This window comes from Phyllobates terribilis, unplaced genomic scaffold (assembly GCF_046119375.1).
Source record: "Phyllobates terribilis strain yellow unplaced genomic scaffold, ASM4611937v1 Scaffold_3__8_contigs__length_932513732, whole genome shotgun sequence".
In the NCBI taxonomy this organism is placed as follows: Eukaryota; Metazoa; Chordata; class Amphibia; order Anura; family Dendrobatidae; genus Phyllobates; species Phyllobates terribilis.
This window is the reverse complement of record NW_027362763.1, coordinates 643416125-643560303: the sequence shown is the minus strand read 5'-3', so window position 1 is coordinate 643560303 and position 144179 is coordinate 643416125.

Sequence of the window (144179 nt, the reverse complement as noted above, 5' to 3'; positions counted from 1 at the left end):
AGTTCCGTAGAGAAGTGAGGCAGCCCTACACAGACAGAGACACGACCTGCTGGAAGTGCGGAGGCACAGGACATTACGCCAGGGGCTGTGCTAGCCGAGGGCGGCCCTGTCGCGGCAGCCGTTAAACTAGCAGGCTCCGTGTTTGGGGGACACAGCCCGGAGCCTAAGGAAGAGGAAAGAAAAAGAGGAACTCCCAAGGACCTAGTTTCCACCAGCCCGACTGTCTGGGCCGAAATAAGCGGTCGGGCTGTTCACTGCCTGATTGACATAGGATCCCAGGTGACTACGATGACAGAAGCCTACTTTCAACAGCGATTTCCAGAGATAGCGCGGCCTGAATGGGGACCAGTAATTAAACTCACGGCAACTAATCAATTACCCATCCCGGTCGCAGGGGTAGTATGGATGAAGATCTGAGTGTGTGGAAAACATGTGAGAAAAAAAGGGGTCTCCTTGGTCGCAGGGGGAACCGGAAGTGGACCCTCGGAATGAATGTGCTGAAAGAGATCGGGCAAATCCTGATAAGTGAGCCGAAGGAGATTCCTCTAGACCGGTGGGACCCACGAGCCCCCCAAAGGAGGGTTTTTGAACAATTAATCCAAGCTGCCCAGGCTCAGGAGACGTCGAGTGAAGGGAAGGTCCTGGGGAAAATAATAGTACCAGCAGCTACGGTGCTCATCTTACCACCAGGACAAACCGTACTCACGTTACCCGCACGGTCCTGCACTTCTCTTGAGGGGGTCGAAGTTCAGATAGAACCAACATCGATGGACAAAGTACCCCCCGGACTCCTGGTGGCTCGGACACTGGCCACCGTCCAGGGTGGCAATGTTATAGTGCGGTGCGTTAACCTGGGCGAAGGTGATCTCACACTCCCTCCCAGAGCGGAAATAGCCCATATTCTGGGAATGCCAGAGAAGTTGGTGCGACCTGATGTGGTACAGCTGTTCGCTGTACGAGGAGACCCCTGGTTTACCTGGGACCCGATGAAGCTCCGGAAGGGAGCAAAACGGCCGTCGTCCTCTCTCTCACCCCCCCGCACACCCTCAGGAACCTCCATCCGAGGCCGCTAGTGAATATGTACTGTGAGTGTAGCACCCTGAGGATTCGGCTGCTACAGGGGTATTGCACCTCAACCCAGAGGTGTGATATTCCACTCCCGGGTAAGGATGGAGAGTGGAACTGAGCTCGGTAGGCTGCATGCACTACACACATCCCATTTCCGAGGAGCAGACCAACGGTACTCCCACTTAGAAATGTGCAGGTACGACCGAGTCTGTTCCTGGCTGGAGTGGGAGGGGGGTGGTACATCCCAAGTAGTGTAGGGGCAGATAGGGGGAGCAGCCTGGGTAAAGATAGGAGCTCATTGGGTGCTGGTCACCTGAGCTCACACATAGAGGGAGTATTTAAGGTGGGCACCATCTAAGATCAGGGTCAGTCAGCCACAGTCAGTCAGTCTGTGAGGAGCCAGAAGCAGAGGAGCAGAGCAGCCCTAGAGAGAGAGGAGAAAGAAGGGAAGACCCAGAGAGGGGACAAAGAAAAGGACTCTGAGAACCCAAAGTCCATCACTGGGTGAAGAGTTGGCAACTGGGTACCGGATCCCAAGCTGGCAGAGGCTACAGCACACCTTAGCCAGGAACCGGAGGTCGTGGGCAGGATTGATCTGCCACGATCACCCACCACATCTACCCTGAAGGCATACCACGTGGAGGGTCAGGGAACCCAAGGCCAAGGGTCTCCCAACAGAAGGCCCGAGGGAGCTGGACCTAGGTAGATCCCTGGTGGGGACGGCCAGAAGACAGGACAGAAGGAGAGCTCAGGGTCACGCTCCGGACTTGCTTGGGGGTTGGCTGAATCCAGGACCTGGTGGACGCAGCACGGCTCGGGTGGTCACTTGAAGCTGGAGTGACCGGAACATCAGCAGTGAGTAAATACCCTAAACTGCACAACCCGACTCTGTCTTCATTTAACATCTATGCTGCACCACCACAACCCCCATCCTCTGCACCTGACCCCCTGAGGCTATACCCCACCCGTTGGGGGTTATACTACCAAAAGCTGCACCAACACCATCAGCCTCAGCGGACCCTGCTGCAGCGGCGGCCATAGTGACCGCAATACAACGGGTGGCGTAGTCGACATTAAGAACTTTATAACATCTGTAGGACTGCCACATACTCTGAGCTTGACACCCTGGGCACGGACCGGGTCACAGCCACTCGGAAGACTACAACCCCCATCTGATCCGGCTCCGGGTATTCCCCTAAAGAATATGGCCCAGGGGGCGCGTCAACTTTGGCGTAGCCGGCAGGATTACGTGCCCGCAACACCCGGGTACTGCGTGCCTGAAGAAAAGTGCAAGTTTACCTCAGAAAGAAGTCTCCCGCCGGTTCCGGAGGGTCCACGCCATCGGACTCCATCACCAGTCGTTTCCCGCCGATTGTCCGCCATTTCCAACTTGTTCCCGCCATCTGCAGAGTTTCCCGCCACTGGGCGACGCTTCCCGCCAAAACCGCAGATTTCCCGCCTTGGAAGAGCAGCGGACGCCATTATGGGCGTGCCAGAGGGTGGCGAGAGGCCACCTCCCATCGTGGGCCAGGACAGAAAATGGCGCCAAAAGTGGAAACCGCCCCCACCAACAGAGACTGTGATGCTGGAGGTGTCTGTCAGCGTGAAAGAACTACCCCTGGAGCTGACAGTCACCGAGTTGCCCCGGGACCGCCCTCGAAGTGGGAGGAGACGAAAGAAAAAAACAAAGATGGGTGCCGCCTGGAGCAGTCTGGAGCGAGCGCACCCGGAGGCAAGAAGTCTAACGAGGAGTAGCGGAGAAGCTTACCCGGATATGGAGAGAAAGCAGAACAGCACCGGCCCGCTGGCCAGGAGTCTGCTAAAGACCGAGGAAGGAGAGCAGAGCAGCACCGGCCCGCTGGCCAGGAGCCTGCTGGAAGAAGAGCAGAGCAGCACCGACCCGTTGGTCAGGAGCCTCCTAGACACCACGACCCCACTAGGCCTAGTGGAGGTCCTTGCACAGCTCCCCCGAGACTGGGAGTGTGCACAGACTGCCCTGGAGGGCCTCGCACGGAGGATGGCCCGGGTACAGCGCGAGATATTGGCGGAGTGGAGCCGGGAGATGGCCCAGCAAGCTGAAACCAAGACGCAAGCTGAAACCAAGACCCGGAGCACGCCAGCCGAGATGAGGAAGGAGACCGCCTCTGAGGATGGCGCGGGAGGACCCAAGGCCGGAGACGGCGCCGAGAAGGGAGCCGAACGCATGGAGGCAGGTAAAGGGGACGCCTATACCCCAAGCCGTGACACCGCTTACCTGCCCCAGCTCCCCGTCGCAGAGCCCGAAAGTCCCCCTGCTGTGCCCGTAGCCGCCATGTCACCGCTATGGACTAGGCCCCGACCGGAAGCCGCCGCAGCGACCCCTGTGACGTCACGCGCCTCGACCCGGAGCGTGACAAAGCAGGAAATACCACCAGCCTGGTCGCAAGGCCTAGTACCCCCGGGCGCCGCATCACCAACAGCGCCCCCTACCTCCGCGGAGCCTCCGGCCTGGCCGCAAGGCCAGGTAGCCCAGGGCGCCGCCGTCCTAACGGTGCCCTTCACCTTCCAGGTGCCCCAGGCCTGGCCGCAAGGCCTGGGCAACCCGGGCGCCACCACCACCGCGCCCGCACCCGTAAAACCAAGGGTGCCGCGTCTGGGAGAGGACTTGTTTGCCCAGCACACGTGGCCGAACGGGCAGCCTTTCGTCTGGCCCCAGAAGTATTACGAACTGGAGCACCAGAGGAGGGTTGGGGCCATGTGTGCACCCCTGATTCCGGCTCCGAAGCCCGTAATACGGATCTCGCCCCCGCTAGCGGAAGCACAGTTTGAGTGGGACCCCACCGGAGAAGATCTAATGGGGTTCACTCAGGAAACTAGGGCAGCTGCAGCAGAGCGTGCGGAGTGCTGCCGCCAACAGCTCGAGGAGTTTGCGAGGGAGCGGAGAGAGAGGCGGGTCCGGGAACAACAGGCCCAAATAAGGAGCGCCGAGCAAAAGAGCCGGACCAGGAGGGACCCCCGTGCAGCGCACAGTCCCCGCACCACCGGGACTGTAATCAAGTTTAACCAGCAGCACGGGTGGGGCTTCATCAGAGACAACAACACCCTCGGCGACGTCTTTGTCACGCGCAGAGACGTGGAGTCCCATCTGCCGGAGGGGCACAGAGGTCGTGACCTCTACATCGGAGATGAGGTCACCTTTACCCGGCACAAGTGTGCCAAGGGACCTTATGCCCTCCACGTACACCGCCTGACGGAGGAGGAGTTGCGGTGCGAGGAGGAGGAGCAAGAGGACCCGGACGGGTCTGAAGTAACAACCAGCTATAAGCAAAGAGCAGGAGGAAGACGCCGTTGAGTGCGGCAGAGCAAGTGATGTAAATAGTTACCCGACCGGGTACCAAAGAAACTGTTGATATATATATATATAGTCCCCGTTGGGACCAGCAAGTGTGAACTGTTTACCCGTTAACCCCTTAATCCCACAGGCTGAGGACTGTGAGCAGCCATTCCCTTCCCTCTACCTGGCCGAGGACTGAGAGCGGCCATATCCCTGTATATAGTTGCGCGTCCTAAAGCGCCCCCTACCGGTTTTACAGGAAAACCAGTTTTTCCAGAAAGACTGTCGCACTTTACCCGGTCACACGTTGCACAGTGACCGGAGGAGGAGCCAGAGGCGACGAGAATGTTTTATATATATATAATGTTTTATATGTTTTATATGTTTATGCAAAAATTTGTATGTTTTGGTGTTTTGTCTTACAGCCCGAGGACGTGCTGTGATTTACCAGGGGGGAATGTAGCACCCTGAGGATTCGGCTGCTACAGGGGTATTGCACCTCAACCCAGAGGTGTGATATTCCACTCCCGGGTAAGGATGGAGAGTGGAACTGAGCTCGGTAGGCTGCATGCACTACACACATCCCATTTCCGAGGAGCAGACCAACGGTACTCCCACTTAGAAATGTGCAGGTACGACCGAGTCTGTTCCTGGCTGGAGTGGGAGGGGGGTGGTACATCCCAAGTAGTGTAGGGGCAGATAGGGGGAGCAGCCTGGGTAAAGATAGGAGCTCATTGGGTGCTGGTCACCTGAGCTCACACATAGAGGGAGTATTTAAGGTGGGCACCATCTAAGATCAGGGTCAGTCAGCCACAGTCAGTCAGTCTGTGAGGAGCCAGAAGCAGAGGAGCAGAGCAGCCCTAGAGAGAGAGGAGAAAGAAGGGAAGACCCAGAGAGGGGACAAAGAAAAGGACTCTGAGAACCCAAAGTCCATCACTGGGTGAAGAGTTGGCAACTGGGTACCGGATCCCAAGCTGGCAGAGGCTACAGCACACCTTAGCCAGGAACCGGAGGTCGTGGGCAGGATTGATCTGCCACGATCACCCACCACATCTACCCTGAAGGCATACCACGTGGAGGGTCAGGGAACCCAAGGCCAAGGGTCTCCCAACAGAAGGCCCGAGGGAGCTGGACCTAGGTAGATCCCTGGTGGGGACGGCCAGAAGACAGGACAGAAGGAGAGCTCAGGGTCACGCTCCGGACTTGCTTGGGGGTTGGCTGAATCCAGGACCTGGTGGACGCAGCACGGCTCGGGTGGTCACTTGAAGCTGGAGTGACCGGAACATCAGCAGTGAGTAAATACCCTAAACTGCACAACCCGACTCTGTCTTCATTTAACATCTATGCTGCACCACCACAACCCCCATCCTCTGCACCTGACCCCCTGAGGCTATACCCCACCCGTTGGGGGTTATACTACCAAAAGCTGCACCAACACCATCAGCCTCAGCGGACCCTGCTGCAGCGGCGGCCATAGTGACCGCAATACAACGGGTGGCGTAGTCGACATTAAGAACTTTATAACATCTGTAGGACTGCCACATACTCTGAGCTTGACACCCTGGGCACGGACCGGGTCACAGCCACTCGGAAGACTACAACCCCCATCTGATCCGGCTCCGGGTATTCCCCTAAAGAATATGGCCCAGGGGGCGCGTCATGAGTACAAATAAAGGACATCTTTGGAACCATTGGTGAGTGCTACCTTTACTTTGGCTTTTGCACTATTTGAAGAAGGATTACCTGCTTCTAGAGAGGGTCCTGTCACAGTTGCCCCAAGCCACGATGTGGATGAAGAAGAATTGTTGATTCTACCTCCGAGCCCCAGCACTCGATTACCTGCAGTTCTCAGTGCAGGTGGCGAGGGAACACCATCAGTTGAAGCCACTGGGCAGGCGGAGATTGGGAATCCGAGTGACCCTGCACCCCCCATCGGTCAAACTGAGTTACGCCGGTCAGAATGGACAACAGCAGGAGTGCCTCCTCACTGTTATGAACAATTTATATGGCAACGTATCATCCAGGAAGTCCAAGAATGTGAACGTTTGGTGAAAGAACTCTAGCCCGTGGAATGGCGAGTTAAAGGAGAGTGGGAGTGTAAGGGGGAAGATCGGGGTGTAAGTACTTTCAGAACAATGGATCCGGCCGTGCCTCTGGTTGCAGGGGGAAGACAGACTGCAAGCACAGGAGTCAGGTGACCGGGAAGCTGGGGGCGTGTCCAGAGCGAGAGCTCAGGAGTCAGGTGACCGGGGAGCTGGGGGCGTGTCTAGGAAGAGGAAGAAAAAGGAGGTTTGCGCGGGAAAGCAGGCAGCTGACAGTGGGAATCAAGCCCGACTAGAGGGAGAAGAGACGCAGGGCCCGTGGAGCCGAGCAAGTGGGGTGCAGTGTTATGGACTAGGGGCTCAGACCGCTCGCTGCCGCCAGAAGACGGAGCATTGTATAGGCGGGGAAGCCAGAAGAAAACAACACCGGCATCAGCCGGCAACTGCCTTGTGGGGACCAAGAGTCAGCTAAGTGTAAAACTGCCGATTACAACTGTTTCGACTCTGCTACATCTAGCCAAACTGTGGATTGTCGATTATAGCCTGTTACCTGCTGCTTCCCTTGTTGTCCCCATATTTCCCCTGTTACTCCCTGCGTGGAGATTGACCCTGTTACAATAAATCCCCCCTGTTTATTAACCCTGTACTGGCTGCTCTGTGTTTCTGTGTCACTGCATCTAAAGTACCTGTGTCGCACCACTACCCTCAATGTGGCCTCTAGCTCCGCCCGGTCCATCCCGGCTCCCACCAACGGTCCGCGCTCCACCCTCCTTAAAATCCACTTGGATTGTGGGCCATAGATGTTAATGAGCCGAAGCTCTTGTCCCCTCTTGAAGACGTCTAAGATCAAGCACCTGCTCATTTCTACCTCAATCACCCGTCAGCATTCTACCAAAGCGGCCTTAAAAGGGACCGCTACTCCGCTATACGGCTCGGTCGCAAGAGACCAATATGAGGGTCCACACCTCCACTCCCTCTTTGTTTTGTAAATGGACCCCATGTCTGTTAGTCTGGTCTCCTGCAAAAATAAAATATCAGCCTCAAGTCGGGTGAAAAAAATCAAAGGCCGTAAATCTGGCTGCATCTGACTTTATGCTGGCGACATTAATCGACGCCAGAGTCAACGGGGTAGGTTCCGCCATCATGGGTGATTAAGTTAGACGGACTTTTCTTTAACTGCACCCCCAGATTTCCTTTCTCCCTCTGAGGAAGAGCCAGACTCACCCCTCCTCTTTAGAGATACTGAGGTATCCATACCCTCATTCCCAGCACTGGGTTCCTTGCCTCTGGACCCCGAGGTAGTCCCCCCCCCAGAGGAAAGTACATCTCCCGGAGGACGGACCTCGCCACCCCTGAAGGCACCCCAGATGTTACCCCCGGCCCCTCACCCCCGACACAGCAGAGTCATCGAGGGCTTGGATCCGGTTGGAGAGGGGGATCAGAGGGGAGTCGGTGAGCCCTTCCGTTGGTACCTTAGTGGCCAGGAAGGGGGCTTTAGATTTTTTAGCCCTGTTCTTCCTCCTCCTCCAACTCTTACCAGTAATATTGCCACCCGTTTTTTAGGCTGCTCCACAGCCTCCTCATCCAGCCTTTCTTGAGAACAATAAAATTACATCTTATGCTTAGTGATAGTTAATTAATCCAGGGATTTAATCTGACTGCCAGATTGGTGTCGGGAAGTGAATTTTTCCTCAATGATGTAAATTGGCCTATACCGCCTTATAAACTATGTAACTATGTAACTATGTAACTTTCATACTGGGAGGAATCATCGGAAGCAGCCAACTCCTCCCTCTCCATCCTCCTGATCTCCTCACACACCGCCTTCTCCCCCAGGGCCTCAGAGGCACTGGCTGCCACCTCCGGGAAGGGGACAGTCATCACCCCAGTCTCCTGAGGCTTAACCTGCCCCCTGTCCCTACGGTGCCTCACCTGTTGCCACTGGTGGGCAGATGTACCAGCCTCGCCATTCCTCATTGACCCCTCAGCTCCCCTCCCGCCCCCACCTCCCCCACCTCCAGCTTTAGCAGAGGTTGCACCACTGGGGACCCCCCCATGGCTCTCACCTGCCTGATCAGAGATGGTGTTGGAAAAGGAACAGGGGTAGCGGCTGTACGGGTGACCTAGATCACCACACAGGTGACACCTAATGTGACCACAGGCCGCGGCAAGATGACCTACCCCAGTACACAAGGCACATTTCTGCACCTTACAGCCCACGCTGAAGTGGCGGGCATCGCTGCCCTTGTGGCAGACCTTCGGCTGCCCCTGGTAGAAGATCAGGATTCTGACCCTCCCCAGGAATGCTGAGGAGGGAATGTGGGTGGCCGTACCACCTGAACACTTCAACTTGATCATGAAGGTCCAGCCCCCTGACCAGATACCAAACTCGTCCCTGTTCTTCTTCGGGACCTCAGTGACTTCCCCATAGCGGGAAAGCCACATCATAATGTCGATGCCAGAGAGTGACTCATTACTTGTCAGCATGGTCACCCTCTTTATGCCATTTTGGTGAGACACTGCCTGCACGACAAAATAACTCCAGCTGGGCTCCCCCTTCACCAGTTCAAAATTCGACCAGAAGAGCTCTAAGTCCTCCGGCCGAACAAAACTGATGTCGAAGATGGAGCTACTAAAAGGATGGATAAGGGCAAAGATGTCCATCGCCCTGAAGTCCATCTTCAGCAGAAGCTCCACGACCCTAGCTCTTGGTGGGCATGCTTCACTGCCCCTCCACCGAAGACCGACTACATTCCTCCTGGCCACCCCCTGCCTGGATGTCGGGAGGGTCCATACCGTTTCCCCCTCCCTTTTATCTTGGAAGGTGGCCAGGCCATGTCTGTTCAGCCAAAAGGCCAGATCCACCTCTCTTCCCTCTACCTCGATCGTCCGCTCTCCCTTTTTGAGGGCCTCCAGGAAAAGGCGCCGCAAGACACTGTCCCTGAGGTCCAGAGACTCAGAAAGAGAATAGGAGGGATCCAATGGCTGGATCTCCTTAAGGACAAAAATGTCCAGGAAGGATGGGAAATTTTTAAAAATGAAATTCTCAAAGCACAATCGTTAACAATCCCGAAAAGTAGGAAGAATGGGAAGCATTTAAGGAAACCAGGATGGATGAACACAGAACTTAAACACATGCTAAAAAGAAAGAAAGAAATGTTTATTAAATGGAAAGAGGGAGGCATATCTAAAGAAGATTATAATGCAGTCTGCAGATCCTGTAGGGCACGTATCAGGTTAGCTAAAGCTGACAATGAATTAAGGCTTGCAAGAGATGTCAAAAGCAATAAAAAAGGATTTTGGGGGTATGTCAAAAGTAAAAGAAAAGTCAAAGATGCTATAGGATTTTTACAGGATGAAAATGGAGAAATGGTAAGAGAGGATGTTGAGAAGGCCGAACTTTTTAATTCCTATTTTGCATCTGTTTTCTCTCAGAAAGAAAATGTAACATCAACTGATCTTCACTGTCCTTTTAAAGGAATAGAGGAATCCAAGTTATCTGTAAACAGAAAGATTGTGAGGGAATATTTAGCTAACATAAATGAGTTCAAGTCTCCAGGTCCAGATGAATTACACCCCAGAGTACTGAAGGAGATCGTAGAAGAAATTTTAGAACCACTCTCCATAATCTTTGAAAATTCTTGGAGAACAGGAGAAGTCCCAGAAGACTGGAGAAGAGCAAATGTTGTTCCTATCTTCAAAAAGGGGAAGAAGGTGGACCCAGGGAACTATAGGCCGGTGAGTCTGACTTCTATACCAGGAAAGATCTTTGAACAAATTATTAAACAACATGTATGTAAGTACATGGATAAGAATGAAGTGATTAACCAGAGTCAGCATGGGTTTGTAACTAACAAGTCATGTCAGACTAACTTAATTTCCTTCTATGACAGAATCACTGACTGGGTGGATCAGGGAAATGCTGTAGATATAGTATATCTTGACTTCAGCAAAGCATTTGACAAAGTATCTCACACCATCCTTATTGAAAAAATGACCAAGTATGCAATGGACCAGGCAACTGTTAGGTGGATTCATAACTGGCTTAGTGATCGGACTCAAAGGGTGGTTGTAAATGGCTTCACATCCAGCTGGATGATTGTCTCAAGTGGGGTACCACAGGGCTCCGTCCTGGGACCTGTATTGTTCAACATCTTTATCAATGATTTAGATGAAGGAATTGAGGGTAAACTGATTAAATTTGCTGATGACACAAAGCTAGGAGGGATAGCTAATACTAGAGAAGAGAGAGAGAGGATTCAAAAAGACCTAAATAAACTGGAGCAGTGGGCAGCAACCAACAGAATGGTTTTTAACAGGGAAAAATGCAAAGTACTACATCTGGGCAATAAAAATGAAAAAAGCATATACAGAATGGGAGGAATAGAGCTAAGCAACAGTACATGTGAAAAAGACTTAGGTATACTAATAGATCATAGACTGAACATGAGTCAACAGTGTGATGCAGCAGCAAAAAAGGCAAATACAATTCTGGGATGTATTAACAGAAGCATACAGTCTAGATCACGTGAAGTCATTATCGGTCTTTACTCCTCTTTGGTCAGACCTCATCTGGAATACTGTGTACAGTTTTGGGCACCACATTTTAAAAAAGACATAGACAAACTGGAGCAAGTTCAGAGAAGAGCGACCAGAATGGTGACTGGTCTGCAAACCATGTCCTATGAGAAACGGTTGCAGGATTTGGGAATGTTTAGCTTGCAAAAAAGAAGACTGAGAGGAGACTTAATAGCTGTCTACAAATATGTCAAGGGCTGTCACATTGTAGAAGGATCATCTTTATTCTCATTTGCACAAGGAAAGACTAGAAGCAATGGGATGAAACTAAATGGGAGGAGACACAGATTAGATATTAGAAAAAACTTTTTGACAGTTAGGGTGATTAATGAGTGGAACAGGCTGCACCGAGAGGTGGTGAGTTCCCCTTCAATGGACGTCTTCAAACAGAGGCTGGACAGACATCTGTCTGAGATGATCTAGTGAATCCTGCTTTGAGCAGGGGGTTGGACCAGATGACCCAGGAGGTCCCTTCCAACTCTACCATTCTATGATTCTATGATTCTATGAAGCCCCCTGAGTAGACCCCGAGACCCCAGCCACTACCCCCGAAAAACTCCGGGGACTCGTGGCCAGGGGGGGCAGATGGACCAGCCCCCTCCCCACACCCCCCGCCCCCACTACCACCAGACGCTCCACCCCCTGCATTTTTCGCCACAGACACACCGCCACTCACATCCTCAACCACAAACACATCCATACCCACGCCATCCCCATCCATGTCATCATTCACCCCACTCACCCCGCTCCCACTCTCACGCATGCTGGGGTCAGTATTATTTTGTTTCTGGGCACATTTCTTGCCACCCTCTTTATTATTACCAGCTTTATTATCCACAGCTTTATTACCAACTTTATTATTCTTATTATTATTGTTACTGCCACCTTCTGGTGGCATCTTCCCTGCTGGGGGAATTGGTGCATTGAGTGCCCCGGCCCCTTTAATAACCGTGCTTCAGGGCTTAAGCAGCGTGGTGTCGTTCATTAGGGGCACAGCACTCACACTGCTTGTAGAGGCAGGGACAGAGCCAGGAGTAGCCACTCCCCCAGCTCCGTCCTGCCTCACTGCTCCTGAGTCCAGAGAAGCCTGCACCACCAGGGCCCGTGCTGCAGGTAAGCTCACATTCACAGGGGACCCCAGCCGGCTGGCTCCCCCACTGCTCTTTGCCGCAGCCGTGGCCACAGCTCCTTCACCTGCCGCAGCTGCGACCGCCACTCCATTAAATACATCTGTGATCGCTGCCACTGTTGCAAGGCTCCACCCCACGGCTGACGCCTCGCCCATGTAGCATGTTGGCATGTGTTCCTAGTAATGAGTTCATATTACTGACAGCATAAATTTCCGGCCATTAGGGGTCAGCAAGAGACAAGTAAAGAAAAGCCCGGGGATCTGTGAAAAAGCCCAGGAATCTGAGATACAGGAAGTCCTCTGAGGGGACGAGAAGTATCTGATGTCCAGAGACGCTTGGAGCTGGCAGAGACTTGAGCTGGACGGTGTGTCCAAGAAGAAGCTGTGCCTTGTGAGTAACTGAGATATGTGAACGGTCACCAACTGTGTAGTTAGCTAGGGAAAGCTAGTTAGTAATTCCAGTAGTACTGAGAACTGCCTGGTGTATATGTGGCGCCCCTGAGGGTTCGACCGCCACAGGGATGCTGCACTTCTTTAATGGAGTGTAGTGTTCCTCCTCTGAGGTAAGAACAGTGTGATGGTCAGGACCCTTCCTTCACATCCAACACCACACTTCTCCACCAGAGGGGGCTAGTATGCACTAGGTGCTGCCCTCTTGGTTACAGGGAGACTGGGGAACCAAGAGTTAGGGGAACCATTTAGTGGGTGAGGGTGGAGGACTCACATTTTAGTGACACTTTAAATTTCATATTTAATAAAAAGCCATTTTTGGTTGCAGGTCTTTGATCAGTCTTTAAACTGTGAGTTACTGTGATCTCCCACCCTGAGCGTGGATCCTGTGTGGACCTGCAGTGGATGGAGGCACAGCCCTCGTACCCCGGCCTTGGGACGAGGGGCAGGTTGCAGACAAGGAATGTCTCAACCCGGTCAAGGACCATGACCAAGAAGGCCCAGAGCTTAAGAGTGTAGCTCCACCGCAAATGGGTCCCAGGGAGGATGCAGACGGAGCGGTGTACGCCACCTGTCCTCGCCCACCTGATGTATTCAGAGGGAGCCGGCTGCAAGAGGGGTACCGGCCCCCGACACCGGACCTTGCTACTCCACGTCCTGGTCAGGAAAGCCCGGTAGGCCCTGAGGATCCCACCAGGTATCGGAAGGAGAGGAGCTGCCTCCCGTGCCCTTTTTCTGAGAGGAGTTCAGAGGGAGACCCGGCCTATCTACACACACGGACAGGAAAGGACTCGGTCTGTAGTTTAGGAACACTCTGGTGCAGGGTCCTGATTTAACGCTGGACTTACTCGGAGGTTGTCGGACCCTTGTCTCTGGTGGCCGCAGAACTCCGCGAGGAGCAGGGAGTCGCCTTCCTTCTGCCATCTCTGATGTGAGTAAAGCCTTGGAAGTTCACCCCTATGGCCTCCGGACTCTTTATTCGGCGCTACACCGCACGACACAGGCTTTCTAGACTACTACACCCCCCTCCTTCCTGTCTCTCTGCCCTGAGGCCTTGCTCCGCCTGTGGGGAGTAGTAATAACGATGGCCGCCATACCACCATGCCTCAGCGGACTGCAGCGGCGCTGGTGGCCTTCACCAGGTGCCACAGGTGGCGTAGTCGAAATCAGCCACTCAACCCGGATAAGCCAGTACCATCCTTTTAATTGTGACGGCCCTGAGCACGGAGCGGGTCCGGGCCACGGCTGCACCCCATCTCTCCATCTTAGGACCCGATTCCGAGTCCCCCATCTCCCAGGGTAAAGAAAAGGGCTTCCGAGTAGAGGCGTCACATATATCACTGCTGATGGACTGATCAGGCTTGATCCAGAGATTGTGAAAGATCTCGTATAACAAGACTCTGTGTACGTGGATACTACAAAGGAGCCCTGTTGTGAACTATACATTGAGACTGAGATCGATTCTGATTCCTGCCTGCACCGAGAGGTGCTAGAGAACTTGGTGAGAAGGAGAAGCTGATTAAACCCTATGGCTGGAGATCAGGATCTAAGAAAAGGTTTAGTTTGTTAATTGCTTGTGTATATTAAGTTAGAGAGATTTCTCTTTGCTCTTGTAGGAAGAGAAACTGTACACTGTACCGACAACGCGTTGGCAAAACATACGAGTATTTATTAAGGGGAAAAACAAGGGTACCCAGATCCCATTGTATTAGTGTGGGAGGGGGGTGTAAAGTTATATTCCTGGGAGGACCATGTGCCACATCCACGGTAACATCCTGGGTAGGCCCTGTACTGAATAAGGGTGGGAGCGGCATAGCCCAGGGGTAGTTTGGCTCATTCCCATGAGATTGGCACTTGGACTCTCTCGGGCTGTTAGCTCAAGAACAAGATGGGCGTGAGAGAGTCATCGCGTATGCTAGCCGGTCTCTACGGGACAATTACAGCTCGTTTACATTGGAGATGTTGGCCCTAGTGTGGGCCATGACCGAGAAGTTTGCAGAGTACCTGGCTAGTTCGGAGATTCTCGTGATGACGGACAATAATCTGCTTGCAAACTTGGAAAACGCTAAGCTGGGAGCCCTGGAGCAGAGATGGGATGGCGCGGATGTTCAAGTTTAATTACCGGATCCGCTTCCGTTCGGGTAAAGAAAACTCCAATGCCGACACATTATCACGAGTGACCCGAGGCACACCCGACCAGGTGGTGGATGAAGACCTCAAGGATACTGAGATCCCCGATTTGAGGCGATTGCCTGTGTTCGTGGACGTGGCACGTTCAAGTGGGGTGGCGACACGGTGCTGGGCAAGACTTGTCAAGAGTGGGCCAAGTTACAGGATGCAGACTCCGAACTGTCACGAGTAAAGAAATGGCTGAGTCAAAAGTCCTGGCCCGACGGGAGAGCAAGAGCCTGGCTGGGTTCAGAAGGACAAAAGCTGCTAAGGCAGTGGGATCGATTGGCCATTGAGGAGGGGATACTGTATCACTGGATCTACATAGCGGCAGAACTGGGATATGTGAGCTGAATAAGTCCCTGGAACAGAGGGCTCCTGTTCAGACACTTGTGACGTCTGCCCCTTTGGAAGTGCTAATGGTGGATTATTTGTCAATCGGGTACGCCAGAAGTGGTCATCATTCATGCCTGTTCATGAGTGTAGTAATGAGTTCAGTTCATATTACTGACAGCATAAATTTCTCCTGCAATGACTTAGTCCGGCCATTAGGGGTCAGCAAGAGACAAGTAAAAAAAAAGCCCGGGGATCTGTGTAAAAGCCCGGGAATATGAGATCCAGGAAGACCTCTGAGGGGACAAGATGTGTCTGATGTCCAGAGACGCTTGAAGCTGGCAGAGACTTGAGCTGGACAGTGTGTCCAAGAAGAAGCTGTGCCTTGTGAGTAACTGAGATATGTGACCGGTCACCAACTGTGTAGTTAGCTAGGGAAAGCTAGTCAGTAATCCCAGTAGTACTGAGAACTGCCCAGTGTATATCATTGCTGATGGACTGATCAGGCTTGATCCAGAGACCGGGAGGTGCTAGAGAACTTGGTGAGAAGGAGAAGCTGATTAAACCCTGTGGCTGGAGATCAGGGCCTAATAAAAGGTTTAGTTTGTTAATTGCTTGTGTATATTAAGTTAGAGAGATTTCTCTTTGCTCTTGTAGGAAGAAAAACTATACACTGTACAGACAACGCATTGGCTAAACATATGAGTGTTTATTAAGGGGAAAAACAAGGGTACCCGGATCTCATTGTATTAGTGTGGCAGGGGGGGTGTAAGGCTATATTCCTGGGAGGACCACGTGCCACGTCCACAGTAACATCCTGGGTAGGCTCTGTACTGAATAAGGGTGGGAGCGGCATAGCCCAGGGGTAGTTTGGCTCATTCCCGCGAAATTGGCACTTGGGCTCTCTCGGGCTGCATAACTTGTATTTTGTATTCGTGGCTGTTGTGGCCCATACTTTGTAGAAAAGTTCAACCCTGTTATTTGTTTGACAAGTATAAAGAAAGTTGATTTACCACTACACTGAGATCGGAGTCATTCATAGCACTGCCGCATCCCTCATACACATTCGACCAGCGTTCCGGTCGTTACACACACGTGGGCAGGGGGTTTGAGAGGCCGCGCCCCCTGAAACCGGCTGCGCCGGGACCCCTGAAGCCGACCTGGAGCCGGGTCTACTCCTCAGGGCCCCCGGTCCAGCGGTACTGGCTCCCAGGGGCACAGCACCCCCCACCACCACACTCTTACCCAAAAACAAACCAGCAGCAGCAACTCCGGCGGCTGGCCCCAGGCAAGGCCAATCCCCCTCATCGTCCACCGGCAGCGGGGCCCCCAGCGCCAACCCATTGCTGGATCCTTGCGCAGGTTCCCCCGACCTCGCCGCGGGCCCCACCATTTTCTTTTTGGGGGCCTGCTCTGCCGGAGCCGAAGGCTCCGCCCCTTCATTTTACCGCCGGAGATGCGGCCCCGGCTGTCAGTACGCCACCGGCAGTGCAGGAGGCAGCGGCAGTTACGTTCGCCATCCCCTGCAAGCCAGCGGGCACACCAGGTTCCAGGCCTGCCCCCCCCCTCACACAGGGGACCCAGCCTGAGCACCACCACAGTTCTTGCCCGCCTCCGGACCCCCCTCTGAGTCATGCTCCATATCTGACACCTCAGCCGCACTATCCCCTCCGTTACCACAAACAGAGGCAGCGCTCTGCATGTCATGAACTATAGTCTCCCCGCTCCCTTGCTGCAGATCCACAACAGAGCCCGAGGCGGGGTGGGTAGCGGGTGCCACACAGCGGGACCGAGGAGCCCCAGAGAGGGGGACATACACAAACTTGTGCGCAACAGATGATTTTTTTTTTCCCTTTGTTTTCTTCTTAGCTTTCCTCTTCGTCCCCCTTCCGGTCGCCTCGTCCTCGCAGATCTCATTCCCAAAATTCAGTTGGTTAAAACGTGCCAGGGACTCGATCTGCCGGATCTGTTGCATGAAGAGGCAGCCCCCCTCACTGCTGCGGCTGCCACCATCCTCATCCTCCCCTTCGCTCCCGCTACCCTCTGAAGGGCCAGAATCTGACGGGAGAGCCACCTGCTCAGGGGCTATCCTGCTGTGCGATGCCTGGAGATCTCTTACCAGGCCACCAGGAGGTGGGTAGGGTGCGACCTCCTCCTCGCATTCCTCCTCCTCTTCATCCTCCTCCACCACCTGGCCTGAGCTCCGTAACCCCTCCAGAGCCCCACCGGTCATGGCTCTGAACCGGTCGTCGTTCTCTAGCTTCTCACGGAAGGGCCCGCTGCCAGCCAGGATCTCACACCTCCGGCTTTCCAGATCTTGTATGGACTTTTTAATCCGCCTGACCGCGGCGGATAGCTCAGCTTTCTTATTGCTGGAGGCTCTGTCTGACCTCTCCTTCGCTACCCTCAACTCCCCCCAGAGGGTTTTTAGTTGTTTTGAGGTTTCCTCATACTCACAGAGGTGGGCATTGATGCGGGAGCCATAGCTGACCGTGGACTCCTTTGCCACCTTGGTGTCCCAGTCAAGGGGCACCACTGCAGCACCCCTGCTCATACTCTGCATACCTCTGGGGGGAGGAGCCACCGTAGCCTTGGCCCCGGGGTCCTACGGGTTCTCACGCTGGATCTTTGACCCGATCTTGTAGCGACCCTTGCCGGTTTAGAAGTCCTCCCACCCCCCGCCTGTCCAGACCAGGGGGTGGAAGCCTGAGGCCCAGCCCCGGAAGCCAGTCCCAAGATGAGCCTTCTTTCATGGGAAGGGGGCAGACAAAAGTCCTTGATGAAAAAATTTACCTCCCTTCCCAGGAGCTCCTCCACACGCAGCACACACTTGGCACAGCACCAGACTCCTCCCCTTCCTGTTCCTGTCTGGAGCTGCAGCAGACAGAACTGAAATGGACCCTCTTGCTATGTGCACTGCAGTCTGCTATATATCCTGCTTAGACATCATATTATTTGGTCTACAATCTGATAAATATAGTCAGAAACCAAAATAGATTCAGCAAATATACAATCTTTATTAGTAAAATACATACACATAATTAAGAAAAAGATAAAAAGTACCTCCAAACTGTGAGGGATCATTGACCGCGTATATGTGCCTAATTGGAAATATACATGGTGTACATATACTATTATATATCAATGAAAGTGCTATAGTGCAAACTGTGAGTAACTACTACCCTAACAGTGCAAAATGCCAAATATGATATAAAGAATAAATAGACATACCACAGAGCAGTTATATTGTAGGCACCAGACAGCAACGGTCTCCCTCTTTCCCCTACGCACGTTTCATCATAATGACTTCCTCAGGGGGCGTGGAAATATAGGAGAGATGACAGTCTTTTTAAGTGTGGTAGAAACCAATGGGGACGAAGGGAAGTGTACTGGGGATAGAGGGTTATCCAGTAGGGTGCCAGCTTTATGAGGGGGAGGTGTCATGACGCTGGAGGGCCAATGAGATCTGCTGATCGCCAACCATATGTGGCGCGTGCTAGAACCTCCTGCAGCGCTTCCTGTGTAATATGACTTCCGGGTTCCGGTCCGTGGAGCGCACGCCACCCCAGTCACCATGGTGACTTACAAGGTTAACCGCGCATGCGCTCCCACTATGACCGGATACTCGGAAGTCTGAAGCGCTGAACATGAAGGCGCAAGCGCACTGATGGATAACAGCAGCTAAAAAGGGAAAGAACAGAGTGGTACAAGGAGTGACCAAATCAGGTGTTAAGTAATCTCATTGAAATACAGTGCAATATAAGGAAGTGATAAATAAGTGTTGTGAGAGAAATAAGGAGATATAATGATGTAATATTGAAAAAATAAAAATAAATATAAAAATAATAATATGGAGTGCAGAAAAAACTTATATTGTGCATTGAAGGTGACAGTGTACTCAAAGGGTGGCGATGAGTAGAAATCATAAAAGAAAAAGGGTGACATGCTTGATTGTGAGTATTGAGACCCCAAATTAATGAGGACTAGTGACATGCCTGCATACATAATTTGTAGGAAGGCTAAAATATGTATCATTAATATATATAAGAACCATAGTATTAATTGCAATATAGTATGAAGTGTAAATTCTATAGAATATGAATAAAGTGCTGAAGTGCATTAAAAAACATAATTATTTGAAGCCATATACATTTAAATTGCACATATATATGACAATAGGTATAGAGACATATATATAGATATCTCGTATAGTCCTCCTTCAAAACAACATACGATATTAATAATGACGTTGTTTCCCAGAATCCCAAACGGGCCCGGACCACCCGACACCGACATAGTCCAACGTCTCAGGCCAAACCCCCCCGGAGACAGCATCCACATCCACGACGGCTCCAGGTAAGTGTAATTGTTATAGAGTTGGTATAGGGCATATATCAAAGTTCACATCCCACAAATCATCACCGCACATAAGACTGTAATCTATAAAAGTGAAAGAAGTAAAGAGAATATAAAATCAATAAAAGCACATAAAAAAAACCTATTCCCACCCATGGAGACCACACCTAAAGCCATATACGAAAATGAAAAATACATGACAAGGAAATTTGTTGCTGTTAAAGAAAGGCATTAAACCCAAAATTTTCATTGAGACCATGAGGTGATATAGTCTTGAGCCTATATATCCATTTGCTTTCAGTTTGAGCAAGCAATTTGCCAAGATTTCCACCTCTGGACCCCATGGTTACCTGGTCTATTGCCTTAACTTTGAGCAGTTTCGCATTGCTCTGATGATGGAGATGAAAATGCTTAGGTAGTGTCTTCAGTGTGGTTACATCTTCTGTTGTTAGACTTTTTTCGATGTCCCGTACATGCTCACGTATACGAATTCTCAGTTCTCTGGTGGTCAGTCCTATATAAATTTTTTTACAAGGACATTCGGCAAAATATATAACACCTTTAGAAGAGCACGTAAGATGATGTCTAATTGTATATGTTCTTGTCCCGGTTGAATTTCTGAAATCTTTCGCCTTAAGCATATTGGCACATGCTTTGCAGTGATTGCATGGATAGAAACCAATGGAGTCCAGCCAGGTATTAGCACTTTGACGTCTACCTTCATAATGACTCTGAACTAGAATATCTTTAAGGTTTTTTGACCTACGTGCTACAATAGACGGATGTTCCGGTAGGTGCTTTTTAAGGACAGGGTCAACTCGCAGTACATTCCAATGTTTATAAATGATTTTTTTAAAATCATTCCATTGATCATTATAAGTTGTAATCAATCGAATACACCCGTTGTCAGAGGGTTCATTGAGTTTAGATTTATATAGGATATCATTTCGTAGAGTGTGTTTAGCCCTAAAATATCCTTTCTGTATCTGATGGTGGTTGTATCCTCTTTCCTTAAAACGTTGCTTCAAATCTACTGACTGTCTTTCAAAGGAATGATTGTCAGAGCAAATTCGTCTCAGTCTCAAAAATTGACCTACTGGAATAGCTCTGATAGTAGACGCTGGATGAGAGGAACTAGCATGGAGGAGTGTATTGGTGGAAGTCGGCTTTCTATACACATCTGTATGTAGGCTACCACATGGCTACCTTAAAGATATTCTAGTTCAGAGTCATTATGAAGGTAGACGTCAAAGTGCTAATACCTGGCTGGACTCCATTGGTTTCTATCCATGCAATCAGTGCAAAGCATGTGCCAATATGCTTAAGGCGAAAGATTTCAGAAATTCAACCGGGACAAGAACATATACAATTAGACATCATCTTACGTGCTCTTCTAAAGGTGTTATATATTTTGCCGAATGTCCTTGTAAAAAAATCTATATAGGACTGACCACCAGAGAACTGAGAATTCGTATACGTGAGCACGTACGGGACATCGAAAAAAGTCTAACAACAGAAGATGTAACCACACTGAAGACACTACCTAAGCATTTTCATCTCCATCATCAGAGCAATGCGAAACTGCTCAAAGTTAAGGCAATAGACCAGGTAACCATGGGGTCCAGAGGTGGAAATCTTGGCAAATTGCTTGCTCAAACTGAAAGCAAATGGATATATAGGCTCAAGACTATATCACCTCATGGTCTCAATGAAAATTTTGGGTTTAATGCCTTTCTTTAACAGCAACAAATTTCCTTGTCATGTATTTTTCATTTTCGTATATGGCTTTAGGTGTGGTCTCCATGGGTGGGAATAGGTTTTTTTATGTGCTTTTATTGATTTTATATTCTCTTTACTTCTTTCACTTTTATAGATTACAGTCTTATGTGCGGTGATGATTTGTGGGATGTGAACTTTGATATATGCCCTATACCAACTCTATAACAATTACACTTACCTGGAGCCGTCGTGGATGTGGATGCTGTCTCCGGGGGGGTTTGGCCTGAGACGTTGGACTATGTCGGTGTCGGGTGGTCCGGGCCCGTTTGGGATTCTGGGAAACAACGTCATTATTAATATCGTATGTTGTTTTGAAGGAGGACTATACGAGATATCTATATATATGTCTCTATACCTATTGTCATATATATGTGCAATTTAAATGTATATGGCTTCAAATAATTATGTTTTTTAATGCACTTCAGCACTTTATTCATATTCTATAGAATTTACACTTCATACTATATTGCAATTAATACTATGGTTCTTATATATATTAATGATACATATTTTAGCCTTCCTACAAATTATGTATGCAGGCATGTCACTAGTCCTCATTAATTTGGGGTCTCAATACTCACAATCAAGCATGTCACCCTTTTTCTTTTATGATTTCTACTCATCGCCACCCTTTGAGTACACTGTCACCTTCAATGCACAATATAAGTTTTTTCTGCACTCCATATTATTATTTTTATATTTATTTTTATTTTTTCAATATTACATCATTATATCTCCTTATTTCTCTCACAACACTTATTTATCACTTCCTTATATTGCACTGTATTTCAATGAGATTACTTAACACCTGATTTGGTCACTCCTTGTACCGCTCTGTTCTTTCCCTTTTTAGCTGCTGTTATCCATCAGTGCGCTTGCGCCTTCATGTTCAGCGCTTCAGACTTCCGAGTATCCGGTCATAGTGGGAGCGCATGCGCGGTTAACCTTGTAAGTCACCATGGTGACTGGGGTGGCGTGCGCTCCACGGACCGGAACCCGGAAGTCATATTACACAGGAAGCGCTGCAGGAGGTTCTAGCACGCGCCACATATGGTTGGCGATCAGCAGATCTCATTGGCCCTCCAGCGTCATGACACCTCCCCCTCATAAAGCTGGCACCCTACTGGATAACCCTCTATCCCCAGTACACTTCCCTTCGTCCCCATTGGTTTCTACCACACTTAAAAAGACTGTCATCTCTCCTATATTTCCACGCCCCCTGAGGAAGTCATTATGATGAAACGTGCGTAGGGGAAAGAGGGAGACCGTTGCTGTCTGGTGCCTACAATATAACTGCTCTGTGGTATGTCTATTTATTCTTTATATCATATTTGGCATTTTGCACTGTTAGGGTAGTAGTTACTCACAGTTTGCACTATAGCACTTTCATTGATATATAATAGTATATGTACACCATGTATATTTCCAATTAGGCACATATACGCGGTCAATGATCCCTCACAGTTTGGAGGTACTTTTTATCTTTTTCTTAATTATGTGTATGTATTTTACTAATAAAGATTGTATATTTGCTGAATCTATTTTGGTTTCTGACTATATTTATCAGATTGTAGACCAAATAATATGATATCTAGGTTTAGGTTGGTTCAGCAACTACATATGTTATTATAGGACAATTTTTTTGCCTTTGATTATAACTATACTCCTTCTCTGTTTAATACAGATAGTCCTAAGTACAGTGCCTTATGGATTTAAAAGCCAGAGAACTCTCATGGCTCACTAAGGCCTCTGACCTTTTCAAGACAAGTACCTCTACTGTTTTTAATGAGACCACAACTAGTCATAAGGATCTTATACGTAAATATAGAAATGCATTACAAAAAAAGACCAAGATATGGTGGACAAGAGCTACTTTGGAGAACTATATTAAATGTAATATTGTCCCCAGAGGTCTTAGGATTCAACTGTTCCCTACATTTGACCTTGACAATGAGGAATTACTCAAAAAATGGATGGAGGCGGCTACTCGCTGTTCCATCACATTCATGGAAATTATCATTGAAAAAAACACCTTGTCTTTAAAATCTATTGATAATGAGATTGAACAATTTCAAAAAACTATGAAGCAAGAACTATCTGTAGAGGCACTTGACAAACATTCTAAAGAGTTTGAAAAAGACCTTGAGAGATGGGAGCAGGAGATCAGTTCTGGTAAAATGAAAAAGTTCACCAGGGATGTTACTGACTATGATAACCATATGATATTTCGATGGCAATATCGAGACTCCATCAATAAACGTAAAAAATCAATATCCCGTAGCAGCTCTTTGCTGTCTCTACCATCTGTTTCCGACATGTCCAATGAGGAACCCACGAACTCAACTAAAGAGGGCCCCCGTACTAGATATGCTACTAAACGTGGGCCCCATACCTCCCCGATAGGATCTCATAGGAGCAAGGAACAGAGGAGAGAACGGAATAAGGTAATCAATTTATCTACACATACTCTTAGCTCCGTACAACTACAAGTGTTAGAAAAAGGTCTTTCATTTTCACCGTCTCGATCTCTTGACCCTTTCATAGCTATAAAAGATGTCCATCTCTTTGCTCGAAAAATGATTTTGAAAAAGTTACATTCTGCTCCATCTCATGAGGATCACTTCACTACCAGAGAAGAAATGGAAGCGTTAGCTACTCTAGAATCCTTATCTGAGGATAACTCTGCCTCTACTACGGTGAGTAATTTTCCTCATCACCTATATGGTAAATCAAAAAGATTTCCACCAATTAGTATATGTCCAGCTGTGGATGTTTTTACAAAATTGGTATCCACTGACATAGAGAATTTGGTCTCTACCCCTGGTAAAGCATACACAAATCTAAACAAAATTGAGCAATTAGCATTGAATGAGTTACAACAGTGGCAGGATGTTATCTATAAGCCAGCCGATAAAGGTGGCAACACTGTTATCTGGCCAAAGGAAGCCTATGAAAAACAGGCCTATAGACTACTTAATGATAAACTTTGCTACCGTAAACTATCAAATAACCCTACAGCCCACTTTCAACTTGAACTGATCCAAATATTGGAAAAAAGTTTTGAGCAAGGCATTATTCCTAAGAAAATGTTGGATGCCATTAGAGATCTCCATCCTCGTATTTCCACCTTTTATACTATCCCTAAGATACACAAAAATCCGATTGACCCACCTGGAAGACCCATTGTCGCGAGTATTGGCAGTCTATGTGAACTAATATGTGTGACTATTGATTTCTACTTGAAACCGATAGTCACTACACTGCCATCTCACATTAGAGACACTACCGCGGCACTACACCGTATTGATGGTATACAGCTGACCTCTAATATGACTATGGTAGTGGCAGACATTGAATCCCTCTACACCTCAATCAAGCATGAGGATGGTCTTAAGGCGGTCTCTTTCTTTCTGAAATCTAGTGACATGGAACCTGAACTGGTGGAATTATTGCTGATTCTATTAGAATTTGCCCTTACCCACAATTATTTTATCTTCAACAAACAGATTTATTTACAAACCCAAGGCACAGCTATGGGTGCGGCTTGTGCACCCAGCTATGCCAATCTGTTTCTTGGAGCTTGGGAAAGGGAAATCTTTATGATAGATTTAATACCAGGCATTGAAAATGTTCAACAGTGGATGAGATACATAGACGATGTATGGTTTATTTGGGAGGGCACTAATACGGAATTGGAGTCATTTATGTCCAAACTAAACTGTAATGATCTGAACATCAAACTATCATATAAAGCAGGAAGAAACGTTGAATTTTTGGACATCAGTATCTCGGCCCTGCCATGTGGTAGCCTACATACAGATGTGTATAGAAAGCCGACCTCCACCAATACACTCCTCCATGCTAGTTCCTCTCATCCAGCGTCTACTATCAGAGCTATTCCAGTAGGTCAATTTTTGAGACTGAGACGAATTTGCTCTGACAATCATTCCTTTGAAAGACAGTCAGTAGATTTGAAGCAACGTTTTAAGGAAAGAGGATACAACCACCATCAGATACAGAAAGGATATTTTAGGGCTAAACACACTCTACGAAATGATATCCTATATAAATCTAAACTCAATGAACCCTCTGACAACGGGTGTATTCGATTGATTACAACTTATAATGATCAATGGAATGATTTTAAAAAAATCATTTATAAACATTGGAATGTACTGCGAGTTGACCCTGTCCTTAAAAAGCACCTACCGGAACATCCGTCTATTGTAGCACGTAGGTCAAAAAACCTTAAAGATATTCTAGTTCAGAGTCATTATGAAGGTAGACGTCAAAGTGCTAATACCTGGCTGGACTCCATTGGTTTCTATCCATGCAATCACTGCAAAGCATGTGCCAATATGCTTAAGGCGAAAGATTTCAGAAATTCAACCGGGACAAGAACATATACAATTAGACATCATCTTACGTGCTCTTCTAAAGGTGTTATATATTTTGCCGAATGTCCTTGTAAAAAAATCTATATAGGACTGACCACCAGAGAACTGAGAATTCGTATACGTGAGCATGTACGGGACATCGAAAAAAGTCTAACAACAGAAGATGTAACCACACTGAAGACACTACCTAAGCATTTTCATCTCCATCATCAGAGCAATGCGAAACTGCTCAAAGTTAAGGCAATAGACCAGGTAACCATGGGGTCCAGAGGTGGAAATCTTGGCAAATTGCTTGCTCAAACTGAAAGCAAATGGATATATAGGCTCAAGACTATATCACCTCATGGTCTCAATGAAAATTTTGGGTTTAATGCCTTTCTTTAACAGCAACAAATTTCCTTGTCATGTATTTTTCATTTTCGTATATGGCTTTAGGTGTGGTCTCCATGGGTGGGAATAGGTTTTTTTTATGTGCTTTTATTGATTTTATATTCTCTTTACTTCTTTCACTTTTATAGATTACAGTCTTATGTGCGGTGATGATTTGTGGGATGTGAACTTTGATATATGCCCTATACCAACTCTATAACAATTACACTTACCTGGAGCCGTCGTGGATGTGGATGCTGTCTCCGGGGGGGTTTGGCCTGAGACGTTGGACTATGTCGGTGTCGGGTGGTCCGGGCCCGTTTGGGATTCTGGGAAACAACGTCATTATTAATATCGTATGTTGTTTTGAAGGAGGACTATACGAGATATCTATATATATGTCTCTATACCTATTGTCATATATATGTGCAATTTAAATGTATATGGCTTCAAATAATTATGTTTTTTAATGCACTTCAGCACTTTATTCATATTCTATAGAATTTACACTTCATACTATATTGCAATTAATACTATGGTTCTTATATATATTAATGATACATATTTTAGCCTTCCTACAAATTATGTATGCAGGCATGTCACTAGTCCTCATTAATTTGGGGTCTCAATACTCACAATCAAGCATGTCACCCTTTTTCTTTTATGATTTCTACTCATCGCCACCCTTTGAGTACACTGTCACCTTCAATGCACAATATAAGTTTTTTCTGCACTCCATATTATTATTTTTATATTTATTTTTATTTTTTCAATATTACATCATTATATCTCCTTATTTCTCTCACAACACTTATTTATCACTTCCTTATATTGCACTGTATTTCAATGAGATTACTTAACACCTGATTTGGTCACTCCTTGTACCGCTCTGTTCTTTCCCTTTTTAGCTGCTGTTATCCATCAGTGCGCTTGCGCCTTCATGTTCAGCGCTTCAGACTTCCGAGTATCCGGTCATAGTGGGAGCGCATGCGCGGTTAACCTTGTAAGTCACCATGGTGACTGGGGTGGCGTGCGCTCCACGGACCGGAACCCGGAAGTCATATTACACAGGAAGCGCTGCAGGAGGTTCTAGCACGCGCCACATATGGTTGGCGATCAGCAGATCTCATTGGCCCTCCAGCGTCATGACACCTCCCCCTCATAAAGCTGGCACCCTACTGGATAACCCTCTATCCCCAGTACACTTCCCTTCGTCCCCATTGGTTTCTACCACACTTAAAAAGACTGTCATCTCTCCTATATTTCCACGCCCCCTGAGGAAGTCATTATGATGAAACGTGCGTAGGGGAAAGAGGGAGACCGTTGCTGTCTGGTGCCTACAATATAACTGCTCTGTGGTATGTCTATTTATTCTTTATATCATATTTGGCATTTTGCACTGTTAGGGTAGTAGTTACTCACAGTTTGCACTATAGCACTTTCATTGATATATAATAGTATATGTACACCATGTATATTTCCAATTAGGCACATATACGCGGTCAATGATCCCTCACAGTTTGGAGGTACTTTTTATCTTTTTCTTAATTATGTGTATGTATTTTACTAATAAAGATTGTATATTTGCTGAATCTATTTTGGTTTCTGACTATATTTATCAGATTGTAGACCAAATAATATGATATCTAGGTTTAGGTTGGTTCAGCAACTACATATGTTATTATAGGACAATTTTTTTGCCTTTGATTATAATTATATATATATCCTGCTTGCCTGCCTATATACTGTGCCTAGCACTGATATCTCTGCAGCTGGATTAGACCTCAGGAGGACTGTTAGTTGCGATGGATATGTAGAGAATCTTGTAGAATACCTACACTAATAAACAACCAAATCTCTCCCTAGCTCAGCAGCACCTCTCCCTACACTGCCTGATTGCGGAGTAGAGCAGGGCGGCGCCAGGTCTAATATATAGGCCTGATGACGCTGTGCAGCCAGCCAATCACTGTAATGCCACAACCAACATGTCTGCGGCGTTACAGTGTGTGGCAGACAATCCCTGCATGTTGATTGGAGCTCTAAAGAGTGCCAAACATGCAGGGAGGGGACCCGAGCTCCCTCCGAACAACCCCGGAAATACTCGGAGAGCGCCAAGCATCTCGAACAGGGAAGATGCTCTGGCGCGCACCAAGCAGTAGCGAGCATGCTCGCTCATCACTAATCCTGTCCTATCTGCGGACTGTCAACTCTCACTTGGACGCGCTGTCCACCCCGACTCTGTCTGCCTCTAACCAAGCGGCATCCGATTTAGTGGCACCTCAACCCAGTAGCGCTGTGACTCCCGGTTTAGGGCCCCGGCTATCTGCTCCACCACATTTTGGCGGTGATCCCGCTCTATGTCGGGGCTTCCTCAACCAGTGCACGCTGCACTTCGAGCTCTTGGCTCATCAATTTGATTCTGACCAATTCGATGTCTCATCTCACCGGAGAGGCGTTGGCATGGTTCAACCCACTATGGGAGAGAGGTGATCTTCAGGCTTTTCTTTCGGCCTTCCACAGGGATTTTGATGAATCCAGCCGCACATCCTCGACTGCCTCCTCTCTTCTTCATCTATGTCAAGGGAGCCTCACTGTGGGCCAGTATGCAGTGCGGTTTCGGACCATCGCGTCTGAACTAGCCTGAAATAACGAGGCCCTGGTGTCTACCTTTTGGGAGGGTCTTTCCGAACAGATCAAGGACAAACTAGCCAGTCGTGACATACCCTCTTCCCTGGACGACCTGGTGTCTTTGGCCACACGGATCGACATCCGGTTCCAGGAGCATTCTAAGGAGGTGACCCGCGAGAAGAAATCTCCGCGCCTTGCACCAACCTTCCAAAGGCCAGTCTCCCTGCAGGCCTCTATCTCAGCATCTACTCCTGAAGCTATGCATTTAGACCAGGTTAAGATGGGCAAGTCTCGCCAGGAGGTCCGCCGCGATGAGGACAGATGTTTCTACTGTTGCAGTTCGGAACAGCTAATCGGCTCTTGTCCAGAGAGACCGGGAAACTCCAGTGCCTAGGATCGATTGTTGTCCTGGGCAAAAATTCTTCCTCTCCATCCCTGACTCTGTCGGTATCGATAACCTGCGGGAAGATACACTTTTTCAAGACTGCCTATCTGGCCGCTGGGAATCTAATCCAACAACCCTTGTGGAACGGTTTCAGATCCCTATTCAACGTCTTTAGGATCCGTTAGCAGTTTCCTTTGTGGATTGCCTTGGCTACAGAGACACGAGCCAGTCTTGAACTGGAGCTTGGGTGTGGTGCTCCGCTGGGGACAGGAATGTCATAAGACTTGCTTGGTTCCTATCTTTCCTGCTCGACCTCAGTCCACTCCAGCTAACCTACCTGGCTTGCTGGCACCTTACTGGTCATATGCGGATGTTTTTAACAAGCAGGAGGCTGAGACATTACCTCCTCATAGGCCATATGACTGTCCCATCGACCTCATCCCTGGTGCTTCACCTCCTCGTGGTCGAATTGACCATCTGTCACTGGCTGAGACCTGTGCCATGTCTGAGTACATTGAAGAGAATCTTGCTAGGGGATTTATCCAGAAATGCACCTTGCCGGCTGGAGCAGGATTCTTCTTCGTCAAGAAGGACGGCTCTCTTCGCCCTTGTATTGACTATAGGGGCCTAAATAAGATTCCGATCAAAAATAAGTACCCCCTGCCTCTCATCTCGGAGTTGTTTGACCGCCTAAAATGCGTGAATATCTTCACTAAACTCGATGTTCGTGGCACGTACAATCTGATCCTGATTCGCCAGGGAGACGAGTGGAAGACGGCATTCAACACTCGAGATGGCCACTACGAGTACCGTGTGATGCCCTTCAGACTCTGCAACACGCCATCTGTCTTCCAGGAGCTAGTGAATGACATCTTCTGAGATCTCCTATACTCATGCGTGATAGTGTACCTGGACGATATCCTGATGTTCTCCCCTGATTTGCCTTCACATCGGAGGGATGTTCGACAGGTATTGCAGAGGCTCAGGAAGAATTGTCTGTATGCCAAGTTCGAGAAATGTGTCTTTGAACAGACTACTCTTCCATTTCTGGGATACATAATCTCGGAGACCGGACTTAGGATGGATCCCGAAGAAGTGTCTGCTGTCCTAAAATGGCTCCGGTCTGAGGGGCTGAAGGCTATTCAGCGGTTTCTGGGATACGCTAATTATTATTGCCTCTTCATTCCTCATTTCTCTTCCCGGACTGCTCCCATCTCTGCCCTGACCCGCAAAGGGGCTAATCCCAAGGAATGGACCCCTGAGGTGGAAAGTGCCTTCCTGTCCTTGAAGCAAGCTTTTGTCGAGCCCCCTGGACTGTGGGGTACTCGGTGCCGGGCCGGTCATTGCTTGGGGAGATGTCACAGTGGCGGTGACCCGGTCCGTGACCCAGGGCAGTCAATAAAAGGGGTTATTTACAGGGGATTTATAGTTCTTATATACAGTTCATTACGCCACCTGTGGTATGCGGCTAAAGGGAGCTGCCTCTGCGGAGCAGGTCCTCTGGAGCTGTTGTTAATGCAGCAGAGTTGGTTCAGCTCTCCGCAGGTAGAGCTTAGCTCCAGGGCAGTGTAGATGTTGTAGATGTTGAGGTAGTGCTCGTGGTGCAGTGTAGTGCAGGGAGTGATGGCGCAGCAGTAATAATTCACAGAGACAGTGGGGTGCAGTCTTCCGGATTTACTCACAGTTCTTACTTTGCTCCTGGTTGCAACTGCAGATCATAACTTCCCACGTCGTGCTGCGTTCACCGGGCAGGGGCTCAGCCAACCCTCAGGTACCTCCAGAGTGCATAACGGGACCCCCTTCTGTGTGTTCCTTCTGGCCGTCTCCCTGCACCTCACACCCAGTGTCCCAATCCAGTGACCGCGGACCTTGTCGAGCGACGTCTTCTCTGTCCCCTGGGTCCTCTATGGCCACCTTTTTGGTGAGACAGATGTGGCTTGTGGCTGCAGTACCTGAAATACTGCAGCCTCTGGTTTCCTAGTTGAGTATTGTAATTCTCACTAGTTAGGCGCCGGTCCCCATTGCGACCTGATCCCTCCACCGCCTGGTAAACTCGGGCGTACGGGTGGCCTCCAGCACTGCCCGTACCCCCTGGGATCATTTCTTCACTCCTGGAGCCTTTTCTCTGCTCCCGTTCCTTCCTTCTCTCCTTCTCCTGGGCCTCCTCACTCAGGCCTGCACTTTCCCTGAGCAGAGCTCCCGCAGAGCTCCTGCTCCCAACTCTTCCTCTCACTGAAGAACCACTCTAGAATGTTCCACCCTCTTTTTATATCACTTCTTACTGAGCTCCCCTGAACTTCTTCCTCCACCCACACCCACTACATGGTTCCCCCTACTTTGGTTCCCCCCACTCCAGCCAGGGACAGGGCTCAGCAGGAGAGCGACGCATCTTGCCCCTCCTGCTGGTCTGGAGTAGTGTAGTGTTGGATGCAGGTGTTAGGGTCCTGGGTAGTACTCCATCCTTACCTGAGAGTGAGATACCACATCTCTGGGTGAGATGCAGTACCTCTGTGGCGACTGAACCCGCAGGGGCGCCACATACCCCCCTGGTAAAACACAGCACGTCAGCGGGCTGGAACAGAGTAAAACAAGGTTTTAGACATACAATTTTTTTAGAATGCATTCGCATATAAGATAATAAACAAACTTTTTCTACTCTTTATTGGTGGCACATCACTTGAACGTTACAGGTTACTTATTGGCTTCTAAAACATTATAAAACTTTTTAAAGAACATTTTTCTTCACACATATAAACCATTTCTCATATAAAACATTTTTTTGCAGGCTACAGCGCGATCTGTAACCGGGTGTCCATTCCACTAAACAAGGTGCAGTTCTGATGAACATGAGGAACCCGTCCGAAAACCCTCAACGTAGGCCCTGGGCGTGGCTGCAGGGCATAGGTGATCCAGGTGTTGGACCATGGCTTCGGCCACGCCAAACGGGTTTTTGTTCTGAGGTCAGTCTTGTTGTATAAAACCAATAAGGGGCACTTTAAGAAGTGCAACTATTTACAAAGGAAAGTTTTTCTGTTATTCACCGTACATAACCCTACAGTCCTTTTACCCTTACCGGGTACACTTATAGAATTTTAAAGGCACACAAAAACAAATAAACTTTTTCAAACTTGCTGCATTCCTGCTATACCCTTCCGAGTAACTATATACAGTTCAGTTAACTAAACAGTTTAATAGTGGTGTTAACTCCGGGGAAACACCTGATTTCTGCAGGCTGACCCAGCCGGGTCACCAGCCTCGACCTGTAGGGGCATATCCTCCTCTACCAGGTGCACACGGAGAGTGTACCAGCCCCGTTCCCCTCTGTTTCTGGTGTAGGCGACCTTGTCACCAGGGTGTCACGCTGTCTCAGCGTACAGGGGGTCAGGGGCCTGAGCTGACCCTAGACGGGGGCCCTGACTAATCCCTCAACCTGCAGGTACTGTTAATGGTACAGAGGTCCAGGCCGCCAGCGTAACCCTAAACTCCTGAATATCCCTGAACCTCAGTAATCTAGTCCTGAGAAGGACCCCGATCACAACAATGGGGAACAGGATAGAAAACGCCCAAAACACAGTACTAGACAAACGAGACAGTACAAGGGGAAAACCAAAAACCACCTTGCATACAAAAACTAACACCACAATTACAGAGGGAACAACAACAGGTTAGGAGATAAATGATAAAGGGAGGAAGGGAACAAACCACACCGCATACTCCTTGCTCCGAACTCCACCAAACAACGATCCACTCTGAAGGTCTGCAAGAAATGCTTTCACCGACAACTTCCCTATCAGACCAGCAGGTATTTGAAGGAATCCCAATACTGCAGCATTAACTGCTGCTGGGCGAGGCTGAGCCTCGTCAAGCACAGAGAGAGAGAATTAACTCCCTCACAACCAAAAAACACCAAGCACCAAAAACTCAGCTGCGAGAAGTCAGGCTGTGTAGTCGCGACGATCTTCGTGGCGACACACCCATGACAGTACCCCCCTTCTACGAGGGGCCTCCGGACCCTCAGGGCCAGGTTTATCCGGTGAGTCGTGTGGAAGGCCCGAATTAACCGGTCTGCGTTGATATCTGACGCAGGAACCCACATTCTCTCCTCAGGACCATACCCTTTCCAATGAACCAGGTACTGAAGGGACCGGCGACTAAAACGTGAATTGATGACTTTCGATACCTGAAGCTCCAAATTTCCATTGACCACCACTGGAGGAGGAGGTAAAGGTGACGGTATCATTGGCGCCACATACCTCTTAAGCAAAGATCGGTGGAACACGTTATGAATTTTAAACGTAGGGGGGAGGTCAAGACGGAATGCCACCGGATTAATTATAGAACTGATCCTGTACGGCCCGATGAACCTGGGACCCAGTTTCCAGGAGGGAACCTTGAGTTTTATATTCTTGGTAGAGAACCATACCCGATCGTTCACACTTAGGTCCGGACCAGACACTCTCCTCCTATCAGCCATACGTTTGTATCGGTTCCCCATAGAACTCAGATTATTCAGTACCCCTCTCCATACTGAAGCGAGTGATGACGAAAATCGTTCCTCCTCAGGAACCCCCGAAGAGCCCCCTCTACTGAAAGTACAAAACTGGGGGTGAAAACCATATGCCCCAAAAAACGGGGACTTACCAGTGGATTCGCTCCGCCTATTATTAAGAGCAAACTCCGCCAGAGGTAAGAAAAAAGCCCAGTCCTCCTGGTTCTCTGACACAAAACACCGGAGATATGTCTCCAAACTCTGGTTCAGACGTTCCGTCTGACCATTGGTCTGAGGATGAAAAGCCGATGAGAACGATAAATGCATCCCCCGCCGAGTACAAAAAGCCTTCCAGAATTTGGACACAAACTGAGACCCCCGATCCGACACCACATCGGAGGGTACCCCGTGAAGCCTCACAATCTCTCCAATGAACACCTGCGCAAGAGTTTTAGCATTAGGAAGAGCAGGAAGAGCGATAAAATGTGCCATCTTGCTGAACCTGTCTACTACAACGAGTATGACCGTTTTACCTGAGGACGGCGGGAGGTCCGTAATAAAGCCCATAGACAGATGAGTCCAAGGACGCTCCGGGATCTTCAAAGATAAGAGGGCCCCAGACGGACGGGTATGTGGGGTCTTAGAGCGTGCACAAACCCCACAGGACGCAACAAAAGTTACCACCTCCTTATGTAAGTTAGGCCACCAAAACCGACGCGAGAGGAGATCCACAGTTGCTTTACTCCCTGGGTGTCCTGCCAAAGCTGAGTTATGGTGTGCCTCGATCACCTTTTGTCGTAGCTGATCTGGAACAAACAGTCTCCCTGGAGGTCCAACAGGGGCGTCCCCCTGAGCCTCCGATACCTCCTCCTCAAGCTCAGAGCATACTGCCGACACCACCACGCCCTCTTGAAGGATAGGAACCGGATCATCCGTATTCCCGGCCCCAGGGAAACTACGAGATAAGGCATCCGCCTTCACATTTTTTGACCCAGGACGATATGTAACGACAAAATTAAACCTGGTAAAAAACAACGACCACCTGGCTTGTCTGGGATTCAGACGTTTTGCGGACTCCAGATAAAGCAGGTTCTTGTGATCGGTGATGACGGTGACTGGATGGACTGCCCCCTCCAAAAAATGGCGCCACTACTCAAAAGCTAACTTAATAGCCAAGAGTTCCCTATTGCCGACATCGTAATTCCTCTCAGCGGACGACAATTTTTTGGAGAAAAAAGCACACGGACGCCACTTACCAGGGGACGAACCTTGTGACAAAACTGCTCCCACCCCTACCTCAGAAGCGTCTTCCTCTACAATGAACGGCTGTGACGCATCAGGTTGAATGAGTATGGGTGCTGAGGCAAAACATTTTTTCAAGGAGGAGAATGCTTGACAAGCCTTGTCAGACCACCTAGAAAAATCCGTCCCCTTTTTTGTCATGTCTGTGAGAGGTTTAACCATGGATGAGAAATTACGAATGAATTTCCGGTAATAATTAGCAAACCCCAGGAAACGTTGTAGTGCCTTAAGATTCTCTGGCAGATCCCACTCAAGAACTGCCCGCACTTTCCCTGGGTCCATACGAAAACCGGACGCTGACACCAGGAAACCTAAAAACTGGAGTTCCTGTACGGCGAACACACACTTCTCCCATTTGGCGTACAGTTTATTATCCCGCAAGATCTGTAACACCTGCCTAACATGCTCCTGATGAGACACAAGATCAGGCGAGTAAATTAAGATGTCATCCAGATATATGACCACAAACTGACCCACCAGGCGGCGAAAAATGTCATTAACAAAGTGTTGGAACACCGCCGGGGCATTAGTCAGACCGAATGGCATGACAAGGTTCTCATAATGCCCCTCCGGAGTGTTAAACGCAGTCTTCCACTCATCCCCCTCCTTTATCCTAATCAGATTGTACGCCCCCCTGAGATCCAACTTAGAGAACCATTTGGCGCCCACGATCTGATTAAAGAGATCGGGGATAAGTGGGAGTGGATGCGGATCTCGGACCGTAATCTGATTAAGTTCACGGAAATCCAGGCAAGGGCGTAGGCCTCCATCTTTCTTCTTCACAAAGAAGAACCCCGCGGCCACCGGGGAAGATGAAGGTCTAATATGCCCCTTAGCCAGACTCTCAGAAATATAATCCTTCATGACCTGCCTCTCCGGACCAGATAGGTTATACAACCTAGATTTAGGTAACTTGGCCCCAGGGAGCAATTTTACAGAACAGTCATACACGCGATGAGGAGGTAGTTCCTGACACCCTTTCTCCGAGAATACATCCTCAAAGTCCGCCAGAAATGGAGGTAAGACCCTAGGAGTGACAGCACCGATGACCGTATTCATGCAGTTTTTATTACAGAATTCACTCCATTGGCTTATCTCCCTGGATTGCCAATTAATAACCGGATTATGCTTAGTTAACCAAGGAAGGCCCAACACAATAGGAGTGGGAAGACCCTCCAACACGTAACAAGACAACAGTTCTTTATGTATCGCCCCCACTTGAAGATTTACGTTATGCACCACTTGCAAAAAACTTCCCTGACCGAGAGGCCTGGCGTCGATCGAAAATATGGGGATGGGTTTAGCCAACATATTCAATAGCATACCTTGAACCCGGGCAAACCGAGCGTCCACCAGATTAGCCCCGGCCCCACTATCTAGAAGAACAGATATCATCTCAGTTCTCGTACCCACCACCACCTCCGCCGGTACGAGAAACTGAGACGAACCTAGGGACGAAATACCTACTCCCAGATTGCCGTCCACCACACAACCTGGGATCAATAGTTTTCCGACGACTCTTTACTCTGCAAAGGACGGGATGGACACCCCCCAATAAAATGTCCCTTTTTCCCGCAGAAGAAGCACCTTCCAGTCTTGTGGTACACCGCCGGTCCCCTCCCCCGGAAAGATGTCCCTCCTAACTGCATAGGCTCCTCTGGACTGACCAGGGGAACCTCCATATGAGGGGACCTTGTAGGAGGTGGAGTCATCCCAGGGGGCGGAGTTATCCTGCACCTCTCCCGAAGCCTTCTGTCAGTGCGAATAGCAAGGGCCATAGCGGCTTCCAGTGAAGGGGGAGGGTCATACTGTGCCAGCACATCCTTTAATTTGTCAGATAACCCTTGACAAAACTGGCTCCTAAGAGCCGGGTCATTCCACTGGGTGTCCGTGGCCCACCTACAGAACTCCGAACAGAATTCCTCCGCCGGACGATCTCCCTGGTGGATCCTACGTAACTTAGATTCAGCAAGGGAGATCCGATCCGGGTCATCATATACGAGTCCCAGAGCAGCGAAAAACCTATCCACTGACTGGAGAGCCGGGGCGCCCGGGGGAAGAGAGAACGCCCAAGATTGTGGGTCCCCTTGTAGGAGCGAGATGACAATTCCCACCCTTTGCTCCTCACTCCCCAATAACCGAGGCCGCAGCTGGAAGTACAACTTGCATGCTTCCCGGAAAACAAAAAACTTGTCCCGCCCCCCAGTGAACCTGTCAGGGAGAGCTACTTTAGGTTCTGGTCCGGCTTGCTCCAGAGGACACAAAACCTTGGACTTAACGTCCGCCAACTCCATGGACAAACTCTGCAACTGCCGAGCTAGACTGGCTACTGGATCCATGGTGGTTGGAAAAAAAAATGTATTTTTTTCTTTTTTGTCTGTCGGTGAAAATGTCACGCTGTCTCAGCGTACAGGGGGTCAGGGGCCTGAGCTGACCCTAGACGGGGGCCCTGACTAATCCCTCAACCTGGAGGTACTGTTAATGGTACAGAGGTCCAGGCCACCAGCGTAACCCTAAACTCCTGAATATCCCTGAACCTCAGTAATCTAGTCCTGAGAAGGACCCCGATCACAACAATGGGGAACAGGATAGAAAACGCCCAAAACACAGTACTAGACAAACGAGACAGTACAAGGGGAAAACCAAAAACCACCTTGCATACAAAAACTAACACCACAATTACAGAGGGAACAACAACAGGTTAGGAGATAAATGATAAAGGGAGGAAGGGAACAAACCACACCGCATACTCCTCGCTCCGAACTTCACCAAACAACGATCCACTCTGAAGGTCTGCAAGAAATGCTTTCACCGACAACTTCCCTATCAGACCAGCAGGTATTTGAAGGAATCCCAATACTGCAGCATTAACTGCAGCTGGGCGAGGCTGAGCCTCGTCAAGCACAGAGAGAGAATTAACTCCCTCACAACCAAAAAACACCAAGCACCAAAAACTCAGCTGCGAGAAGTCAGGCTGTGTAGTCGCGACGATCTTCGTGGCGACACACCCATGACACAGGGTCGGTGTTGAAAGCGCCCGGGAAAAGAGGTTCCCGCAGGGGGACCAGGAACGGATCAGCGCCAGCGGCATCCGGGACAGGGATATCGCTCCTACCTGCTCCCGCGATCGCTTCAGCTCGGCCCGACACCTCCTGGTCCAGGAGCAGCTCCGCCGGGGCTGGGGCGCTACCAGTTACTTGCAGAGCCGACTGCTGCTGGGTCATCATCTTCTCCATGAGCTCCGCTCTCCAGGCAGCAATTGCAGCTTGCTGGGCCTCCTCCATTCTCCTGCCCAGCTCCTGCACCTCATCTCGGAGGAATTCAGTATCCTCCAGGGACAGTTTCAACAGCATTCCCTCCAAGGTGAGGGGTGATGCACTCCTTTGCAGGCCACAAGGCGGAGCTTCAGGCTGACCTCTCTCCATCTTGCCTGCCGGGTGCGGTCTGTCTGGTCTGCTGGAGACTCTGTCTTGTCTCCCAGGTTTCTTCTCTCCTCTCCCCTTTCGGGGGCGGTTCCATGGCAGCTTGCTGTCGGCCACACCTATGGACGGCCCCCCCATCTTGATGGACACATCTACATACATGGCCACTGCTGCTCGGGGCGGGCCCGCTTTTGGCGCCATTCTGGAACCCGGCCCACGATGAGAGGTGGTTTCTTGTTGTCTTTGGTCTCGCACAAAATGGCGCCCGTTGTTCTGGGGCGGGCGCCACATTCAGTATAGAACACAGTCTCTAGGCGAACAATACCCGGTGATAACTTGTGAGTTCATATCCTGTTCGTGACGCCAAAGTTGACGCGCCCCCTGGGCCGTGGGGTACTCGGTGCTGGGCCATTCGTTGCTAGGGGAAATGTCACAGTGGCAGTGACCCGGTCCGTGACCCAGGGCGGTCAATAAAAGGGGTTATTTACAGGGGATTTATAGTTCTTATATACAGTTTGTGACGCCACCTGTGGTATGCGTCTAAAGGGAGCCGCCACTGGGGAGCAGGTCCTCTGGAGCTGTTGTTAATGCAGCAGAGTTGGTTTAGCTCTCCACAGGTAGAGCTTAGCTCCAGGGCAGTGTAGATGTTGTAGATATTGAGGTATTACTCGTTTACCATACGAAAGGGAGCTCCTGGTAAAAGACACATGTGTGACCAACAGACAGGGTTGAACATATGGGCCAGAGACTGAATGAGTTGTGTATTTGACTAAAAGGAGATAGGAAACATCTCGTTAGGCTTCAAAGGGAATCTATCACACTCCTGAGAATAGCCGGGTCATTCCCAGCTACACATATGTTTAATCTCCAGACTTTTAGGCACCGAAATAGAATATGGAATAGCGTAATTTCTATAAATCCCATTGTGATGGGGCATATATTTTTGCCGGTGAGCTGTAACGCAACAGTGCAGAGATAAGGGACAGAAGCCAGGTCATGTAAAATCGCAATAAAAAATATGGCATCACTTGCTAACTTCTGCGATCATCAAGCGAGCAGTTATCGCAGAAATTAGAGATTTAATATAATTCGTCTCCACATTCTGGAGAGCGTTTTGTAAAAAATTGGGGATTGATATTTCATTTTCATCTGCCGACCACTCTGAAACAAACGGTCAGACTGAGGACGAATCTGTCGTTGGAACAAATTTTAAGGTATTTTGGCTCAGCAGGAGGACTGGTCTTCATTTTTACCTCTGAGTTCACCTTTAACAATCAGGTTAACCAGTCTACCGGAACCTCGCCTTTTTTGTAATTATGGTTTTCATCCCCATTTTGTTGAATTCTCTAGGATGAGGTCTGGGTGTCCTGGAGTAGAGGTCGCCATACATAAACTTGTGGATGTTTGGAGGTAGGTTCAGAAGAATACTGGGGTGGCTCAACTTCGCCAGAGACGGATCGCTGATAGCAAACATTCGGCAGGTCCCATATTCAAATTTGGTGATAAGGTTTGGTTGACTTAAAAAAAAAAAGTTGAAAGTGCCATCAGCGAAGTTGGGTCCTAAGTTTATATGAGATTTTAGAGGTAGTTAATCCAGTGGCCTTGAGCTTAAAACTCTCTCCATCTTTTTGCATCCCGAATCTGTTCCATAGATCACTGTTAAATAAGTTTGTCCCTTCGGTTTTGTCTCCCTCATCCCCACCTCCTCCGGTTTCTGCCAAGACAGTTTAGAATACGAGGTAAAAAAGATTGTTGATTCTCGGAGAGTCCATAATTCCCTCCAGTATCTCATCCATTAGAAAGGATACGGACCAGAGGAGAGATCCTGAGTACCAGCTCGAGCAGTGAAGGCTGATCGTCTGGTCAGGGCCTTATATCAGGGCCAGGACAAGGGGTAGGCAGGGTAGGCACCTACCTAGGGCACCACCTCCTGCATAGCAGAGAGGGGTGCACTTAAAAAAAAAAAATTGCTGAATGTCTGCGGCTGCCCTGCACTTTCCTCTGGCCGCAGACATTCAGCAAGGGGATGACCGGGGCGCAGGCACGGAGGTGAGTGATGTCAGTCACTGAGACCGCTCACCCCTCTCTCTGTCCTGCGCCCCGGTCGTCGCTCCCTCCCTGCACTACATTGTATTCGCGACTGTCAGGAGCAAATACAATTGCTGTGTGCGCTACCCAGGACAGGGGCAGAGGAGCTGTAATTGCCCCCCTGCTCCACCGGGATCTCCAGCAAGATGCAGGCCACTTTCAGCCTGCGCCTTTTTGAATAAGGCGCACGCAGGGGACGTTGAATGGCGCAATGGAGTGACGTCATTGCGCCATCCTGCATCCACTGCTACAATCACTGAAGAGGAGATGGTGGACGGGAGCCGGGATTATGTGAGTATAAACTTATTTTTTTTTTTATTCTTACATTACTGTGCAGGGGGGAGATAGGGGTGAATAAAATGAGGGGAGGGTCTGTGCTGATGGGGGAAATAAAATGAGGGTCTGTGCAGGGGTGAGCGGTGGGAATAAAGCGGAGGGCTGTGCAGAGGGGGTAATAAACAGAGAGGCTGTGCAGATGGGGGGAATAAAATGTGGAGCTGTGCAGATGGAGGGTAATAAAATGAGGGACTGTGCTGATGGGAATAAAATGAGGGGCTGCGCAGATGGGGGAATAAAATGAGGGGCTGCACAGATGGGGGAATAAAATGAGGGGCTGTGCAGATGGGGGGAATAAAATGTGGAGCTGTACAGATGGAGGGTAATAAAATGAGGGGCTGCACAGATGGGGGGAATAAAATGAGGGGCTGCGCAGATGGGGGAATAAAATGATGAGCTGTGCAGATTGGAGGAATAAATTGATGGGCTGTGCAAAGTTGGGCATAAAATGAGGGGCTGTGCAGGGGGGCATGAAATGAGGGGTTGTGTGTTTGGGCCAAGTAATAAGGAGTTGAGCAGGGGGACAGCAAAGTATATGAGGAGCTGTGGTGATCATACTGTATATGGGGCTGTGGAGGTCATTATACTGGAGGCTGTGGTGACCATACTGGATAGGGGGCTGTGGTGAATATCATACTGTTTGTGAGCCATAATATTGTATGGGGTGCTGTGGGGGCCATCATAGTATACCTGGGGACTGTATTGGACATCATACTATTTATGAGGTCTGTGGTGGGCATCATACTATATATGGGGGGCTGTGGTGGTGACCATAGTATATACTGGTGGCTTCTTGTGGATATCATACCATATGGGTGGCTGTGTTGAACATCATACTATGTAGGGGAACAGTGTGAGGAGTGGTTACCGTTTGACGAGGGCAGCGTGGTGGGCAGTATGAGGGCATAGTGTGAATAGGGGGCACGGAATGGATATGGAGAGGAGACAGTGTGAAATTAAGGCACAATATGGAGAGGGGTTAGCATGGTGGGAGGACAGTGTGGAGATATAGAAAGTGTAATGGAAAATTAGAGAGGTGACAGCCATGTAATAGTCCCTGGTTCTTAAGGACGGATGGTGTGGCGGTTATAGCTGATATTGGTGGACAGTGTGGAGGTCAGATACCATAGGAGGCTTATTTAAGTCATAATATGAACAGATATTTTTACGCAGAGGAGCATTTTAATAACACTCTTATTTTTAAGGGCAACGTGTGGGGATGTGCTGCAAAACACCGGAGAAGAGGTCTGCAGGGACAAGTTGTGGATGTGAAAAGTCATCATGGCATCTAGACAAGATGAAGACAAAAAGAAAACGACGACTCCAGAGAAGATGTAATCTATAAGGTACCTGGATGTAAATGTTTATTTGTGATACTGACTAATTCTCATCAGTACTGTGGTTCATGTGTGGTCCGCAGTCTGATGATAGCTGTTAATAACAACTCCCAGTATCCCCTTACCATTGTTAAGGACATGCTGGGAGTTGTAGGTTCATGCGATACAATTGTTTATGGGGCTGATTTGATATTACAATTGATGGTACTAAGCTTGGTTCTTGTATTCAAGTACTCCTGATTCTGGTCATGTATTCATTGAATTATGGTGGTTCTGGTGAAGTATTCATGTTCTGATGGAGGTTCTGGTGATGTATTAATTTACTGATGGTGATTCTGGTGATGTACTCAAGTACTGATGGTGGATCTGTTGATGTATTCATGTACTGATAGTGGATCTAGTGATGCATTCATGCACTTATGGTGGTTCTGGTGACGTATTTATTTATTGATGGTGGCTCTGGTGACATATTCATGTATTGATGGTGGTTCTGGTGACGTATTTATTTACTGATGATGTTTCTGGTGTCATATTCATGTACTGTTGATGGCTCTGGTGCTCTAATTATGTACTGATGATGATTTTAGCTTCATATTCATGTACTGATGATGGTTCTGTTGATGAATATATCACCAGAATCATCATCACTACATGAATACAGCACCAGAACAACCATCACTACATGAATATGTCATCAGAACTGGAATATATCACCAGAACCACCATCAGTTTTGTGCAAGCTGTATTTGTCGCATGACAGATGGAAAAAACATCCGTTTATCCATTTATTTATAATGGGGGTCTGTTTATTTTCCATTAGGGTATCTGTCCAATGCTGGAGACCTTAATTGAAATTAAACGGCCCCCATTATAGTTACGCTTTATTAGTTTCCATAACTATCCTTGGGTTCTACATTTAAAATATAGGATGTCAGGGATAAATATTGCTATTATTTCCCCTGTATTTTGTAAATGGTCAGCAAAAAATTAATGATTCTGTATCTAACTGTGAAATTGCTCCCTGTTAGGTCACATCCCTAAAGTGCTTCTATTTTTTACTTTTGATGACATTTTTTGTGAAAAAGGCAACATTTCTAGTGGAAGTGGTCATCAGAGTTTGTTATCAGAGTTTGCTACCTATCTCTTCGGAGGGAAAGGGGGAATTTGCATTAGGGGTCCTGTTACCTTAGTCTCTGAGCCATTCCTTTGCTTTGGGGTGGGTGGGGCGCCATTGGCTTCATCTGCCTAGGGCACAAAATACCTTGCCCTGCCTTCCATCATAGGTTTCCTGGGGGTCTTGTGGCGCCTCCTAGAGGAGAGGGTACTGTCACGATTCCACCACTCACGGTGTCCTATGGATGTTGTGATTGACAGCTCTGCCATCCTATGGGATCGAGGGCTGAGCTGTCAAGATTGTAAATGACAGCTCTGCTACCCAATCTGAGGCACAGGTGGTAACCCCTTCCTGACATGCGCTGTATATGTACGTTCCCACAAACCACCATACATATACTTCTTCTCAATCGGGCGGTTCACGCTGAGCGCCACCTCGATCGAGTGTGAGTGTCAGCTCTATATGAGAGCTGACACCCTGCAGCAACACCTACGATCGGTGCTAGCAATAGTGGCAGCGACATCGAGGTGCATCGCAGAGGGAGTGAGCTCACACTCTGCTCCCATTGGCACAACGTGATTGGCTGCAGGGTCACCCAAGGACGGTGGCCTGTCAGCTCATGCTCAGAGCCTGCCTGTAAGACGCTGCTCTGAAGCCCTGCAGTGAAGAAGCATTGCAAAGTATCAGATCAGCCATCTGGCAGTGTAAAGATGATGTCCCATCGTGGGACAATGTAAAAAAGTTTAAAAAAAAATAAGTTATTAAAAATTTTAAAAATCTAAAAAAAATCTCCAAGTAAAGAAAAAAAAAAAAAATTAATCCAACAAATACATTTATTTATGTAAAAAAAATTGCACATATTTGGTATAGCCGCTTCTGGAATGACCTGACCTATAAAACTGTCCCACTAGTTAACCCCTTCAGTGAACAGCGTAAAAAGCGAGGCAAAAAACGATGCTTTATCATCAAACCGCTGAACAAAAAGAGCAATAAAACGCATCAAAAAGGCGAATATAGATAGAAATCATATCTCTGAAAACGTCATCTTGTCCTGCAAAAAAAAAAAATGCCATACAGCTTCATCAGCCGAAAAATAAAAAAGTTATAGCTCTTAGAATAAAGCGATGCAAAAATAATTATTTTTTCTAAAAAATAGTTTTTATTGTGTAACAGCGACAAAACATAAAAAAACGATATAAATGTAATATCGCTGTAAACGTACTGACCCGAAGAATAAAGCTGCCTTATCAATTTTACCACACGCAGAACGGCATAAAAAAAACAATTCCTGAATTGCTGGTTTTAGTTCTTTCTCCATCCCAAAAATTGGAATAGAAAGCGATCAAAATATGTCACGTGCCTGAAAATGGTACCAATACAAACCTCAACTTGTCCCGCAAAAAACAAGCCATCACATGACTCTGTCGGACAAAATATGGGAAATTATAGCTGTCTAAATATAGGGATGGAGAAACTTGTTTTTGCAATAAAAATTGTCTACTAGTGTGTGACAGCTGTCAATCATAAAAACCCAATATAAATCTGGTTTCGCTGTAATCGCACCGACCCGAAGAATAAAGTCATCTATTCACTTATACCGCACGAGGAACGGCGTAAAAAATAAATAAAACCAATTTTTCACCTGCTGTTGATTTGTTCATTCTGCCTCCCAAAGATCGCAGTAAGGCTCAGCTCATATGTATCCTGCATGCATAAAATCATGGTCCGCCACAGTTTTGTGCACTTCTGAAAAGAAGGACACCACTAAAGAGAGGCCAGACGGAGTCCAGAGTAACTCTGCTGCCTCATTATAGTAAATGGGTCCATAGGGGGTTTCATCTGTCACATCACTCTGAGATTTAGATGGAAACCCTGATGTAAGTGCTCAGCGTAGAGCACAGGATAAATGTGATCCAAAATGTTATGTAAAATGTTCCAAACAAAAGCTTCAAATCAATCCACAAAAAAAGCCCCCACTCAGGTCCATCATCTGTTAACCGAAATATAAGAGGCTTCCACATTACTGGTAGCACAAAGGCTCTAAAAAAGGGCTATGGCTCCTCGCCTTTGCAATCCAGCAAATTCTGCGCTCCCATATCCAAATGCCCCCCTCCCTCTGAGCCCCAGTGTGCCTAAACCACATTTAGCGTCCACATGTTTGGCATTTCTGAGAGCCCGCCTAAGTTTCGGGTGCATGTCTTCAGAAGCATGTACTGGGCACTGCGATGTACTTGGCACTACAACGCACTGGTCACTACAACGTACTGGCCACTACAATGTACTGGTCGCTACAACTCACTGGTCACTGCAACAGAAGTTTGCAATTTTCACTTAGTAACATCCACTGCTGTTGTTTCTGGAAAACACCCATGGAGTCAAAATCATCAGTAGATGATTTATTGATGGCTGCAGATATATTTCCAAAAGAGTATAATTTCCGAAAAGGGGTCACTTCAGGGGGATTCTGCTCTTTTAGCACTTAGGGGCTCTGTATATGAAGTCCGCAAACTATTCTAAGAAAATCTGCGCTCCACGAGGCAAATAGCGTTCTGCCTCTCCTGAGCCTCGCCGTGTAGCTAAGCAGTACTGTACAACCGCATATGGGGTATTTCTACATTCAGCAGAAATTGTCGGGCAAATTTTGGTGCCATTTTTACCCATTCCCCAATGTGAAAATGTAAAATCTGAGGCTAGAACAACATTTTGGTGGTAAAAATGTAATTATTTTTTCTTCGTTGCCAAATGGTATAAAATTCTGTGACACACCTGTGATGTCAATATGATCACTGCACCCCTAGATAAATTCATTGAGAGGTGTAGTTTGTAAAATGGAGTCTCTTATGGGGGGTTTGGCTGATCTAGCACCTCAGGGGCTCTGCCAATGTGACATGCCACCCTCAAATGAGTCCAGCAAAATCTGAACTCCAATATGGCACTTCTTCCCTTCTGAGCTTTGCACTGTGCCTCAAAAGTAGTTTTCAACCACATTGGGTATCGGCGTGCTCAGGAGAAATTGCACAAGGATTTTTGGGGGCCATTTTCTCCTGTTACCCTTGTGAGAATAAAAAAATTGGGGCTAAAACAACATTTTTGTGGGAAAAATAATTTTGTTTCATTTTCAAATATCCACAGTGTAAAATTCAGTGAAGCACCTGTGGGTTCTAGGTACTCACCACACATAAAGTCATTGATCTAGTTTCCAAAATGGGGTATAGTTTCCAAAATGGGGTCACTTGTGGGGGGTTTCCACTGTTTATGCACATCAGAGGCTCCCTAAATACGACACGACATCTGCACACCATTCCATCAAAATCTGCATTCCAAAACGTCACTCCTCGTCATTTCGGAGCCCTACCGTGCACCCAAAGAGTAGTTTTCCCCTACATGTGGGGTATCTACGTACTCAGGAGAAATTGCACAATAATTTTGGGGTCCATTTTCTCTTGCATCTGGGGGTTCAAGGTGCTCACCACACATCTAGATAAGTTGCTTGAGAGGTCTAGTTTCCAATTTGGGGTCACTTATTGGGGATTTCCAATCAGGGGCTCTCCAACCGCAACATGGCGTCCGCTAATAATTCCAGCAAATTTTGCATTAAAGCCCCCGTCACACTAAGCGAGATCGCTAGCGAGATCGCTGCTGAGTCACAAGTTTTGGGACGCAACAGCGACCTCAGTAGCGATCTCGCTACGTTTAACACTTAGCAGCGACCAGTCCCCTGCTGTGAGATCGCTGGTCGTGTCGGAATGGTCTGGACATTTCTTTCATCGTTGAGGCCCCGCTGGGTAGCATGCATCGGTGTGTTTGACCCCTTACCAACGACCTTGTTGACGACTCAGACATAGAAACACATAGGCGTGCATCGTTATACAGATCGTTACGGGTCGCTGCATCGTTGCTGCGTCGTTGGGAAGATCTGACTGTTTGACATCTCACCAGCGACCACATAGCAACGCAGCAACGATCTGTGACAGGTCGTATCCTTGTCGGGATCGCTGTAGCGTCGCTTAGTGTGACGGGGCCTTAAAAAAGTCAACTGGCGCTCCTTCTCTTCCTAGCTCTGCCTTGCCCCCAAACAGTAGTTTTCCTCCACATATTGGGTATCTGTGTACTGAGGAGAAACTGCACGACAAATTGTTTAGTGCATTTTTTCCTGTTACCCTTGTAAAAATGAAAATTTTAGGCAAAAAGAACATTTTGTCGGAAAAATTTGATTTTTCATTTTCACGGCTCAACGTTATAAACTTTTGTGAAGCACCTGGGGGTTCAAGGTGCTCACCACACATCTAGTGAAGTTCCTTGAGGGGTCTAATTTCCACAATGGGGTCATTTATGGGGGGTTTCCAGTGTTTAGGCATCAGGGGCTCTCCAAATGCGACATGGCGTACGCTAATGATTCCAGCAAATTTTGCATTCAAAAAGTCAAATGGCGCCCCTACCCTTCCGAGCCCTGCCATGCGCACAAACAGTAGTGTTTCTCTACATATTGGGTATCAGTGTATTAAGAAGAAATTTCAAAATAAATTCTATGCTGCATTTTCTCCTGTTATCCTTGTGAAAATAAAAAAAATTGCAGCTAAAAGACCATTTTTGTGAAAAAAAAGTTAAATGTTCATTTTTTTCCTTCCACATTCCATTAACTCCTGTGTAGCACCTGAAGGGTTAATAAACTTCTTGAATGTGGTTTTGAGCACCTCGAGTCAAGCAAAATCTGTGTAGCTCCTCCTCCTGACTCCCACGCTGCGCTGGCCCAGGGTGCGCGTACCGTGCGCAGATCCCCGGGCACTGTGCTTAGGGGGCGACTGCGCTCCCTGCTTCTTAAAGGGGCCGCGTGCGCCATCCTAAGATGTCCCCGGCCAATGGCCGGAGGACATCTGCTATTTACAGCACCTCCCCCAAAATGGAGGTGCCTGTGCAAAGTTGCTGTTTGTGTGCTAACACTCTCTCCAGCCCCCAGGTCCCAGTGCTGTGCCCGCCAGCCTGTCTATCAGCCGTGCCTGCTAGCGTGTCTATCAGCCGTGCCAGCCTATCTATCAGTCGTGCCCGCCAGTCAGCCTTCCAGCCGAGCCTGCCTGTCTACCAGCGCCACCTGCCTACCAGCCGTACTCATCTTCCGTGACTGTCTGCTTCGGCTGTCAGTTCCGTGGGAGTCGCCTGTTCTCACATGAGGTCGGTCCCAGAGTGGCACCTGGACCCCCTTCCCGGTCCCTCCTTGGTTCACGGAGTCGAATAAGCCATCGTGTAGCCAAGGTCAGTCCGGGTAGGCTCTTAATTACGCCCCTCTGGTCCCTCCTTGTACCACGGCAAAGTCGTTCCACCATCTGGACAGTTTGTACAGGCCATGGAATCCGGTGGCTCCCAGGCTCCCTCGCTCTCAGACCTGTACCAAGAGGTCTCCCGCCAGAGATCTCAACAGGATACAATCCTGTCCTATTTGCGGACTGTTAACTCCCGCTTGGATGCACTGTCCACCCTGGCTGTGTCAGCCTTTAACCAAGTGGCATCCGCTTTGGTGGCACCTCAACCCAGTGGCGGTGTGGCACCCAGCTTAGGACCCCGACTATCTGCTCCACTACGCTTTGGCTGTGATACCGCTCTATGTTGGGGCTTCATCAACCAGTGCACACTGCACTTTGAGCTCCTGGCTCACCAGTTCGCTTCTTACCGGGCTAAAGTGGCATTCATCATGTCTCATCTCACCGGAGAGTCATTGGCGTGGCTCAATCCCCTATGGGAGAGAGGGGATCCTCTGGTGTCCAACCTCCAGGCTTTCCTTGCGGCCTTCCGGAGGGTTTTCGATGAGCCCGGCCGCACAGTGAACCTCACAGTGGGCCAGTACGCTGTGCGTTTCCGCACCCTCGCATCTGAACTTGCCTGGAACAACAAGGCTCTGGTGTGTACCTTTTGGGAAGGCCTTTATAGGCGGATCAAGGACGAACTAGCTGGTCGTGACATTGTCAGGGTAAAAAAGAATATATATTTTCTCTACTTTTATACGCTTTGCTTATGTACTAACCACCATTTTGTGTCTTATAACAATAAGCTTTCCTTGCTACGTGTTACTTAGATCGAAATTTATGCTAAGATGGCGCCGGTATCAGCCAGCACCTGTTTCAGAGAAATGAAACCGGATCATCAACTGACGGTTGTCTGCCCAGAGACTGAGTTAAGGAGACGTGGACCAATCAGGAGTGGCCGGATACTAGACATTTATGGCTTACCCCGCCCCGAACAATCCATTTATGGCTTACCCCGCCCCGAACAACCCCTTTCCCCTCCCCATTATGTAGTGTATTTAAGTTTGTGCATGCGGAAATAAAAGCGGAACATTGCTGAGATCGTGGCTTGCCAGTAGCCTTCTGAGCATGCTCTGAGTTTGAACCAGCTTGTTGTCTGACTCATTGTTTGAATGGTTGACCCATGCTCATAGCCTTAATTTGGAGTGACTGGAGGACGAGTGGAATGTTGCTACGACCCCGACAAATGGCGCCCAACGTGGGGCGTGGCTAGCGGTACGCCGCCCTCCCGGACCCATATTGTTGACTTCCCTGGTGGTGACCGCGGCGGCTGAATCTGAGGCCTGATCAACCTCCATCGAACACGGTAAGTCGAGATATATTTTATATGTCTCACTTGCCTGTGTATCAGCCGCAGCGGTTCCTGTGGGGTTGTCAGGTTGGATCTGGGTGGGTGACCGGTCGAGTGGTGAGACCTCAGGCGTCCCGCGCCACGTCCTGAACCAGCAACTGTGAGACCGAATGACGTCGCATGCCTGCGCGTGCTCGTGTGCACACCACCTCCTCCTCCCCCGGTCACTGTACTTTTCTTAGATAGTTGCCTCCCGTGACTGATAGTCGATTCCAAGCCATCCCTGAATTGAAGTGTAAGGGAGAAAGAATCTGTGACGAATTGAGGAGTGCTCTTCGTCTACCACAGAGACTGCTGTAAAGTCAAGGTTAGGGAAGGGGATAGATTGAGGTGTCTCTCTATCTCACCAGTGTATTGAGGTGTGCTCTACCCTGACGGGTGGCAACCTGTAGTCAGGGTGCCGTGGTGAGTCACACTGTAAAGTCGCCATTCAAGGTTAGGGAAGGGGATAGATTGAGGTGTCTCTCTATCTCACCAGTGTATTGAGGTGTGCTCTACACTGACCGGTGGCGACCTGTGGACTGCACCACTGATCTGAGTCGCGACAGATCATTGCATTCTATAAGAAAATGTTGCGTATGTTCAAATCTGAAAGACCTCACAAGTTGCCGGATGGTGCAGTGGGAGTCATCCAGCTAGTAGAGTCACGGGAAGGCAAGAAGGCTGTTAAGAATGTTAGGAATCTGTATTAAATGATAAGACTACCCAGTACGGGCAGGCTTCAGCCTTCAGTGTGAAAGAATGCGTTATACAAAATAAGGGGAAGTTGAGTGATGTAGGACTCCTGCACCAGACTCAGGCACATTTTAGAGTAGCAAATGATTTAAAGGTTGAGGGCTGGAAAGAAGTAGATGGTGCAGGGGGAACAGAGAATGCCGAGCCTTTGTTCGGATACATGAAAGCTGCAGAATGTGAATTGTTATGTGACTCTAAATTGGCCGTAACCCCGTTGATGCCTGTCACTACACCGAGCCCTCAGCCACTACCCTATAATGGCGCCGACGCCAAATCATCGGAAGGATGGATGTGTCATATGTGCGGAGAGCAAAACCCGCCCTGGGCGAAGTTCTGCTGTGTCTGTGGGGCGGGCCGCCCATGGCACGATGCCCAGCCTGTCTCCAAGAACAATCTCACCCCCACTCCAACTCCTCCCTCCAACGGCCATTTTACTACACCTTTCCCTGCCCCCAAGAACAATCCCACTCCCACTCCAACTCCTCCCTCCAACGGACATCTTACTACACCTTTTACTTGTTGTGGGCAGCCCGGGAAACCCCAATCCGGCCTATATCCACTACTAGATCCGTCCGGTGCTTATTACCAGCCGCCAGCACAGGATGGAAAAGCCCGCAGGCCCAGAGCACCCATCTGAAACTAATGTGATACCCTCTGCTCCAGTCCACGATGCTGAGGCGCTCCTTCTGTTCCCCATGGGGGTCGCCCATAACTCTGGGGATATCCTCCTCAACTCCCCAGAATTTCAGGCCAGACTGCTCTCGCTCTGCCAACATACTGTTACTCAAGACGATACGGAGCCAGATGAGGGATGGGCTCAAGATACTCCAGCGCCCCCCCCTTTACCCCATACGTCTCCTATGGCATCCTCCACCCCACATTCATTACCCATACTCCGGCCCTTGTTCCAAGCAACTGCTGAAAGAGCACCACCCCCCAGCCCCTCAGAAGTCTGGGACCCCTGCCGCTCCCGGAACCTAGTAGACCCATCAGGACGCCCCGTCACTCTGTCAATAGGCTATGGTGACATCCTTACACATCGGGTGGGGGCCATAGTCAACCCTGCAAACACCCGTATGAGCCATGCTGGAGGATTGGCTCGTAAAATTGCCCTTGCTGCTGGTTCCACTCTGGCTGCAGAATGCCAGGCTCACTTAGCCGAAAACGGAGAGCTTTCAAAAGGCCAGACCTTAGTCACCCGTGCGGGTAGACTGCCCGCTGATGTCATCATACATGCAGTGGGTCCTATTTATGACCCCCAGAACCCCGAAGAGTCACGTTCCACTCTCGCATCTACCATCCGTTCAGTACTCCTCCATGCAGGAAAATTAAGTCATCAGGATATGCCCAGACGCACTTTAGCGATACCACTTATATCTTCTGGAATTTTCGGCTACCCACTCGGGCCCTGCATGGAGGAACACGTACTAGCCCTCAAGGAAGGCATGGAGACCCTCCCCCATGGATTGGACTCAATACGCATTGTATGTGTCCGTAGTCCAGCAGTTCATGCTGCTATGCCTTTGGCCCTTAAGCTACTAGTGGCAACCTCCTCCCCGACACCGATACCTAATGCGGTTCTGTTGCCTGAAGAATCCTCCCTAGCGTCCACCCCAAACACCACCAAGGAAAACGCGACGCTGCCCGGTCCTCAACAAGTTCCTGGACCTTTAGGGATGATCAAATATCAACCCTTTACCCCAGTACAAGTAGACACTCTGGTCTCAAAGCTTCCTGATCCCGATAAATCTCCCATGCAGTATGCTAGACGCTTGGACACAACCAGAGCCATTTATGGTGCAACCTGGGCTGATTTGGCAGGTATCACATCTGTGAAGGCCAAGGAATATTTCTTGCCTACTATCGAAAAGGCCATGGATTCCACAAAAGCAGGATCCCTTAGTACATATGAATCCGGCCTAGAATACATGAAACAGTTAAAAGCCTGGGCTCAGGATCGCTTGTCAGATCAAGCTGGGTCTGTACAAGATGTTCAACAAGACCCTGATGAATCTGTGGAAGGATATGCTGCAAGACTCAGCATGCATTTTGAGGATCTCGGATACAGTCCTCACGTCAAGACGCAGGCCGCCCTGTTGGTTCAGGCCCTAGTAGATGGCCTACAAGACGCTCTCAGAGATGAGGTTCTGAGGGTACGCCCCGAGATCCGTTCTTCTTCTTTTAACGACGCGGTGGACATTGTCAAAGCTTTCCAAAAAGCCATGCTAAAAATGGAAAAGGATACTAAGCCAAAGAAGAAAGCCGCTCCTGCCATGGTATATCAAGCTCAAGAAAGCTACCCACCCCCTGGCAACCAACATGGAATCAAGTGGGTAATGGTTAAAGGCACAGGTGATGATACTCCTCCCACATATAGAAAACAAGACAGAAGAGATGACAGGGGGCCACCTAGAGACAAGAGACAATCTCGTGATTCTGAAGGACGCATGCTGTGTTGGGAATGTGGTAGCCCTAATCACATTCTCAGAGACTGTCCAACCCGCAGACAGTACCATGACCGCTCGTTTCATGACGGTCCACACAACCATGGACCTTCCCGTGAACCATCTCACCCACGCCAATGACGGCCCGGTCAACCAGTGTCCACTTTCCCGGCTACGCACCCCACGGCCGCCTGTGGGACTGTCACTTTACAGGTGGACACTGGGGCGGCCACATCTGTCATTTCTTCCACACAGCTCCCTCCCTCGGTATCCCTATCACCGGATACCCTCACCTGTGTTGGGGTGGAAGGCCAACATATTTCCTCTCCACTCACAGTCCCTGTGTCTGCAGGACCATTCACTGGAGTACTCACAAGATTCTTGGTCTCAGAAACTTGCCCCGTTAATTTGTTGGGAGCCGATCTCTTAGAGCGGATGAAGGCAACTATTACCTTCGGAAACCATGGCATGGAGCTTCTTCTGCGAGATCCTCATTCCGAACAAGGGACTGAAGACCGCTGCGTTCTCAAAGCCTTCCCTCTTATGATGATGACCATACAACCTCACACTCTTCTTGATACCTCACAGTTCCCTCACTCTCTGTGGTCCAGCGGGCCAGAGGACGTTGGCCTCCTGCAGGTTCCCCCGGTCCAAGTACACCTCAAGCCTGGACACAAGTACCCACGGTTGCCACAATACCCCCTCAAGGCGGCACAGGAACAAAGCTTGGGTACCCAAATCGCTTCCCTCCTGGAGTCAGGAGTCCTTGTCAGATGTGTATCTCCATGCAATACACCCCTCTTTCCTGTAAAAAAGAAAACCGCTCCGGGAGAGCCTCCAAGATACCGGTTGGTTCAGGATCTCAGAGCCATCAATGCAGCTACCATTTTAGAAACTCCAGTGATACCCAACCCAAACACCCTCTTGTCTCAGGTGCCTCCAACGGCCACCTTGTTTACGGTGTTAGATCTGGCCAACGCCTTCTTCAGTATACCCTTGCATGAAGATTCGTGGTTTCTTTTTGCCTTTACCTTTCAAGGAGCACAGCTTACATGGACCAGGACTCCACAAGGAGCCCAGAACTCTCCTAACCAATTCATTCATTCTATGAAGTCTATTCTGGAGCCATGGGTTCAAGAGAACCCTCAGGTCACTCATCTACAATATGTGGATGATCTTTTACTCTGCGGCACTGAAGAAAATTTGCCAGAGATGTCAGCATCCCTTCTCTGGTTTCTTCACTCAGCTAACTGTAAAGTCTCGAAAGGCAAAGTCCAATGGTGACTGCCCAAGGTCATTTTCCTCGGACATTGTATATCACAAGGTGCTAGACATCTGACTGAAGAAAGAAAACAAGCCATCATGGATATCACCTTCCCAACCACCTACTCCGCTATGCAGACTTTCCTTGGCCTCATCACTTACTGCAGGCAATGGATCCCGGATGCCTCAAAGCTTATGCAACCCCTGTATGACTGTCTTAAGAACGAAGGCTCCGTCTGGTTTCATGCTGAAGATCCACGTGTCTCTCACCAACGCAGACTATGTTTTGACCGCCTTAAACAGGCTGTTGTCTCTGCCCCGGCCTTGGGCTTACCAGACTATACTCAGCCATTTCATCTCTTTGTCTCTGAATTGGAAGGTCATGCCTCTGGAGTTCTAGCACAACGCTATGATCATAAGTATCGGCCTTTAGGCTACTACTCAGCCCGCCTGGACCCTGTCGCCCGAACTGCCCCCACGTGCCTTAAGGCGGTCCACGCTGCTCACATCCTCCTTGACAAGTCAGCTGATATCGTCCTTGGACATGATCTAGTTATACAGGCTGGCCATGATCTCTCGGCTGTTCTGCAACAAACATCTCCGAAACATCTAACCAACCAAAGACACCTGCGGCTGCAGTGTTCCCTATTGTTGCCCTCCAATATAACATTTACCAGATGTCTGACTATCAACCCTGCCACTTTGCTTCCACCTTCTAGGGGGGAAGACGAACAGGGTGAAGGTCCATTAGTGGAACCTCATGATTCTCATGATTGTATAAAAATTTTGCAGGAAGAGACTTCTGCTCCAGAGAATATGGTGGCACATCCGCTCGCACACCCTGCCTTGCACCTATGGACTGATGGATCCCGTTTCGCAGACCCTCAAGGGAAGTTCCACACGGGATATGCTGTCACAACAGACCTAACAGTCCTCAAGGCTGAAGCTCTACCACCATACATGTCTGCACAAGAAGCTGAACTTGTAGCTCTCACAGAAGCCTGCCACCTGGCAGCTGGAACAACGGCAAACATATATACTGATTCTAGGTATGGACATGGAATTTGCAATGATTTTGGACTCTTGTGGAAGTCTAGAGGATTCATCACAGCTGCAGGTACACCAGTGAAACATGCCTCATGGATTAAGGCCCTAATGAAGGCCCTGGAACTACCCATTCAGGTTGCTGTTATCAAGGTCAAGGCTCATGGAAGACTAGATTCCAGGGAAGCCAGGGGCAACCACCTAGCTGACCAAGCAGCCAAGACTGCGGCAGTGGAGAATGTGTCATCAAAGTGGCAGGAAAAGGAAGAAGAGATGGGGGAGACCCTGCAAACCGTAGCTGTGGCGCTCACTAGAGCAAGAGCCAAAGAACAGCCGGCGGAAGACCATACAAGTCCAGCGGAGACACGAGTGGAATCCAGGGGGGTCAGGATGCCTGAAGAAAAATTGTGTGAAGAACAAAGGAAGACCCCCACTGAAGAAGTCAAGCAATGGAAAGCGGCGGGAGCCGTGCTGGCAGGTCGCAAAGATTTAAAGGTCGACTCAACTCTTTACCAAGTGGACTGAAAACCTTGCTTGCCTAGGCGCATGTACTCAGCCGTGGCAGCATGGGCTCACGGGCCTACACACAGAGGAAAGAATCAAGCCTTGGCATGTATCAAGAAACTGTACTTTGCACCCGGAATCTCTTCCACTGTGACTGCATACTCAAAATCCTGCTCTGTCTGCGCTACTTGCAACCCAACGTGTACGGCACGGGTCCCTCTCCAACACCTGGCTAAACCAGACTACCCTTGGCAGAGAATACAAGTCGACCATATCCAAATGCCTAAAGCAGGAAAATATGAGTACGTTTTGGTAGCCGTGGATATGTTCTCAGCCTGGCCCGAGGTCTACCCGGTTGTCAACATGACTGCTAAAGTCACAGCCAAGAAACTGATCACTGAAATTGCCTGCAGATTTGGAGTTCTCCAAGTCATAGAATCGGATCAAGGACCAGCTTTCACAGCAAATATCTACAAAGAACTTTGGAACATGTTGGGAACAGATTTGGGCCTCCACACTCCATACCATCCTGCCAGTTCAGGCAAAGTGGAAAGGATGAATTCCACACTCAAGACCCAGCTCTTGAAAATGACCCAAGATCATCCCCTCCCCTGGCCCGACCTACTCCCTATAGTATTGTATCATATCAGACACACCCCACAAGCTAAACATGGGCTAACTCCCTATGAAATTTTGTTTGGGACCCCACCTAAAATAGGAGAAATTAGGCCCCAAGAGTTGTCTGAAACACATGATAGAGTAGTAAAATTTGTGATTGCTCTGTCTAAAGAATTGACTACAGTATCTGCTTCTCTCCCAGAATCCACAGGTGATGCGGTACATGATTTCAACCCAGGCGACCTGGTGTACGTAAAGAAGTTTGTCCGGAGAGACTGTCTCCAACCCAGATTTGAGGGCCCCTACACTGTGATCCTGACTACTCCTACAGCTCTGAAGCTTGAGGACAAGAGCACCTGGATTCACGCCTCCCACTGCAAGAGAGACAAAACGAGCCTATAAAAGATGACTACCTTCTTCTATATCCTTTCCATATGCTTACTGTCTGTCCCAGGGTGGACAGCTACCACATTTTGGGTAGATACTCACGCAAAAATCCAGACGTATCGATTTGATTACTGTGACATAGTGAATTGCGCAGGAATGACACGGTATGCTGCATAGTCCCTTTATACAGGAAAGCTATAAACAATGCTGTTCCAACCTCCGGGACCTTTTTGAATCAAGAAACCACATCTCTGTTACATGATGATACCAGTAAGGAAGATATGGAGAAATACACTCCTTTAAATAAGCCTGACCAGACCCCCCATGACAGAGTCCAATTGAGAGATTTAGTTTAGGGTCAGTTGGGAGAACTCCATGTGTCATTTAGGGTAGGGCTCAATTGTTTGGGGGCGTCCCATAAGGGGGCAGCTTCTAAGATTATTGGGTGAAGAAATCCACCTCCCCTCTCCCCACACATGGACAGTCTCAAAGGCCCCGATGCAAGGGAAAGCTTAGTGTTTAGGGGGGAATGTCAGGGTAAAAAAGAATATATATTTTTCCACTTTTATACTTTTATACTTTTATACGCTTTGCTTATGTACTAACCACCATTTTGTGTCTTATAACAATAAGCTTTCCTTGCTACGTGTTACTTAGATCGAAATTTATGCTAAGATGGCCCCGAACAATTCATTTATGGCTTACCCCGCCCCGAACAACCCCTTTCCCCTCCCCATTATGTAGTGTATTTAAGTTTGTGCATGCGGAAATAAAAGCGGAACATTGCTGAGATCGTGGCTTGCCAGTAGCCTTCTGAGCATGCTCTGAGTTTGAACCAGCTTGTTGTCTGACTCATTCTTTGAATGGTTGACCCATGCTCATAGCCTTAATTTGGAGTGACTGGAGGACGAGTGGAATGTCGCTACGACCACTACAACATACCCACCTCTCTGGACGACCTAGTGTCTTTGGCCACACAGATCGACACCAGGTTCCAGGAGCGTTCTAAGGAGCTGATCTGTGAGAAAAAATCTCTGCGCCTTGCACCAACCTTCCAAAGGCCAGTCTCTCAACAAGCCTCTGCCTCGGCATCCACCCCAGAAGCTATGCAGGTAGACCAGGTAAAGATAGTCAAGGGACACCAGGATGTCCGCCGCGCCGAGGGAAGATGTTTTTTCAGATCCTTACTAGCTTCCTTCGGCGCTTCGTCAACGCTCACCATAGTGACTGGGTGGAGCTTGTCTTGGGCCGAATTTTCCTACAATAACCATGTGAGTAAATCCTCAGCCAAATGTCTGTTCTTTGTGGTGTACGGTCAGCATCCTAATATTCCGTTTCCTGTTTCTACTTCTGTTGACAATCCCGCTGCGGAGTCTCTTGTCAAAGACTTTTCTGTGAATTGGGAGGACACTAAATCTGCGCTGCTACAGTCCTCTGAGCGGTTGAAGAGACATGGAGACAAGAGATGTCTGGACCTGCCTCTATTCCGTCCGAGGGACAAGGTCTAGCTATCTCCCAAGTATGTTTTCCTCAAGATACCTTCATACAAGTTGAGTCCGTGGTTCATCGGTCCTTTTGAAATTCTGAGTCAAATCAATCCGGTGGCTTACAAGTTGAAACTCCCTGCCTTGTTATGGATCCCCAATTCCTTTCATGTGTCTCTCTTCAAGCCTGTCATCCTCAATTCCTTCTCTGACGATCCAGGTACCACTCCAGCTCCAGTCTCTGCTGAGGACATTTTTGAGGTGGAGAACATTCTGGCTACCAAGAGGGTAAGGGGAAAGACCTTTTTTCTTGTGGATTGGAAGGGATTTGGTCCTGGGGAGAGGTAATGGGAGACCAGGGAGAACATTCATGCTCCTCTTCTTCTGCAAAAATTTCTTGCGGGCTTGAAGAAGAGGAGACATAAAAGGGGGGGGGGTACTGTAGTGTCGGCGTCTCTGCCTCCTGCCCGTCAGAGATGCCGATCCCCTTACCGTCACAGCCCCGGTCCGGCGTCTTCCGCTCCTCCTCCTGGCTCACATACTGCGCTTGCCTGGGATGTGCACACTGCACGCAGATCCCCGGGCACTGTGCTTAGGGCGCGCGCACTCCCTGCTTCTTTAAGGAGCCACGCATGCCATCCTAAGATGTCCGCGGCCAATGGTCGGAGGACATCTGCTATTTAAGGCACCTCCTCCAAAATGGAGGTGCCTGTGCAAAGTTGTAGTTTGTGTGCTAACACTCTCTCCAGCCCCCAGGTCCCAGTGCTGCCCACCAGCCTTTCTATCAGCCGTGCCCGCCAACCTATCAGCCGTGCCTGCCAGCCTATCAGCCGTGCCAGCCAGCCTATCAGCCGTGCCCGCCAGCCTGTCTATCAGCCATGCCCGCCAGTCAGCCTTCCAGCCGAGCCTGCCTGTCTACCAGTGCCGCCTGCCTGCCTACCAGCCATACTCATCTGCCGTGCCTGTCTGCTTCGGCTGTTAGTTCCATGGGAGTCGCCTGCTCTCACACGAGGTCAGTCCCAGAGTGGCACCTGGACCCCCTTCCTGGTCCCTCCTTGGTTCACGGAGTCGACTAAGCCGCCATGTAGCCAGGGTCGGTCCGGGTAGGCTCTTAGTTACGCCCCTCTGGTCCCTCCTTGTACCACGGCACAGTGGTTCCATCATGCGGACCCGTAACACTTTAAAGGACCTTACTGTGTTTTTTTTATTATACGTTCAGCTCTGCACTGTCTGGGCATCCAGGAGGTGTTCTTTTACTATAGGCATGAACACCGCGATCCGATCCTGCATACTTGCCACATGCCCTATTACACTCTTATGCGGAGTAGGCTCCTGTTCCCACGTCTCTTTGGCTACATCCATCAGACTCCTAGGATGCCTGCCGTACAATAGCTCAAAGGGTGAGAACCCCGTGGAAGTCTGTGGTATCTCGCGAATGGCAAACATTAAATAGGGCAGCAACATGTCTCAATCCCTCCCATGCTTGGCAACCACTTTTTTCAACATAGGTTTAAGAGTTTTGTTAACCCATTGGTCTGTGGGTGGTACACAGACGTGCGTGTTTTATTTTAAGCAGTTTGCATAGTTCTTTTGTCAACTTGGACATAAATGGAGTCCCCTGATCTGTAAGGATCTCCTTAGGTAGCCCCAGGCGACAGAACATGGCAAACAGCTCCCGGGGCAATAAGTTTAGCCAAGGTGTGGCGAAGTGGAATGGCCTCCGAGTAACGGGTAGCGTAGTCCACAACAACAAGTATGTGTTGGTGGCCATGAGCTGACTTTACAATGGGCCCCATCAGATCCATCGCAATCCGTTCAAACGGTACCTCTATAATAAGCAGAGGAACCAATGGACTATGGAGCTTGCGGTGGGTGCGGTCAGCTGACTCTCTGGGCACGACTCACAAAACCTCTGAAACGCGGCATAAATCCCGGGCCAACAGAACCGCTGCAAGATACGTTCTTGCGACTTTTGAAACCCTGGGTGCCCACCCAGCACGTGTGTGTGTGAGCCATCTCGAGCACCGTCCAACGACAGGACTGGGGCACCACCAGCTGTTCCACTATTTCAGGATTTTGTCAACCCAGTATAGCAATTCCTGGTTGACCACCATATGAGGAAAAACCGCCTCTGCACCAGACTGCTGTACCACCCCATTTATCATTATCACCCATTCTCGTGCCCGGGCTAGAGTGGGATCCTGGAGCTGAGCTGTCCCAAAAGTACCAGTGGACAAATCCAGCTCTGGGACTAATGTGGTTTCATCGACCTTTCCTGCCAACACCTCTAGGGGACACCTTTCGGGTTTACAATCTGTCCTAAGTTGGCGACCCCTACTGCAGGTATCGCTGACTCGGGATCTTCGAGTTCCGCACCCGGACACATCTTTATTCTGGGAGGGTTAATCTTACTCTCCCACAAGGACCAAAACAGTGGTAAATCTCTTCCCAGCACAGTCCCATAAGGAAGAGTCTTTAACACTCCCACCACATGTTTAACCTCTCCACACAGAGTGGAAAAGGTAACCTCCGCCGTCGGATACTCGCGGAGTTCGCCATGTATGCATATGACCCTGACTTTACCCACAGTGGGTTCTAACCCAGGGATCAATGACCCATGGATGAGGGTCACTAGTCCAAGAGAGCCTCTGCTCAATGTCCATTGACGCGCACCTAGCACAGATGGCAACAGTTCACCCGTTGGACCGATGGGGTCTGCAGTGTAGACGGTCTGAGCAGACATTGCCGCCTGGCATGTAAACCCGCAGTCCATGGGTTCAGCAGTCAGGGGGCTCGATATACTGCTCTATCAGGCTAACCACCTGCTCTATGTTACCCGGGTCCCTTTGCCCCACCCAACGCTGTATGGCTGCTGTCAGTGTTCCACCAACCGGTCAACCACTACCCTTTCTACCATTTGGGCTGGGTTCAAGGTCTCAGGCTGGAGCCACTTTTTGACTAACTGTAACAAGTCATATGCCTGAGACCTAACGGGAGGAACTCCGCAAAGGACCACTGGTACACATGTTGAGCTCACACATAGGTATTAACCCCCAGTCAGGCAAGGATCTCACCTTTCAGCTTCCCAAAGTCCTGGGCATCCTTGCGACTGAGGTTAAAGTAGGCCTTCTGAGCGTCTCCCACCAGAAACGGAGCCACCACTTCAGCCCACTGATCGGAGGGCAGGCACTCCCGCTTCGCTGTGTGTTCAAAGACTGTGAGGAAGGTTTCCATGTAGTCCTCAGGACTCATCTTCCTTAACGCTGCTCTTACTTTGTCCCGGGCCTCACGAAAGATCGGGGTCGGCGTTGGGGACTTCTCTCGCAGGACAGCAATCTGCTGCAGAATCAGTTCATTAGTCTTCTGCTGCTGCTGGAACAGTAGCTGCTGCTGCTGATTGTGCTGCTGGTGCTGCTCTTGCTGTTGCCACTGGAGATGTTGGTGCTGCTCCTGCTGTTGCTGCTGAAACTGCAGCTGCTTCTGCTGTGTGAGTACCAACTGCTTTAGTAGCTCCTCCATGTTGTCGGCAGGCCTGAGCTGTAGCTTTGCCGGCTTAAACACGTAGATACAGTTTTCGGGGTATGCCTCAGTTCACACTGCCCACATTCTCCACCATTTTGTAGTGCGGCGGTATTCACACAGTGTGATTTAACAGGCAGTGACCTAAGAGTGTCCCACTTAAAGTTTTTATTGTCCAAAAATTCACACAATTACAGGCAGCTTTATCCTCCAGATCACAGCCGGGTCCTCCAATAACATATGAACGAAACAACCCCGTTACCGTCGGAGACGGCACCGGCGTATCACTTGTGGGTGAGTCAGTCCGTTGCCTCCACAGGCCTGTGTTCAGCCTCCTACTCTGCTGCTAGCAATCCCAAAACGGACACACCCAAAACCTTTGCTGCAGGTTTTTAAATGGAAATTGTGGACATGAGCCACCCACTTGTAAGACCTGGACTGGAGGGAGCGATCCACCCCACTTCCATCCTGTAGATCGCTACAAAAATTAAACCCATGCGGGGGTTTCTTAATCCGACTTGGTCAAATAGCTTGACCAAGTTCAACTTACTTTTATTTTTCACTGCAACCACAGCTGTGTCTGTGATAGCAATGCACTGCAGCGGATTCAATATGCCTCTATGCACATCCTGGGGTATACATACCGTCCTTCGCATATGATCCCCCTCACTGCCTCACACAGGGTATTTGCTTATTAGGTTTCTGTCTTTGTTTTTTTTTAATATTAAATTTAGCCAATGAGATGTATGTATGCTAATGCCAGCACATAGGAAGCGATAAGCTGAGACAATTATATTGTTTCAATGTATGTCCAGGAAATATATGAATGACTGATGATGTAATAAACAGAGATCTGTTCTGATACTTAGTATGTCAGCGTGGCTCTTTCCTTATACAAGTAGTTAGACTCTTAGAACCACAAGTCTCAGGAACATATTCAGTGGACAGACCTCTACAAAAAATTGCAGATGGGTTTCACTGAAACAACCACTTCAAACGCATAGAATAGAAAAAAGGGAAATGAAGTCTTAACGGTTGGTACAAAAATATAACAACTTTATTGATACAAAAAATACACATTTAAGAGTCTGCAAGTGTAAGGGATGTGTGTACAAAAGAATGGCAATACCGAAAAGCAGCAGGGACACATAGAGGTAGAGACTCGATCAATCAATCCTACGTTTATCAGAATGCATGGGACTCGATAGGGATAGATGGAGAGGAGCGGTAGTAGATCACAAGAGATAAATATATAAACAATATTGTAAAGCTTAGTGCTCTATCTCCTGCATGATATAGTGCAATCATATAGGCAGTAATGCTCGTCTCCTGGGGCCCACAGCTCAATGATATAGCTGTGCCTTATCATAATCAATCCCCCTAAGTACCCCATGGACATCCATACATATCAACATAATCATTACCTCAAAGTATAAAAATGTGCCCCACCAGGTGGTAGGAAGGACTAGTGCCTCTCCCTCCCGACGCACGTTTCGCAGGGAACACGTCCAGCTTTCTCAAGGGAAGGTGAGGGAATGTGCTGCAAGGACCTGAGAAATACCCGTGTGATCGGTCATGTGAGAAGTCACATGGTCCGATCTCGTCCAATGATCCTGTGTGGGCGGCGCATACACGCGTCACATGTCAGGTCCTGCACCGCAGCCCGGCAATCAAGAGAGATGCCAGATCGCGGGACAGGAGCGCCAATGCGACGGGCGCACGCGCACAACAGGATCACAGGAGGGTAAATAGACCAGAGCAAATGTATATCCAACATGAAACTATAATTGAATAGATACTATATGGAAGAGACACCAGATTATGAAATTATAAACCAGTTATTAAATGTAATATACTTGGGTTATTAATATCATTTAATAAGGTCTCCATATCCCAACATCACAAGGGTGTCATCATCTTGGAAACCAGAATATCCCATCACAGTAGGTTGATCTATCCAAACAGAAAAGGATGGTAGTCTAGAAAAATCTTTTCACACTGGTCTATCCTGGGATAGTTCAGATCTAAATATATGAAAAATATGAAAAACAAACAATAAAAGAAGTTAGTTTTGCAGACAACACAAACATTGAATAAAACCACGATAGTGCTGCACCAGTCTGATAACTGGCCGTAAGTTAAAAATAACACAAAAGGGAAATAAAAAATGGGGAGAAATGCATAGCAATAAGAGTAAATTAATGGTAACCATAAAATAAAAGAACACGCACAGGTAGTAACCATATAACTCACAAAAATGAAGCAAAACTTAGGGATTCATTGAGTCCGTTAGGGGCCATTGTGTCCAGTATTGTGATCCATCTTGCTTCCCGTTGGGCTAATCTCTGCTTTATGTTCCCATGAAGTTTTGCTACCCTCAAGCCTGGAGATTATGTGTATGTGAAGAAGCATGTTCAGAAACATGGACTAGAACCATTGTATGACGGACCATACCAAGTGCTCCTGACAACCCCAACAGCAGTAAAACATGCATTTTCTGAATATAAGCCTAGTGATCCAACATGTGGCAATCCGGATGTTGGATATTGTAGCCCCCTGGAACAAATGCCTTCATGGTGTATGTGATCAAATAACACAGTTTTTATCGATTTGGTACATAAATTAGTATTACAGCACTCTGCTTTATGGGATCTACCATCAGCCACATATTGGGTCTGTGGGAATAATGCGTACAAATGGCTCCCAGTCGGAGTAGGGGGTACTTGTACGTTGGCTCGGCTAACTCCAGCCACTTATCTTATTCCCCATAGTAAAGTAGATTTGAGAGCCATCCCTCTTCATACCATCTATAAACGTGCCAAGGACAACACCCCACGCCCATCAGGAAGACCTCATTTAGTACAAATGAGTATACCCAATAAGATAGCCAGTACTGTCTTCCTCTACCCTATGGTAACACAAATGTGGGATAAATTAGTGGAAGTCACTGATTACTTAGATGACCAGATTTGGAGTGTATTGGAAGTAATTAATACTACTGTTGCGGTGCAGAGTCAGCTTATCATACTGGCTAATCAACATACCTTAGTGCTGGACTATTTGACAGCAGCTCAAGGAGGGATGTGTCAGGTTATAGGCCCAGCCTGTTGTCACTATATTGACCCCGACTCTACCATACGGTTAAAGACTAAAATGGAAGACATTAGGAAACTCAGGGAAGAATATAACACACATAATGAATTGACCAAAGACAGTTGGTGGTCTGATACGTTTTCCTTTTTAAATCCTGCTAATTGGTTTAAAGGGATTGGTGGATGGATTGCTGGAATATTACAAGGAGTGTTGCATATTGCTGCTTGCATCTTGTTAATATATGTTTTACTAAAACTAGTCTTTTATTGTATCCCAATTTGCATGAGGAAAACCTGCCAGTCATCAGAGTGCAAGGAGGACGCTGTCAACCGACATCCAGTGCTACTGTACACGGACCTCCCAGATGTAACCAGCATTGAGGACCTTGACGACAAGGCAATGATGACCTTCACCCGCATGCCCCAACCAACCTCACGTCTGAAGATCAGAGCTTTATGATTATATCAACGAACAAGGGGGGATGGACATGCCGCGACAGCCTCAATTGGTAACAAGGGCAATAATTGAGTGAAGACCAATGTCCCTCAGGCTCAAACCATGACCCTGGGAAAGCACCTCTATTGTTGATAATAACATAATTTTTAGGGGGAAATGTAAAGGATATATTGATATTCATGCTATGGCAACTCCATTTTGTCTGCTTGTTTCAAAATCATGTTATTATACTCTTTCCATAGCATACATTCTTTCCTTCTTTCCTCTTGCTACACATGCAACTTTCCCACAGTAACCTTTTCTCTCAGGAACATTCTATGAGACACCCTGCTCCTGTTATCTATCTAGTCTGAGCCGGGATATACGACCTTGTAACTTTCCACCATGCACCGAACTAACGATAATATGACCATATGTGTATTTCCGTATTAATTGTACTAACATTGGTTCGAGCTTGTAGTATGGCTGTAGGTGATTGGACATTAATAAACTCAAAACAATATAAAATGCTAAGTAGAAATAAACGGGGTTAGAGATTCTTGAATCCCCCCATACAGAGCTTTGCCTCCGTCTGGTTTTCTATTGGATTGCAATCAACCTTTTAACATAATAATTTGACACTCACTTGGTCAACTGTGAAGGGTCATTGCTGCCCTCCCTCAACACCGGTAATTCGGTTTCTAGAAGCCTTCCACGACAGCATTGGAGGATGTTGTCCACGCCCTATCGGGGGACAGGAACACAGAGAGGTTAAAAGCCCCTCCCCACCATCAATCCCCAGTGTTTACCAAGATCACCTGGAAAAATGGTTACCTGACAGTTATATGGAATCCAATAGGAGGGAAATTCGTGCTGTCGTGGAAGGCTTCTAGAAACCGAATTACCGGTAAGGACTAATTCTATTTTCTCAATGCGCCTTCCACAACAGCATTGGAGGAATACCAACGATATTTTATTAGGGAGGGACAATAGCTTGTAGGACTTTCCTACCAAAGGCTAAATCCCTAATGGATGATAAGTCTAATCTATAATGTTTAGGAAATGTGTGAAGGGAAGACCATGTAGCTGCCCTTCAAATCTGCTCCATAGAAGCGCCCGCTCTTTTGGCCCAAGAAGTTGATGTGGATCTGGTAGAGTGAGCTTTTAAGGCGATCGGTGGATCCAACTGTTGGTTGATGTAGGCTTCCTCGATTGCCTTTTTAATCCAGTTTGCTATAGTGGATTTAGCTGCCTTCCTTCCTCTGTTATGCCCTGTGTGTTGTATGAATAGATTTTCATCCAATCTCCAAGACTCAGTCTGTTGAAGATAATAAAGAACAACTCTGCGGACATCTAAGAGATGGAACTCTGCATCCCTTGAATTAGAAGGTTTCTGGCAGAAGGAGGGAAGGATGACTTCCTGGGAACGATGGAAATCCGTAACCACCTTTGGGAGAAAGGAAGGGTCCAAACGAAGCGTAATTCTATCTTCAGTCAGTCATGTAAGGTTCTCTGATGGAAAGAGCCTGCAGTTCTCTTACTCTCCGTGCTGAAGTGATGGCTACTAGAAAGGCAGTCTTATGAGAGAGAGTCTGTATTGTGCTGGAGGATAGAGGCTCGAATGGAGAGAGGGTTAGACCCCGGAGCACCACGTTAAGATCCCAGGATGGAACATGAGACGGAATTTTTGGGTGAAGTCTGAGTGCCGAAGTTATGAATCTTATGATCCATCTGTGAGAGGCCAAATCTTGGTCAAATATGGAACTTAGGGCTGAAATCTGCACCTTGACAGTACTAGGTTTGAGACCCAACTCCAATTCATCCTGTAAAAAATCAAGGATCCGAGCAATGTTGGGGTGTGAGGTGTCAGGAATATCCGGGGCGTACCATGATAGGATTTTTTTCCATATTTTGCCATATATAGCATTGGTTACTGGTTTCCTACTTTGTTGAAGAGTTCTTTTAACTTCTTCAGAGAGACCTTTGGATTTTAAGATCTCGGCTTCAGTAACCAGGCTGCAAGGTTTAGCCACTGAGGATTTGGGTAAAATAGGGGACCTTGTGAGAGAAGGTTGTTGACCGGTGGAAGTATCACAGGACCATCCAGGCAAGGTTCTGTGATGGCGCTAAACCAAGGCCTTTTGGGCCACAGAGGGGCCACTAGAATTGTTGCCACTCTCTCTAACCTGACTTTCTGGATAGTTCTTGCTATCAGCGGTATTGGAAGAAACGCATAGACCAGTTTGAAATGCCAGGAATGGGCTAATGCGTCCAAATTCATGGCATTGTCTCTTCTGTTCAATGAAAAGAAGAGGGGAAGTTTTGGGTTTAGGCGACTGGCAAAGAGATCTACTTCGGGGAGACCCCATTTTGCTACCAGTGACTGGAATATATGAGGATTCAAGCGCCATTCTCCTGGCTGAATGTCTTCCCTGCTTAGAAAGTCTGCTTGAATATTGTTTGAGCCTTTCAGGTGAATTGCTGAAATTGACAGGAGATGTTGTTCTGCCCAGGAAAATATTCGACCTGCAATTTGTTTCAGGCTGTCTACCCTCGTACCTCCTTGATGACGAGGGAAGGTGACTGTAGTCACATTGTCCGAGAGTATCTTGATGTGAGTACCCTGGATTAGGTTGACTGCTGCCCTGAGCATTTTTTCTACTGCCTTCAGCTGCCTGAAGTTCGAGGATCTGACACTGATCTCCGGACTCCATCTGCCTTAAAAAGGAGTCTGGGCCACCATGGCTCCCCATCCTCGTATACTGGCATCAGTAGTCACTGTGATTAGAGGGTCATGGGTCCAAGAAATCCCCCTCCGAAGATTTTGGGTGCTTAACCACCAAGAAAGGGAAGCTTTTACCCGGCAGGGGGTCCTGGTCCGTTTGTTTAGTGAGTCCCTTTGTCTGTCCCATGATTTTAGGATATGATCCTGGAGGGACCTTGAGTGAAAATTGAGATCTTGGTTCTGAGAGCTGTTTGATGCTCCAATGGAAGAAAGGACATTTGTCTGTTGGAGTCCAGTAAGACACCAAGGAATTTCCTCCTCGACGAAGGAAGGAGTTCCGTCTTTTCCAGGTTCGGAACCCAACCTAACGAGCGAAGAGTTTTTAAGGTTATAGAAACATGAAGATTGAGAATCCCCACCGAAGGGGCGACGATCAGCATGTCGTCCAGGTATGGAATTATGCAGGCACCTTGTTTTTGGATGAGTGCAATGACTTCCGCCATAATCTTCATAAACACCCGAGATGCTGAAGAGATGTTGAAGGGCAGTACGTTGTACTGGTATTGTTCTGTCATGTTGTCCCTGGAAATCGCAAAGCACAGGGACTTCCTGTGGGTCGGATGAATCGGCACGTGGAAGTATGCATCTTTTAGATCTATGGTTGCCATGACATAATCCTTCCCTTAAGGGAATAGTTGACCTTATAGACTCCATCTTGATTTGTCTTTATTTGATGTGATGGTTTAGGGATTTCAGGTTGATTATGATGCGTGGGGTCCCTGACGGTTTCCGTATTAGGAAAATTTTTTAGTAGTGACCCGTACCCTCCTGGCCAGGGGGGACCGGAGACACCACTCCGGACTTCAGCAGGTTTTGTAAACCGACTGATAGCAGTTCCCAAGCCCCCCGAGAGGGAAGGGACGTGACCCTCAGGACCCGAGGGAGGCGATTCTCGAATTCCAATAGAATACCCCCCTTGATAGTATTGAGGATCCACTGGCAGGAAGATATTGCCTGCCACTGGGGAAAGAAATCAGAGAGACGCCCCCCTACAAGGCCCAAGTCATTGCTTGTCCTGCTGCTGGTGTTGTTGCTGGGGAACAAGGATTTTACGACCCCTGCCGCCCTTAGGATAGCTCCAGCGCCCAGACTTTCCCTTTCCCCTGTATTGTGAGGGGTGACTCTGGGAAGGTCAAAAGGGACGTTTTTTAGTTTGTTTCTGTTCAGGAAGGGTTTTCTTCCTGTCCGAGGCCTTCTCCAGGATATCATCCAGTGCTGGCCCGAATACATATTTCCCTTGAAATGGAATGGAACAGAGTTTAATCTTAGAGGTGACATCCCCACTCCATGTTTTGAGCCACAGTTCACGGCGAGCAGTATTGGATAGGACAGCTGCTCTGGCCGCGATCCGGACTGACTCAGCCGAGGCGTCCGCTAAGAAGCCCGTGGCTTTTTGAAGGAGAAGGATGGAGTCTAGCAGGTCTGCCTTGGAGGTGCCCTGAGACAGATGTTCCTCTAGTTGGGCAGGCCACTTGAAGAGGGATCTGGCCACACAAGTAGATGAAATATTCACTTTGAGAGAGGCAGAAGAGGTTTCCCATGATTTTTTAAGGACACTTTCCATTTTTCGGTCTAATGGATCCTTCAATTGGGATGAATCCTCAAAGGGAAGTGAGGTTTTTCTCACTATCCTTGTCACCTGGATGTCCACCTTAGGGATGTCCCAATCAAATTCTTCACCTTCCAACGGAAATCTATGCTTTAATTCCGAAGGGGTGATGTGACAATTGTAACATACCTGGCGGCGCCCTTGCATGGTGGTCCATCTCCCACTGTGCAAGAGCGCGCACTTGGTCTCCGGTCCAGAATGTCTCTCTGGTTTCCCTCCATGCTGTCTGTTTGTGTCTGTTTCTGCTGCTTAAGGGCGGCGCCCGATCACTTCCTGCTTTTTGTACCTGCTGTGGGTCACACCCCTTGTGCGTCCTCAGCCTATTGCTGTCTGTCACCTGGTATATAACCCAGCTGCTCCAATCAATCCCTGCCTGAGCATTGTGTTTCATTCAGTGTGTGCTTGCACTCTGAAGGTGCCAGGTCCCGTTCTGTGTTCTCTTGTCTGCCTATCCTGGAGGCTGTATTTCCAGGCCTGTCTGAACACGCTCCTAGCCTGTTCCTCCCACCTTCTAGGGGCCGATTACCTAGACCCGCTCCTGTATCTTGTCTGTCCTGTCTGAACTCGCTCCTAGCCTGTTCCTCCCGCCATCTAGGGGCCGATTACCTAGACCCGCTCCTGTATCTTGTCTGTCCTGTCTGAACACGCTCCTTGCCTGTTCGTCCCGCCTCTCTGGGGGCCGTATTCCCAGACCCGCTCCTGTATCCCGCTGCAGTGTCGGTCTCTTCCGTACACTCAGTTCCAGTCTGAACTCTCTCCTATCCTTTACCTGTTTTGCCTCTATGTCCGTTCCTTTCCTTTTTCTGCAGAGTCTGAACTCGTACCTAACTCCTGCTTGTTGTCTCTGTACTCCCGTTTGTGTGTTTGTGGTCCACTCGCTACTTCACTGCAAGTTCCTTGTGGGTATCTGGCTCTGCCTTTCCCTTCCTGTCTGTTCCGTGTGAACAGAGCCCTGTTCCCCCTGCTCAGTCTCGCTCTGCTCCAGGCGGCCTCGTCCTGCTCTGACTCCTTGCTCACTGCTCCGGCAGTCTCGCTCAGCTCTGACCCTTTGCTCACCACTCCTGGCGGTCTCGTCCTGCTCTGCTCTTGCTCACCGCTCCAGGCGGTCTCGTCCTGCTCTGCTCTTGCTCACCGCTCCAGGCGGCCTCGTCCTGCTCTGCTCTTGCTCACCGCTCCAGGCGGTCTCGTCCTGCTCTGCTCTTGCTCACCACTCCAGGCGGTCTCGTCCTGCCCTGCTCTTGCTCACCGCTCCAGGCGGTTTCGTCCTGCCCTGCTCTTGCTCACCGCTCCAGGCGGTCTCGTCCTGCCCTGCTCTCGCTCACCTCCCTGGGCGGCCTCACTCTGCTGTGTTTGTCCGCCACTTCTGTGGTTCTGTTCCAGAGTCCCAGTGTGTACTTGGTCCTATCCCGCCTGTGTTCCTACCTGCTAGTGCCTTCCTGTCTGCACTCTAGCCGTGCTTGCCTGTACCCCCCTGCCTGCATACCCGCCTGCCCGCATACCAGTCGTGCCTGCCTATTCCCACCAGTCTGTGTGCCAGCCTAACCAGTCTGTTCCTGTATTCCCCTGTGTGGGTCAACAGCCGTGTCCGGGGTCTGTCCTGGAGTAGCACCTGGTCCCTCTGCTCGGTTCCTCCTGGGTGCACTGGCGTCGTATGCCGTCGTGCGACCCTGGTCGGATCGGGTGAATACCTAGTTACGCCCCTCCAGGCATTCACTCTCCGGCACGGTCCAGTGGAATCACACGCACACGCCGCTCAGCCCGGGCGTGTGCATTACAACAATTTTCCGGGGATTCCCATTCCTGGTGGATGTGATCTTTAATGACCTCATAAACAGGAAACCCAGTCTGCTTTTTTGATCTAAGGCCACTAAACATTTCATCTTGAACGAAACAGGGGACCTCGACTTCCTCCAGCCCCATAGTGCCTCTAACTGCGTCCAGTAATTCTTCTAAGTTGAAAAATAATATCTTCTGGTTTCAACTTTTTTGGCAGGCCCTAAGGATGCTATTTCATCCAAATCATCAGAGGCAGAGCTACTAACGTCAATAGAGACCACATCTGAGTCTAACTCTTGGATCTTCCTCTTCTTAGGGGGGGGAGGGCCTGGAGGAGGAGTAGACAGGCAGCGCAGCAAAAGAAGCTTGGACTTTCTGTCTAACTACCTGGACCTCCTGTTTAACAAGAGATCTAAGCTCCTCAATTAGAGAGGGATTTTCTTCTTTAATTATTTTATCTGTACAGGGCCAGCACAACTTCTTCTTATAGGATGAGGACAATTTTTCAGCACAGATGCCACATCTATGGGGCTGGTCTTTATCCTTCTTAGAAGCGGGGGCCTTGTCTTTCTAAGAAAGGGAAAGTGAAGGGAACCCATGTAACTAGAAGGAGGGAAGATCTAGTGTCATCTAAAAGAGAGGCTAAGATAACCCCTTAGTGGCCACCCAGGTACTACTCACGGTAGCCGAGGTCGTGCTGTGCTCTGCAGATGAAGGGATACTGGATCACCCTCCATGGTGGAGATAGCCTTACCTTTGGCGTCTTCAGGCGGGTTTTTATAGAAAAAAACGTGCCTCCCAGCAAGGAACCTCAGTCCCCTCCCCCTTCCAGTCACTTTGAGGGCCAATCCGAATCGATATGGGCCTTGCCGGCCCTGGTACGCTCTCAAACCTCAGCGTCCTGGCGTGGAGCACACAGGCTGGAAGCAGGACCTGCGGTGACGTCACCCTGGTGCGCGCGCGCCCAGACCACGCCTGCCGGCTTGGGAGCGCCCATAGTGTGCATCCCAGCGTGGAACGCACAGGCCGGAAGAGGCAGGACCTGTGCTGACGTCACTTCCGGTGCACGCACGCCCAGAACGCCGGAGGAAGGAGGCTTGCTTTACCCTCTATGGGGCGCAGGATGCCAGGACGGTCCCAATGGGAGCAGCATGGAGGGAGGAGGGAGCACCCCGACCGACCACTGCCCGGCAAGTATAATTTGACACAATGCTGCCTGCCGGCCCGACAGCGCTACAGGACCTCTCCATGCCCCCAATGGGGACAGGAAAAAACTGGGGATTGATGGTGGGGAGGGGCTTTTAACCTCTCTGTGTTCCTGTCCCCCGATAAGCGTGGACAACATCCTCCAATGCTGTCGTGGAAGGCGTTTTGAGAAATGGGCCTGAAAAAATTGTTGGCATCCCCAACTTAATATTTGGTTGCACCCTTCGGAATACATTAGCTGCTATCGCTTCCTATAAGCATCAACAAGCTTCTTATACCTCTCAGCTGGAATTCTGGATGACTTGTCTTACAAACTACTCCATGTCTCTCATATTCGAAGGCGCCTTCTCTCAGCAACAATTTTAAGATCTCTCCGCAGATTCAATTTAATTTAGATCCGGACTCATTCCTGGCCACTTCAGAGCTCTCCAGCGATTTGTTTCCATCCATTTCCGGGGGCTTCTTGAAGTCTGTTTGGGGTCATTATCCTGCTGGAAGACCCATGACCTTGGATGCAAACCCAGCTTTCTGACACTGGGCACTACATTGCCACCCAAAATCCTTTGGTAATCTTCAGATTTCATGATGTCTTGCACACAGTCAAGTCACTCAGTGCCAGAAGCAACAAAGCAACCCCAAAACATCATGAACCTCCACCATATTTGACTTTAGGTACTGTTCTCCTTTCTTTGTGTGACATGCAGAAGTAGTGCTGTTGCAGAGTGTGACATGCAGAAGTAGTGCTGTTGCTTTAAAAGCATTCAGCAATTATTAGAAGTAACACAAGCACAAGAGACAGGAAGTGTTGTGCTCCAGAAGCAGACAGCAACTAGAGGGGTTAACACAGTCACAGGAGAAGGGGAGGGTTTTAGCAGAGCCCCAGGGGGATTGTGGGGAAGTTGTTTACTGTCTGGCTGGAGCCAAAGAGAAAGGAGGTGTGTGTGATCTGTATCTCACAGAAGCACCCCTGCAAGTAAAAAGGATTCAAGTCAGGAGTGAAGCTAAGCACAGGTCAGGTAGAGTTCCTGAACTAGCAGTGCAGAGTATTGTCAGGCAGAAAGATAAGAACTGGAAGAAATGGTGTCACAGGGATCATCTCCCTCAGCAAACCCTCCCCCCCTCCTCCAACTGTGCTGTAAAGAATGCTGTGTTCATTAATGTGCCTTTGCATTAGAACTGTGCTGTCCTGTACTTCTGGGAAGACTGTGAACTGCTGTGCTGCTAAGAAAACTGTACTGTTTGTCACTGGAGCCTGTTGCTCATAAGACTTAACTTGCACTGGCTTTGTGGCTTCTTATTAAATGCTACTGTTCTACCGTTTATGAGGACTCTTGTCAAGTGTGTCTGGTCAGCAAGTGAAACAACCTACGTGTCTGTGCCTGAGGGTCAATACCCCTGTGTGCCTGAGAGAAGCTGCAGCACATGGTCTATGGTCGCCCTGAGTAACAATTCCCCCAGGATTCCAAAGAATTCATGTAACCTGTCTCGCCCCTATCTGAACCTAGCGGCGTGCGTGTAACATTGGTGGCCCGTATGGGGAATCCTGAGCGGGAATTAGCGCGTAGAGGGAGAAGAGGAAAAGTGTCTGGAAAAACACAGCAGCACAGCACCTTAACTCAACTCTGCGACACCAGTTAAAGGGGACCAGCCCTAAAGAAAACTCACTAGAAGCAATGGATGTGGAAATACATATGGACAGAATTAGTGAGCTTCTTCTTCAGTTAACCTGTGAAGAATTGAGAACAGTAGCAGAACATATAAAGATGTCAGTAGAACAGATTTCCAAAGCACACAACCGCAGGCAACTGTTAGCTGCCATTAATGCAAAAATGGATGAGCTGGGGGAGAAAGAAACTGAAGACGTCATGGGGACATTCCTCCAGGAACTAACACAGTTTCTAACCAGGTTGAAGTTGGAAGATGGAGGGGCGGCACCAATTACCAAAAGCGAGAATCTCCGTCCGCAGACAGAACTACAGTAATTGAAAGAACAATTCAAAGCCCTAACAACAGCCCTGCAGGAATCAACCAAAACCTCTGAATGGGTGACAGACTCAGACAGAACCTTTAACCTGCTCGGGTTAGATAACTCAGGGAGACAGTCCTCTTTAACACCACAAATCATCATAAGTAAAGAATTCAAGATCCTGGGACAGATTGGAGAGTGAACAGAAAGAGAGATTGTCTTATATGAACTTGTTGCACCAGATCAATGCAGGCTTACAGAAAGGCTACCAGCCAGATGAGATCGTTGAGAGGGTGGTGAAAGCGATCAGCCCAGTACTGAACCTCCGTAGTATGCTACAAATGAAGAGTCAACTGACTGCAACAGCTGAAGATGATTTTAAAAGGGCACTATAAAGAAGAGAGTACTTCAGAATTGTTCCACCAACTCATTAACCTCTCACAGAAAAATAATGAATCATCCCAAAGTTTCTTGTTCAGAGCAATTGAACTGAAGGATAGACTGTTGTTTGCATCCAGAGATGTGGAAGCGGAAGAGAAGTTTGATGCTGGACTAGTCCAGAAGAAGTTCTTGAGATCATTGGGAATGGGGTAAATCAGCAAAGACATCAAGTTGCAGCTGAAACAATACCTAGAAGATCCTGGCATTTTGGACGAAGTCCTAATTGAAAAAATGAATAAGGCCGCTAGTTTGGAGTCAGAAAGCGAACAGAAGTTAGAGAAAGGCTCTGCTCCTAAAATCACCAAAATGAGTCAGCTGAAGTTGGAGACCTCCAGTGGGCAGTCCAAAGATCATCATGGAGACCCTCCAGTAGCACCTCCGAGAGGGAACCTTAAATCACCAACAAAAGAGAGAACCGACAGCGCGGACTGGGAGGAAGTAATAGGAGAACTGCGAGCCGAGTTGATTGAGGTGAAAAAGTTGATTCGTTCCAGGCCAAAACCTGTATCCCTGAGACTCAGGAGTGGGTTCCAAAACAGAAGATACCCGGCTTGTGAAGCACACTGTTCATCAAATCAGAGTACGGTGTGTGTCCACTGTCTAAGATGTGGTGAGGAAGGAAATTATGCCAAGGACTGACAATGATCACGGTCGTTTGGGTTAAAAGACAGGAGGTTGCCAGTGCGGGGCGACTGGTAACCGCGACACGGAGGAGGCCCCAGAAGCAAATCCAAATCTCACCAAACCCCAGAACGGCGCATGAGGTAAAACGGCTGTGTCAGTACTATCCCCAAGTGTGTTACCGTCTACAACAACTGCAAGGGAGACAGGGGCATCAATTACTTAATGCCCAGAGCGGAGGTCAAACGATGTACTCCTGGGAGGAGGATTCCTCGGTCAGTAAAGATAGCCTCATCAGCCTAATCAGTGAAAGGTGCTTTATACAGTGCTAGCTAGATGGACTCCTAGTAAAAGCACTGTGGGACACAGGAGCCCAAACGAGCCTTTTAAATGAAGACTGGAGAAGGCGCTACCTGCCACACACTTGCCTTTGGTCACTAAAAGAACTCTTGGGACCAGTGAAACTCCACAGCAAAGCCGTCAACCAGACTGAAATCCCTTTCATAGGCTGGGTGGAAGTGACTTTCCAACTCAGGGCCACGAAGAACAGTAACACCATTGATCTTTTGGTACCTTTTCTCGTGACCAGTGATCAGAACGTGGCAGAGGATCCTATCCTGGGTTATAATGTAATCAGTGAGGTCATCACGAAACACAAGGTAGGGGCGCTGGTGGTGGATGCAACTGCCACATCGCTCGCCATACCCAACGCCGTGGCGGAAAATGTGATTCATAGAGTAAAGAAAGCACAGAATACAATGGACCTAAAAGAAGTCAAGGTAGGCTTGCGCCCAACCATCTTCCCTGCAAACCAACTGGTGGGGGTGAGGTGTGGAGTCCGGGTAGAACCGGGAAGAAAAGTCCAGAAAAGACTGTTCGTGCCAAAAGACTCCTCAGAACTTCCGGAAGGCCTCGTTCAAGGTGAGACTGTGCTTACGATTCCTACTGGTGGGTTTGCTCGAGTGACAGTACTGGTGATGAATACTACAAAACGCGAAATTAGACTGGATCCAAAGATTGCGGTCACATTGAAACCGTTAAAACGGTATATCCAGCCAGTGTGAGACCCGCCCAGGGGTCTACAGTGAATTCAGTCTCCCCACCAAAGAACAGGAATGGCCCAGGGGAAGAAATTGCACGACCCACCTCGGAGTCCTGGGATCCACAAGTATCCCTGGAACACATGTGTGCTGAAGATCGAGCAGTAGCAAAACAGATGCTGAGAGAAGAGTGTCATGCGTTCTCCAAAGATGACTCTGATGTAGGCTATATCCCATCATTGCAGTTGAAAATCAATTTGAAAGACATGACCCCAGTAACCAGAAGTTACATGTCTGTGCCAAAACCATTACACCGTGAAGTGAAAAAATATTTACAAGATCTCATCAACAGAGGTTGGGTCCAAAAGTCGAAGTCATCTTTTTCCTCTCCTATTGTCTGTGTTAGTAAGAAGGACGGTACACTGAGACTCTGTTGTGATTACCGGGAACTAAACCGAAAGTCAGTACCTGATCGACACCCGATACCAAAGATCCAAGATATGCTGGATAGCCTATCAGGAAGTACCTGGTTCTCTGTCCTCAATCAGGGTAAAGCATTCCACCAAGGGTTTGTCAAACAGTTCAGTAGACCCTTGACAGCATTCATGACACAGTGGGGATTATATGAGTGGATCCGCATACCGTTTGGGCTCAGTTCAGCTCCAGCAGAATTCCAGAGGAGCATGGAGACATGTTGAGAAGGATTGAGGGACGATATCTGCCAGCCGTACTTGGATGACAATGTGGTACTCAGCAAAACCTTCCAGGAGCATGTTGAACACGTGAGGACCGTATTACAACGGTATCAACAACATGGAGTTAAGTTGACCCCAAAGAAGTGTGAACTGTTCAAAAGACAAGTCCGATTTCTAGGGAAAATTGTGTCCAGAGAAGGATATACCATGGACCCAGCAAAAATCGCTCCGGTACTGGCCTTAAAAGACAAGTGGCCCTCTACTGTGGGGGAGTTGAGGCAGATCTTGGGATTCCTCTCCTACTATCGTACTTACGTTGGGAATTTCCCCAGGATTGCCGCCCTACTATACCTCCTCTTGGGGGGACGACAGAGTCAACAACACCCATGGAGAAAAAGAAGAACGCAAGTAGGACCAGGCTTAAAAGAAACGTTGTTTCGTCCCAACAGCCTATTCTCTGGACCGCAGACCACCAGGAGGTATTGGAAGAAATAGTAGATTACCTGGTAAAACCACCCATCTTGGGATACCCTGATTTCAAATTACCATTTGTTCTTCATTGTGACGCTTCTCAAGTTGGACTGGGAGCTGCCCTGTATCAGCATCAAGATGGAAAAATGAAAGTCATCGGTTCGGTTCTAGAACCTTGACAGATGCCGAGAAGAATTACCATCTACATTCCGGAAAATTGGAGCTCCTGGCATTGAAATGGGCTATCTGTGAACGATTTAGAGATTATCTCTACTACAGCAAAGAGTTTTAGGTATACACTGACAACAACCCTTTGACCTATGTCTTTACTACAGCCAAACTGAATGCAACGGGTCAGAGATGGGTCGCTGAACTAGCTGACTTCAATTTCAGTATGAAGTACAGGCCAGGAAAATGCAATGTGGATGCTTACAGATTGTCAAGAGTGCCACCGTAGCCTGAGGAGTTCATGCAAGAATGCTCGGAGGAAGTCAGTCTGGAAGCAATTGAGAGCATTACCCAAGCAGTACAAGCTTATCAGGAGGAAGACACATCATTGTGGTGTCCGTTGACGGTGGAAACTACCATAAAAGCGAGAGAACAAGATCACCCCCTGTCTATTCAACAACTACCAAAAGGGAAAATCCGTAGAGCAAAATGGGAAGATCAGATGATTGGTAGAATACTACTTTATGTGCACCAAAATCGGTTTCCAAGTAAACAGGAGAGAGATAATGAGTCACCAGCAGTATCTGTGTTAGTTAAAGAATGGACGAAGCTCTACCTCAATGAAGATGGTGTCCTGTACCGCAAAGAAGGACAAAACCGGCTGTTGGTACTACCCAGAGTACTCCAAAGGTTGGTCTTCAAAGAACTCCATAAAAACATGGGACACCTGGGAGTGGAAAGGACAACAAACTTGATCCGTGAACATTTCTTCTGGCTGTATATGAAGAGAGATATTGAGAGGTACGTGACCAGCGAGTGTGGGTGTCTGAAAGATAAACGTCCCAACACGTCAACCCGGGCACCTATGGGCAACATCCAAAATAGGTATCCGTTTGTGATGGTCTCAATAGACTTTCTACATCTCGAGACGTGCAAGGGAGGTTACGAATACATCTTGGTGGTGATGGACCATTTCACTCGATTTGCTCAAGCATATGCCACCGCCAATAAATCAGGTCAAACAGTGGTAGAGAAGATCTTCAATGATTTTGCTTTGAGGTTTGGGTTCCCTACGAGGTTACACCATGACCAAGGAAGAGAATTTGAGAACCAGCTCTTTGCCAAGCTAGGAAAGTACTGTAGAATCCAGAGATCCCACACAACGCCCCATCACCCACAGGGTAATGGACAAGTGGAAAGTTTTAACCAGACATTATTGTCGATGTTGTGCACTTTAACAGCTGATGAGAAGAAAGACTGGAAGAGTTCTCTGTCAAAAGTGATACATGCCTATAACTGTATAAAGAGCGATGCAATGGGTTACTCACCCTTTTTCCTATTGTATGGACGATCGCCAAGACTGCCAATCGACATCATGTTCGATACTCCGGTGTCAGAGACTTACAGAACGTATCCGGAATACGTTCGGAAATGGAAGGAATGGATGGCAGAGGCATACAACATAGTGTCCAAAGCGGTTACGCAAGGACAGAGCAAGAGTAAGGAGTACTATGATCGAAAATGTTCTGGAGAGAATTGGCACTGAGAAGCCGGGTGCTAGTCAAGAACGTACGTGAGAAAGGCGGTCCAGGAAAACTTTGTTCGTACTGGGAAGACAAGGTGTATGTGGTCATAAGGAAGAAAGCTGATGACAGCCCAGTGTATGAAATCCAATTGGAATCGGAAGACAAGAAAACCAGAATAGTCCATCGGAATTTACTACTACACTGTGATTATCTCCCACCACAACAAGACTTCCCAGAAGTAGACCGACATCGTCCGAGATCGACTAAAGCAGGGTTCCCCAACTCCAGTCCTCAAGACCCACCAACAGGTCATGTTTTCAGGATTTCCTTAGTATTACACAGGTGATAATTGCATCACCTGCACAGGCAATAATTCCATCACCTGTGCAATACTAAGGAAATCCTGAAAACATGACCTGTTGGTGGGCCTTGAGGACTGGAGTTGGGGAACCCTGGACTAAAGACTGAAGCTCCGGAGGTGGATAGTGACCTTGAAAGTTCCGATGGAGAACACACCGCTGTATTTCTCAGACCGGCAAGGAGAGGGATGTACCATCCTCAGGAGAGTGAACTTAGTCCTGAGGCTCCAGAGTTCGTACCAAGGAGTTCAGATGAAGTCCAATTCAGATCTAATGATCAAACACCGGCCCCTGAAGAGACCGATCGACACTTAGGATTAGCGGAATTACCAGACCGTGCGGAAACAAGCGACTCAGGAGAAGTACAGGAACTTACAGAGGCAGCTTCAAGAACATCTGAGGAAGCAAGGAAAATGAGTGCGGTGGAAGAAACTTCTGTGACCGGAGAACCCGTGGTCTCTGAGGAACAACTCACCAGGAGGATGTCAACTCGAGAAGTGAGAAGGCCCGTGATGCTGATGTATAAGACACTTGGTGAACAGAGTCAAGTGCCAAAGACTGTCGACTGGAAACAGGTATCTCTGCCTGCGGACCAGGTAAGCCCACTTGAGTGGTATTCACCACCGAGAGGCAGTATGGAAGATGTTGCCTGGTGGAAAGACTTGTTTTCATGCTTTGATTTTCCTTAAAATACTTTGTAGAAACAAAGAACTGTTAAAGCATAGAGAGAGAGAGCTGGTTGAAGAAGTACGAAAAGCTCCAGCTGAAGAGATGCTGATTGTTCTAATTGTGTTAATTGTTTATTTCTTACAGGCATACTACAAGAAAAAGGTCGTAAGATTAGGCTGTTATCAATGTTTATGAACGTTATACCAATTTCACAATGCCAATTTGTATATAAAGTTATCCAACTTTCACTACTGTCTCAGAATTGGTCAGATTGACCAATTAAGACGAATGTCGAGGACGACATTCAAAAAGGAGGGAAGAGTGTGACATGCAGAAGTAGTGCTGTTGCTTTAAAAGCATTCAGCAACTATTAGAAGTAACACAAGCACAGGAGACAGGAAGTGTTGAGCTCCAGCAACTAGAGGGGTTAACACAGAGTCACAGGAGAAGGGGAGTGTTTTAGCAGAGCCCCAGGGGGATTGTGGGGAAGTTGTTTACTGTCTGGCTGGAGCCGAAGAGAAAGGTGGTGTGTGTGTTCTGTATCTCACAGAAGCGCCCCAGCAAGTGAAAAGGATTCAAGTCAGGAGTGAAGCTAAGCACAGGTCAGGTAAAGTTCCTGAACTAGCAGTGCAGAGTATTGTCAGGCAGAAAGATAAGAACTGGAAGAAGGGGTGTGTGTCTAGCTGCTGAAGGATAAGGACATCAAGCTGGGAGCTCCCTGAGTCTAACTCTCAATTTCAGCAATTAAAACAAGTTTCTCGGGTCCATCCACCGTTCTAACATCTCAGGTGACAACCCAGGATAGGAAGGCATCCCGTGGAGAGCCTCCAAGAGCAGCGGTACCGATTTCTGAGGTCGGGCCTACCTGGATCCCTGAGGCCGCAGTCTTTCCTGCTGGGCAGTCCCGGAGCACGCCCAGGAGGGTGCCGGCGGTCCTGACTGGGGTGGTCACGCGGAGGCTCTGTAGATTGCTTGGGGCTCGGCTCCCTCCTGCCGCAAAGGACAAGAGACGGTGACCTGAGAAAAGCGCTGCAACTGCTGAGTCGCTGTCCGGTAAGATCCGGAGTGGAGGTAGGGGAAGACCCTGAGCCGCATCTGCCACCTGAGGGGGTTTCTCGCCACAGAAGCGCCCGCCATATTGGGGTCCCATATGTGGCATCACCCTTCCACTATAAAACCTCTATAGACACATAGATACTGCTCTATAGGTGGGGGGAAAAAAAGCCTGTGCACATGAAAATCCGGCAGTGGGCTCCTTTTCTCCATTTCCTAATATACAGAAGCGCTCTAATATCACCATCGCAGAGTGGATATATGCAAAATAACGCCATAACCAGTCTTAACCCGGTACTGCATCCAAGATTTATTACTGCTACCTTCTAATACCCAGCCACGGTGTGGCATCAAATCTATCAAATCTATAAATGGACAATAGGCAGTTTGCTCTGATGACCATGCAATAAGAACAACCTGCAAAATATGAATCTGTAATCTTCCGGTTCAGGCGCCGGCCATGTGAATTCTAATTAACCGCTTATGTTCTCCCATTTAACCATCTGATCCCCACATTCAGAACCCTCAAGGTCTTGGTTACCGTCACCTAGCTGAAGGCTATCTTTAAATACCAACTTTTGTGTTTATGGACCGCTACCTCCTTCGTAGTGGGCAAAAGCGGCCCACCTCTTCTCGCCATATTGACATTTCTAATCATACCAAGATGGCCTCAATTCATGATCAAGAGAAATAACTCTCCCAAATAGATGGTGACGAGGAGGCGTGCCACTCCCTTAGACCACCCCGCACCTCTCCGGTAAGGAAAGGGGACACACAAATGGACCCATCGGAACTGGCAGCTGAGGTCACGGCTAAATTGCTACCGGAAATTAAATCTATCATTCAATCTACACTTAATTCTGCCCTGATGGACTTACAGGTTAGGCAAGATGAACAAGCCGAACAGCTGACTAATTTAGAATCGCGGGTGTCGACCATTGAGGATGACTCAAAGGAGGACGAAGCAAAAGTGACAGCTATTGCTCGTGAAAACATGATCCTGAGAGACCGTATTGATGACCTGGAGAATCGCACCCGGCGGAGCAACTTGCATGTGGTGGGACTACCGGAATCATATCCCCAAAGTGTAATGAAACCACAATGTGAAAACGATATCCCAAAGGCTCAGAGGGCAGAAAGGTGGAAAGAGTACACAGGATTGGCCCCCCACCGTCAACATCCACGAATCGGGACACATCCAGACCTAGACAGGTCATCATGAAGTTCCTGGATTTTAACGATAAAGCAGACATTATACCAGCTTATAAACAACTCAATCACCCATTGGTCATTCAGGGTCATAAAATTTTGCTCTTTGAGGATTATTCCATTGAGGTGACCAGAAAACACAAAGCATTCAGCTCCATCTGCACTAGACTTCATAAAGAAAAGGTCCGCTTTCAACTCCGCTACCCAGCTACTCTACGATTGAAAGACTCAAATGGCTCTTTTCGTGAATTCATATCTCCGGACAAAGCCGAAACTTTTGTCAATAACCTGCTGTGCCCAAGGGGTCAGCCCAGATCGGACCCCTCAAGATGACAACGAGGCTTCATGTCCAAGAACCTCAGAGAGATTCGGAAGCCGAACAGGTAAAGGAGAAAGGAGACCTAACAAAAACGTGACAAAAAAAAGTTAATTATTCAGGAAATTATCCACTGTACACATGGGACGCCTCGATCTGAGTGGCCAATTGGAAATTGCTGCTCCCCTCTTCCCTCTCTCTCAAGTTTTACTAATTGGGGGAGGAGGGATAGAACTGGGAGCAAAAGAGGGGAAAAAGCAAAAAAAAATGAAAATAACAAAACAGGGGAGATTTTATTTGAAAATCTTATACACATGGTCAGGCAGAAGTGAAGCCCCGGGGTAAGGCTCTCCTAGCGAGCTGGGACGATATGCCTCCGCTCACGCTAGGACTAATATGTTCTACTGTTTTGAATGTTTGTTGTTCAATGCTGGTATATAATGTTGAGAATGATTTCCGTTTCTTTATTCCAGTTGAATGCCATCACTGCTGTCAGGAAAACAACACCCACTGTTGGGTCAGACCTTGCAGCTCTCTGGCGCCCCCTTATCCTGCTGGTCAAACACGGTATTGACCGAGGATAAGCACGGGTGCAGCTGCTCTAATTTATGTAGACTATTGCGGCACGTGATGTGACAGGACGTATATATACCTCCAGTTCCTTCCAGGAACGTATATATACCTCCGACCAGCCACCCTCAAACCACAATATCACATAAATACTGGTATGCTGCCACTACCGATCGCTTAACAGGTGGATCGGGTACCTGGTAGGTAACGTGAATTAGCGGGTGAGGAACGTGTTTGCTTGACATAGGACAAGAAGAACGAAACTGGTAAATAATTATGATTTACTCCCAAAGGGGGGGCAGTGTTTACAAAATATATACAAGATATTATAAAGGAGACAATTTGCATGTATGCATAAACAGTTAATAAAATAAAAGGGATAAGTGATGGCAAAACCTGCTTCACAAGGTGATGATCTCAGATTCTGTGGGGGGGACGGCTCCCCGGAAATTAGAGGTGATTCTTCTACGCCGTGTGGTGTGCGTGCGTCCGACGTCCCTGAGAAGAATGACCTGAAAATGGCCGATTTGCTTTTTTGAAAAGCAGCCAAAACTCTGGGAGACACCCATTATTTACCTCACAAGGGGGGCTCGGCTTTGTGAGACCACCCATCTGCATAGAACATAAAAACCTTCATGTTTCATATCTTGGTGTGGGCGGGTCCCACATCCAAGATGGAGACATCATGTTGGCCGTCACTAATTTTCAAGCAGATGGATATTAAACAGGACCTCTCTATGATGCTCAGAAGCCAAGAAACCAATTCCTCGATTTCTGGGGGTATCCCAGTTATGAAAAATATATCATTGTAACCAGGAAAATGTGAACATTCCAAAAATCTGGTCCCTGGGTTAGTGACCGTCATGTGCGTTTTTAAATTCTACATTAACTGTACAAGCTTTTAAACAATGGGAATTTTGGAGGGAATAATGTAGTTTGAGCTAGAAGCTGCGCTACACTGAGGGTTTACGACGCTAATAAAAATTCTTAGGGTGGGGGCCAGCACTGCAGTTTTATGTCTTCTTACAAACGGATAGGGGGTGGGGGGGTTTTCTTTTTTAAAACATCTCTCATTTTTAAAATTCGGGAAAAAATACCTTTTTCCTGACAACTGCCATCATTATTTTACAAATACCCCACCAATTCGATTTAACCATATTACTTCTATTTATGTATATTGTGTCCTGGAACATTAAGGGTTTGAGATCTCCCCAAAAATATCTGAAAATCCTCAGACATCTAAAATGCCTAAAACCCGACATAGCCCTCCTCCAGGAAACACATCTTCCAGAGACAGATTTCCCTCGGATGAAGAAGTTATGGGTGGGCGCCGTTTATGGTTCCTCTTCAGAGAATAGAAAGGCTGGGGTCCTAATTCTTATTAATAAACACCTCTCACATCAGATTATCAGCCAACAAACAGATTGGCTCACTTAAGAATATCTACGCCCAGCGTAAATGGGTTTTATCCATTTATAATGTATATGTACCTAATGTAGGAAATAAATCCTTTTTCAAACAGTTGGAAACTAGACTTTTGCTATCGGGGCGGATGTTGGCTAATTTAGCTAAGGGGATGAGAAACCCACAGGGAATCTTTCAATTAAAAAATACCAACGGGGAAATCCACACCAACCCTAAAACAATAACCGGGATATTAGGTTCTTTCTCTAAAGACCTCTACAAAAATTCAAAGCAAACCCCTTCCCCCCTCAATTACACTTTTAGATGGGGTTACGTTACCCATCTTCTCAGAGGAACAAAAAGCCATTTTAAACAAACCTATATTTTTGGAAGAGGTCACGAATACAATTAAGAACCGAAAACCGAACAAAGCCCCCGGCCCAGACGGTGACACTAATGAATATGTCAAATCTCTGAGAGAGGAAATTTCCCCATTATTGGAATCAATTTTTAATAAATTATCTCAAGGCGACCCCATTGTTCCTTCTGCAAACAGCGTATATTAAATTACTACTAAAACCAGATAAAGACCCCACTATCCCCCAGCTCATACAGACCAATCTCTCTCATTATTACCGATATTAAGATCATATCTAACATAATGGCCGACAGACTGGCCTTCATCTTACCCCATCTCATTGCTCCTGCCCAGGGGGGCTTTGTGAACGGTCGCTCGGCCACTCAAATATCAGAAAAGTACTACTGGTACCAGATAAAGTCCACTCCTACCAGATATAAAGGGCTCCCAGCAATTGTTTCCTTGGACGCGGAAAAAGCCTTTGATAATATAAATTGGGAGTGGTTGTATATGGTCTTAACAAAAATGTCACTAGCCCCCCCTTTAACTACATTCGTAATCCATATTCATCTTCAAGGGCTCAGGTTTAGACCCCGGGTTTCCTGTCCACTCCATTCCCCCTTGAGAAAGGAACGAGGGAGGGCTGTCCGTTGTCCCCCTCGTCTTCAGCTTCGCTCTGGAGCCCTTAGTCCGCATCTTACCATTACTCCTGAAACACACGGACGTAACTTCACTCAATGGGGCCTTCAGTCACTTTATTTGGAAAGGAAAACGCCCCAGGATTAGTATGAGCAAACTTATGGCTTCCAAAGACGACGGAGGCATTAATTTCCCAAGCATCAGAGATGACAATCTTGCTTGCCTTTTCCGGTATATAATACACTGTGTGCAGAATTATTAGGCAAGTTGTATTTAAGAGAATTATTTTTATTATTGATCAACAACTATGTTCTCAATCAACTCAAAAGACTCATAAATATCCAAGCTTAATATTTTTGGAAGTTGGAGAGGTTTTTTTTTAGATTTGGCTATCTTAGGAGGATTTCTGTTTGTGCAGGTAACTATTACTGTGCAGAATTATTAGGCAACTTAATAAAAACCAAATATAATCCCATCTCACTTTTCACCAGGTAAACCAATATCAGGGCACAAAATTTAGAAATAAACATTTCTGCCATGCAAAAACAAAAACCAAAAAATTGAGTGATCAATATAGCCACCTTTCTTTATGATGACGCTCAGCAGCCTTCATCCATAGATTCTGTCAGTTGCTTGATCTGTTTCCGATCAACATTGCGTACAGCAGCCACCACAGCCTCCCAGACACTGTTCCGAGAGGTGTACTGTTTTCCCTCCCTGTAGATCTCACATTTTATGATGGACCACAGGTTCTCTATGGGGTTCAGATCAGGTGAACAAGGGGGCCATGTCATTATTTTTTCTTCTTTTAGACCTTTACTGGCCAGCCATGCTGTGGAGTAGTTGGATGCATGTGATGGAACATTGTCCTGCATGAAAATCATCTTTTTCTTGAACGATACTGACTTCTTCCTGTACCACTGCTTGAAGAAGTTGTCTTCCAGAAACTGGCAGTAGGTCTGGAAGTTGAGCTTCACTCCATCCTCAACCCGAAAAGGTCCCACAAGTTCATCTTTGATGATACCAGCCCATACCAGTACCCCACCTCCACCTTGCTGGCGTCTGAGTCGGAGTGGAGCTCTCTGCCCTTTACTGATCCAGCCTCTGGCCCATCCATCTGGCCCATCAAGAGTCACTCTCAGTTCATCAGTCCATAAAACCTTTGAAAAATCAGTCTTAAGATATTTCTTGTCCCATTCTTGACGTTTTATCTTATGTTTCTTGCTCATAGGTGGTGGTTTTTCAGCCTTCCTTACCTTGGCCATGTCCCTGAGTATCGCACACCTCATGATTTTTGATACTCCAGTAACGTTTCAGCTCTGAAATATGGCAAAACTGGTGGCGAATGGCATCTTGGCAGCTTCACGCTTGATTTTCCTCAATTCATGGGCAGTTATTTTGTGCCTTTTTTGGCCAACACGCTTCTTGCGACCCTGGTGTCTATTTGCCATGAAACGCTTGATTGTTCGGTGATCACGCTTCAAAAGTTTGGAAATTTCAAGACTGCTGCATCCCTCTGCAAGACATCTCACAATTTTGGACTTTTCAGAGCCCGTCAAATCTCTCTTCTGACCCATTTTGCCAAAGTAAAGGAAGTTGCCTAATAATTAAGCACACCTTATAAAGGGTGTTGATGCCATTAGTCAACACCCCTCCTCATTACAGAGATGCACATCACCAGATTTACTTAATTGGTAGTTGGCTCTCAAGCCTATGCAGCTTGGAGTAGGACAACATGTATAAAAAATATCACGTGAGAGATCTCCTGCAACCCACTGCAGGGCGACTGTCGGTCACTTCTGACACACCCCTGACAGTAGCCCCCCTCTACGACTGGCCTTCGGACACTCAGGATAGATTGTGAGGGTGCGAGAGTGGTGGAAGGGAGGTCACAGAGCAAAAGCTGGTAGTAAAATAGGCAGGAGATGATGAGGGCATGCCCTGGTGTTTTTCTAGATGCATGGTTGAGGAATGTGCGATTCCCCGAGATACTTTGGAGCTGGAGTCAGCAGCAAGTGGAAAAGGCTTGGATCTGAAGGACAGATCAGAGTCAAGCTTGCGGAACTGGGGAGAGTGGGCAGCCATTCACTTTGATGGATAGGTCAGTTGGGGGGGGGTGAATGAGATGGTGGAAAGACGATGCATTCAGTTTTATCCATGTTAACTTTTACAAATCTAGCAGAGAAGAAAGATGAAATACAGGACACACATTGTGGAATTCTGGTTAGTAAGGAGGTAATATCAGGTCCAGAGAGGTAGATCTGTGTGTCATCAGCATAGAGGTGATACTGAAAGCCATGAGGCCATGAACTGTCCTTGGCCGAAGGTGTAGATGGAGAAGAGCCTGGGTCCGAGAATATTACCCGTGCCCTCCCCAGTGCACCTACTGGGATGAACCACCTAAAAACAAACACGTGGACAATTGAATGTGGCCAGGGACCGTACGGAGCCAGTCCACAGCTTCTCAGTGAGAGTTGTATTTCACCACAGCCATATTCTTTAGCTCGGTGAAAGGACTTGGGAAACCGTATCTACTCCAGCTGTCATTTCTCCCAGGAAGTCCTCTAATGCAGCTTCTTGCATAAGCAATGGCAGTCCTTCCAACATCAGCTCACACTTCTCGTTGGTGCTTAGCCACAGAGAAAGATCTTTTTTTTTTTTACGCCTTGAGTTTAATCACTATAGAGTTGGACAATGGCCAGATCTGCAATTCGTTTTGAGAAATAATGTGCATAAGCAAAGCCACGGATTAGGCCACTGAAGATCATTAAGCAAAACTCATACAGCTTTCCCACAGACTGAAAGAGGGGTTTCAAGGATTACAAGACAGGTAAGACTTCCCTGTCCTCCCCAAGAGGACGACTGTCCATGTTCTCCTCCTCCTCCTCCTCATTATCACCTAATCCGCACTGAGATTAGATGAGGCTGGGCTGCATAGTTCCTTGCTCCGCCTGAATGCCTCCTCTTTAACTGTGAGCAGCGAGCGTTTCAGTAGACAGAGAAGCGAGATGGTGACGCTAGTTATGGCATCATCGCCACTCACCATCTTGGTGGAGTCCTCAAAGTGTTGGTGGACGGCACAGATGTCAAACATCCATGCCCACTCATCAGCTCTTATGTGCGGAGGCTGACCTAAATGCCGATGGGCGTGTTGAAGCTGGTACTCAACAACTGCCTTCTGTTGCTGACAAATCCTTTCCAACATCTGTAACGTTGATTTCCAACATGAGGTGACATCGCACAACAGTCGGTCAGCTGGAAGCTGCAATTGCTGCTGAAGCACTGCCAGGGTGGCGGAATCTATAACTGACTTTCTCAAATGGGCACACACGTGACTAGCCCAGGGGATGGGGATAACTCGGTACCCGAGCCTTTAGCCTGGCCTTTAAGGATGTCTCGGTGGTCGGCTCCCGGGCCCATACCCTGGGCCGCTCCTTTAAAAGGGTTGGTGATTTGTGAAGTTAATAAAAGTTTGTGACGCCACCTGTGGCTTCTGGTGAGAATCACCAGTGCTGCTCAGTCCACTGAGGCCGATGATAAGGCAGCTGGGTGGTATAGCTCCCCACAGGTGGAGCTAGGCCTCAGGGCAGTGTATGGACGGGGAATGCAGGACTGAGAGACCCAGCCGAGTCAGAGCAAGAATAGGGACAGACACGATAGTCACTTCAGTACCTTTTACTGATGGAAATTCAGGCACTCCCCGGAGCACTGAAGGGTGAAGGGTGTATGTCCGGATCCTCCCCAATGAGAGGGTTTTGGGCCTCCTGTTTCTTGCTTCTGCGTAGTAAGTTTCTGACCTGCCTGGAGCTAGGCCTAACTTTGTCTCTGTCCTGCGCTGGCTGACCTTGTGGTAGGGCCTTTTCTTGGAGGACGCGCTCCCGACCTACGGTGCCTATGTGTCTCCTGGCTCTGTTACGTATCAGCACTTTAGCGATCCTGGAACTTGTAGTACTCCAGGGATTCCGGTTTTATCTTACTGGGTCATGGAGATCCCGGTAAGCTTCGGACCCGGTGTCCGGTAACTGCTTCTTCGGGGTGAGCTAATTAAGCTCCTCTGCCCACAATGAACTAACTCTCTACTCACCTTCGGCCTACTTGGGCCCTCAATAGGCTACTCACACTAATGGCAGCTTGCCGCGCTTCACCGATCCTATGGCGCCGGCACACCTAAAGCTCACCTCTCTGAGCTACAACTGAGCCTGGACTGTGCTCCACTGCAGACTGACCTATTTCTGTGTCGCACTCTGCAGGAACTCTCTCACAAGACTGACTGAGCTCAACTCTGCATTCAGGTCTGTACTTGCTGAACTCTCCAGAGGAACTGAACTGCCTGGCTCCACCTTCCCTATTTAAATCCCTAACGGGCTCCCTCTGGTGGTCTGAGGTGGAAGGTGGAGATGTGTGAATGGTTATGGGGGCCTCTTGTGGAGGAATCCTTCAATACACCCTTCTAGGACTTGTGGTTAGAGATGAGCGGTATTCGACTCGAACTGTTCGCCAATCTCAAATTCGAGCTGCTTTGGGCGGTGTTCGAGCCGTTCGGCGAACACGAACGATTTGAAAAAAATTCGGCTGTTCGAGGTTATGTTCGATAACTGTTCGTGCACCAAAATCATAACTGGATTTTTTCTCAGTAATGCTGAAAATTAATGTTAATACGCAGTTTGAGTGTACAGCGGGGCGGGGGGAGGGGCAGGGGATGGATCTCTGCAGGAATAATGAAGATCTCCATTTTTTTTTCTCTTTCCCGCATTTACAGTGGGGAGGTGCAGTCTGTCAGCCTATCAGCAGTGCACACATGGAGCGAAGTGCTTTTTTTCACACAAGCAAGGGCATGTGTCATTGGCAGTGTATGTCACATGTCCTTGCCCTATAAGACCCAGCCATTTTCCCCGTCGCCACCATTTTCTCACTGCTGCAGCTGCGTGTTAGACGGCTCCGCTGTTGCTGTGTGCGCTATGCTTTGTTAATTTCAAGCTAATTTTCGCACAAATCTACAGATAGCTTGGGAGTAGGGAAGAGTTGTGATTGCAGTCCTTTTAAGGACTAGGTTACATCATTTCCTGCGACTTTTATCAGGCAGGTCTGTGCTCTTAAATAGATAGGTTGGGAGTAAAGACTAATTGTAATTGCAGTCCTTTTCAGGGCTAGGTTACATCAGTTCCTATCACTTTTATCAGGCAGGTCTGTGCTCTTAAATAGATAGGTTGGGAGTAAGGACTAATTGTAATTGCAGTCCTTTTGAGGGCTAGGTTACATCAGTTCCTATCACTTTTATCAGGCAGGTCTGTGCTCTTAAATAGATAGGTTGGGAGTAAAGACTAATTGTAATTGCAGTCCTTTTCAGGGCTAGGTTACATCTGTTCCTATCACTTTTTGCCAGGCAGGTCTGTGCCAGTGCTGTGCAAGTTTTTTTCACAGCATTTGGCTAAATCTAGCTAAGCAAATCCTTTTTGGCCTCTTGCAGTGTGTGTTAGTCAGTGGAGTAGCCTATCTGTGCTGCAAGCTACACCACCTGTGTATAGAATACACATTTTTTTACTGCACCTAGCCAAGTAAAACCTTTTGGGCATAGCATCATTCTATTAGTCCATCTATACTAACTTCCACCAGGTTGCAAATTCAAAATAATTTTTTTCTGCGTCGAGCTCTGAAAAAAAATTTCAGCTTGTAGCAGTGTGTGGGACTTGTTCTATTAGTCCATCTATGCTGACCTCCATCAGGTTGCAAATTCAATATAATTTTTTTCTGCGTCGAGCTCTGAAAAAATATTTCGGCTTCTAGCAGTGTGTGGGACTTGTTCTATTAGTCTATCTATACTGACCTCCATCAGGTTGAAAATTCAATATAATTTTTTTCTGCATCTAGCTCTGAAAAAATATTTAGGCTTCTAGCAGTTTGTGGGACTTGTTCTATTAGTCCATCTATACTAACCTCCATCAGGTTGCAAATTCAATATAATTTTTTTCTGCATCTAGCTCTGAAAAAATATTTCAGCTTGTAGCAGTGTGTGGGACTTGTTCTATTAGTCCATCTATACTGACCTCCATCAGGTTGCAAATTCAATATAATTTTTTTCTGCATGTAGCTCTGAAAAAATATTTCAGCTTGCAGCAGTGTGTGGGACTTGTTCTATTAGTCCATCTATACTGACCTCCATCAGGTTGCAAATTCAATATAATTTTTTTCTGCATCTAGCTCTGAAAAAATATTTCAGCTTGTAGCAGTGTGTGGCACTTGTTCTATTAGTCCATCTATACTGACCTCCATCAGGTTGCAAATTCAATATAATTTTTTTCTGCATCTAGCTCTGAAAAAATATTTCAGCTTGTAGCAGTGTGTGGGACTTGTTCTATTAGTCCATCTATACTGACCTCCATCAGGTTGCAAATTCAATATAATTTTTTTCTGCATCTAGCTCTGAAAAAATATTTCAGCTTGTAGCGGTGTGTGGGACTTGTTCTATTTGTCCATCTATACTGACCTCCATCAGGTTGCAAATTCAATATAATTTTTTTCTGCATCTAGCTCTGAAAAAATATTTATTCTTCTAGCAGTGTGTGGGACTTGTTCTATTAGTCCATCTATACTGACCTCCATCAGGCTGCAAATTCAATATAATTTTTTTCTGCATCTAGCTCTGAAAAAATATTTAGGCTTCTAGCAGTGTGTGGGACTTGTTCTATTAGTCCATCTATACTAACCTCCACCAGGTTGCAAATTCAATATAATTTTTTTCTGCATCTAGCTCTGAAAAATTATTTCAGCTTGTAGCAGTGTGTGGGACTTGGTCTATTAGTCCATCTATACTGACCTCCATCAGGTTGCAAATTCAATATCATTTTTATCTGCATCTAACTCTGAAAAATATTTCAGCTTGTAGCAGTGTGTGGGACTTGTTCTATTAGTCCATCTATACTGACCTCCACCAGGTTGCAAATTGAATATAATTTTTTTCTGCATCTAACCCAGCCATTACTTTTGGCCTAATACCACAGTTTAGCCACTCAGTTCTGCTCGGTTCCCATCCATTGTTTTTTTGTGCAAACAACTCCAGAGTTGTGAATTAGTTAACCACCAAAATGAGTGGAAAAAGGCCTGCTGCTGGTGGAAAGGGGAATAGGCGTGTTGGGAAGGGGAAAAAAGGTTGTGTCCGTGGGGTAGGTGTTAAAGCAACAGTAACATCTGCAGTGCAGAAGAAAGACCATCTTCCAGACAAACTAAAATGTCTACTTCTTTTAGCGGACAATGTGATAAGATCCCTTTCTTACGGCCACGCCAATCGCTACAAATTCCAGATGAAGCACAAAAACAGCAGGTGCTTCAACGGATATCAAGTGCTCCTTTAAGTGGGCTCTCCTCCACCTCAACTTCAACATCACAAATACTCCAGTCCTCAGAGGTGTCACCCCAATCGCACTTGCTTCTTCACAGCTCCCAAGTCTCCAGCTGCCCGTCTGAGTATGGGGTAGAACAGATGGTTGAGTCTGCAGAGCTGTTTACTCATACTATAGCCTGGGAATCAGAGGTCGGCTCCAGAGCTTCTGTGAATCCAGACGAGGAAATGATCTGCACTGATGCCCAGAATCTTTATGAGTCGGATCCAGGACCAGACGCAGAAGGTTCTGACCATAATGTAGACCCTCGTTCCCAAACTGTAACTCCTGTTGGTGGAGACAATGAGGAAGACGATGATGAGACTCAAATACTTGATTAGAGCGACAACTTTAGTTTTTTGTCAGGGCAAGAACAGGTTGGCTCTGAGGACGACGGGTGTGATAACACACAGGGTGATGATGATGAGGTTGGAGATCCCACTTACTGTCAACCCACAGTCAGCCAAGAGATGAGGTCAGCAGAGGAGGTGGAGGAGGATGCTAGTGACGATGAGGTCAGGTTGCGCCTTCCTGGACAGAGACGTAGTACTGGAAGCACGTCAACAACTGCATCCTCAAACACAACTCTGCCTCTGACCACAAGTCGTGGTGACTCTTCAGGTCGCATGGGTGCTAAGCCTTGCATAGCCTGGGCATTTTTTCATATCGATAAAGATGACCCAACTCGTGTTATCTGTAACATTTGTCAGCAAAAGTTAAGTAGAGGCCAAAAAATACATAGTTTGAGTACTTCATGCATGATCCTGCACATGGACATGAAGCATAAGTTGCAGTGGGAAGCTCACTGTGCTACAATGCAGCCTAGCCGGCCGGGCCAACCACTGTCTGCCACATCTTGTGCATCCGCGGCCTCTTCATCCTCTGTGACTGGGGGGACAGCAGTCACACCTGTTTTGGGACGCAGACCTGCCACCTCTTTAGCCGCAACAGCCAGCGTGATTGGCAGGTCATCATTTTCTTTGGAGGTGGTAACACCAGCTGGTGTTCAGCGCTGTCCGACATCGATAGCACCACCTTTGGATCAAGGCAACCTAACATGTCCGCCTGCATCTTCCTCACAGACCAGCAGTTTGCCGGGGACACCCTTCTCAACCCCGTCTAAGCACAACAGCCAGCCTTTGGTCCTTCAGATGTGGACAAGTAAAAGACCATTTCCTCCTGGCCATGAGAAAGCTAAGAGGTTGAATTGCACCATCTGCAAGCTCTTGGCTACAGAAATGCTTCCTTTCCGCCTGGTGGACACAGAGGATTTTCGAGACCTTATGTCCGTCGCAGTGCCCCAGTACCAGATGCCCAGTCGGCACTACTTCTCAAAGAAAGGTGTGCCTGCGCTCCACCAGCATGTCGCACACAACATCACCGCTTCTTTGAGAAACTCTGTGTGTGACAGGGTGCATTTCACCACAGACACTTGGACGAGTAGGCATGGACAGGGGCGTTACATGTCGCTGACTGGGCACTGGGTAACTATGGTGACAGCAGGACAAGGGGCTGCTGTCCAAGTCTTGCCGTCCCCACGAGTTGTGCATCAATCCTCTTTATCTCAAAGTTCCTCCACTGCTTCTGCCTCCTCAACCTCCTCTCGGTCCTCCACCTGCACCCAAAGCCTGTCTGGTCATGCCACAAGCTTTCTAACTGCGCAGAAGGGATCCTGCACACCTCCTTACTATGCTGGCAGTAGGGCTCAACGTCATCAGGCGGTTTTTACTTTGAAATGTCTGGGAAATGTGAGTCACACAGCTGAGGAGTTGTGGTCAGCTCTGGAGACCCGTTTCATGAATGGTTGTCTCCACTGGACCTGAAACCAGGGAAGGCCGTGTGCGACAATGCTGCAAACCTGGGTGCGGCCCTTCGCCGGGGCAATGTCACACACGTGCCTTGTATGCCTTGCAATTTTTAGCCCATTATCCCGGACTAGATGGCCTTCTGCAGAGGGCACGGTCGCTGTGTGCTCACTTCCGCCGTTCGCATCCCGCAGCTCAGCGACTTACATCTCTACAGAAGTCGTTGGGCCTGCCACTTCACCGGCTAAAATGCGATGTGCCTACCCGGTGGAATTCAACTCTGCACATGTTGCAGCGACTGTGGCAACACCGACAAGCCCTGGTGCAATACGTTCTGACGTATAGCCTGGGCCAACGAGATCCAGAGGTGGGGCAAATCACGCTGGAGGAGTGGTCTCAGATCAGGGACCTATGCACCCTTCTGCACAGTTTTGAAATGGCGATTAAGATGTTTAGTGCTGACGATGCCATTATCTGCATGACTATTCCGGTGATTTACATGCTGGAGCACATGTTAAACAGAATTCGGAGTCAAGTGGTGGCACAAGAGGAGGTGGAGGAAGTAGAGGAGGAGGAGTTGTATGCAGAAGGGCTAACATCTGCAAGGTCCAGACGGTCGGCAGCACCAAGGCGGCAGGCATGTGAGGGTGGGGGAGATGGATTTACCAGGGCGCATGGTTGCAGCCAAACTAGTGAGGAAGGTGCAGGAGCCCAGGAAGAAGCGGAGGACGAACTGATGGAAGACTCATCAGATGAGGGAGACCTTGATCACATTTCTGTTGTGCGAGGTTGGGGGGAGAGGACAGAGGAAGGAAGCATGATTGTTACCTCGCCACCAACACAACACTTGGTGCTCCTGGATGCGCAAGACACATGAGTGCCTTCTTGCTGCACTACCTGCAACATGACCCTCGAATTGTGAGAATTAGAAATAATCCTGACTACTGGGTTGCCACACTGTTAGATCCCCGGTACAAAAGTAAATTTGCAGAAATTATTCCTGCCATAGAAAGAGATGCACGCATGCAGGAGTATCAGCAGAGACTGTTGCAGAATCTTACATGTGCTTTTCCACAAAACACCAGTGGTGCACGTAGTGAATCTCACAGTTCCAACTTGCCAACCGTGGGACCGTCGAGTCTTCATCACTCAAACCGTAACAGAAACACAGTATCTGCTGGTAACATCAATTTTGCGGAATCATTTCACCACTTTTTTAGCCCATCCTTTGCAAGGCCACAGGAGACAAGAAGTCTGACACATAGTCAACGCCTAGAGACGATGGTACAGGAGTATCTCCAAGTAAACATTGAAGCCATGACTGTGTCACTGGACTCTTGCTCTTTTTGGGCTTCCAATCTGGATAAATGGCCGGAGCTCGCCACTTACGCCTTGGAGATCTTGTCATGCCCCACAGCCAGCGTTCTGTCTGAACGTGTGTTCAGCGCTGCTGGTGGTGTGCTGACAGATAAGCGCACGCGGCTCTCCACTGATAATGTAGACAGACTCACGTTCATAAAGATGAACAAATCATGGATCCGAAATGACTTTTCTACCCCTGTGTCATCCTGGGGAGAGTGAAAGCTTGATGATTTGTTAAAATCACCTCACCAACCATTTTAAGCTTTAAAATGACTAATCATGTTTATCTGTATCTTGGCTGGAAAATAATTTGGGCTTTGTAGCAGTGTGCAGTACTGATTCTATTAGGCCATCTATACTAAGCTCCATCAGATTTAAAATTACTAATCATGTTTATCTGTATCTTGGCTGGAAAATAATTTGGGCTTTGTAGCAGTTTGCAATACTGATTCTATTAGGCCATCTATACTAAGCTCCACCCGCTTTCAAATTAATAATATTTTTTAGCTGCATCTAGCCCGGAAAATAATTTTGGGTCTCCTAGATGCGCAAGACACATAAGTGCCTTCTTGCTGCACTACCTGCAACATGACCCTCAGATTGTCAGAATTCGAAGTAATCCTGACTACTGGGTTGCCACACTCTTAGATCCCCCACACTCTTCGATCAACCTTTTCATATTAATAAAGAACAAAAATATCAAACAGTTTTCAACTCAAAACTTTATTCTAGGTGATGTTACATTTGCACATAGGACCCCTTGTTCGAAAGGAGCTTCTGAACTCTCTCGTCCATTGAATTTGTCAGGTTTTGGATGGTTTCTGATTTAATTGTTTTGCATGAGGACAGAATACCCTCCCAGAGCTGTTGCTTAGATGTGAACTGCCTTCCGCCATCATAGACACTCCTTTTGATGATGCTCCAGAGGTTCTGAATGGGGTTGAGGTCAGGGGAGCATGGGGGTCACACCATAAGTTAGTCCCCTTTTATGCCCATATCAGCCAGAGATGCAGATGTGTTATGTGCAGCATGAGACGGGCATTATCATGCATGAAAATGAAGGGGCCGACAATCTCTCTCCCCATGATTCCAGCCCAAAACATTACTCCACCTCCTCCTTGTTGGCGCAGTAGCCGTGTTTGCGTGGGGTGTCCATCAACCAGCCATCCTCCACTCCATCCATCTGGACCATCGAGCGTTGCAAGGCACTCATCGGTGAACAAAACAGTTTTGAAGTCAGTCTTCATGTATTGTTTGACCCACTGGAGCCGTTTCTGCTTGTGTGCAGTGGATAGAGGAGGTCGACAGGATGGCTTACGCACAGCTGCAAACCTCTGAGGGACTCTGCATCTTGTTGTCTGCTGCTATGACAAGGGTTTTTTGCCGCTGCTCTTTTAACCTGACGTAATTGCCTGTAGGAAAGAGTCCTCAATTTTCCCTTATCAGCACGCACACGTGTGTACTGTGAATCAGCTACATACTTCTTGATTGTGCGATGATCAGGATGAAGTGTCTTGGCAATGTTGATTGTAGTCATGCCTTGACCTAAACACTCCACAATTTGTTGCTTCTCAGCAGCCGACACATCCTTTTTCTTTCCCATTTTGGCAGAAAATGTAGGCTGCTTAATAATGTGGGACAGCCTTCTTAAGTAATCTTGCCTTTCATTGGACACACCTGCCAAACTAATTAGCACAGATGTCTGCAATTGCTTACAGTGATATAAAGAGCCCTGACACACATCACCATCAATGAGTTTAACTGACAAACAAACAAATTCTTCCCTTATCACTCCGAAACACTTTTTGCATAATAATTTGGAACACAGTGTACATGTGCTTTTCCACAAAACACCAGTGGTTCACGTAGTGAATCTTACTGTTCTAACTTGCCAACCGTGGTCTGTATGGAGTTGTTCAATAAAGGGCCCAAAATTAAGATAACATAGACGGGAGAGGTCTCTATGAATACGAATTCCTAAGTATTTGATACCCTGTGAGGGCCAGGCAAAGGGAAAGTTGGACTGGATGGAATCCTGTATGGATTTGGGGAGGGAGACATCGAGGGCCTCAGACTTCGCTGCATTGATTTTAAAATTTGACCATGTAACAAAGTGATCTATTTCAGCCATAACAGCATGGATGGATATATGTGATTGAGTGATATATACTAGGACATCATCAGCAAATGCAGAGCACTTGTACTCGGTGCCTCCCACCTCAATCCACCTAATATTGGGGTTATCGCGAATTGATGAGAGCAGGTGCTCCATCACTAGGATGTATAAGAGAGGGGACAGAGGACATCCCTGCCTTGTCCCATTGGTGATTATGAAAGGTGATGAAAATGTTCCATTTATCTTCAGCCTAGGTGACGTATTGCGATACAGGGCCGTGATTTTGCCTATAAAAGGGTCCCCTAGACCCCTACCCCAAGCTTTTTAAGGGAATAATATATGGCGTGCCAGGTGACTCCATGGAGTGCTTTCTCAGCATCCAACGAGAGTATCTAATTACAAATTTTTAACTGCATCTAGCCCAGGAAATACTTTGTGCCTAGTAGCAGTGTCTGCTAGTCAGTGGATTATCCCACCTGTTAACCAAGCTACACCACCTGTAGTTTGGACACTTAATTTTTTCAAAGGAAATGGTTCGGGCCCCCGGGACACTCAGTGAAGAGCATCGGGGAGACACCCCAAGGCATAGGGGCTGGGACTGGCAGTAGGACGCCTTATGGTGGACCGCCGAGCTCGATCCTTATAAAAGCTTTTTAACTGCAACAGCTTTAGTGGACGCTACTGGAGCTGGAATTACGCGGCTGCTGGCATGAGACTTGCCCTCCAATAGATCCTTGTAAAAGGATTTAAAGTGTATTCATTCAAATTAGAGAGACAATTTAAATTAAAAAGCTTAGACCTGCCTCCACCACAGGGGGGCTCGCTCGACCCACCAGCGGACAGGCACCAGTATTGGGAGAGGGGGGCTGGCCGTCAGAGTCCACTGCAGCTCTGGCACAAACCCGGCGACACGGAGGTCGCACGGGCAGGAACGGACTGGCCGTGTCGGCTTCGCACTTTTTTTGTTTTAGAAGGGCATGACATGCCTATATCTGTGTCTCACACTCCTTTCACTCCTCCACCTCTTTTCTTTTCGCATGACTATATGTACTTGTCACTTTTCCATGTGTTAGTTGTGTCTTCTGAGCAGTTTGTCAGCTTTTGGACACCTTTGAAGGTGTTTTCTATGTATTTCTATGTGTTTTTGTTTCCCTGCCATTGGTTTTAACGGTGTTCGAAAGTGTTCGACGAACAGTTCGACGAACAGTTCGGCGAACATACAGGTGTTCGACGAACCGAACCGAACTCGAACACTACTGGGGTGGCTCAAAACTAGTCCCTACCTTGTCTCTGGCTGGTCTCGACTCACTAACCCCGCCTCAGATCCAGTTTATAAAGGGCAGGATTCTCCCCTCCCTGGACTGAAGCAGGAGATGCTAGGGAAAAATGCAAAATACTACATCTGGGCAATAAAAATGAAAAAAGCATATACAGAATGGGAGGAATAGAGCTAAGCAACAGTACATGTGAAAAAGACTTAGGTATTCTAATAGATCATAGACTGAACATGAGTCAACAGTGTGATGCAGCAGCAAAAAAGGCAAATACAATTCTGGGATGTATTAACAGAAGCATACAGTCTAGATCACGTGAAGTCATTATCGGTCTTTACTCCTCTTTGGTCAGACCTCATCTTGAATACTGTGTACAGTTTTAGGCACCACATTTTAAAAAAGACATCGACAAACTGGAGCAAGTTCAGAGAAGAGCGACCAGAATGGTGACTGGTCTGCAAACCATGTCCTATGAGGAACGGTTGCAGGATTTGGGAATGTTTAGCTTGCAAAAAAGAAGACTGAGAGGAGACTTAATAGCTGTCTACAAATATGTCAAGGGCTGTCACATTGTAGAAGGATCATCTTTATTCTCATTTGCACAAGGAAAGACTAGAAGCAATGGGATGAAACTGAATGGGAGGAGACACAGATTAGATATTAGAAAAAACTTTTTGACAGTTAGGGTGATTAATGAGTGGAACAGGCTGCCACGAGAGGTGGTGAGTTCCCCTTCAATGGACGTCTTCAAACAGAGGCTGGACAGACATCTGTCTGAGATGATCTAGTGAATCCTGCTTTGAGCAGGGGGTTGGACCAGATGACCCAGGAGGTCCCTTCCAACTCTACCATTCTATGATTCTATGATTCTAATTGTCCCCAACCAGGGAACCTCCCACCTGCTCTCAGACATGACATTGCTGTCACTGTGGCAACCAGACCTCGGGGTGCCACACAAGCGCATGTATGTAGTAGCAGCTAGGCCTGAGGTAGTCAGCGTTTTGGCGCATATCTTACCTCCTCCGAGGATTGCTGGATGTTTTCCTGCTACTATCCAAGTTCTATGACTCCTGTTAAAACAAAGCTTCAGGTGATGAATGATGGATGAGGTGGTGGCAAAGGAGAAAGAGCAGGAGAAACAAGGACCATTCACATCAATATCAGGCCAACCACATGTCTTGTAGGATATGTTTCTGTACCAAAAGGAGCGGTTCGGCTACACAGTTATAGGGCATACAGTGAGTGCAATGCTTACCAAAAATTTCGAGGCACTCCAATGCCCCTTGGTAGTGACATGGAGTTCAGAGGGCCTTAACTAAACCTTTTTTTCCATTTATAGCAACTGGGTCTCCTGTGCACTGTTGGCCTAATCAGTAAATGGAAGGCTTTCCAAAAATTATGAGGAACTGCAATGCCCCTTGAAACAGACGTGGATTACAGCATACTAAAAACCTTCTATCCATTATTGGGGAGTGGGTCTCACTTAGTGTTCGCCTATGCATTGAAAAGCAAAAGCTGACTAAAATTAGGAGGAAATGCAATGCCCGTTGGAAGAGTTGTGGAGGTTAGAGATAATTAAAAAAAAAACATTTCAATGCCCCTTGGAAGAGCTGTGGAGTTCAGAGTGGTTTAACAAGATGGTTTCAATGCCCCTTGGAAGAGCTGTGGAGTTCAGAGTGGTTTAACAAGATGGTTTTAATGTCCCTTGAAAGAGACGTGGAGGTCACAGTAGCTTAACAAGACGCTTTTAATGCCCCTTGGAAGAGTGGTGAAGGTTACAGTGGAATAAAAAGACAATATCAATGCCCCTTGGAAGAGACGTGGAGGTCACAGTAGAGTAACAAGATGCTTTTAATGTCCCTTGGAAGAGTGGTGAAGGTTACAGTGGAATAAAAAGACAATATCAATGCCCCGTGGAAGAGACGTGGAGGTCACAGTAGCGTAACAAAAAGGTTTTAATGCCCCTTGGAAGAGTGGTGGAGGTAGCAGTGGAATAAAAAGACAATATCAATGCCCCGTGGAAGAGATGTGCAGGTCACAGTAGCGTAACAAGATGGTTTTAATGCCCCTTGGAGGAGTGGTGGAGGTCACAGTGGAATAAAAAGACAATATCAATGCCCCGTGGAAGAGACTTGGAGGTCACAGTAGCTCAACAAGACTGTTTTAATGCCCCTTGGAAGAGTGGTGGAGGTCACAGTGGAATAAAAAGACAATATCAATGCCCCTTGGAAAAGATGTGGAGGTCACAGTAGCTTAACAAGCGTTCTGGTTCAGCTCGTACCAGCGACTGCATAGCTGTGAAATTAGCCAAATTGCCAGACTGCAGCTGCTGGGCCACAAAGACAGCTACATCTGAATGCTTTTATACCAGCAAACATCATTGTAATCATCTGCTTTGGGCCCTGTAGCTTCAAGTTGAGTGCGTTGAGGTGTTCTGTGACATCTGTTAGAAACGCGAAGTCAGATAGAAAAGCTGGGAAGGAAAGTTGGAAAGCGTCTTTATCTTTCAGTGCCATAAAAAGCGCTATCTCCTGTTGTGGCGCCCCTGAGGGTTCGACCGCCACAGGGATGCTGCACTTCTTTAATGGAGTGTAGTGTTCCTCCTCTGAGGTAAGAACAGTGTGATAGTCGTGACCCAACCTTTGCATCCAACACCACATTTCTCCACCAGAGGGGGCTAGTATGCACTAGGTGCTGCTCCCCTGGTTACAGGGAGACTGGGGAACCAAGAGTGAGGGGAACCAGTTAGTGGTAGAGGGTGGAGGACTTACAAGCTAGTTACACTGTAAATTTCATATTTAATAAAGAGCCATCTTTGGTTTTGGTCGTTTTGTGCTGTCAAATACTGTGTGTAACCGTGACCTCCCACCCTGAGCGTGGATCCTGTGTGGACCTGCAGGGGAGGGAGACACGGCCCTCGTACCCCGGCCTTGGGACGAGGGACAGGTTGCAGACGGGGAATGTCTCAACCCGGCCAATGACCAGGACCAAGAAGGCCCGGAGCTTAAGAGTGTGGCTCCATAGCAAATGGATCCCAGGCAGGATGCAGACGGAGCGGTGTATGCCACCTGTCCTCGCCATGCTGATATATTCAGAAGGAGTCCGGCTGCAAGAGGGATACCAGCCCCCAACACCCGACCTTGCTACTCCATGTCCTGGTTGGGAAAGCCCGGTAGGCCCTGAGGATCCCACCGGGCATCGGACGGAGCGGAGCTGCCACCCGTACCCTTGTTCTGAGAGGAGTTCAGAGGGAGACCCGGCCTATTCGCACACACATGGACAGGAAAGGATTCGGTCTGTAGTTCAGGAACACTCTGGTGTAGGGTCCCGACTGAATGCTGGACTTACTCGGAGGTTGTTGGACCCCCGTCCCTGGTGACCACAGGACTCCGCGGGGACCAGGGAGTTGCCTTCCTTCTGCCATCTCTGAAGTGAGTAAAGCCTTGGAAGTTCACCCCTATGGCCTCCGGACTGTTTATTCTGCTCTACACCGCACGACGCGGTGCCCGTTCTCCTCTACTACTACCTCCATCCTGTCCCTCAGCCCTGAGGCCTTGCTCCGCCTGTGGGGAGTAGTAATAACTCTGGCCGCCCTAACACCATGCCTCAACAGACTGCAGCGGCGCTGGTGGCCTTTACCAGGTGCCACAGGTGGCGTAGTCGTAAATCAGCCACTCAACCCGGATAAGCCCACACCATCCTTTTTAATGTGACGGCCCTGAGCACGAGTCGGGTCCGGGCCATGGCTGCACCCCATCTCTCCATCACAGGACCCGACTCCGAGTCCGCCATCTCCCAGGGTAAAATAAAGGGCTTTTTCGAGCATGAGGCGTCACACTTTCAGCTGCTGAAGCTTTTCCTTTCTGTTTGCCAGACAGCGCTTCAGACTGTCCTCCATGCTGCCTCATGTAATGTCCATGCACACTGTACTCCTTAAGCACTGTGACAACCTGAAGACAAATCAGACACTGGGCTCTCTCCTACCTCTATGGCCCCGGAGGCACATACCTCCAAATCCCATTTTATATTGGTTCGGCCAGAAGCCCCGACGGCGGGACCAACGAACATGGGGAAGAACACAATGTGAAAGGGGCCTTAGCAATATATGAAGCTGCTGTGTTCTGCCCGTACAATGCTTAGTTCACTGCCAGAGCAGTTTTCAGCTGATAAAGGGATGTGCCGGGCGCCCGCACCCCACAGATCTCATATCACTGATTTATTCAATGAAGCGGCCATTTAATCATTAAAGGGGTTGTCAGACAATTTTATTTTGATGGCCTATCATTAGGACAGGTGATGGATATCTGATGGGTGGGATGTAACATCCAGCTCCCCCCACTGATCAGCAGTTCCTGGTGCCCGTGGTATGTGATCACTTGCGGAGGGAACTACACAGCTGCATCATCTGCATAGTGGCCACGGCCGGGCACTTCATAGCCACTCTTATTGAATAGGCCTAGATTTGCATTACCCAGTTGCAGCCATTATTAAGGATAGGCCATCAATATAAAAGCAATGGACAATCCCTTTAAGTCCTGCAGAATCTCTTTATGTAGTTTCTCACCATAGCAATACCATCCATGTCAATATTAAAGAGAACCTGTAATGTCAGAAAACGCTATTTACCTGGAGATATAGGGTCAATCTGCAGGTAAATATCTTTACAATGCTACATGGCCGTCTGACTGTAAGTGCGACTACCAGGAAAGAAGTAACTTATTTCCTCCCGGGAGCTCTGGGCTTTCAGTCATAGGAGAAGTTCCATTCATGGCTCACAGCGCTGCTCACTATACTGTGTGGCTGTAAGCACGCCCCAGAGAAGATTTCCTCCGCACAGATGCGCTGCACATTGAGCTGGCAATCCAAGTGCTGGAGCGTGCTTACAGCAACTACTCATAGTGGAGTAAGCCGGCTTAAGCAACTCCTTGCATGACTGAAAGCCCATGGCTCTTGGAAGAAATATAGTTTAGTTTCTGCCAGTAGCTGAACTTTTAGTAAAGCTGCCAGGAAATGTTGTAACGCTATTTACCTGCAGATTATTCCTGGATCTGACGTTTTCAGCTATACCATTTTTGGTATATGGCTTTTTGATCATTTTTTATTCTATTTTCTGTCAGTATGATGGAAAAGCTACATTTTTGGTGAGTTTATTATTTTTTATTCATCATAAGGCTATGATCACACATTACGTTTTTGCAGTGTTTTTTCTGCAACCAAAATCTGCTCATGCTCAAAAGGGCTCTTTCATACGTCAGTATCTCCAGTACGAGTGGTGACAGTTTCCACACATGCTGGAGACATTGATACACGTAGATCCATTCAAATGAATTGGTCTGTGCACATCTCAGTGTGTTTCCACAGACCGTGTGTCCGTGTGCTCCACATACTGACATGTCTGGTTTTTGCAGATGCACGGTCCGCATCCGTGTGACACGTACCGGTGCCTGGGAATCAGCGCTACAGTTAGAGCTGTTCCCAAAGGCTGGGTCCTGAATGCTGCCCTCATCATGGTTCCCTATCGGCGCTGCGATCAGCACCAGCAGGGACAATGATGAGGGTAGTAGTGTCTGATATCGCAGTGTCCACCTGTAAAAATAAGAATAAAAATAATCAAATTCATATACTCACCTCTCCTAGGTGTGCCCTGCTATAATCCTCTGACCGCTGATGCCGATAACCCGGGAAGAATGAGCAGCTCCGGAGCTGCGCTCAGTGAGTGACAGGACACGGCTCCTGAGCTCAGCTCCGGAGCCACTCATTCTCCCCGGGCGACACCTAGGAGAGGTGAGTATATGGATATTATTATTTTATTCTTAATTTTACACAGGGACACAGCGGGAGCAGACACTACCACTACCCTCATCCTTGTCCCTGTTGGTGCTGATTGCAGCGCAGGAAAGGAATCATGATGAGGGCAGCGCTCAGCACCTGGCACTTGGGAACAGCGCTAACTGTACGCTGATTCCCAGGAGCCAGTATGTGTGATCCTGATGCGGCACATGGGCCGCACACGGATGCAACATGTAAAACGCACACGGACACGGATATCTTCAGTAATGTAAATATATGTGAAACCGGCCTAAAAAACAGGTATTGTGCTGTTTTTTGGTGGAGATTATAGGAATCTACAGTACGTTTAATAAAGTCAGTTTTATTCATCAAAAAAGCTGCAAAATCAGTGTTTTCCCACTTTCTTATTGCTATGAGTGAAAAACGCTGCAAAAACGCTTTTGTTCAATGTCCCCGTTGGGGCATACGTTCGAACCTACAAGAAAAAGGGATACGGATATATGTGCCTACAGGGCCATAGACTGTAATGATGCCGGCAGAGCAAACGTGCGCTCTGCATAATTTTCGTGAGTGCACGCCTACAGGAGGCGGACACTCAGACATAACAGACTGCATCTGAAAGTCCGCTTCCAGTAAGTGTACACTTCCGAAAATAATGCCAGCAGAACTCACGTTCGCTCTGTCAGCACCATTACAGTATATGGCCCCATAGGCACATACAGTACAGACCAAAAGTTTGGACACACCTTCTCATTTAAAGATTTTTCTGTATTTTCATGACTTTGAAAATTGTACATTCACACTGAAGGCATCAAAACTATGAATTACCACATGTGGAATTATATACTTAACAAAAAAGTGTGAAACAACTGAAAATATGTCTTATATTCTAGGTTCTTCAAAGTAGCCACCTTTTGCTTTGATGACTGCTTTGCACACTCTTGGCATTCTCTTGATGAGCTTCAAGAGGTAGTCACCGGAAATGGTTTTCACTTCACAGGTGTGCCCTGTCAGGTTTAATAAGTGGGATTTCTTGCCTTATAAACGGTGTTGGGACCATCAGTTGTGTTGTGCAGAAGTCTGGTGGATACACAGCTGATAGTCCTAATGAATAGACTGTTAGAATTTGTATTATGGCAAGAAAAAAGCAGCTAAGTACAGCAAAACGAGTGGCCATCATTACTTTAAGAAATGAAGGTCAGTCAGTTCGAAAAATTGGGCAAACTTTGAAAGTGTCCCCAAGTGCAGTTGCAAAAACCATCAAGCGCTACAAAGAAACTGGCTCACATGAGGACCGCCCCAGGAAAGGAAGACCAAGAGTCACCTCTGCTTCTGAGGATAAGTTTATATGAGTCACCAGCCTCAGAAATCACAGGTTAAGAGCAGCTCAGATTCGAGACCAGGTCAATGCCACACAGAGTTCTAGCAGCAAACACATCTCTTCAACAACTGTTAAGAGAAGACTTTGTGCAGCAGGCCTTCATGGTAAAATAGCTGCTAGGAAACCACTGCTAAGGACAGGCAACAAGCAGAAGAGACTTGTTTGGGCTAAAGAACACAAGGAATGGACATTAGACCAGTGGATTTTTGTGCTTTGGTCTGATGAGTCCAAGTTTGAGATCTTTGGTTCCAACCACCGTGTCTTTGTGCGACGCAGAAAAGGTGAACGGATGGACTCTACATGCCTGGTTCCCACAGTGAAGCATGGAGGAGGAGGTGTGATGGTGTGGGGGGGCTTTGCTGGTGACACTGTTGGGGATTTATTCAAAATTGAAGGCATACTGAACCAGCATGGCTACCACAGCATCTTGCAGCAGCATGCTATTCCATCCGGTTTGCGTTTAGTTGGACCATCATTCATTTTTCAACAGGACAATGACCCCAAACACGACTCCAGGCTGTGTAAGGTCTATTTGACCAAGAAGGAGAGCGATGGGGTGCTACGCCAGATGATCTGGCCTCCACAGTCACCAGATCTAAACCCAATCGAGATGGTTTGGGGTGAGCTGGACCGCAGAGTGAAGGCAAAAGGGCCAACAAGCACTAAGCATCTCTGGGAACTCCTTCAAGATTGTTGGAACCGGGGATTGAAGCTTGAAGAGGACAATTTGCATATTCCAGGTGCCTTCTGGGAAAAGCGAAGAGTCTCCTTCAGCTAGAAGATCGTTGGGTACAGCCGGGACCCGCTGCTTGGAAAGCATTGCCAAACCAGGGATTGAAGCTTGAAGCGGACAATTTGCATATTCCAGGTGCCTTCTGGGAAAAGCGAAGAGTCTCCTTCAGTTAGAAGATCGTTGGGTACAGCCGGGACCAGCTGCTTGAAAAGCATCGCCAAACCAGGGATTGAAGCTTGAAGAGGACAATTTGCATATTCCAGGTGCCTTCTGGGAAAAGCGAAGAGTCTCCTTCAGCTAGAAGATCGTTGGGTACAGCCGGGACCAGCTGCTTGAAAAGCATCGCCAAACCGCGGAATTGAAGCTTGAAGAGGACAATTTGCATATTCCAGGTGCCTTCTGGGAAAAGCGAAGAGTCTCCTTCAGCTAGAAGATTGTTGGGTACAGCCGGGACCAGCTGCTTGGAAAGCATTGCCAAACAGGGATTGAAGCTTGAAGAGGACAATTTGCATATTCCCAGGTGCCTTCTGGGAAAAGCAAAGAGTCTTCTTCAGCTAGAAGATCGTTGGGTACAGCCGGGACCAGCTGCTTGGAAAGCATCGCCAAACCAGGGATTGAAGCTTGAAGCGGACAATTTGCATATTCCAGGTGCCTTCTGGGAAAAGTGAAGAGTCTCCTTCAGCTAGAAGATCGTTGGGTACAGCCGGGACCAGCTGCTTGGAAAGCATCTCCAAACCGCGGAATTGAAGCTTGAAGAGGACAATTTGCATATTTCAGGTGCCTTCTGGGAAAAGCGAAGAGTCTCCTTCAGCTAGAAGATCGTTGGGTACAGCCGGGACCAGCTGCTTGGAAAGCATCGCCAAACCAGGGATTGAAGCTTGAAGAGGACAATTTGCATATTCCAGGTGCCTTCTGGGAAAAGCGAACAGTCTCCTTCAGCTAGAAGTTCGTTGGGTACAGCCGGGACCAGCTGCTTGGAAAGCATCGCCAAACCAGGGATTGAAGCTTGAAGAGGACAATTTGCATATTCCAGGTGCCTTCTGGGAAAAACGAAGAGTCTCCTTCAGCTAGAAGATCGTTGGGTACAGCCGGGACCAGCTGCTTGGAAAGCATCTCCAACCGCGCGCCTGACGGCGCGTGAATTTGTTTAATTTGTTTATCCTAGGGTATCACAAGAAAGAAGACAGACATCAAGTCAGCAGGGACAAGGAGCAGCATGGCAGATGTGACAACCTACATGGTGAGCAGCAACATGTGCTACATGTTCACAGATCGACCAGAAGCTGAAACCAACTTCACCTGCCAGAAGTGTAGACTACTGGCTCTTTTAGAAGAAAAGGTGCGGGGACTGGAAGAAAGAATTGCGACATTAAAACTCATCAAGGAAAATGAAGACTTCCTGGACAGAAGCGTCACTACTGGTCACGGAAAGTGAAGGAAGCGTCAGAGAACATCCAGAGGCAGACAAGTGGAGGCAAGTGACCAAAAGAAGCAAGAAGACCATGGAGACATCACCAACCACACAACTGAGAAACAGATTCCAAGGACTTGTGGAGGACGAAGATGGCACACCTAAGGATGAGGAACTACCAGCAAGCAAAAAAGATAAGAGTACCCACAAACACCCAGAAGCGACAAGAAAAAGGACAGCCAAGAAGGGAAGAAGAGTGGTGGTGGTGGGAGACTCACTACTGAGAGGAACAGAAGCAGCTATCTGCAGACCGGACATAACCGCAAGAGAAGTATGCTGCCTCCCAGGGGCGAAGATCAAGGATGTTACCGATAGGATACCGAAGCTCATCAGTTCCAAGGATGTCCACCCATTTCTTCTGATACATGTTGGCACCAATGACACGGCAAAGAAGGACCTACCGACAATCTGCAAGGACTTAGAAGCATTGGGGAAGAAAGTAAAAGAACTGGATGCGCAGGTAGTTTTTTCTTCTATCCTTCCAGTAGACGGGCATGGCGTCAGGAGATGGAACAGGATCCTTGATGTGAACAACTGGCTGAGACGATGGTGCAGACAACAAGGATTTGGATTCCTGGACCACGGTGTGAATTACCTCTATGACGGACTCCTTGCCAGAGACGGACTACACCTCAACAAACCCGGGAAACACACATTCGCCAGGAGACTCGCAACACTCATCAGGAGGGCGTTAAACTAGAAGAAGAGGGGATGGGAAGAAAAACACCGGACACGAACATGCAACCAGAGAACATACTAATGAAAGATATGAAGTGCGACAAAGAAGGTCCAAGACAAGATACTTGGAAGGGAGGTAAGAAAATTTCTAATACAATCCACAGGGAGAAGATTGGAACAAAACAAAATCGTGTAAACTGCGTGCTAGCAAATGCCAGAAGCCTGACAAACAAGATGGATGAACTGGAAGCAGAAATATCTACAGGTAACTATGACATACTGGGAATAACCGAGACATGGTTAGATGAAAGCTATGACTGGGCAGTTAACTTACAGGGTTACAGTCTGTTTAGAAGGGATCGAAGAAGTCGGAAAGGGGGTGGAGTCTGTCTATATGTAAAGACGTGTCTAAAGCCTACAATACGGGAGGATGTATGGGAGGGACATGAGGAGGTCGAGTCCTTATGGGTGGAGATACATGGGGCAAAAAACAATAGTAAAATTATCATAGGAGTCTGTTATAAACCCCCAAATATAGCAGAAGCCACGGAAAGTCTATTAATGAGACAAATAGACGAAGTAGCAAAAAATAACGAGGTGATTATTATGGGGGACTTCAACTACCCCGATATAGACTGGGAAACCGAAAGCTGTAGATCTCAGAAAGGAAACAGGTTTCTGTCAATTATCAAAGACAATTATTTGTCACAACTTGTGCAGGAACCAACTAGAGGGACGGCCCTTTTAGACTTAATATTAACTAACAAGCCAGACAGAATAACTGAGGTGCAGGTCGGGGGGCACCTAGGAAATAGTGACCACAACATTATACAATTCCACATGTGCTTCAGTAGGTGCCCAGCAAGGGAGTCACAAAAACACTGAACTTCAGCTAAGAGATGCCCTTCACCTTATAGACTGGGATAGTATCTGCAGTAATAGGAGCACGGATAGAACATGGGAAATGTCCAAAACAGTCCTACATAGTCACTGTAGAAGGTACATACCTTATGGGAATAAAAGGGCTAGGAATAGGAGGAAGCCAATGTGGCTAAATAAGGAGGTCAAGAGGGCAATGAAAAACAAAAAAAGGGCTTTCGGTAAACTTAAACAAGAAGGCAGCGAGGAAGCGCTAATATCTTATAGGGAAAAAAACAAAATCTGTAAGAAACAAATAAGAATAGCAAAAGAGGAGACAGAGAGACTAATTGCCAAGGAAAGTAAAACGAATCCCAAACTGTTCTTTAACTCTATAAACAGTAAAAGGATTAAAGCTGATGGAGTTGGCCCATTGAAAAATAACCTGGGTAAAATCATAGAGGGCGATGAGGGTAAAGCGAACCTACTCAATAGCTTCTTCTCCACTGTTCTCACAAAAGAAAACAATTTATCGGAGGAAATGCAGAGTGATAACGTAAACCCTCCGCTAAATATCACCCACCTAACCCAGGAGGAAGTTCGGAAACGCCTAAATAATATCAAAATAGACAAGTCACCAGGCCCAGATGGCATACACCCCCGGGTACTAAAAGAATTAAGTAATGTGATAGACAGACCGCTGTATCTTATATTCAAGCACTCTTTATGGACAGGGACTGTCCCACTAGACTGGCGCCAAGCAAATGTGGTACCAATATTCAAAAAGGGGTCTAAAAGTGACCCTGGGAACTATAGAGCAGTAAGCTTAACGTCTGTTGTGAGTAAATTGTTTGAAGGATTTCTTAGAGATGCTATTGTAGAATATCTTAATGATAATAACTGTCTAACTCCATATCAGCATGGATTCATGAGGGATCGCTCCTGATGGCCTTCTACGAGGAGGTGAGCTCACAGCTGGACCGGGGAGAGTCAGTGGATGTTGTAGACCTTGACTTCTCCAAAGCGTTTGATACCGTGCCACACAAAAGGTTGGTATATAAAATGAGAATGCTTGGTCTGGGGGATAATGTGTGCGAGTGGGTAAATAGCTGGCTGAGTGATAGAAAGCAGAGAGTGGTTATCAATGGAGTAAGCTCAGGGGGTGTCAGGGTTACTAGCGGGGGGCCTCAAGGGTCTGTCTTGGGCCCTATATTATTTAATATATTTATTAATGATCTAGTGGAAGGGTTGCATAGTAAAATAGCAATATTTGCAGATGATACTAAACTTTGTAAAGTAGTTAATACAGATGAGGGTAGGGCACAGCTACAGGAGGATTTAGATAAATTGGGGAGTTGGGCCAAAAAATGGCAAATGGGGTTCAATGCCGATAAATGTAAGGTCATGCACATGGGAAAGAAAAACAGCAGTCACCCATACATATTAAATGGGAAACCATTGTTGTTTGGGGGATACCCGGAGCCGGATCAGATGGGGGTTGTAGTCTCCGAGTGGCGGTGACCCGGTCCGTGCCCAGGGTGTCAAGCTCAGTGTGTGGCAGTCCTACAGATGTTGCTGGATGTTCTTTCGTGTCGACTACGCCACCCGTTGATTTGCGGTCAATACGGCCGCTGCTGCAGCAGGGTCCGCTGAGGCTGGTGGTGTGTGTGCAGCTTCTGGTGGTATAACCCCTAACGGGAGGGGTATAGCCTCAGGGGGTCAGTTGTAGAGGGTGGTGGTTGTGGTGGTGCAGTGAGGATGGTATTAAGACTCAGAGTCGGGCTGTGCAGTTCAGGGTTTTTACTTACTGCTGTTGTTCTGGTCACTCCGGCCTTGAGTGACCGCCCGAGCCGTGCTGCGTCCACCAGGTCCTGGACTCGGCCAACCCCCAGGTAATTCTGGAGCGTGATCCTGAGCTCCCTTTCTGACGTTCCTTTTCTCTGGCCTTCCCCACCAGGGATCCACCTATGTCCGGCTCCCTCGGGTCTCTTGGTGGGTACACCTCTTCTGGGTTCCCTGACCCTATACTTGGTCTGCCTTTACTGGTGGATTTAGTGGGGGGTCGTGGCAGATCCTGCCCACAACCTCCGGTCTCTGGCTGAGGATTAGTGCCCTCCACCAGCTTGGGATCCGGTACCCTTGTGCCAACCCTTCACCCTGTTGCTTGTATTTGGGCTCTTGGGGTTCCCTCTTCTTCCCCTCTGGGTCCTTCTGACTCCTCTCTCTCTTCTTTCAGGACTGCTTGACCCTCTACAACAGACTGACTAGTAGCTGTCTGCCTGTCTGACCCTGATCTAAGATGGTTCCCACCTTATATACTCCCTCTATGTGTGAGCTCAGGTGACCAGCACCCAATGAGCTCCTAGCTTTACCCAGACTGCTCCCTCTATCTGCCCCTACACTACTGGGATGTTCCACCCCCCTCCCACTCCAGCCAGGGACAGACACTATCATACCTGCACATAAACTGGTGGGAGTACCGTTGATCTGTCCCCCGGAAATGGGATGTATGTAGTGTATGCAGCCTACTGAGCTCAGTTCCACACTCCATCCTTACCCGGGAGTGGAATATCACACCTCTGGCTTGAGGTGCAATACCCCTGTAGCAGCCGAATCCTCAGGGTGCTACATTCCCCCCTGGTAAATCACAGCACGTCCTCGGGCTGTAAGAGAATAAACATCCAAAACATACAAATTTTTTTTTTTTCATAAAACATAAACATATAAAACAGTATATATATCAGCATAAACTTTTCATAAATAACATTCTTGTTCCTCCGGCCACGGTGCAACTTGTGACCGGGTAAAGTGCGACAGTCTCTTCAAGAAAAACAACAGTTTCCTATAAAACCGGTAGGGGGCGCCTTAGAAAGCGCAACTATTTACAAGGGGGAAAGTGGCCACTCTCAGTCCTCGGTCAGTGGGATTAAGGGAAATACGGGTAACAGTTTACACTTGTCCCAACGGGGACATATTTAAAGCAGCAACAGTTCACTGTACCCCGACGGGTAACTATTTACAGTCTCTTCACCGTACTTTAACGACGGCGTCCTCCTGCTCCTTCTTTATCTTCAGACCCGTCCGGGTCCTCTTGCTCCTCCTCACACCGCAGCTCCTCCTCCGTCAGGCAATGCACATGGAGGGCGTAGGGTCCTTTGGCACACTTGTGCCGGGTGAACGTGACCTCGTCCCCTACGTACAGGTCACGACCTCTGTGTCCCTCCGGCAGATGGCTTTCTACGTCTCTGCGGGTTACAAAGACGTCGCCGGTGGTATGATGGTCTCTTATGAAGCCCCACCCATGCTGTAGGTTGAATTTAATCACAGTCCCGGTGGTACGGGGACCATGAGCTGCACGGGGGTTCCTCCTGGTCCGGCTCTTCTGCCCTGCGCTCTGTTCTTGCAGCCGCTGCTCTCGGACCCGCCTCTCGCTCCGTTCTCGCTCGAAGTCTGACAACTGCTGGCGGCAGCACTCCACTCGCTCTGCTGCGGCTGCCCGCGTTTCTTGAGTGAACCCCATGAGATCTCCTCCGGTGGGGTCCCACTCGAATTGTGCTTCTTCTAGCGGGAGCGGGGTTCTCCTGACGGGCTTCGGAGCCGGAATCAGGGGTTCGCACAGGGGCCTTGCTCTTTGGAGTTCCAGTTGGTAGTACTCCTGGGGCCATACAAAGGGCTGCCCATCCGGGCACGTGTGCTGGGCAAATAGATCTTCGCCCAGGTGCGGCACTCGAGATGTTGAGGGCGCGTTGATGGTAGCGGCGCCCGGGTTGACCAGGCCTTGCGACCAGGCTTGGGGCACCCTAAAGGTAAAGGGCACCGTAAAGACGGCGGCGCCCGGGGGTACTCGGCCCTGCGACCAGGCCGGTGGCTCCGCGGAGGAAGGGGGCGCTGTTGGAATTGCGGCGCCCGGAGGTACTAGACCTTGCGACCAGGCCGTTGGTATTTCCTGTTTGGTCGCGCTCAGGGTCGAGGCGTGTGACGTCACAGGGGTCGCGGCCGCGGCTTCTGCTTGAGGCCTAGTCCGGCACGGTGACGATGCAGCGACGGGCACGGCAGGGGAAATTTCGGGCTCTGCGACGGGGAGCTGGGACAGGTACACGGTTTCTCGGCTCGGGGTAGAGACGTCCCCTTTACCTGCCTCCGTCCGTTCAGCTCCCTCCTTGGCGCCGTCTCCGGCCTTCACTCCTCCTGCACCATCCTCAGAGGCGGTCTGTCTCCTCGTCTCGGGTGGCGTGCTCCGCTGACGGGTTCCGGTCTGCTGGGCCATCTCACGGCTCCACTCCGTCAGCGTGTCTTGCTGCACCTGGGCCATCCTCCGTGCGAGGCCCTCCAGCGCGGTCTGTGCACACTCCCGGTCTTGGGGGAGCTGTGCCAGGATTTCCACTAAGCCTAGTGGCGTTGTTGCTTGCAGCAGGCTCCTGACCACTGGGTCGGTGCTGCCTGTCTCTCCCTCCATCTCCGGGTACGCTTTCTCCGGAGTCCTCTCCAGACTTCTTGTCTCCGGGTGCGCTCTCTCCAGACTCCTCCAGGCTGCACCCATCTTCGTTCTTTTGTTCAGTCTCCGCCCACATTGAGGGTGGTCCCGGGGCAACTTTGTGATTGTCAGTTCCAGGGGCAGTTCTCTTACGCTGATGGACACTTCCAGCATCACAGTCTCTGTTGGTGGGCGCGGTTTCCGCTTTTGGCGCCATTCTTCGACCTGGCCCACGATGGGAGGTGGCCTCTTGCCACCCTCTGGCACGCCCATAATGGCGTCCGCTCTTCCAAGGCGGGAAATCTTTGGAAATGGCGGGAATCGTCTCCCAGTGGCGGGAAACTCCATGGATGGCGGGAAAAAGCTGCAAATGGCGGACAACCGGCGGGAAACGACCTGTGATGGGGTCCGTTTGCGGGGACCCTCCGGAACCGGCGGGAGACTTCTTTTTAAGGTAACGGTGAACTTTTCTTCAGGCACGCAGTACCCGGTTGTTGCGGGCACGTAATCCTGCCGACTACGCCAAAGTTGACGCGCCCCCTGGGCCAGTGTTGTTTGGGGGATACCCGGAGCCGGATCAGATGGGGGTTGTAGTCTCCGAGTGGCGGTTACCCGGTCCGTGCCCAGGGTGTCAAGCTCAGTGTGTGGCAGTCCTACAGATGTTGCTGGATGTTCTTTCGTGTCGACTACGCCACCCGTTGATTTGCGGTCAATACGGCCGCTGCTGCAGCAGGGTCCGCTGAGGCTGGTGGTGTGTGTGCAGCTTCTGGTGGTATAACCCCCAACGGGAGGGGTATAGCCTCAGGGGGTCAGTTGTAGAGGGTGGTGGTTGTGGTGGTGCAGTGAGGATGGTATTAAGACTCAGAGTCGGGCTGTGCAGTTCAGGGTTTTTACTTACTGCTGTTGTTCTGGTCACTCCGGCCTTGAGTGACCGCCCGAGCCGTGCTGCGTCCACCAGGTCCTGGACTCGGCCAACCCCCAGGTAATTCTGGAGCGTGATCCTGAGCTCCCTTTCTGACGTTCCTTTTCTCTGGCCTTCCCCACCAGGGATCCACCTATGTCCGGCTCCCTCGGGTCTCTTGGTGGGTACACCTCTTCTGGGTTCCCTGACCCTATACTTGGTCTGCCTTCCTGGTGGATTTAGTGGGGGGTCGTGGCAGATCCTGCCCACAACCTCCGGTCTCTGGCTGAGGATTAGTGCCCTCCACCAGCTTGGGATCCGGTACCCTTGTGCCAACCCTTCACCCTGTTGCTTGTATTTGGGCTCTTGGGGTTCCCTCTTCTTCCCCTCTGGGTCCTTCTGACTCCTCTCTCTCTTCTTTCAGGACTGCTTGACCCTCTACAACAGACTGACTAGTAGCTGTCTGCCTGTCTGACCCTGATCTAAGATGGTTCCCACCTTATATACTCCCTCTATGTGTGAGCTCAGGTGACCAGCACCCAATGAGCTCCTAGCTTTACCCAGACTGCTCCCTCTTTCTGCCCCTACACTACTGGGATGTTCCACCCCCCTCCCACTCCAGCCAGGGACAGACACTATCATACCTGCACATAAACTGGTGGGAGTACCGTTGATCTGTCCCCCGGAAATGGGATGTATGTAGTGTATGCAGCCTACTGAGCTCAGTTCCACACTCCATCCTTACCCGGGAGTGGAATATCACACCTCTGGCTTGAGGTGCAATACCCCTGTAGCAGCCGAATCCTCAGGGTGCTACAGAAGGACCTGGGCGTCTTGGTTAACAGCAAATTAAATTGGAGTGCCCAGTGTCAGGCAGCAGCTGTGAAGGCAAATAGAGTCATGGCATGCATCAGAAGAGGAATAGGGGCATATGATGAGAACATTGTTCTTCCTCTGTATAAAGCGCTGGTAAGGCCGCACTTAGAATATTGTGCTCAGTTCTGGGCTCCGGTGCTCAGGAAAGACATATTGGAGCTAGAGAGGGTACAAAGGAGGGTGACTAAGGTAATAAAGGGAATGGAGGGACTAGAATACCCAGAGAGGTTGTCAAAATTAGGCCTATTTACGTTGGAAAAGAGAAGGCTTAGGGGAGACCTCATAAACATGTATAAATACATCAGGGGGCAGTACAGAGATCTCTCCCATGACCTGTTTATACCAAGGATGGTGACAAAGACGAGGGGGCACACTATGCGTCTGGAGGAAAGGAGGTTCCTGCACCAGCATAGAAGGGGATTCTTTACGGTCAGAGCCGTGAGACTCTGGAACTCTCTGTGAGAGGAAGTGGTGATGTCCAACTCACTTAATGAGTTCAAGAGAGGCCTGGACGCCTTTCTTGAGAACAATAAAATTACATTTTATGCTTAGTAATAGTTAATTAATCCAGGGATTTAATCTGACTGCAAGATTGGTGTCGGGAAGTGAATTTTATCTCAATGATGTAAATTGGCCTATACCGCATGGTTTTTTTTTTTGCCTTCCCCTGGATCAACGCTGCGGAATAGCTGCAGTGCACAAGAAATAGGCTGAACTGGATGGACGCTTGTCTTTTTTCGGCCTTATAAACTATGTAACTATGTAACTATGGAAGACCATTTTTGGTGACTACCTCTTGAAGCTCATCAAGAGAATGCCAAGAGTGTGCAAAGCAGTCATCAAAGCAAAAGGGGGCTACTGTGAAGACCCTAGAATATAAGAGATATTTTCAGTAGTTTCACACTTTTTTGTTAAGTATATAATTCCACATGTGGTAATTCATAGTTTTGATGCCTTCAGTGTGAATGTACAATTTTCATAAGCATGAAAATACAGAGAAATCTTTAAATAAGAAGGTGTGTCCAAACTTTTGGTCTGTACTGTATGTCTGAATCCCGTTTTGTGGGGGGTCTGGACATATCCCCCGACGGGGACATTGAGCGTAATGTGAAAGCACAGTAAGCCAGGGATATGGTACAGATTTACAGTTTGGGTCATTTCATATGGGAAGATACCACAAAGGTGTACTTTTTTTTTCACTTTCAAGTTTAATAGCAGAATACTTTTATTTCATACTTTATTTAGATTTATTTTTTACGTAGCTTTAACTTTTACTTTACAGTCACTGATCTAATATCCTGCAATACTTCAGTACTGCAGAATATTAGGTCTGTCTGTTTTATATTGACAGTTCACATGTAGGACCCTGCATATTCCAGGCCCCAAAGATGGCTAACCTAAAGCCATTACTTGGCCTCAGGTTACCATAGGCTTAAGAGTAAGCCCTTCCCCTGCAATAGCCATCTAGATTCCGCTGTCACAATTGATGGCGGTATCTAAGGGGTTAAAAAGTATTGGTTATTACGCTGCATTGTGACATCATCACTTACCTTATATGGAAGCTGGCAGTGATGTCACACTGGTGAGTGATGTCACAATAGAGCGGAACCTATAAACATTCCGTCCCATCTCACACCGGTCAGACTTGGTATTTGTTCGTCTTCTGACAGCACTTACTTAGATCTTCTTCTTGTGGATTAGCGGTTTACTTGTGGATTAGCGGATTACTTGTGGATTAGCGAATTATTAGCGGTTTACTTGTGGATTAGCGGTTTACTTTTGGATTAGTGGATTACATCTGGATTATTGAATTACTTCTGGATTATCGGATTATTTCTGGATTTTCTTGAAGTCATTGACTGAGGACTTCTCCATCTGGAGGTAAATCTATTCTGTGCTGGTAATTATAAGACTGCTCGTTTTTATCCCATCATTATTTTTTCCATATTATTATTTCCAAGACCCGTAACGTTATCATTTTTCGGGATCTGGGGCCGGGTGAGGGATTATTTTTTGTGCACGGAGCGGTCATTTTTCATTGTTTCGGGGGTAGATACAATGTTTTGATCGCCTCTAGTTGCATTTTATTGCAATATTGCGGTGGCCAAAATAACGTAATTCTGGCGTTTGGATTTTTTTCTCGTTTCGCCGTTTACTGATCTGATTACTTAATATTTTGATAGATTGAACATTTCTTAACGCGATGATACCAAATATGTGCATTTTTATTTTATGAGCCGGCGATCTCAGGAGATTCACAATGAAAGGCACGGGGGTCTTCTGCAGACTCCGGTTTGTCATGACAGCCCACTGATGCCCTGCGATCACGAGACAACATCGCTGATGTGAACGTTGATAGATAGATGGAGATTATAAGGTGGGAGGGGGGATAAAGAGCAAAAATGCCTTCATCTCTTGCTGTACTGTACGTATATATGTGAACCCGCTCCACATGTACAGCGCTCTGGAATTACCAGGGTGGTCCGCTCTACAAGTCTGCAGTCACTCTATGATTCTCCGCCAGTGGGCGAGTGACTAGTGCTGGACTAGTCTTGTCTCTGGCGATGGTTTCCCGCTCGCTCTTCATTGTACATAATGTACCTTGCTGCAATTGTGCTGGCAGACTGCAGTTCATGCTCCCTGGGTTTGGGCCGGAGAAATCAGGTGACAGGTTCCCTTTAGAAATAAAGAATAGTAATAATAATGGCAGCCAGCTATTTACTGTATATGGGGCATGGCAAGCTGCTCAACGTATTATGACCCCATGTATTATAGCATCAATATATCTTCATCTCCTTCAGATCTTCCTCCTGACTCTGTCTGGTCAAGGACCACAGAGGGGACGTCAGTCACCACCGTCCATCAGCTGAGAAGAGACCTTCAGCGTGTACAGGACACAGCAGAGAGCCGGACATCTTTAGGGTGAGTGTCAGGGATGTACCCCATAGCAGAAGTTCTAATTGGGTCCCCCGCAACAAAAAAATAAATAATAATATTCGTCTGGGTCACAGAAGAGCATATCTCACAACTTTCCAGCCTGTACAAAGTACATTTCCTCCTACTAAAGACATATATTCCCGTTTAATTGCACCCATAAGGTACGATACCCACAAAAGTGCCTCACAAACACTGTATGATATCCCCCACAGTGAAATCCACCACAGTACCCTCCACACACACAGTATGATGACCCTTCTGCACCCCTCCCCTCAAATACCCTGGAAAGGTATGGTGACCCCAACACAGTATGATCCCCCAACTGTGACCCCCAACACAGCCCTCCATGCAGTATAATGGGCCTACATACAGAATAATGGCCCCACACCTCACCACACTGTATAATGGCCCACACTAGCCCTCCAAACAGTATAATGGCCCCCACACAGTATGATGGACCCCATACAGACCATCCCACTGTGTAAATGCTTGCATACAGTATAATGGCTTCAACATAACCCTCCATGCAGTATAATGGGCCTACATACAGAATAATGGCCTCACACCTCACCAAACTGTGTAATGGCCCATACTATCCCTCCAAACAGTATAATGGCCCCCACACAGTATGATTCCCCAACTGTGACCCTCACACAGCCCTCCATGCAGTATAATGGGCCTACATGAAGAATGATGGCCTCACACCTCACCACACTGTATAATGGCCCACACTATCCCTCCAAACAGTATAATGGCCCCCACACAGTATGATGGACCCCATACAGACCATCCCACTGTGTAAATGCTTGCATACAGTATAATGGCTTCAACATAACCCTCCATAAAGTATAAATGCTCTCACATAGCCCTACAAATATTATAATGGCCCCACATAGCCCTTCAAATAATATAATATTATAGCCCTGCATATAGTATAACCACTCGGCATAGTTATCATATGGTATTATGCACTCCCATACAGTATAATGCATACAGTATACCATCCATACAGTATAGTATCCCATACAGTATAAACCAATTCCCATAGTCCTCCATACAGTATAATACACTCCCCATAGTCCTCCATATATTATAATGCATTCTCCATATTCCTCCATATAGTATAATGCACTCCACATACTCCTCCATATAGTATAATGCACCCCTCATAGTCCTCCATACAGTATAATGCACCCCATGGTCCTCCATACAGTATAATGCACCCCATAGTCCTCCATACAGTATAATGCACTCCTCATAGTCCTCCATACAGTATAGTCACTCTCCATATTCATCCATACAGTATAATACACTCTCCATAGTCCTCCATATAGTATAATAAACTCCTCACAGTCCCCCATACAGTATAATGCACTCCTCATAATCCTCCATATAGTGTAATGCTCTCCTCATAGTCCTCAATACAGAATAATGCACCCCTCATAGTCCTCCATACAGTACAATGCACTCCTCATAGTCCTCCATACAGTGTAATTCACTCCTCATAGTCCTCCATATAGTATAATACACTCCCCATGGTCCTCCATACAGTATAATGTATTCCCAATAGTCCTCCATACAGTATAATGCCCTCCACATAGTCCTCCATACAGTATAATACACTCCCCATGGTCCTCCATATATTATAATACACTCCCCATAGTCCTCCATACAGTATAATTCATTCCTCATAGTCCTCCATACAGTATAATGCATTCCCCATAGTCCTCCATATAGTATAATGAACTCCTCATAGTCATCCATATAGTATAATGCCCTCCCCATAGTCCTCCATACAGTATAATGCACCCAATGGTCCTCCATACAGTATAATGCACTCCATAGTGCTCCATACAGTATAATGCACCCCATGGTCCTCCATACAGTATAATGCACCCCATAGTCCTCCATACAGCATAATACACTCCCCATAGTCCTCCATACAGTATAATACACTCCCCATGGTCCTCCATACAGTATAATGCATTCCCCATGGTCCTACATACAGTATAATGCTCTCCTCATAGTCTTCCATACAGTGTAATGCACTCCCTATAGTCCTCCATACAGAATAATGCACTACCCATAGAACTCCATACAGTATAATGCACCCGATGGTCCTCCATACAGTATAATGCACCCCATAGTGCTCCATACAGTATAATGCACCCCATGGTCCTCCATACAGTATAATGCACCCCATAGTCCTCCATACAGCATAATACACTCCCCATAGTCCTCCATACAGTATAATACACTCCCCATGGTCCTCCATACAGTATAATGCATTCCCCATGGTCCTCCATACAGTATAATACACTCCCCATATTCCTCCATATAGTATAATACACTCCACATAGTCCTCCATACAGTATAATACACTCCTCATAGTTCTCCATATAGTATAATGCACTCACCATAGTCCTCCATAAAGTATAATACAGTCCCCATAGTCCTCCATACAGTATAATACACTTCCAATAGTCCTCTATGTAGTATAATGCCCTCCACATAGTAGTCCATATAGTATAATGCATTCCCCATAGTCCTCCATACAGTATAACGCATCCCACATAGTCCTCCATATAGTATAATGAACCCCATAGTCCTCCAAACAGTATAATGAACTCCCCATAGTCCACCATACAGTATAATGAACTCCCCCTAGACCTCCACTTCAGTATAATGCACCCCCATAGACCTCTATATAGTATAATGCATTCCCCATAGTCCTCCATATATTATAATGTGCCGCATAGTCCCCCATACAGTATACTGCTCTCCTCATAGTCCTCCATATCTCATTTTCACAAGGGTAACAGGAGCAACAGTACCCAACAATTAGTGGTACAATTTCTCCTGAGTGCAGTGATCTCCCATATGTGGGCAGAATCTACTCTATGGCCACGCGGCCGGGCTCCAGAGGGAAGGAGCACGATTTGACATTTGGACCTCGTTTTTAAATGGAATAGTTTGCAAAGTTCATTTGCAGATGCCCTAAGTGCCAGAACAGCAGAATCCCCCCTCATGTGACCCCATTAAGGACATTACACCTTTCTGGGAATTCATCTACAGTGTAGTGACAATTTTGACTCCATTGGTTCTTTTTCATAAACAAGAGCGTAGTGGATATTACACAACGTATTATGACCCCATGTATTATAGCATCAATATGTCTTCATCCCCTTCAGATCTTCCTCCTGACTCTGTCTGGTCAAGGACCACAGAGGGGACGTCAGTCACCACCGTCCATCAGCTGAGAAGAGACCTTCAGCGTGTACAGGACGCAGCAGAGAGCCGGACATCTTTAGGGTGAGTATAATGGCGGAGGTGCTGGGCTCCTGTGTCCCTCTTACTTAGACTGATTAGATAAGTGGAGGAGGTCGGACCATGGCTGTTGGCACCAAGTATTATGGCACATGGTACCACTTATTGTGGTACATGACACCATTTGTTATGGCATGATGTAAAATGGCATCAATATGTCTTCATCTCCTTCAGATCTTCCTCCTGACTCTGTCTGGTCAAGGACCACAGAGGGGACGTCAGTCACCACCGTGCATCAGCTGAGAAGAGACCTTCAGCGTGTACAGGACACAGCAGAGAGCCGGACATCTTTAGGGTGAGTATAATGGCGGAGGTGCTGGCTGTTGGCACCGACCATTGATTTAGGCCGGGGTTGTACAAGCCAACTTATGGCATTTAACGACTATCATTCGGTTACTTGTTGGCTGATTGTGTCACTTAATTGCCTATTTGAGCATTTCTTATTGCTGTAAAATACTGACCAAATACTGGACGTGTGAACGTGGCTTAAAGATGAAAATTATTTGGTTTAGATGTAAAATAAAACCTGTGTCAAGTTGTGGTTTGTGCTGATGGGGTCTACCATCGCTGTACACACAGGACTGGGGGAAATAAAATGGTAAAATCTAATCTGTGACTTGGATTATAGGTTGGAATAACACTCTACTGCTCGGAACTTATCACACTTTTCCTTCTGGAGCAGTGAAAACGCTACTTTAAAGTTTGTTTTTGGCTAAGAAACCTGATTTCCATTGTGGAATTCACCAGCTCTTACTGTAAGTATTCTGAGGTTAATAGAACAAACATTTCCTGCTGAAAAATAAAAGAATAAAATCTGACCAATCTATTCTTCATTTTAGGGTGGATAAACTACTACAGAGCTGAAATCTTGACAAGAAGATCCCTGTCTATTACTAAGATATCAGCTGAATTCTTTATTGCTACTATTGACATCACATGTAAAAGTAGTTAAAGGGTAACTATGATATTGTGTAACATTGAAGCATAAGTGGCAATGTGTGCACTTGATGGGAGGAATAGCGCTCATTGATCATTTTATCACTGATTGATACAATTTGTTGAAGGTTCAGTTCCCATGTAAAGTAAATACTTTCTATATATTTGGCTGTTTCAGGTTGTCCTGCTTTATCTTCTCATCCCTGCTACTTATTTTGACTGTTACAAGGAACATATCTTGTTAGATGTAAGTGTTTTACTTTACTCAAATGTGAAAAAAATCAAAGCCGAGCTGTAAAAATGCCATTGCCTTCTATTTCCAGACAATCTCTTCCTTATACAAGGTTTGGCCTATAACCAATACATGCATGCCTGGGTTTAAGAGGACCTGTTGATTATTTTAGCTTTTTTCTTGTTTTTATGGTGGGGGGTGATGTAGGTGCCCTTTCAGACTTTTGCTATGGGCTCCATGATTTCTATGGACGCCCTTGCACATATCTACTTTACATTTGCATCATTCTTAAAAAAAATTCTTTGTTAGGAAGTTAGAAGGGTTAAAAGTTTAGCAGCAATTTTTCATTTTTTTAATGAAATTGACAAAACCTAGATTTTTCGGGACCATTTCACCTTTGAAGTAACTTAGAGGGGCCTATATGTCAGGAAAACCAGCAGACAAGACCCAATTTTAAAATCTGCACCCTTGATTGTATTCAAAACCACATTCAGAAAGCTTGTTAACCCTTTAGAAAGAAATGAAAAATGACATTTTCTGTGTAACATAGATGTTGCTTTAGTCCGAAACTTCTCATTTTCACAAGGGTAACAGGAGAAACTGGAAGCCACAATGAGTGGTACAATTTCTCCTGAGTGCAGTGATCTCCCATATGTGGGCAGAATCTACTCTATGGTAACGCGGCCGGGCTCCAGAGGGAAGGAGCACCATGTGATTTTTGGAGCAGGTTTTCTACTGGAATAGTTTGCAGAGGCCCTAAGTGCCAGAACAGCAGAATCCTCCTTCAAGTGACCCCATTTAGACATTACACATCTCTAGAAATTCATCTACTGTGAAGAAACAACTTTGACTCTATGGGTTATTTTTCAGTGGATATTGCAGAGTAAAAATTGCAAATAGTGTTGTGCTGGTACATTGTAGCGCCCAATACATTGTATCCAGCTTGTGCTTCTGGAGACACGCACTCCGTAAATTACCTGGGCTCCCCCCGCTAGAGTAATGCCAAAAAGTGATAAACCGCAGATTAGTAACTACTGACGGGTTCTGATCTCTAATTACAATATGCAGATTGTTCTTTCCATATCATTAAGTCCAGTAAGTTTTGTGTTGTCCTCCCATAAGGAGGTGAACAGATCACTGTATCGGCATTAGTATCCTTGTACCGATCCTGCCAAAAACCAACATTACAAAAGGAGTCTGCTCTTAGCTCAAACTTCAGAAATGCCACATAGTGATGTGTAATGGAATAAGAAGGCCGAGGGCTTACCTTACCCTGCACGGTGAAGCCCCCTGTGCCAATGGGTAATGGATGTAACGAAAACCCACAGCATCCATTGGTTTTCAATATGGCGTTGGCTGCATCCTCATCTGTTCTCCAGCTGTAATGTGAAATATCATTTTATTATTTGCATTTATATTGTAGAAATAATGATAATTTACCTTCAATTAATGAATGTTAATTCCATTGATAATTTACATGACATTTCTTCTAACATAATATTCCTTTCTTGGCAGATTTCCTCTGATTACATGATGAAGCATTCCAGCATGGCATCCAGCGATCAACATAAAGACCTGTTGGCCTTGCTGGATCTGCTCGCTGTCCCACTCCTGGAGGACACTATTCCAGGCATTGTCACATCATATGAGCCTGAAGAAATGAAGACCATGACCAGCGTGCTTATAGAACATCTGCATGATCTGGATGGACAGGATTTGGTGAATGCCCTCCTGTTCTTGGCAACCGTAACATCTGCCAGAGCGGACGCTGAGAACTTTCTGACTGATGAGCTGATTGATGAGACCTACTGTCTCATGCTCAATGCAGAAAGTGAGAGACATCAGGGAATAACTGGTGCAGCTATGACGCTCCTGGCTAACATTGCTGTATACCGCTCTGAAGACATCATGGAGCTCTTGGAAATCGATGAGGAGCATCTACAGAGCAGCGAACTGAAAACACTGGATCTGATTTCCACCAAAACCATCAGAGTTTGGAATGAGATAAGTGCAGCGCAGAATATACTGACAGTGGATGACTTGATTGTCCATACACAACACCAAGCTGGACCATCTGACAGCTTTGATTTTTATTATCATCTTCTGCACCCTAGCTATGGGTTCATTAACCATCAGGATGACTCTCATGTCCTCCAAGACACAGACACAACCCAGGCTGCGATGTGTCGTTACATTACTTGTGTCTTAACTGATGAGGAAAGGAAAAAGGTCATCCATTACCTGCTTATAGCAATGAGATCGGCTGTAAGAACCAGCAAACTCATCAGCATCATGTTCTTCTCGGAGCTCCTACTTCATCCTGAGCTCCTGGAGGGAAAAATGGCAAAAGACTTGATCTTATTCATGGCTTCAAAGATGGACAGCTCGGACGAGCTTGAGGTCTGTCTTGCTGTAGAAGCTATGGGAAATGCTAGTATAGGTGCACCAAGACAGGTGCATCAACTGAAAGACGTCATCTATGGCTGCCTTTACAGTAAACTAACGGATCATAGGAAGCTAAAAGTTGTCATCAAAAGCTTACAAGCCCTATCAAAGTTTGTCATACTGCTGAAAAGATCAAAACTTGGCAGGAAATTTGGGAAGATTGTCAATCGTTGTACTGACTACCTAAACGCCCCAAACCCACTGATCCGCACATACTCTACTTCACTATTTGCAGATCTCGCCCAGAACTGCAACAGGGACAAGAGAGGCTTCAGTCACCACGTCAGGAGATGCCTGCCTGACTTACTGATAAAGTTACACAGCAAAGACCAGCAGGTTAAGGCATCCGGTATTGCAGCCTTGTTGCATTGTCTGCCTTACATCGGATGTAACAACGTAGAAGAACTGTTATGTGCTGATGGCGAAAAGTCCTGCAAAATATATGAGCAACTTGGGCAAAAAGAACCTGCCCTTCTGGTGAAGATGATGATCCACAGTACCGAAATGCTGTATATGGTAGACGAGGTAGACGCTGTCCTGAAACACCTCACTATGATCAGAGACGCGTTACCCTATGAAGAACTCTATCCGTCAAAATTAGAAGACGTGTTTAAAGGGTTGAGGAGACTCACAAGTCAAATCTATAATCCAGTGGTGCAGGAGGCAAGTAACCGTGCCGTGGACATCCTGGCCACCAAGTGGAAAAGCATTGGAACTGTTAAAGTAGTTAAAGTTGGAACACGCAGTAACGAGATCTATGAACCACTGAAAAGAGTGGAAGTCATATTTTACGAGACTTCAGTGTGAAACATCTATCAATGGACATCCTGTGCACAAAGTGGAGAAGTACTGGGACTGTAAGCAGGATGGAGAAAACTTGATAGTCCCCAAATGTATATTTTTTTAGATAAATATTATAAAAAATACTCTTTGTTTGTTTTATTGCTGATAGTAACTAGCTATGTCTTCTACATTTCGAAACTGTACCTATATCATAGAGATGAGCGAATAAATTGGAGTGGAATTCTACTTGAATTTTACAAAAATCCACATTCACCAAAATGTAGAGTGTTTGTAATTTGCTTCCAAGCGGATTCAGCAAAATTTATTTTCAGAAGCATAAAAGGCCATCAAAATGTAAAAAAATTAATACCGGCTCCTCCGCTCCTCATCGTAACCTGTCCGGTCGTCTTCAGATCACCGACGGTCTTCAGAGCGTGCACGCAAATCAGGAAATCAATTTCAGATCAGTTGTGGATCAGGCAACAGTCACCCTTGGAGATCCGATGTTAGCAGGTCCCTGGTAGCAGAATTTATTCAATGTATGGAGCTGGAACAGCACAACTCCATTGCGTAATGGTTGTTCAAATGCTGAGGGACCTGATAACCTAGCTCTATCACTAGCCCTATATCTGACCCTGTACCTTACCCTAACTCTAACCCAACCCTAGCTAGGGGTAGAAAAGGGGTGTGTGTGTAAGAACATAAAATAATGAATACAGACGAGCAGATTACATTTACATTTACCAGCTTCACCAAACTTCTCCAAGACATTTGATTTCATCCAAATCAATGGCACTTCAAATCCCCTAGATGCCCTGATAAAACATCTATGACAGTCCTCACTATTCTCCTCCCAGCTGTGCTGTCACACACTATCTGTACAGTTCTTCAGTGTTTTATGGCTTTTTCTCCGTATCTGGATGGCTAGGCTGTGAGCTGTGATGTCTTCTCACTATGCATACGTCTTGTACGTACAGAAGTGTTGCACAACCAAGAAAACTTGTTGATTGCTGTGGATCCAACCTAACCATAAACCTAGATGGGAGGAAGAATAGCGAGTGAGGAAAGAGTGTCCTACAATCTGATGGCTAGTTACAATATGCAGATTGTTCTTGCCATATAATTAGGGCCAGTAAGTTTTGTGGTGTTGCCCTTCAATAAGGCAGTGAACAGCGCCCTGCACTGGCATTAGTATCCTCGTACGGATACTGCCGAAAACCAACACTAAAGTAGGTGTCTACACTTAGCTCTAACTTCAGCAATGCCACATAGTGATGTGTAATGGCATAAAAAGGCCAATCCACTTCAGGGCTTACCTTCCGGAGAAGCCCCCTATCTCACTAGAGATGGCAGACAAAGGTAAGCAGCAGCGTATTTCACAACACATTGCAGTATCAGACTTTTTAGGCTAACTAAATTGTTTCAACAGTCTAAAAATTATCCCTTTTTTGGGGGTTGGGGGGGAAGAAAAGATGCAGGTCTTGCTGTCGTTTATAGACAGGTGGTGAAACTGGAAGTAGCCGTGGCATTTTCACATCGTTAAGTATAATAATTATCCCTGTTTGAGTGGCTTTGCCCTTTTCTAAATGAATGAGCGATGTCCAAATAATTTCTATTTAATAGGGAGACAAAACAGGTGTACTGTGATGTTTTAATTGTGAAAAAAAAAATGGCCTGCCAACCAGAAGTGAAAAATTGAAATTGACATATCACAAAAGAACAATAGTTACAGAGTATTTGACAAGCAATTGTATAATAGTGATATATGAATTAGAATACAATAAAATAATAAATCAGTTCGGAGTCTAAAGTGCAAACTGGTTCTAGTGGGGGGAAGGGGCAAGCACAGTATTGGCAGGAACACTCTCTGGAAATTGATGTGGCTTCCTGGGCGTTGACTTAGGCCACTGCTCCTTCTTGTTAGACGCACAACCCTCACAAAGTCTTTTAACGCTCTCTGGACTGCTCTTGTGTCGGGGGACCACCTCTGGTCTGCAGCCCTCCCTCTAACCATGCCTGGTACTGTATGTCTGTGCAGGAAGTGATGACCCATCTCACAAGTCTCCTTCAATCACTGCCCCATGTTAGAGTCTCTGACTGGGTGTTCTCAGGGCTTTTTGGTGCTTGACCATCGACGAGTGTCCCTTTGGTCCACACCGGTGGGGGCTGGTCTCAGACTGTTGACCGCCGTTGTCTGGGGTGGAAACCTTGACTGGCGTAGTTCAGGTCTTCAGTGCTTGACTGGCGTAGCTTTGGTCTTCAGTGCTTGACTGTTGTCGTCTAGGTCCGGGCCTGACTGGTACCCACTGCTGCGGCCTACTATCTCGGCCGCTGGAGCTGCAGCAAGAGCGTCTGCCACCTCTCTTGGTGCCAAATCTCCTTCCGATTTGGCACGCTGACTTTTTATATCGAAGGCCGGTTTCGTCACTCACACCTGATAAATGGTACTGCCTAATTCTGTCACCTGCGCATCTCTTCTCTTTAGAAATAGTTCCGCAGGGTTTCTTCGAGTCCAGATGCTGCACGGTATATACTCCATTCTCCTACACAGGGACAAAAAAGAACCATCCCTATCTTTTAATAGTGCACATGTATGTGCCTTTCCTAAACCCACATAACAATTAAAGCAGGCCACTGGACATATAGTGGACCCTTCTCAACGCACCCAAAATGGGCCTTTTGTCATCTGCTCTTTTTTGACCTGGCACAACCAAAATCCAACAGAATCTACAATAAACAGAGCATCTTCACCCAATAGAACCCCCTATTTAACTGAAGATGGTGACACCAATTCCCTTTATGCTATGTTAATGAATTACCGATGATATCCTGGCTACATCACATCCTACCCATTCCAGAAATGAACTGAACACTTCAAACAAGGCACATGAAATTCAGCAGCCCTTTGGAAGACACCTACAGTATCCACAAAATAAGCATTGTTATGAGAAGATCAAGAAGCTCACTGGGTGAGGTGGATCCTCTAAGCCCAAGGTCCAGGTGGACACATGGGCCAATGGCATGGGTTCAGCATTTTAGTGAGTAGAGGGACTGGAAACAGTAGGTAGACAGGTGGAATGCTGGAAACCAAAGGCAAGCAGGAAACTGTAGACAGGAAACTGTAGGCAGGCAGGTGGCTGCCAAGAAACCGCAGACAGTCAGAGAGCGTCAGGTAAAAGCAGGAAGGCAGACAACAGGAAACCGCACACAGGTGGAGGACGTCAGGAAACTGCAGCGAGGTGATGTCAGGAAACCGCACACAGGCGGAGGACGTCAGGAAACTGCATGCAGGCGGAGGACATCAGAAAACCACAGTCAGGCAGGCGGATATCAGGAAACTGCAGGAAGTAAGGTGGATGTCAGGAAACTGCATGCAGGCGGAGGACATCAGAAAACCACAGTCAGGCAGGCGGATATCAGGAAACTGCAGGCAGGCAACGTACAGGAGACGATATGTAGCAAACCAAGTGTTAGAACCTTGCTCTTAGGTTTTTTCTATTGCTGGTCACATGACCTTGTTGGCCTATTTAATCCTGCTCCGCCCTTCTGGCTTTGCTGGACTTCATTGTATTACTACTCTTTAGCTAGCCTGTGCTCTGTATCTAACTCTGTTAGTTTGCTTGGTCTACGGACCTCTGTGTTCTATATATTTTGTTTGTTCGTCTGTCTGCTACTATTTCTGTTAGGAGGTGTCCCATTTTCCTCCCAGTCCTTAGTACTTGTAGGGATCCCTTCCCCACATCTATAGGTCTCCGTACAGACTAGCTTAGGACTTTAGCAGGTCTGATCGCAGGATCAGGTCCCCTGTTACATCATAGGGATAAAGCTGAGTTCTATCCTAGGGACAGATCTCCTCTCTTTCCTTAGCTCTGGTAGCAGAACATAACAGTAAGTCCAGCCTGCAAATTCTCTAAGGAAAGATTTTTCTGATCCATCATGGTGTCGGTTCAGGATTTGGCTCATCGCCTGCAGGGACTCTCTCTGGAGGTGGCCGAGCTCCGTCAGCACGTGAGTAACTGTCCTGGAGCACATTTCTTGGAGCCTAAGGTACGTTTGCCGGATTTATTTTTTGGTGAACACCGAGAATTTTTTTCATTTAAAAATGCTTGCTTATTGTATTTTCGTTTGAGACCCAAGTCCTCTGGGGATGAATCCCAGCGCATAGGGTTCATAATGTCACTTTTGCGCAAAGAGCCTCAGGAGTGGGCCTTTTCTTTGCAACCTAGTGATACATGCTTCAGATCAGTGGATAGTTTTTTTTCTGCTTTGGGGCTATTATATGATGATCCTGACCGTGTCTCATCAACTGAGACTGAGTTAAGACGTTTGAGACAGGGATCAGGTAATGTGGAAAAATATTGTACTCATTTCCGTCGGTAGTCTACTCAAACAGGGTGGAACGATTCTGCTCTGAAAAGTCTGTTTCTTGCTGGGCTCAATGAAAGGGTTAAAGACCTGCTAATTGCTTATCCTACACCTGAAGATTTGCAACAGGCTATGCAATTAGCTATACGGGTGGATAGGAGACTGCGTGCAAGGGTTAATGAGAGCAAATCCTCTGCTATGTCAGTTTCTGGTTATGAGAATGTGTGTACTAACAGTGGTGAATCGATGGAGATTGGAGCGATGGTACCTCGCTCTCAAGAAAAGGACCGCAGATTCTCTGAAGGCTTGTGTTTCTATTGCGGAAAATCTGGTCATTTGATTAAAGGCTGTGAGCTTCGTATGAAGAAAGAAAAAAAAATGGTCAGTCATGCCCGTATTGCCTGTTTAAATTCCAAGGGTGTATTTTTAGCTGCTTCCACGATTGCTCAGGAAAAATTAATGGAATTTCGGGTGTTTGTTGATTGTGGGTCTACTCTGAATGTAATTGATGGGGGATTCTTGGAAAGACTCAATTTAAAACCCGAACCTTTATCATCCCCCATTGCTGTGGTTTCTGTGGATGGCTCCCCTTTGAAGAATGTTACTCTCAAGGTCTGTGAATTTCCTCTCACTATTAATGGTGTTCACCATGAGAAATTGGATTTGGTAGTCTTGAATAACTTGCCTTCTCCGGTGGTCTTGGGATTGCCCTGGTTAAAATTGCACAATCTTGTACTGGATTGGTCTACCAATGAAATTAAATCCTGGAGCCATAAATGTTATGACAAGTGTTGTAACGGGCGTATTGCAGCTGTGGTTAGGGGGGATTTCCTGTTCCTATTCAGGATTTTTGGAGAGTTTTTTCTGAGAAGGAATCGCAGGTTTTGCCTCCCCATAGAGACTATGATTGTTCTATTAAATTTGTCCCTGGAGCGACTCTTCCTAAAAGTCGTTTATTTAACCTTACTATTCCTGAGAGAAAGGCTTTGGAGGAATACATACAGACAAGTTTGGCCGCCGGTCACATTAGGCCCTCTAAGTCTCCTGTGGCGGTTGGATTTTTTTTTGTAAAAAAAAAGGACGGCGGTTTACGTCCTTGTCTGGATTTTCGTGAGATTAACAAAATTACTGTACACAATCCTTACCCACTGCCATTGATTCCTGATCTGTTTAACCAGTTAGTGGGGGCCAAGTGGTTCTCTAAAATTGACCTTCAGGGGGCATACAATCTGTAGCGCATGAAGGAGGGTGATGAATGGAAGACTGCTTTTAACACTCCTGTGGGTCATTTTGAGAATCTGGTTATGCCTTTTGGTCTTACCAATGCTCCTGCATTTTTTCAGAATCTTATTAATGACATCCTTAGACCTTTGATCGGCAAAAATGTGGTTGTGTATTTGGATGACATTTTGATTTATTCGCCGGATCTGGAGTCTCATTGGCGGAGCGTACGTGAGGTATTACAGTTATTAATGGACAATTCGCTTTTTGCTAAGCTGGAGAAATGTGAGTTCGCTGTACAGAGAATTAGTTTTTTGGGCTATATTATCTCCAGCGAAGGTTTTGAGATGGACCCGGTTAAAGTTCAAGCTGTGCAGGAATGGCCTAGGCCTATTGGTTTGAAATCGATACAGAGGTTTTTGGGTTTCGCCAATTATTACAGAAAATTCATAAAAAAAATTTCTATTATTGTCAAACCTCTGACCGATCTCACCAGGAAAGGTGCTGATGCGGTTCAGTGGTCTTCTGAGGCCATTGAAGCTTTTGTGTATCTCAAGGAGAGGTTCACCTCTGCTCCCATCCTTATGCAGCCTGATGTGACTAAGCCGTTTTTGGTTGAGGTTGATGCTTCCTCTGTGGGGGTTGGCACAGTATTGTCTCAGGATAACGGGGATGGACTACATCCCTGTGCCTTTTTTTCCAAAAAAAATTTTTCGGAGACTGAACTGAATTACGATATTGGTAATCGGGAATTATTGGCTATTAAACTCGCATTTGAACACTGGCGCCACCTCTTGGAAGGTGCGGAATTTCCCGTTCAGGTTTTTACGGATCATAAAAATCTGATATATCTTGATGCTGCCAAGCGCCTGAATGCCCGTCAGGCTAGGTGGGCACTGTTTTTCTCGCGGTTTAATTTCTCCGTTACTTACATCCGAGGTACTAAGAATGTTAAGGCGGATGCCTTGTCTCGCAGTTTTTCTCCCATAGTCGGTGCTGAGAAAGAGGAGAACAATTTACAAGAAGGTGTTGTGATAGCTGCTTTGGACTCCATTTTGGAAGATGAGATTCTTAAAGCACAGGAGAATGCCCCATCTAACACTCCTCACGGGAGGTTGTTTGTGCCTGGGACCTTTAGGAGAGCTTTGTTTGTTGAGTGTCACGAATCTCGGTTGGCAGGTCATCCCGGAATCTCTGAGACCAAGAGACTGGTGGGTCGCAGTTTTTGGTGGCCTGGATGGCAGAAGGAAGTCATTAAGTGGGTGCGTCAATGTACTATATGTGCTAGATCTAAGTCCTCACATACTCCTGCTGCGGGGTTACTTTGTCCTTTGGAGGTTCCCAGTGCTCCTTGGACACATTTGGCTATGGACTTTATAACTGACCTTCCCCCCTCTGAGGGTTTTACTGTCATCTGGGTGGTCGTGGACCGTTTTAGCAAGATGTGTCACTTGGTTCCCTTCGTCAAACTGCCCTGCGCTAAAACTCTCGCTAAGGCCTTTGTCAAGGAAATTGTCAGACTTCATGGCGTTCCTACTGACATTGTTTCTGATAGGGGACCTCAGTTCGTGGCTCGTTTTTGGCGTGCCTTTTGTGACAGGTTGGGAGTTCATTTGTCGTTCTTATTCGGATATCATCCTGAATCTAATGGCAGACAGAAAGGAAAAACCAGGATGTTGAGCAGTTCTTGCGTTGCTTTGTGGCAGACAATCAAGAGGGGTGGTCTGAGTTTCTGCCACTTGCTGAATTTGCTCTGAACAATCATACATCTTCTTCTGCTGGTTGTTCGCCTTTTTTTTTGTTGTTCTGGGAGACATCCGTCGTTTGGGTCGTTCTCCAAGTTGGGATCTGCCGTGCCTGAGGAGGAGAATTTTTCCGGTGATTTGGAGAGAGTTTGGATGGATGTGCGTGGTAATCTTCAGGAGGCCAACAGAAAATCTAAAGACTACTTTGATAGGAAACGACAGGAGGTTTTGTTCGCTGTTGGTGACATGGTTTGGTTGTCCTCTAGGAATCTGCGGTTGAGGATTCCTTCTAAGAAATTGGGTCCCAAGTTTGTAGGGCCCTTTAAGGTGCTTCAGGTTGTCAACCAATCTGCTGTTAGGTTGGAGGTTCCTACCTCCTGGAGAATTAATCCGGTGTTTCATGTCTCTCTGTTGAAAAAAGCTGTTGTATCGGATTGTGACGCCTCTGCCTCTGTTCCTCCGGTGGTGGAGGACGGGGAATATGAAATTTCTCGCATCCTTAACTCTAGATGGTATAGAGGTAGTTTGCAGTATCTCGTGGCCTGGAAAGGTTTCGGACCCGAGGATAACTCTTGGGTGAGGTCGGATGATGTTTCCACATCCAGACTTATCAGAGCGTTTCACAGGAGATTTCCTGATAAGCCCGGGCCTAGGGGATCCGGAGGATCCTCTTAGAAGAGGGGGTACTGTTAGAACCTTGCTCTTAGGTTTTTTCTATTGCTGGTCACATGACCTTGTTGGCCTATTTAATCCTGCTCCGCCCTTCTGGCTTTGCTGGACTTCATTGTATTACTACTCTTTAGGTAGCCTGTGCTCTGTATCTAACTCTGTTAGTTTGCTTGGTCTATGGACCTCTGTGTTCTATATATTTTGTTTGTTCGTCTGTCTGCTACTATTTCTGTTAGGAGGTGTCCCATTTTCCTCCCAGTCCTTAGTACTTGTAGGGATCCCTTCCCCACATCTATAGGTCTCCGTACAGACTAGCTGAGGACTTTAGCAGGTCTGATCGCAGGATCAGGTCCCCTGTTACATCGTAGGGATAAAGCTGAGTTCTATCGTAGGGACAGATCTCCTCTCTTTCCTTAGCTCTGGTAGCAGAACATAACACCAAGGTCCAGCAACACAGAAGTCTTAATGCAGTACTGACTCGCCCCCTGGGCCGTGTGGGGAACCCGGAACCGGACCTTTTGTGGGATGCTGGGGGTTGTAGTCTCCACGTGGCGGTGACCCGGTCCCATGGCTCAGGGTGGTCAAACCAAATGGGAGTCTATTTATGGTGTTTGTTATTATTTATAAATTGTCCGACTACGCCACCCGTGGATTGCGGTCAGGATGAACCGCCGCTGCAGGGCAGACCGCTGAGGCTGGTGTTGTGGGTGCAGCAGAGTGTAGTACAACTCCCCACGGGAGGAGTGTAGCCTCAGGGCAGTGTATGCGGAGGATGGGGGTGATGGTGCAGGAGTAGCAGTGACGACACAGAGTCAGTGATGCAGTCCAGGGTCTTTACTCACAGTCCTTATTATCCAAACCACTTCTGAAGGTAACGGCTGCCCACGTCGTACTGTGCTCACCAGGTGAGGGGCTCGGCCGACTCCCAGGTATCTCCGGAGTGTTTCACAGGACCCCTTTGTGTGTCTTTTCTCTAGCCTGTCATACCCCGCCAGTGACATCGCTTCTGTCCAGCTGCCTCGGGCCTTCTCGGGCAAACGCAGGTGCCGTTTCCCTGACCCTATGTGGTGCCTTTCTAGCGGGTGTAGCGAGGGGCTGCGCCACTTGAAATGTTGCATCCTCCGGTTTCTAGCTGAGGTTAGTTCCCCGCCTCCACTAGTTTTGGGGACCGGTCTCCCCCTTGGCCTGACCCCTCTACACAGGTAGATACGGGCGTATGGTAGCTACCAGCCGGTCCACACCCCTTGGGTCCCTTCTTTCCTCTGTGTTCCTGGAGCCTCTTCCGCTCCCCTTCCTTCTTCCCTCCTCCTTCAGGCCCAGTCCTCCTGACAGAGCCTGCCTGTGGAGCAGAGCACATGCAAGAGCCCTGCTCCCTGTCTTCTCTCGGTCTTGGGCCTCTCAGGCTAGGCCCGCCTCCTGGAGCAGAGCTCCACAGAACCCTGCTCCTGCTCTTTTCCTCCTCTGACTGGCTACCCTCCTAAGATGGCCCCCACCTTTTATCTGCTTCTCTGTGTCTGAGCTCAGGTGACCTGCACCCAATGAGCTCCTTCCTGTGCTCCCAGAAACCGCCCCCTTACTGCTCCTACACCACTGGGTTCTCTTCCCCCTCCCCACTCCAGCCAGGAACATGGTCAGTTGTGCCCGCAGCTGGGAGCACGGTCGAGCTGTCCCCCGGAAATGGGGTGTAATGCATGCAGGTGTCGAGGTCCTGAGCCACACTCCATCCTTACCTGAGAGTGAGATATCGCACATCTGGTTGAGATGCAGTACCTCTGTAACAACCGAGCCCTCGGGGTGCTACAGTACCAAGACACAAGGGTGGGTCTCAGTGAGCCTTATATACAGTACAGTAGGACCGGGCTGATGCTCACATGGGAGCACACCAGGCCATCTGCAAAGCCTGGAGCACAGCAGAATTTAGCAGACCAGAGTGAGGAAAGCAAAGTACGGATCTGGGACAAGTACATAACAACCACACTTTCTCAGAGTTCATTGAGGATGAGTCTCTTCTGCAGAAATCAACTGCTTGTCTGCTACAAACTGCTTTACTATCATGCCTCCTAAGCTTCCCGGATCCAGCGAAACTGTCACAAATTGGGGGAGCTGTCCAGCAGTCCTCGGAGGTCGGAAGTAAGTTCCAGCTTCAACAGTATTTGTGTTCCCTTGAAACACATACAATTTATTATGTTGGTTGAGCAGGGAGTCATCAGATTTCTTCTCCATAGGTCACCATACATTTCTTTACTACTTCTACTTTTCCATCACCTAATTTAACAGGGCGGGCAGGACCTTTTCCTGTGGTACCTCTGTGCAATTTAGCAATCTCCACCCCTCCCTAACTATATGTAGGCCCGCTCTTTCCTACAAACACTCCCCTCTAAACACCCCTTAAACATTTGAGGTCAAACAACTTACACCCCTTAAAAGCTATTTTAATTAACCTCTGCTTTGCCCTAAAAACTTGATTCCTGGGTCACTACTAGTGATGAGTGAGCACTAAAATGCTCAGGTATTCATTGCTCGGGTTCAGCAAATTGGAATGCTCGAGTGCTCGGTCCGAGTAACGAGCCCAATGTAAGTCTATGGGAAACTCCAGCATTTTTCTAGCGGCCGCCCCCCCACCAGCGGTCTGCAGAGGGCCTAAAAATTGTCCAAATCAATGGGAGCAGTGGTCAAATGACATGGGAACAACATGGGGAAGACCCCTGGGAGCATCTCTGACTCCCAGGTCACTGCTGTCAACAATGTGGTCAGAGTATTACGCCACTTTTACGGACTCACAATAAAACATACAAAAACAAAACCAAAACGGATTGTTCTGGAAAAAAACGTTAAGGAACATCCTTTCCGGGGTAAAGACTTCCATATAAAGCAAAATAAATAACCCCCCAAAATAATGCTCCTCCACACCCTTGGGCTATATTCACACGTAGCTTTTTTGCACTTTTGCATTGCTTTCAATGGTGAAAATACATTCACTGGGAATTGTCATTTTAACATTTTATTACCTTACCTGACCATGTGGTGTGTGAGGCATCATCAGACACATCCTGTTTCATTTATTGAGGGACTCTGAAAGTCACAAACACTATTTTTACAGCCTCACTATTCTTAAAGGGCCAGCAGTCGGCTATGCTTTGTTGTTCCCATTATTAAAACCCCTTTCCGATGTGGTCAGTAACAGTACGCACCACGTCAGAAAGGCAGGTTCAGCGGGGGCTCCGGCGATGAACCGGACACACTCCGGCGGTGAACCGCACTGAACCAGGCACATGTCAGCTGATTCTTACAGCTGACATGTGCCTGCAACAGCCGCGGGTGGAATCGCGATCCACTCGCTGCTGTTAGCCAGCTAAATGCCGCTGTCAATCTCAGACAGTGGCAATTAACAGCACCACACTGGAAGAGCGGCCTTAGCCCCGCCCATCAGTGACCCTGTCACGTGATCGCTGGTCACTGATGAGTGCGTATGGCAACCCCGAGTCTGCAGCAGACCCCTGTGGTTGTCATGAAAAGATTGCTATGAGCGCCACCTAGTGGTTGGCGCTCATAGCACAGGAGCATTTCTCTTGCATACAGGCGATCTGCTATCACCTGTGTGCAGTAGAAGCAGTCAGAAAACTGCAGCTTCTAGTCTCCTATGGACACTATTGAAGCATGCAGAAAGTGTAAAAAAAGTTTTTAAAAATATAACAAAAATAAAAAAATATAAAACTTTAAATCACCCCCCTTTTATCCCATTCAAAATAAAATAATAATAAAAAAAACAACATACACATATTTGGTATCGAATTCTGAATCGCCCAATCTATCAATATAAAAAAAGAATTAATCCGATCGGTAAACGGCGTAGCGATAAAAAAAATTCCAAACGCCAGAATTACGTTTTTTTGGTTGCCGCAACATTGCAGTAAAATACAATTAAGGGCGATCAAAACATCGGATTTATCCCAAAATGGTATCAATAAAAATAGCCCGGTGCACAAAAAATAAGCGCTCACCCGGCCCCAGATCAGGAAACGCTACGGGTCTCGGAAAATGCCGCCATTCTTTTATATTTTTATTAAGCAAACTTTGGATTTTTTTTTCACCACTTAAATAAAAAAGGGCCTACACATGTTTGGTGTCTACGAACTCGTAATGTCCTGGAGAATAATAATGGCCGGTCAGTTTTAGGATTCAGTGAACGTGGTAAAAAAAACAACTAAAAACAACTGTGGAATTGCATTTTTTTGCAATTTCACCACACTTGGAATTTTTTTCCCGTTTTCCAGTACACGATATGGTAAAACCTGTGATGGCGTTTAAAAGAACAACTCGTCCCGCAAAAAATAAGCCCTCACATGGCCATATTGAATGAAAAATAAAAAAGTTCTGGCTCTGGGAAGAAGTAAAGCAAAAAACGAAAATGCAAAAATGGAAATTGCTCCGGTCATGATGGGGTTAAAGAGTGGGTCTCCTATAGGGGTAATGCCCATGCAGTGACTGACTGCAAGGGCTGGCGAAATTTAAGAAAAAGCCCACTAACAATTTAAAGACACATACAGCTGGGCCACAGTAACGAGTACAACATGTTCCCATTAGACAGGAGAGAATCTGCTATCCAGTTATAGGTATGCAGTGAGTCCAAGGGCTGCCAAAATTTAGGGAAAACCCTACTAACAAGTTAAAGACACATAGAGCTGAGCCACAGTAACAACATTTTCCCATTAGAAAGGAGAGGGTCTGCTATCCAGTTATAGGGTATACAGTGAGTCCAACGACTGTCAAACTTTAGGAAAAACTCCACTAACAATTTAAAGACACAAAGAGCTAGGCCACAGTAACTTTAATGCTGTGCTGGTGGCACAGGAGAATAGAGACTGTTCTGCATCTCTTAAAGGGCAAGCGGTCCCAATGGCACCAAGTTGGATTGGAGCTAGCCAGTCCGGCCACAACTGTCCTTGTGTTTTCCTGAACTTTCCTTACTGCAAAAATGAGTAGCACACTTACTTAAAGGGACAGTTCCAGCAAAATAGAGGGAGGGGGAAAACTGTCAGGATGAGCCGTGGATCGTGCCGGGTCTCTGCTCCAGGACTGTCGGAGCAGGAATTGTTGGCCAGCGGGCCTGTGATGGATATTTGTTCTTGTCAGTCCCAGGAGCAAGGGGACCGGGGTCAGACAGACCCATGTTCAAAGGAACTTGAACACTTGTACTGAGTCCATTCCAGCGGGGGGGGCTATGGTCAGTCGAACCCATTTGATTCTTCGGATGACCCAATGTGCATGCCAGGTCAAAGGACTTTGCCCTTGTGCATATGGGCAATTACTGAAGTGGGCCAAAATGGCCAGTCTTAAGAAAAAGGCTTGAACTCTGTGTTCCAGGGTCCCAACCAGAGAAATTGGACGAAGAGTGTATTAACCTGTTGTGCATTTTATATAAACATGTGTGTTAAGTGTTTTGAAACGTGCATTGGTGTTTTACAGGTGTCGTTATGGTTGGGACGACCATATTTTAGGAGGGAGAAATGTAAGAGGGTGTTCGGGATGGTTATGTACCTCTTCCCTCTTTGTGCACATGATGTCTTACTTTATGTTTATATATGAGCATATATAAGACCTTGAGTCTGATGGGTTAAGAGACAGCTAGAGGTTATGCATGAGAGTACATATGTGGGCCTTATAGTAGTTGAAACAGTTAATAGTCTTGTGAGCTGCTCCATTGTGGAAGAGGCAGTTGTAGCAAAGAACAGATAGACTTCCTGGTGGCAGGCAGTTCTAGTTGAGTGAGGGACAGTGATTAGTAAGGACCTGTCAGGAGGACACAGGAGAAAGTACAGGAGTAGGGTGTGTGTGTGTCACATTCTGGGAGTTTTTGGACAACCTTATTTGGAAGGTGAATTTGAGCAGTCTAAACAGAGGGGACAACAAGAACAGATGTACATGGAGAGGTCAATTTGGGAACTTCACCTTACGTGCCGAGACAGGACAACCACATCAGGAAGGTGGATCCAAGAAGGTCAGGCAGTGGGACAGAGAATCAAGTTACCCATAGGGATGGCGCATTCGGCGTTAATCTTCATATCCAAATCTGTGTCTGTGTCTTTCATCACTGGTAAAGTGCCGCTGTATGTGAAGAGATTACAAAAAGACTGTATCACTTGTTACTCCCTGTATGTGACTGCTGCTGCAAGTAAAGAAGTTTTTAAGTTTTTAAGATGGTCTAGTTTTCTCCTTCTGAAGGCTAAAAGAGTCGACACCCGGGACGGCGAGTCAGAAGTGAGTATGGAGGTCTTCTCTACGGAAGCACCAGAGCACACACACACACCCAGGGATTCTCAGAGTCCCCATTGTCTGTAGCGGGCCAGGGTGAAGATCCAAACACTGAAACTGACATGCCAGTTGCCACCAACTACCACCCTTCTCCCCGTTACGTAGCCGTGGTGTACTTTAAAATGTCTTGGTGTTGATTTCAATTGTGTGAGGTCATCTATTTCAAGAGCATTGTTTATGTCTCTCACATGTTTTCTAATCCAAGTTTTTAATTGTCTGGAGGTCAGACCAGCATACATGAGTTGACAAGGGCAGATTATGCAGTAGACCACACCCACAGTGTTGCAAGTAATATTTTGGGTAATTTTGAAAACAGTACCCCCATCATTGGACTTAAAATCAAAAGTCCTAAGCATGTTAGGGCATGAAATACAGTCCATGCAGGGAAAAAAACCCACTGGGGTCCTTTTGATCCAAATGCCTTATCTAGCTTGAAGCCTTCGTAGTAGCTGTGCACCAGGATGTCCTTCAGATTTTTTGCTCTTTTATATGTCAAAGAGGGGTCTAGACTGATACATTTAGACAAGTCCTGATCTGTCTTCAAAATAGGCCAATACTTGTTCAAGGCCTTTTTCCTGCTGAAACTTTTGTCATTAAAGGTAGTAAAGGAGGGGGCTGGAGACAGCACAGCTAAGGGGAAGCCACCCATGATTGGCCTGGAGGTTTCACCTTTTTTAAAAGAGGCTGTCGTGGGGATTGGATAGTGGGAAGTTGGGGGCGGGCAGTGGGAGAGTCGGATATATGGGGAAAAGTGCGGGAAAACCGCCATTACCTGAGGAGCAGCAGAGAGAATTACCTGGAGAAATGGAGTCCGTAGAATCCCTGATGGTCCAGCTGAGAGACGTCGCCAGGTCACGCAGCGATAGTTGGCTGGAGGCCCAGCTGTCTGCTTTGCTGGGAGCAGCCGAAAATCTGGAGGCGCCGTCAGGAGCGAGGAGAAGGAGCAGGAGGACCAAGCTCCCGGAGAGACTGTCACCGGAGGTAACCACGCGCAACAGGCGCAGGCTCCGGAGCCCCTGCGGGAAGCGAGCATGATGGTGCGGTCCCGTCCCGCCGCGCTCGCCCCGGCAGGAATCCACCTAGCCGGCCTGCTGGCGCTGTACAGCGTGGAGCGCGGCCCGCACCGGAAGTCAGGGCCGCGCCAGAAGTGAGGGCCGCATCGGATGTGCGGCCTGCGGGATCAGCGTTGCAGGAGCCGGAGGTCCAGGCTCCGGCATGCGCACCGCAGCTGGGCTGCACAGGCCAGCTATTATTCGCGGTGGGGGCCAAACTTCCACTAGAGGGAACAGGAGGATCGAGGGAGCAGCACAGCAAGCGGCAGGCACCACTGGCGATGCTCCTGTTGGGGTGCCTGCTGGGAGGAGCACCATGACACCAAGGAGGCAAGCATCTGCGGGCAGGCAGCAGTCCAGGGAACCCCTGCTGCCTGGCTCACATGGACGACGTGGAGGGGAAGGAGCGGCGGGCAGTGACACTCTGCTGCCTGGCAGGGTTCATTGCGTCAGCACGGACCAGGCCCGTGCATCTGGATCTGGTAGTCGGAGGAGGCCCAGAGCTGCATCCAGGAGTGCAAGGTGGTCCGGCGGGAGGCGATTCTCAGTGAGAAGCCTGTCTGCATCATCCGTGGCTGTTCAGGTCCCCCCTGGTGACGTGGAGGCCAGGGGCGCGGGCCTTGAGCAGCGAACGGACTCAGAAGGATCTGATTCCAGCGGCGACCGTGACGGAAAAAAACATCGTCAGGACTCAGGAATTCCGGCTGGCGGGGACACAGAATCATTCTCACGCAGCTGCGCAGGTGCTATGTCTGGTTTTTCGTCCACAGGGGCTGTTTTGCTAGGGGGCGGAAGTGGTCAGTTTGCAGGGCCAGGGGGGAGGAATTTAGGCGGTCCCGGGGGTGCAGAGGTATCAGGGATTAGGGATATCTTGCATAGCATGTCACAGATTTTGCTTAGAATGGAGAGTGGGGCAGCGGG